This window comes from Crassostrea angulata, chromosome 9 (assembly GCF_025612915.1).
Source record: "Crassostrea angulata isolate pt1a10 chromosome 9, ASM2561291v2, whole genome shotgun sequence".
Lineage (NCBI taxonomy): Eukaryota > Metazoa > Mollusca > Bivalvia > Ostreida > Ostreidae > Magallana > Magallana angulata.
The window spans coordinates 35,400,726-35,542,292 of record NC_069119.1 but is presented as its reverse complement, the minus strand read 5'-3'; the positions used below and the strand labels follow the sequence as shown (position 1 = coordinate 35,542,292).

At 32.9% G+C, this 141,567-nt stretch overlaps 4 protein-coding genes and 4 long non-coding RNA genes across 12 annotated transcripts; 2 read left to right on the top strand and 6 right to left on the bottom strand.

Moving 5' to 3' along the window:
- Positions 1-9,821: 9,821 nt before the first annotated feature.
- Positions 9,822-16,459, bottom strand: LOC128163089 (zinc finger protein 664-like). Of its 2 annotated transcripts, XM_052826577.1 has the most exons (3): positions 16,359-16,452; positions 13,237-13,335; positions 9,822-12,157 (listed from the first exon to the last, which is right to left on the bottom strand). In XM_052826577.1, exon 3 carries the CDS (start codon positions 12,048-12,050, stop codon positions 10,665-10,667), a length of 1,386 nt encoding a protein of 461 aa, XP_052682537.1. In that variant the 5' UTR covers positions 12,051-12,157; positions 13,237-13,335; positions 16,359-16,452; the 3' UTR covers positions 9,822-10,664. The 2 variants fall into 2 exon arrangements, with proteins under 2 accessions (XP_052682537.1, XP_052682535.1); XM_052826575.1 differs by lacking the exon at positions 13,237-13,335 and having other exon boundaries at positions 16,359-16,459.
- Positions 16,460-18,577: 2,118 nt separating this feature from the next.
- Positions 18,578-31,991, bottom strand: LOC128162310 (atrial natriuretic peptide receptor 1-like). The gene is made up of 22 exons (XM_052825460.1): positions 31,769-31,991; positions 30,002-30,162; positions 29,127-29,261; positions 28,781-28,916; positions 28,339-28,430; positions 27,856-27,991; positions 26,709-26,790; positions 26,302-26,419; positions 25,472-25,540; positions 24,816-24,893; positions 24,349-24,453; positions 23,962-24,033; positions 23,543-23,690; positions 22,664-22,825; positions 22,122-22,290; positions 21,673-21,822; positions 21,272-21,395; positions 21,030-21,098; positions 20,400-20,574; positions 19,858-19,956; positions 18,904-18,995; positions 18,578-18,748 (listed from the first exon to the last, which is right to left on the bottom strand). The coding sequence occupies exons 1-22, from the start codon at positions 31,989-31,991 to the stop codon at positions 18,704-18,706; spliced, it is 2,640 nt and encodes an 879-aa protein (XP_052681420.1). The 3' UTR covers positions 18,578-18,703.
- Positions 31,992-50,947: 18,956 nt separating this feature from the next.
- Positions 50,948-76,237, bottom strand: LOC128164181 (atrial natriuretic peptide receptor 1-like). Its single transcript, XM_052827938.1, has 23 exons — positions 75,982-76,237; positions 75,176-75,556; positions 74,552-74,712; positions 73,667-73,801; positions 73,320-73,455; positions 72,864-72,955; positions 72,386-72,521; positions 70,040-70,121; positions 69,612-69,729; positions 68,823-68,891; positions 68,175-68,252; positions 63,699-63,803; positions 63,305-63,376; positions 62,380-62,527; positions 61,496-61,657; positions 60,904-61,072; positions 60,449-60,598; positions 60,048-60,171; positions 59,804-59,872; positions 54,342-54,516; positions 53,799-53,897; positions 51,442-51,533; positions 50,948-51,280 (listed from the first exon to the last, which is right to left on the bottom strand). The coding sequence occupies exons 1-23, from the start codon at positions 76,220-76,222 to the stop codon at positions 51,236-51,238; spliced, it is 3,039 nt and encodes a 1,012-aa protein (XP_052683898.1). The 5' UTR covers positions 76,223-76,237; the 3' UTR covers positions 50,948-51,235.
- Positions 55,597-59,688, top strand: LOC128164180 (uncharacterized). 4 transcript variants are annotated; one of them, XM_052827936.1, is made up of 6 exons: positions 55,597-56,099; positions 56,135-57,060; positions 57,387-57,539; positions 57,722-57,890; positions 58,192-58,494; positions 58,627-59,688. In XM_052827936.1, the coding sequence occupies exons 1-6, from the start codon at positions 56,077-56,079 to the stop codon at positions 58,937-58,939; spliced, it is 1,887 nt and encodes a 628-aa protein (XP_052683896.1). In that variant the 5' UTR covers positions 55,597-56,076; the 3' UTR covers positions 58,940-59,688. The 4 variants fall into 4 exon arrangements, with proteins under 4 accessions (XP_052683896.1, XP_052683897.1, XP_052683894.1 ...); XM_052827937.1 differs by having other exon boundaries at positions 55,598-56,099; positions 56,312-57,060; XM_052827934.1 differs by having other exon boundaries at positions 55,598-57,060.
- A 5,642-nt stretch (positions 76,238-81,879) lies between the features above and the next one.
- LOC128162626 (uncharacterized) lies at positions 81,880-82,594 on the bottom strand. Its single transcript, XR_008240689.1, has 3 exons — positions 82,414-82,594; positions 82,269-82,330; positions 81,880-82,105 (listed from the first exon to the last, which is right to left on the bottom strand). It is a non-coding gene; the product is annotated as an uncharacterized LOC128162626 (long non-coding RNA).
- Positions 82,595-101,378: 18,784 nt separating this feature from the next.
- On the bottom strand, positions 101,379-104,536 carry LOC128163652 (uncharacterized). Its single transcript, XR_008240846.1, has 2 exons — positions 103,940-104,536; positions 101,379-101,678 (listed from the first exon to the last, which is right to left on the bottom strand). It is a non-coding gene; the product is annotated as an uncharacterized LOC128163652 (long non-coding RNA).
- Positions 104,537-110,841: 6,305 nt separating this feature from the next.
- Positions 110,842-112,751, top strand: LOC128164138 (uncharacterized). The gene is made up of 3 exons (XR_008240906.1): positions 110,842-112,148; positions 112,335-112,392; positions 112,607-112,751. It is a non-coding gene; the product is annotated as an uncharacterized LOC128164138 (long non-coding RNA).
- Positions 112,752-122,711: 9,960 nt separating this feature from the next.
- Positions 122,712-125,027, bottom strand: LOC128163719 (uncharacterized). Its single transcript, XR_008240852.1, has 2 exons — positions 124,754-125,027; positions 122,712-123,008 (listed from the first exon to the last, which is right to left on the bottom strand). It is a non-coding gene; the product is annotated as an uncharacterized LOC128163719 (long non-coding RNA).
- Between the last annotated feature and the right edge of the window lie 16,540 nt (positions 125,028-141,567).

The window sequence follows — 141,567 nt, the reverse complement described above, 5'->3', positions numbered from 1 at the left end:
ATTTTTTTTTAATCATACCAACTGAATTATTTGTGACTTAACAATTTCCCGAAAAGAGAACTAAATGCGACGGGCCAATTACAGCGAGTATTGCTTTGCCCCCTGATCAGGCGGAAGTAGAATCTAGAATAATATTAAAACATCCGAAGCCCTCTTCACCAAAACAGACACCTTCTATCAAATTGGTGAGATATTTAAAAAAATATTAGAGACACTATTTGGTTACTTTAATACTATGTTGCCTTCAGTTACTTAAACTGTTTGACTTGGACGCAGCAAGTAATCAGCTTTTTTATAGGACAATGTTATCAAATATGCCAAAATGTTTAAAAATTTAATAACTACACTCAATATGCAATTCAATACAATTCAAGTAAGGAATGTATTCAATTGCTACCAGATTTCTACGAGTATAATTTTGTTTGAAACAGTTTACCAATCAAATACTGCGCAATAGCCATATAAAATTGCAATTGACAGCTTAATGGCCTGACCCGAGCTAAATTCAAGACATTTCTGCGAACAAATAAATGAAATAATAATGCATAGCATGATATTTGTTCGTCAACATTTCAAGATGTTTCTTTCCCCACAGAAAAGTAGCTGATGTCCAACTGGGCTGTTAATGTCAAAACAATTACAATGACCATTCCTGTAAAATCACACTGCGTTATAGTAGCAAGAAAGGAAATTAACAATGTTAATTTGCACTTCTAGAAAACTAGTTAAGCTTATAATTACATTTTTAAAAAATATTTGTTTTCTTTCAGATTGTATTTTTGGTTTGGTATTTCTATTATTTTTTAAAATAAATATCTATGGCTTGTGTCAAGAACATGTATTTTCCATAAATCGCATGTGTTACTTCTGAACATTATATTAATAATTTGCTTTTTATCTTTCGGATAAATTAGGTTTAATGCTAGGATTTCGTTACATGCATGTCCCAAAAGGGTAAAAAAAAGTACATTTATATGGCTTTCCTGTGACGATTTTTTGTTTTAACAAAGACTACGTACCGGTAATTTCATCTAAAAAGATTAATTGATAATTTTGAGAGGATTGTGTGTACAATTTTAACTCATCTGATCCGAAGATTCAAGTAAGCTTTCCTTATCACCTTATTTTTCGTGATCTTTTTGTCTGTCTGTCCGTGTGTCTGTCTGTAAACTTTTCACATTTTGACTTTTTTCCCAAAAACCTCGTGGCCACTTCTGAAAAACCACTGTACTAGAAATGCCAATCAACATTTATATCAAAGCTTTAATGTTTAGTGAAAATTCTAAATCATTCTAATCGTGACCCAGGTCAAGGCCAAAAAAATATGTTTAAAAGTTTGCTTACAATACAATACTTTCTGATTTTAATGATTTTTAATTTTTTTAGTTGACAGATTTTGCAGCTGTGTCAAATGAACTCAAAAAGTACGCAATCATTCGTTTATCAATGAATTTTGCGACTAATTTAAAACTGTTCATTTGAACACCACAACTTTCAGGATAAACAAACTATAAAATACATCGTCCAATTATGCAAATTTTTTTAAATATATATAAACCTTCTCTGTGAGACATGTTTTCTCAGGGTACAAGGTTCTAATATGTTTTAATTTTGGGCATTATTTTCATGATAAACTGTAATAATTAAATATTCATTATTCCTATTGAAACTGTGTTTCGTCAAAATGAATTTAGCTGTTTAACCCTGATGCACTGGAAGAATGAGCAAGAGATCATCTACCAAAGTTGTGAGAAATCATGATTTCTGAATTAGCGCACAGGGTTCAATATATCAGTTTTAGTAAGGCCGTATTGATCATTTTGTGTAGCTGCAACACTGGTTAATAGTTTAATTTGCTTTCAAATAATTTACTATTGTAGATTTGAGTCAAAATGATAAAGCAGACTTTCATGATGATGGGTTGTCAACCATACCCCATCCCCTCAAAATATAACAAAGTAATTGGCCAAGGGTTTAGATTTTGATTCGATATGTGTATAACTTTGAATTGTTTACCGCCTTTAAATAAAAAGAAATCATTGACAAACTATAGATAAGCCATATCTAAATTAGTACATTGTAAATAAATGGCATTGTAATTTAGAACAGAGGATTATGAGTGAGATTAAAAGGGTTTTTGTTCGGGAAACAACGGCACCAATGTGAAAGTATCTGACAATGCAAGACCAGTTAAAATGTCATACCCGTTGTTATGCGTCTGCGATTTCATGGTATTAGCTTTGTGAACTCATGGAGACCGTTTATCGAACGGCAAAAAAATCAACGAAGAAAGCGGATCAATAGTGTTTCCGAAAACAAATTGAATATAATTATTTAAAGTAATTCATACTATAGATATATTTGTAATATCAGATCAAGAAAAGTAATGTTTGAACAATGAAATACATTTTAGTGATAAAGTCACGCTGTATTCTGTCTTGCCAAATAATCATCTAAATACCCACACGAAATGTTTCAACAGTGCAGAAAAAAGGCAACATAACCTTAATTAACGAGACACTATTTTTTTCAGACTTTACATACAACCTAAATGACAAAATAAAAATTATTATTGCGTTTGATCTTACGTTAGTTATACATTTTTCAGTTTGCTAATAGAGTCTCTTATAACGGCAAAATACATTATTGTTGTCCTGTGCAAAATTTGCGCATGTATTCATTGAGTATTGTCACACAAAGTGTGAAAAGATCTTTTTAAAATCATTATACAATTTTGAGAAAAGTCGCAAAACGTTTTAATTTATTTTTACTAATTAAGAAGGTACATTCATATTTCATACCTTAAAAAAGCAAGCTGACCATCAACATAAAACAGATTTGAATAACATCAAGCTGGTAGTTTTAATGCAGATATACAGGTTAGATCAAATATTACGTAACGCAGCACTGGGGATATTAGTTTACCCCCCTCTACACGCTGATAACACCATTACAACACTCCAAAAAGAATCACTTTGATACTGCATGCACTGTCACACCGTCAGCTTGCATATGGAAACCAATGATAATTTATTATACAAAAATCTGGTTTCCTTCTTTTGGGGTTATAACGGGTTTTAAATTAATGGCTAAGATATCGGAGTGTTGGTAAATTATTTTGGCGAGAATCTAATCAACTATATTGCCCAATGTATATTCATCACGTATGGATTGGGAATTTCCGAAGTTCTGAATTAAAGATAATCGGTTAAAAATGTTCATTTTGCTTCCTGGCAACAACCACATTCTCTTCTGGATAATGATTATATCAAACTGTGACATTATGATTTTTTCAGCAGCTTTCAAGTGCATTATGCCAGAGAAAACATCTGTTCCTGACGCATCATGCCAAAGACAGATTATGTTGCAAATGCTGCTGACACATTATGCTAAAACAAAAAACGTTGTTCATGCATGATGCATCAGCAACAGGGATGTTGCTGATGCATCACTTCAATGACTGGTAATGTTGCTCGATCATTCATCATGTTGATGACAAATAAAGGTGCTTTTGCATCATGCTAAAATAGAAAATGTTGTTCATGCATGATGCCAGAAACAGATAACGTTACTGATGCATCATGTCAATGACAGAAAATGTCGCTAATACATCATGCTAAAACAGAGATGTTGCTTATGAAAGCTGCCTATGGTAATGATGTTTATTCATCATGTTTATGACAGGTAATGTTGCGAATTCATCATGCTAATTACAGATAATGTTGCGAATGCATCATGTCAATGACAATAATGTTGCTATTGCATCATGCTAAAACAGAAATGTTGTTCATATATGTAGCTGCAGATCTGTAGCTCTCTGGTTGAAAAAATTCGGATAGACAAACCAGAGAGCTACAGTTCCAAGCGTTGTAAAAACCTCCGATTTACGCCGCCGTTTTTGTGTCGCTCGCTTCGGGAATTATATCCGACTTTAAAAGCATTCAACCGCCTAAAAAATTGGATTTATTAATTAAACATATTGTTTACCCTAACTCTGCTAACTTTGTTTTCCTTTCAATGGTTCACAACGGCCATCCTTCGCCTTGGAATGTCATCGTTTTAAAATACTCGCCTTATGACAACCATGTTTACCTAGTAGCGAGATCTCGGGTGCGTCGATTTACCCAAATGGACCCAAATGAACCCAAATGGACCCAAATGGCGATTAAAGTGGAAAACAATTATAATAAAATCCTTATTACTAATATTATCACTTGTTTTAGTCATTTCGTGGGGTTGTTAGCCGTTATTAAGAAAAATAAAGACCAAAATGGCGATTCAAACAATAATTAAAATTATTTCAGTATATCTTTAAAAATTCTTTTTGAAAAATAAAGATGAGCATTTTATCTCGATTTGTAAAAGTATATAATGTATGTAATTATATTCAAATAATATAAATATATATATTATATAAAAATAAAGCAACTTTTTAAAATAATTCTAATTATTGTTATGGACCTTCGGCTTTTATTTTTCCAAATTTCCCTAAATTATGAGGATTTTATTATAATTATTTTCCGCTTGAATCGCCATTTTGGTCTTTATTTTTCTTAATAACGGCTAACAACCCCACGAAATGACTAAAACAAGTGATAATATTAGTAATAAGGATTTTATTATAATTGTTTTCCACTTTAATCGCCATTTGGGTCCATTTGGGTTCATTTGGGTCCATTTTGGTAAATCGACGCACCCGAGATCTCGCTACTAGGTAAACATGGTTGTCATAAGGCGAGTATTTTAAAACGATGACATTCCAAGGCGAAGGATGGCCGTTGTGAACCATTGAAAGGAAAACAAAGTTAGCAGAGTTAGGGTAAACAATATGTTTAATTAATAAATCCAATTTTTTAGGCGGTTGAATGCTTTTAAAGTCGGATATAATTCCCGAAGCGAGCGACACAAAAACGGCGGCGTAAATCGGAGGTTTTTACAACGCTTGGAACTGTAGCTCTCTGGTTTGTCTATCCGAATTTTTTCAACCAGAGAGCTACAGATCTGCAGCTATCATATATGATGCCAAAAAGAGAGTGTTGCTAACGCATCATGCAAATGACAAGTAATATGTGTTGCCAATTCATCATGTTAATGACAGATAATATTGCTAAATAAATGCATCATGTCAATAACATATATTGTAGTCTTTGCACCATGCTCAAATAGAAAGTGTTGTTCATGAATGCTGCCAAAAACAGAGAATGTTGCTAACGCATCATGCAAATGAAAGGTAATGTTGCTAATTAACCATGTAGATGGCAGATTATGTTGCCAATGCATCATGTCAATAACATATATTGTTTCTATTGCATGCTAAAATAGAGAATGTTGTTCAAGCATATAACAGTTCTACAGTACAAATATTGGTCAGAGGTATATAAAACTGTGTGATAACCGTGTACTAGAATACTTAGAAAAAACACAATTTCTCTTTCATATGTACTAATTAATGATAAAACGCTAATCAGTCGCCTCTACGACTTTCTCTGTAGCCGGTAAAAGAAGGATATTTGGCCCATCAGTTGTACACTGAATAAAAGTTCCAAGTGTTTCGCCAATAAAAGTATTGACCGTTTGAAATGAACACATTAGTTTGTCTCGCAGTCAGAATGGCTTGGTTTCCATCTACCTATCAAAATATTATGAAAGATGTAGCGATATTGACATCTGGTTGCGTCCAGATAGCTTGACCTTTGCTGGATATCATAAACACTTGTCGACGGTCTTTAAAAGGTGGTTCACTACACCGTGAAATATTTTCTCAAATCAGCAGAAAATTACTTGATTATGATAGATATCATAATGGATAAGAAGTATTTAAGTCTAATAGGCCAAAAAATATGCAATTTTGGATAAAAAATTATATTTTCAAATATTTAATTCAGTTTACATTAACAAAAGCTCCAGGCGGATTCGAACTAATGATCTGCGGTTCAGAAGCCCAATACTTTAACCATTGACCTATTACAATATACAACCCAATCGAACGATATAAACAGTTTAACAAAACATTTCAATCGCCATCTTGTGACGTAGTGACTTAAAAAGTATAAGTGTAGGTGTAGTGAGGTACCTTAAAAAGGTTCGTTCCTCTGTTTTTGCGTATCCATTTTGGGTCACCTCTGGTCTGAAAATTCTGCATTATCAATCCTTCTTTTACTAGCATATAGTTAAATTCTAAATCTGTTGCAAAATAAATTATATTGAAAAAATATGTCAGAGTTAAGAACGTATATGACTTTTTTTTAAATAGGTCTATGGACGTATATATTGGCATATTTAGCTTATAACGAGCATAGCGCCGGCAAGCGAAACAAACTCTAAAAACCAATGCGCGCAGCAAAAAGACCAGAAACAATTAGAATCGTTCCTTTAGTAACTATTTTAATAGGCAAATCATTGCGTTCAATACCTAGCATGTAATCAAATTTAACAATATTATACCGTGTATATGTACTAGTATTACATTCTAATTCATGACTTTAAGACATTTAAATATGCTAAATGTTCCTGATAATTGATAAATTAAAGGAGACTTACTTGTAAGGCGAACTTTGATTGAAATTCTCCGAGGCATTCAGGAACGTGGGGGCAGGTGAGATATGCTTGCTAGTTCCCAGATCAGTATTTAAAGAATCATGTGATCAATCGAAAACTGAATAATAATTTGAATAAATTGCAAATTAATAACAAAACTTATATAAGGGTGGGACAGGGTCGGGCACCTGCCCCCACGTTCCTGAATGCCTCGGAGAATTTCAATCAAAGTTCGCCTTACAAGTAAGTCTCCTTTAATTTATCAATTCTCCTTCGGCATCCAGTCACGTGGTGTCATGTGAGACTTTAAAGTCGATTGATACATGATTAAAGGATAAAGTAAAAACGTACTTCCAAGACAATTACAATATTTATTTGTACAATGCGACTATTTCTTCATTTTTGACAAAATTCCTGAAGAAAAACAAACATCACTTTCAATGTTTTTGTCATAATATTTCGCAAAAGTCTGAGCAGATGTCCAACCAACACTGTCCATGATCGTAGTAATCGGAACTCCTGATGATTTCGCCGCACTCGAAGATGCCGCCCGAGTGCTGTGCGCCTTATAGATATCAGTATCTATCTTGGCGTTCTGTAAACACAACTTAAGCCACCTAGCTAAAGTATCAGTAGATACCGCTTTATACGGCTTTTGAGTTGAAATTAACAATTGAGAAACATTATTTCTAAACACCTTTGTTCTATCTAAGTAATCTAAAATACAAGAAACAACACAAATACAAGGATTATCTACATAATGCTTAAATTGAAGAGGTTTCAAATGAAAACCTGGTCTGCTCTGTTTCATTAATTCCTTAACATCAAAAATTATTACAGAAGAATGCTCATTGACAGTCATAAACTCAATGTTTAACGCTTTCAATGTCTGCAGTCTTTGTCCTGAAACTAAGGCCAATAGCATGACCAATTTCATTGATAAACTTAATAATGACATGTGTCGGTTTTTGCCTAAACTAACTAAATAATCTAACACTTGTCTAACATCCCATGTACTGGAATAACGTGGGAAACTGGGATTTATGTTAAACACTCCTCTCATAAATCTTTTGACTAACGAATGTTCCCCTAAATTCGAGTCATCATCTAAACAGACAAAGGAAGATAAAGCACTCCTTGCTGTATTTAACGCACTATAACTAAGCCCTGATTTATGAAGTGAAGTTAAATATTCAATTACCAAGTTCACAGAAACTTTATCAGATCGATCAACTTTCCCATCTATGAACTGAAACCATTTGTTTATATAAATGCCATACTGTTTATGAGTAGACCTTCGCCAGGACTTCATAATGATTGAAACTGATTCCTCTGATAAACCGCGTCCCTCGTATAATTGCCGGACACATGACAAGCGAGGAGGTGGAGTTTGTTGTGAAGCGAGTGAATCGCAGACAGCCGATTCGGTAACTTCAATGTCTTTGAGCTGTTCGGAATCTTTATGGGCGGAGCTACACACATCCTCATTAGCACCGGAAACCATAACTGTGTTTCCCAACACGGAACAATTAAAATTCCTTCGGCCCTGTCTTGCTTTATTTTCTGTAACACTCTGTCTATAATGCTGAAAGGAGGAAATGCATAAATGGTAGAAAACTGTTGCCAATTGATTGTGAAAGCATCAAAAGCTAAAGATCCTGGGTCAGGATTCCACGAAACATAGTTTTTTAACTGAGTGTTTATACGAGATGCAAATAAATCAACACTTGGAAAAAATAATCTTTTACACAATGCATCAAATATATTTGAATTCAACATCCATTCTGTGTCGTCTCTAATTTTCCGACTCTCAAAATCTGCCTCAATGTTATCTTTACCCGGCAAATAAGCCGCTGAAATCCATATGTCGTTAGCTTTAGCTAATAGCCAAATTTTTCTTGTAATATCATTACATTTTGAAGATCTTGTTGACCCGAAATGATTGATACAAGCAACAGCAGTTGAATTGTCAATATGAATCTTTATATGTTTTCCACAAAGAATTGATAAAAAACTCTTCAGTCCTAAAAAGACTGCGTACAATTCTAAATAATTAATATTCGGGGCATAAGCAACCTCTGATTCTGTCCAATTACCCCCAGTTTTAGAATCACGTAATACTGCGCCCCATCCGGATAACGATGCATCCGTGAATAACTCAATTTGAGGATTAATACGTCTTATCGGAGCACAAGTGTTCAACACAGTGTCATAAAACCACATCATATCATAATAAGCCCTCTCTGATAATTTCATAGGAGAATCAAAATTTCCAAAACTCTTTGACAATGCTTCAATCTTCTCAATTTCAATCGTCTTAGAAAACAACATTCCGTAAGGAATTGCCACTGAATAAGCAGTTAATAATCCCAAGAGTTCTGAAATATTGCGAATTGTGTACGAATTTTGTTGAATAAACTTAATCTTTTGTCGCAAGGTAGCTATCTTCTTATCAGTCAGACTTATTGTCATTTCAACAGAATTAATTTCAAATCCTAAAAATGCAAATGACTGCGTAGGTTTAAAAATAGACTTCTCTTCATGTATGATAAATCCCAATTTTTTCAAAAGATCACATGTGTAGAACACATTGTCTGCACATTCTTTAAACGTTGCACCCTGTAAATACACATCGTCAATGTAAACTACAGAGATAAATCCTTTTGATCTTAACGAAGCAAATACTGGCTTTAACAATTTTGTAAAAACTCTTGGTGCCGAACTTAGTCCCATTGCCAGACATGTGTATTCCATAACATTGCCCTTCCAAATAAATCTCATAAATTTTCTAAACTCGTGGTGCACATTAACCGTGTAGTATGCGTCTTTCAAATCGATCTTAGCCATGTAACAATTCTGAGTCATAATATTTAAAACAGACTGAAAATGTTCCATTTTGAAATGTTTGTACACAACAAATTCATTGAGATCTTTAAGATTTAAAATAAGTCTAAAGGATCCGTCGGATTTTGGTACCGTGAAAACCGTAGATATAAATTGATCATCACAATGGTTAGCTTTGCGAATTATGCCCTTCTTCTCGAAGGAAAGAATGAGATCTTCAATTATTTCTGAATCACGCTTACAAGCAACTGTGGGTCTAGCCCTTGTCTGATATGGAATTTCACTAAATTCAATTTTATATCCTCTAACAATATCAAGAATATAAATATCTGATGTCAATTCTTGCCAGTATTTTATATACTTTGATATACGACCAGCAATGTGTGCACTGACCTGCGAGTCTAGAACTTCTTTGCTTTGTAAGGGGTCCGCACAAGAGCTATCAAGGTGTGGGACACCTGTCAATATCAATTTGGATAAAACCCCTTATACCGGTACTAGAAAGATTAAAATTATAAAAGCTCAAGTAGGATTCGAACTCATGACTTCAAGGTTTGTACAGATCTACTCTCAACCCATTGCACAACGCTGTTAGGGACAGTGTAACAATTTTGGGAAAGACAAAATTGTGAAATATAGTTGATTTTGAAATATGTCACAATATGGAGGTGTCCCATACCACCTTATGTGCACTTTTAACAAATTCTACATAGTAAAGTGTGATTTAAAAATCTATGAATTGCAAGATGCAAAATATTTACAATTTATAAATAGTGCCTGTTTGGGAGAGTAGCAGTTCAAATTGACACCTTGAGAAAACCATTGTCAACTGACTCAAAGCAGGGGTTGACAATGGGTTTTGAGGGGTGTCAATTTCAACTGTTGCCCTCCCAAACAGGCACTATTTATAAAAATATTTTAGTAATTTTACTATACTGAATGTCTTAATTTTAAAGGAAACTTTACTGACTTCTATAACGTGAATTCTACGGCACACCGTACATATGTAATTTATGAGCATGTAATAATTCGTTGTGTTACCCGTTGCAAAGTGTGTTGCTAATGCTGAGGGTAATAGAACATATTACAAACTGCATCTGAACCAATCTGTATTTAACATGAATGTATAAAAATGTACAATGTAATACCTGTACATACTATCACATGTATTATAGTACATGTAACATGCATGCACATGATGCACAAGTAGGGTTTTATGAATGGTAAATATATCAATGATCAATCTGTTCACAGCTATAAAGGTTATTGTCTTGTAGGTCAATTCATTGTGGTTCTGTTGTAGACTCAACACTACAGGGTTGTAATTCTTCTATCTGTGGGGGATCCCCTGAAGAAGTGTGACTGACCATGTGGGACGTCAGCTTCTCTGAGTCGGGAAATCCCTCGTCACACAGACCGCACACAAAATTCTTGTGTTTGCCAACATGTGTTTTTAAGTTCGATGCCTGGCTGAATGACTTCCCACAGACATTGCAGTTGTAGGGTTTTTCGCCTGTATGAGTCCTTGAATGAATTCTTAGTCCGGAGGCATGATAGAATGTTTTATCACACACGTCACACTTGTACGGTTTTTCGCCTGTGTGTGTTCGATGATGTCTTTGCAAATCAGCAGTCCAACGGAAGTTTTTCCCACACAACTGACAAGAGTAAGGTTTTTCGTTGGTGTGAATGAACATGTGACGTTGAACATGAGCAGTCTGACTGAATTCCTTTCCACACACATCACATTTGTATGGCTTTAATCCAGAATGCATGCGCATGTGAACTTGAAATCCTGAATGTTCTGCGATTTCTTTGCCACATATTTCACACTTGTACCGTTTAACTCCAAAATGTGTTCTCTTGTGTCGCTGAAGGTTACATTGAAGACTAAAAGATTTGCCGCACAAGTCACATTCATACGGCTTGTCTCCTGTGTGTGTTCGCATATGAGTCTGCATGTGTGACATGAAATAGAACCTCTTATTACACACTTCACAGTCATATCTCTTCTCTCCTTTGTGTGTCCGCATGTGTGTTTTTTTGTGTGACATGAAGTAAAATCCTTTATCACACACTTCGCACTTGAATCGCTTTTCCCCAGTATGAGTTTTCTTGTGCACTTTCAGTCTTGATAAATGAAGAAAATCTTTGCCGCATACATCGCAGGTGAAACCTTTTCCGTCCGGTTTCTTGGCAGACTTTTCCACTTTGCGGTTGTACGACTCTTTGATGTTGTGTATGATCAAGTGACTCTCTAGATCCTTAGCTTCTACAAATGTCTCTCCACAGAGGCTACAAACACTCAACTTTTTACCCGCTTGCGAGCCACTTCGAGGAGCGGTGCTACTCCGTGGGAATGGAACTGCTCCCGCTTCTTCAGCTCCTTTCTTTCCCATCATATCAACCAGTTCTTTACTCACAGACTTGCAGATCCGATCCAACTTACTGCAAATTTCACACAGCACTCCCTCATCTAACGGATGATCTGTAGCATGAACGTCCAGTTCTGCAGCTCTCGAGAAGATCTCTCCACATGTTGCACACTGAAATTCACTGTCTGATTCTGTATCCACATCCAAGTTACCTTCTCTGTTGAACAACTTTCGACATGATCCACACTTGCTCATGATGTTAACATTGTCACAAGAATTTTCTGGGGAAGTCATTGTATAGAGCCAAATATTGACCTATTTTTCCTTGTTTCTTGCAGGTTGAGTGAAAGCCTGAGGTCAATAAATGCCACTCATATTGTCTGGTGTACCATGGATCAAACCTAAAAAAACAATGAAAACTCTCTTATAAACAATGTAGATGATATACCTGTACATATATGTATATGAAAAGAATTATGCCGATGTTTTAAAATCAATAATTCAACAATACCAGTAATCAATCTTCGCCAAAAAAAAAAAATCTTAGCCTGAAGGAAGTTAAATGTTGTAAGGACTTATCCCCCATGATTGATAAATGCTTAGGCCTAAGAAAAAAGAGTGTTTGTTTCCGCTTTCCCGACCGACCCTAGCTTTTACCCCCCGACTCAAAACTTTTTTTAAGGATTTTTGATGGAAAATCGTTTTTTTTTCGTTTTTATCCGATTTGGAAAAAATATTACTCAAAATTTTGGTCACAAAAAGGCTTGATGCAGTTACTCTTCTCAAATCAGTGTAACTCACACTTTTGTTTCAAAATGGCTGTATGTTTCCATGTGTTGTAGATTTTAATAATGCTCTCATCGTTGGCAGAGGAAGTATCTGATATATAATATCATTTTTGACTTGTGTTTTCTTAAGACCAGCTTAATAGTCAGGAATGATATTAAAAGTATTTCTCATTTTATACCATTCAGCAGTGTCAGTATCTAACCGGCATGTATGGATACTGCAATATTAAAGGGAAAAAAAATATTTGAAAAAAAAATAAATTTCCGACCGACCGACCCTACTTTTTTTCAGCATGAAAGCGGAAACAAACCATTTTTTTTGTTAGGCCTTATTAATAATAATCCTTTTTTTTTGGCATCTGTTTTAAACATTGTCATAATTTCTACCTCTGTGATATGAAAATTTGTAACATATAATAAATAGTATATTCTGCATGAAGATAGTTAGTGCAAACTGGGATTTGAATTTTTGTATATTTTTGAAGAGTAAATAATTTTCATTTAAAGAAGATGAGTGGATAAGGCATGTAAAATGCCCATACACGGTCGGGCAAGCTACTGAAAAATTAAGATATAAACAAATCTGATTTTTTAAAACAAAAATCATTTAAAACAATAAATATTTAACATATCATTGATTTTTAACCTGTTCAATACTTGGAATATGATGACTCAAACAGGCGTATACGTACATCAAAACCTGCAAATACTGTCATTTTTTGGAACTTCAAGGCATTTTCTGATATAGAGTGGGTCTCTGCTCCATATTTTTCTCATAGTCAAAATAAGGTCTGTTGGAAAACAAACGGATTTCAATCAACAAAAACATGGAGAGATGACCCACTATACATTAAAAATATCATTTTGTATCCCAACAGTTGAACGTTTTGAAAAAAATAATTCAAGTCCGTAAATTCGTGGTCAAAGTCACCGATATTGTTTAAACAGCCTATTTGTTTGTGTCTGAAATGGCTCAGTGGTTAGGGTACCTGACATAAGCTAACCTTAAGTATCTAGGGTTTTTATGTTATATATGGGTTCGATTCCATCAACATTTCAGACAACAATTTTTTTTCATATATTTTGTTAAATATATCAAAAACTGAATATAGTTAGAAATTGTGCTTTTGCAAACTTGTATTATAATGTATTTTAATAGATTTAATGGGGAAAAATGAATTCAAAATTGTATTTCACTACTAAACCGAATGGGCATTTACGCCATCTTATTCCCTTATCTTCTTTAGTAAACATTTTACAATGCATTTTATAAGAATCAAAGGCCTGAAGGGTCATAATGACTTACGGGTTTGATATGACTATATTTACATGGATCGAGTATGATTCCCTCTATTTCTTACGGAAACTTTAGTTTATTTATAGCTCTATAGAAAGTATCTAGCTACATGTAATTCATAGATCTATAGAAACTAACAGGACCCATATCAACATGTCCCATTTGTTGATTGGTCGTACCTTAGTGACCGAAACAGACAGGATTGAAATCTAGACGCCTCTTTTATCAATTGGTTGAAACCACCATTGCTTTTAGGAAAATCATGGACTGCATAAAATAATAAGGATGATGTCAGACTCAAACTCCAATATGAGACAATTTGCTTCTTTCTTTTATCCAACGACTGTAAATTCATTCAACTATAGAAGACACAAAAACACTTAAAACCAACATGCTCTCAAATATCAGTATACCTTGTATTCCTATGCACAATGAACTTGCGCGAGAGTTGGTGCATGGTGCGACGTAACAGCGCCACAGCCAGCGCGAAATCATTGCGCTTAAAATAATATAACCAAATGATGAAATGTACTGTATATTATGTACTATAATTAATGAATGCTCATGAAATCTACACCAACAAGTATTATTCCATTTTATTTGTATTTCATAAATGTATATTTATTCATACTTTTCTGGGTTTTTTCTACTTTTTTAAGAGTCTGACCTTCACAAGCTTTTATAAGAAATATAGATTCACAAGGCAGTTCTAACACCTTCTATTTTATTTTTTCCCTTTGTACAGAGATAAACTCTTTGGAGGGGGGGGGGGGCAAGAAAAAGGCAGAACTATGCAATTACAGCAAACTTGTTTTGACACCAAATTTAATTAAAATTAATTACTGCACTATAACTTTGCAGTCAGTCTCTCTTCACATGACATGTGTACACAGTCATTTTGAGAGGCATACTAAACGATGTCTCTATGTTATAGTAATGTGACATCGCTTCCATATATGACTTGCAATCAAGCTTAACTGTATATTGTTTTCTTATTTGAGTACATTTGGTCTCAAGTTTCCAATATTTTTACGACAAATAAACAGTTCAATCATAGCACAACCAAGGTAACTCCATGGAGGGAACATTGTGCTATTTTTAGATCTTGGAAAATCCCCAACATTCGATAATGGCAGAGGTGTCGAAGAAGGCACATTATATTAAAACAAGCTTATCTTTTAAAAAGATTGGTGAGCTAGCGCTGTAGCCATCGTAAAACACAGAAGCAGATTTCTAAAACATTGGTTTATATTTCTGAATCGATTAATTAACAATAGGAAGGCACAGTGGTGTAGCCTACTGGAATTGTGCTGGAGTGGGGTCCCAATTTAGAATTGTGAATCTAGAGTGGACGTCACATCGGCAATGGCATAGCTTATTTCCTTAATTATTATGTAGTTACTGTAATTTCAATTTCGAGGTGAAAATTTTCAAGAACCATTGATCGAGAGCGCTAGCAACAAGTTGTAATTGCCCCTCTATTTATGCATTTATTACCGATTTATAATCCATGTTTCAATATATCTCAATCATAAGTTCAGTCCTTTAACCGTTAAACACTTTCCCCCTTGCTGAGATCGATGTCGATCGAAGTTAGCGACGCTCTCTGCAGGTGCAAACGTTTTTATGAAGATTGCACAAAATAACGACAACTTTACATTTACTTATCACTGTTATGATCTGAAATAATTGGGAAAAGAATTTTTTGCTTATAATACATGTAAGTATGCATAGCGGAAAGCATGGCAGCACTGTGTGATGCATGGCGGGGGTCTATACCTCTATGCAAAAATGGCCTAGGAAAAACACTGCAGTTAATATTCATTCGCGTTAGATTTCGAGTTTATTTAAATAAAGTCAATTCATATTGGTTACAATAACATAAGCGATAATAACATATGGAAAATATAATCTTGCTTACAGATATTTATTATGAACAACAAACAGTTAACGTTGCAACATTCGAATAGAACTATTTTTTGTCGCGCATGTTCAGATAACTGAACTCTTTGCCGTAAAGATTCTCCGGCAGCTAGATGGCCGTAAGCCATAAAAATCAATATTATCCAATTATCATAAGTTCTCTAATCGCAAATGGTATTCAGAACACACACTAAAATTTAAAATGCACAATATGCTAACCAACCAGACAAATGCTAATAAAAATACAGCATCCTTTGGTGTTTATATCAATATTGCATGTTTACTTATGAAAATATTAATCATATAAATGACAAAAAATCAATTAAAATGTGCTACATAATCACAATCAAGCTTTGGGTGAAATGCCTTTAACCTGATTGTCTCTTAGCCAAACAGTCCTGCCTTCCTGTGTGCACAACCCGTAATAACCACAGTCATCGCGTAATGATGAAATGATCATTGATCATATGTTGTTTTACATCATTCCCAGCACTCATATCAAACAAAACGATATTTACAGAAGGAAAATGGCTAAATAACGGTCAATCGCTTTGAAAAGTGTCTGAAGTTTGCAAAAAGTAATAATTTACGTACCAGCTGTCACCAATCCTTTAATTTGGGAGGATTTTATCCAATTTTATGTCGAAACCTTGAAAATTTCGGCTTTGTTCCGATGAGTCTCTGTAAAGACGGACCTCGAACCCGATTCCTAACCCGACGATTATTTTACGCCTGGATGCTTTAGATGAAAAGAAAGTTTACAGAGAAAAAAAAAGAACTGCTTTTAGTCTGTCAAATTTTATACATATCAAATACTTGTTTTCATCACTGTGGCTGATCGATGGCTGTACATGTGTGTGTGTGTGTGTGTGTGTGTGGGGGGGGGGGGGGGGGGGGGGGGGCGTCGGCCATTCCGAAAAAAAAAATCCAATTTGTGGTTTGAAACGGTACATATTTTTTATTACCAAAATAAATAATAATTTCATTATTTAATTTCTTCAGTTGCATTGAGATTTGTCTATCTTTGTTAGGTTGATATTTGTTCTTCATTTGAATAATACAACATATAGCATATCCTCAAAAATACATTTAATAAATAAATAAATAACTGCTATTGTCCAATATCTGAAAAAACAAGTAAACAAATACATGTATATAAACCCATTTTTTAAATATGTTTCGTTAAAATTCTCCATATATTTTCCCCACACCCCTCCTTTCTGACATTAAATAAATTCAGTGCTTGTGTTAAGGATATATTTTTCAATGTATAGAATTTATGGTGATCTTTAACAATAATTATTACAGAAATGAATGCAATATAATACACATTCACACAGCTTAGATTTACGCATTAAACTTGATATATTTTAAGATGTTTGAATACGATTAATTTATGTTCAAATTCTTATTAATTATTTAAACAGACAACTAAGCAACTGCGGTAAACGAACTTACCGAACGAAATGACATGCAGATGTTCTATATCACCATTGCAGTATATTGAAATTGATGATATATTTGGGAGAAGGAGATAGACTCTTCCTTTCTCTCGGCTGTCTGGGGGTGAAGTGTATCAGTTTCAGGATGAATATGAATGAAATGTATGTGGAAACGTAGAAAAATCTAGTGATCTGTAATTCACTAGGTTTATAGATGACGATGAAAATGATATTTGAATTAGTTCATTATATATCAATATATTTAAATGAATATTGGATCAATGAATATTTAATCACCCTGTGGCAATAAATTCGTTCAATTAAATATTAAGATTATAAAATAAGTATTGCTTGCAATGAACAAGCACACAAGCAAGGTTTAGGGTCCGTTCTATACATGCTACAACAGTAACATAAATGTGTGCAGCAATGAATGATCACATAAGGGTGATCAGTTAGCAGCAGAGACTTAGTACCCCCCCCCCCCCCCCCCCCCCCCCCGCCGTCTAGACTATCGCTGATTACCCTTTGTATTTTGTGCGTTCAAGCGGAAAATGTTTTCTTGTCAGAATTTGGTTAGATTATATTTGGTTTATTTCACATATTTGTTAAATAACCGGTTTGTGCAGCCCTATTTCAATTTTTGATACACCCTGTACGTCAAAGGAGACTTTAATGCACTCAAAATGTAAACAAAAACATCACCTTAGTTTTTTTTTTTTAAATAACTAAGAAATGGTATTTATATATCTAGCTTATATAACGATTTGGTTGACTATTAGAAATTAATGCCTTACTAAAGCATTGTAAACATTAAAAAAAATTAAAACGGGAAAATAACTTTTGACCAAAATCGTGACCATGCCCCTTTAAACAAGATATTAACTTATTAATGTAATCAAATGAGTTACAAGCATAACTTTATCACATGTGCATGTAAATGTACTCTGCAAATTTAAATTAGATTTTCGACGCATCTTTTATGCGAGCGTGACCTGTATTATTGTCAAAATGATTTATTTTTACATGTAAAGGTTTTTATCGACGCAAAAAAGAAACATTCTATCTTTTAATCGTATAAACAAAACACATGTTATTATTCTACTTTTTAAAATTTTTACTGAAACTATTCTTACAAATACAAGTTTACAACATTAATAATCAATATTAGATAAAAAAAGATAATATAAATACAATGCGTAACAGTGATTAATAATAATAGATAAAAAAAGAAGAAAAAAAGATGTCAAAACACGTAAAAATACAAGTAAGGTGATGCTGTACACAGTTGCGTCAGTCACATCAGTGCATGGGGTGGCATGGGGTGGGGGGGGGGGGGGGGGGGGGGGCGGGGGGGGGAGGGGAGGGGGGTATAAGTCGAATAATGACGCATCACGTTATTCATGAATATTCAAATTTTTGAAAATTGAAGTTCTGGTATAAATTGAGGAAGTGTTGACAACGTTAAGACCGTGACTAGTAGGCTCTGTGACAATTTTAAGCTTGTCGGGACAACCAGTAAGTTCTCATCATGCCCTTCCCCTGAAAATAGAATAAACTTTAATAAGATATACGAATGTTTAAGAAACATTCATCAATTCAAATGACAATAAATGCATCTAACTTAAAATCACAAACGGTATAATGATGTAGTCATATGACATGAATAGAACATTATCAAATCAGGACCGACTTGCCTTTATTTGTATTTCTCCTCGTTCTTCAAGCAAAAAGTCCTGGTGAGTTTTCAGAAGGTTGCGAGTATTTTCACTGGTATGTATTTTCATGGCTAAAATAACAAAAAACAATGCAACAATACAGAATACAGCTTAGATGTAGGTACAGTCTTAGTTATAGAGTTTAGGAAATAAACTGCAAGGATCTAGAATCACATATTTAAATTCGACTTCTAATTCGACGGATGCTTATGCTTTCTTGTCGCTATACGATAAACATGTACGTTTCTTTGTAAGATGTAAATACTATAAAAGTCTTAACCGAATGAAATTTCTTTGCGGTTTAATTCATTTTTGGACATGTTGACATAGACCGATAAAGTATGACGGACAATTGTAAACTCATGACATTATTGAAATATATACACTTTAATATATCATACAGATACATTCGACTGGAAATCCTGGAATTTTTAAGTTCTCCAACTGGCAGTAGATAAATTAGATTAAAAAAGGACAACAGTTCGTAGCGCGTAACATCGGTAAAATACAATTAAAAAGCAGAAAATTACATTATCCAGTGTCTTTGTCTGTGATAACACTACGTATCGATTTTGTACTATATAACCCATAATACAAATGACGCCAAATTGAGGCGCCAGCGGGGTTTGCTTATTTATATTTAAATATTTAATCATACGATCACTTAAAATTATATAAATATAAGTAATAGGGAATCATTTTTTGAATATTATGAGGTGATAATTTCGGTCGGGGCGTGATCAAATCTATCATAAAGCCCTTCGGGCTTTATTGGATTTGATAACGCCCCGACCAAAATTATCTCCTCATAAATAAATACTCAAAGAATGTTTCCTTATTCCTCATATAATTCATTCTGTTGAAAAAAAAATTCTAAGCTAGATCGATAAGCGAAATGCAACATGATAAAATTACCGAAAACACTTAACTTACGTTCCCCACTGGATTCCATCCGTGAAGCCGTGTTTACAGTGTCACCAAACAGGCAGTACCTCGGCATCTTCTGACCCACTACGCCTGCGCAGACCGGACCTATCAAACAGCAGATTTCAACAGGTTGTTTAACATTATGAGAATCTTCGGGTGCCATTTATAGATTCCTATTCTTAGATTTATATTAGATCCTACTTTGTAAGAAATTGCTAGAAAAATATGTATGAATTTAGTTGATTAAATCTGTAGAAAATAAAATTTTGATTTTTTGGGTAATACATTTGGGCTTGAAAAAATAAAACAAAAATAATCCTAAAACAATGCATGTATCTTATAGGATTCGAACCCATGATCGATGACAGACAGATTCTTGTGTGAATTAGTGATCTGCAATTAATTATATCTAACGGTTAAAAAAAATCTGTTAGTGAATCTGTCATGTGATTTTGTGCTTCCTAATGGAGAATTTGACACGGTATTCCGATCTATCTTGAAATAGACCAGGCTGATTACAAAATTACACCGCCAAACACTATACCAACCAGAGTGCATTCCAATCCTGGCACATAAGCGATGATCCGGCTTGTGTTTGATTTTAAAATTCTTAACGCTCTCTAGGATAGAACACGACATCCCGGCTATTTCCACTACGTGTTGGTCGCCATTTCTCGTTGGTAGACCGGATACTACCATGTACGCGTCGCCGATTGTCTCAACCTGAAAATACAAATAAGGTTTTTTGTTTTTGTTTTGTTTTTATTTTTATTTTGTTTTTTAAAAATACATTAATGATTTATGAAAATTGAAGAAATACATTTCGTAAATTGATTTTTTAGCAAGTTGCAAATTTTCGAAAATGAAGTGAATCCTTAAAGATCGTTTTTTTTGGGTTGCAATTTTAGATTTGTGAATGTGGTATAAATAACCAATGTAGGTTTTGCATGTATCAATATATTATTGATATAAATCGAAGAATGTTATACTTTTGTTTCAACTCTAACCTTAAATACGAAAACCCAATCATACCTCTACCTTTGACTAACCTCATTTCCAAAATATATTATCACTGTGGCTATTGTATTTATGACCACCTAGAGCTTTGTATCATATAATGACCGAACCATATATTTTGACAAAATGACATGTTGTAAGTAAGTGTGGAAATTGTTTACCTTGTAGACGTCAAAGTGTTCGATGATTTTGTCAAAGCAAATGTAGAGATCATTTAGAAGGTCAATCACCTAAAACACAAACAAGTAAGTTAATTTTTCTGAATGTATATACTTCTATACATTTGATAATGTAAAATTCTTATTATTATTGATTTTAAGTAAATCAAACTCTTATTATAATTGATTTTAAGATAGTCATTTTTACTGCAATTGAAAAACAAAAATAGAAAGAATCACGTGACCTGCATGGGGGTGCTCTGTGAGGACAGGCTGGTGAAGCCCACAATGTCACTGAAGTAGATCGTAACGCACGTGTACGCCTCTGGTTCCACCGTGCGTCCAGTCTTCAGTTTGTCCGCCACGCTCCTGTATAATTATTTTTTCTCAGATATTATTATCAAGATGACAGGATATCAAAATATAGGGGCAAAACCCGTCTGATAAAAGATGGTTTTTGCTTATATCACGTGCATTGTTCTGTGAATACAGACAACAATTTCAATACCCACTTTCGAATGGTTAATATAAATGACACTTTGAAATGATACGTTGAATATATCAAAACATGAAACGGATGTCTACATTTGGATTTAATGGCAGCCACAAACACAAGTGAGAGGCTGTTAATTAGGTTGCATTATACCTTGGTAAAACCTGGTAGAGGAGTTCATCTGACTTCTTTTTCTCAATGATCAAGCTCTGCGTTCGATCTTCCACTAGATCCTCAAGGTTATTGGCATACTCTTCCATACGAGACAGCAAATTATCTAACAGTTTCTCTCCAGATTTATCCCTTAAATGAAAAAAATAATCGTAAAGGAATCATATTACATTGTGGTCGACGAATTATCCACAGATTTTACCTTTAAATTCTAGATATCATATTTTTGTCCATAATTAATAGATACGTTTAGTTGAGAAAAAAGCTAAATATATCAGTTTTAAAATTCTAACATTTTTATCTATATATTCATGCCGAGCTTTTCTTTACAAGGAGATTAATATAGTCAAGAAATGGTCTTGATCATTTGGCTCTCTTAATTTCTACGGAATTTTAATACCTCTAGCTTTCATGAAAATTTGGCATTTTACCATTGTAACTTGCGAGATTCCTTTCGCAGGAACTGAAAAGTGGGCCTGCAGTTAGGGTCTTCTTCCCAGCAGTACTTCATCAGTCCGACGACATCCGTGTCAATGCCCACCATGTTTAATCGGGGCCGGAACTGGACATCGTCGACGATTTTCACTTTCATCACTATCTCTGCAATGTAGAACAGTTCGTGACAATATTAACATCTGAATTATTAAAACATTTTAAGAAATTGATATCATTGCATTGTTATTCAATTGTTTATGAAGTGTACGGATTTAAAACATATCTTACTTACGTTGGAGATAATAAACCATTATCTTTATGCAAAAGTAAGTCGGAATATTTTGCTATTAAAAACTTTTTTTCTCAATTTTTGACTAACTTAAGTAAAAATTCTGACGTATGAGTGAATTGAATGTAATCAATCATTCAAATAATGCCTACTCATGAAAACAACAAACCGTATTAATGAAAAAATTCTCTTTTGTCAAAAATATTTAAAAATAATATTATGGTTATATTAAAAATATTTAAAAATTACCTTCCAAAGTTAAGAATTCTTTGTCATCTTCAAATGGCTCCTTTCTAGACAATACTTCATACATGATAATACCAAAACTGTAAACGTCCGCACATTGCATTTCTAAATGATCAGAAGTAGTCGTCGATTTCCGGAGAAGCTCGGGGGCCATCCACAGACATTCTTGTACAAAAAAAAATTCATTCGTTATTATCTGCGCATTAATACACTACACGAAATTCATTTAGAAGAAGAACTTCGTAGAAAGATAAATAAAATTGTTCAAATGTTAAAGTTTTATTATTAAGAACTTCTCTTTACAAAAGTGTATGGCTGTTAAAACAATGTCTAAATTTCTAAGATACAGTACCGATCAGACCCAACCTAACAAAAAGTAAACCCCAACTAAACCATGGATTTACTTTCTGGGTTTACTCTGGGTTTACTTCGGGTTTACCAGAGTGGATCCAGAGAAAACCCAGAGAGTACATCCCAATCAGAAGTATACCCCTGAAAGGCGACTTTACATGTGTATTCGGAATATACAGGGGCAGGAATTATAGGCAGTAAGATGGTAAGATAAAATGCAGGTCTGCTTTACACTTCAGTACATACAAAAGCAAACCCAAACTTGAGTAAACCCAAAGTAAACCTCAAGCAAACCCAAAGTAAACCCCAAGTGGGCTAACATTTCCGCAAAGTAAACCCGGAGTAAACCCAAAATAAACCTAAAAAGTAAACCCGGAGTTTAGTTGGTTTTTACTTTCTATAAGGTTGGGTCTGATCGGTATTATAGCATTTTTTGACCATCCAGTCTCCCTGATGTATCGTATATTATCACACTAAATGTTGATGAGATGTTTTTATACATTCATAAAACCAAATACATCCAGCTCTTACTTTCACTATGTAAATCAATATGATGGTCTTTCAAAGACTGCAAACCAAAGTTGGTCACTTTGAGGACGAATCTGCTATCGATGACACAGTTACGACTATGAAGGTGGCCATGGAACTGTACGTTAGAAGAATGGAGATAATCCATGGCCTGATAAAGTGTGAAATATGCTCTTAACTGATGGTAAGGTAATAATATATTACTTTTAAAGGAAAATGACAAAAAATTTCTAAAATTTAAATAAATTATAAATAATAAAAGCAATAAAAATACTCACAAAAGGTAATTTTTTTTTCAGTTTTAAGTAAATTATCTGCATATTATCAAAATTTGTATTCTTCTCTTTGTAGGCTACAACATTTTATTCATTAAGAAAATAATCAATTCAAAATAAATTTCAATAAAAAAAAATCAATCTTACCTGTATTATATCGCGAATTAATGAAATGCTGAACTCCCTATTTAATACAAACGAATCATTGCTCAGAATATCCTAAAAATGAAAACTGTGGTTGAATATAATTGTAAATAGTACCCGAGCATATATTAATCCTTTTAAGTGTTACAAGTATCAAGAGCTTAACTGAGTTTTTTTTTCGAACAATTTATTAATACTAAACTCATGCTCTGGAAAACAATTTTTATTTTCATTTAAAGATAAAGAGAAAAAATCATATGAAGCATTCTAGGATGTAACAAATTTAACATTTGTCATAAAAAATGCTTACTCATTTTAAAGTTGCGCTGTTTGAGGTATTATCTATGATTTTGTTACAATATATGACATATAATTCTTAGTCACCCTTACCCTGAGGTCTCCACGTGGACAGAACTCAGTGACTGAGTACAGACTTGACTCGTGCTCAGTGAGCCCCAGAAACTTGGTCAGGTTCGGACAATTGATGCTTCGTAACTTAAAAATCAGTAATAAAAAACAACCTATATAATAATTGAATACAATTGATGCCTTCGTAACTTCAAAATCAGTAATAAATAACATCCTATATGATATATACAATTGGTGTCTCGTAACTTAAATATCACAAATGACATCCTATGTAATATATACAATTGGTGCCTGCGTAACTTAAAAATTAGTAATAAATAACATCGTATGTAATATATAAACAGTTGGTGCCTTCGAGCTTAAAAATCGGTAATAACACAGCTATGATCGGCCGATGCTAATCACAAAACACGTCACAATTACATGTATTTAATCTAATTCCATAAAAAAATGTCATGGGATATACTGTTAATTTCTACATGTTTTACCTGAGACAATTCCATATAAAACGAGCGACATGATGGTCGTTGTTTTTTGTTGAATTTTTGTAAATACACTTTTGAACCCTAAAAATGAAAAGCATTTTAAAAACTGTATACACAGAAATAATAAGCATTGCTTTCAGATATCAATAGACGATAAACACGTCTGTATCGTTTATTTTTAACTCCGAAGTAATCAATTAGTAAACAGAGAAACATAATATCTTATTGAGGATTATATTGACAAAAACATATTCATATTTTTCTAAACGGTTGCAAAAAAGGAATACTAGTAAATTTTTATGCATCTCCTTTCTAAGAATCTTCGGCTGAAGTGAATGGATTTGTTGCGAATGAGATATTCACTAAATAAAATAGTCAGTTGTATTGGTCCAAAAAAAGTTATGACAGTTTTAGAAGTTATTTTCTTATTTTCAGAGGGAAATGAATCTTATAGCGTTAAGAAGTAATGCAACTGTTAGTTGACTATTTTAAAATCAAAAACGTCATGAACGTTTTTTCAACATATTAAGATTTTGTTGAATAAGTCATAGGAAGGAAAAACTTGTTGATTTAAAAAAAAAAAAAAAAAAACCCACCACAAAACAGGAATATGAATATTGAAAACAACGTGTTTTTATATTTCAATATCGAGAGAATACCTGATATGATGCAACCTTCTGATCCACAGCCATTGTTTTTAAGCTCATCTCTTCAGATTTGGACTTAAGCTTTCAATTACAATAACATTAACATTAAAAACATATAAGTTTTAAAACAAATAGAAGTTATAATACTCTTATACAATATTAATTTCATCTACATTTGTTGCAAAAAAATCTTTTCTTTTTAATCAAAACGTTTGACAAAATCATTTCAAAGTGTTACTGCGTTGAAAGATTTTACTTGTAAAAAGGAGTGAGATTTTGTGTGTTGAAAATTATAATAAGCGTGTTTTTTTTTCTTGTAGAACTTATTTGATAATATCCTTAGACAGTTGGTGTATGTTTTAATATTAGGGAAAATGAACTTCAATAGTAGACACATAAATTTCCGAAGGTTTAGCGTTTGGATCTTGATCAAAGCGGAAATTGAAATTTCAGTTATGTAATTTTTAATTTTATTTTTTTTTAAAAATTGAATCTGTGCTGCTGTGATCCACATGAAATATCATTTAAATACACATGTGCATTTTATAAATCACAAATGTTACTATAATATTTGGATAAACATTAAAAAGCCAAAAGTAAGGAAATAATGTACAAAAAAACTTAATTATTAGAGATCACTTCCGTCCCAGTCAGGACATTTCAGTATGTCCCCGTCTGTATGTCTGTGTGTGTGTGTATGTCTCTCTCTCTCTCTCTGTGTGTGTGTTTCTCTCTGTCTGTCTGTCTCTCTCTCTCTCTCTCTCTCTCTCTCTCTCTCTCTCTCTCTCTCTCTCCATTTATATAACATATTTTTGGCAAATAAATAAAACGTAAACCTGTACCTTTCCCTCAGAAAAACACAAAAGGGAATATCTACTATGACACTGGGACAGCCATGCTATTTCTTCCCAGGGTATTTTCCACCAATTACTCAACATTTCAGCGTCTCTCTTCATTTTCCTTCAAATTCATATAGAAACATTCTATCTCACAATTGTTAATTTTTTTCAATATCATGTTAGTAAGCTGTTTACAATATTTTTAACCAGTTATGATACAAGATCATGGAAATCTTTATTTATCTTTCCACTGTTAGAATTATGACAACATGTGTTTCAGATTTGACAAATTAAAGAATTAAATATAGTCAACATTAGTTCCACCTTAAATAGTTTTTCAACTCTAAAATGCGATAAAAAAATATAGCTAGCCACTTAGTTAAGAAAGGGATATTCAACAGAATACAAACCTATATACAAGTAAAACCATATTGCAGATGGCTAGAATCAACACCGCCAGCACAATGGATAATACCATAAAGAATTTGTTATCTATAATAGATGACACAATTTAATGATTTAAAAATCATGATATATATGATAACATGATATATTATATACATAGTATATAAAAGGTTTTCGAGGGGTGTCAATTTCAACTGATACCCTCCCAAACATGCACTATTTATTTTATTATAGTGAATGTCTAAAATTTAGAGAAAATTTTACTGCTTATATAAAGATGTTGTGAACTTTACGGCGAACCGTACGCGCATAATTTACGCACATGTAACACTTCGTTGTTACCCATGGAGGTAACGCTGAGGTTAATAAAACTAATTAAATAGTTTGTTATATTATATTCTTCAGTACATTCTCATCATATCACTCTTTGTTTTCCCTCGGACCGAAATGTCACACTTTCATTGGACAGGTAATAAACTTAGCACGTGACTGCCTCATGTATCTCAATATGGCCGCCATTGGCCGACGCTTCTCCTACTCATTTCGAAATTTCATATTATTTAATACAGAAGCCGCATGTCATAAGTTCTTTAAATATTTAGAGTAGTTGCCATCTGATTTTTTTTTAAACTGGAGCGGTTGTCCGTTGAATATTGAAGTCACTCTGATGTGTCCAGAGCATAGCAAAAAAGCAGCGTCGAAATTTTCGAAATCTCTGCAGAGGAAAGGGAGAAAACGTTTAAAATTATATAGCAACAAAAATCGTAAGTAAACATTAATGAAGCAAAGTTTTTCAAAGAGTTTTTGAAAGGTGAGATTAATAATTTTGAAAAGTTTAAATAAGATAAATTGGACGTGATTTCAGGCAACTTGAATGCATGGTGGGGTTGCGTAAATGAAGTAGATCATCGCTTTTTGTAAAAAGGTATGTCACTTAATAGTCCTCATGAAAACAACACATGTATTAGGTTCGTTACCGACTGACTGCAGAGATGTATCGGGTTAATAGAACTCATAGATGGCGAGGCAAAGCACAAAGAAATAGTATACTTATTTGGTTAACAGTGTTAATATTAGATTTAAAAGAACTAAATTTTCTGAAAAAAGAAAGAAAAGGAAAAAAAGACATCAAAAAAGGAATAAATACCGGACCTTCGATGACGTAACAATCAGCCCCAGTAAATCCACATCGAGGTTTGTTTATCGGAGGTCCTTTGTCGTTAGGCCAATGAATTGTATTGGAATTACTGAGATGGAATGCAAGAGACGACCCGCCGTAACCTACAGGCTACAGTCAACAATTGGTATTGTGTCAATATACTTAGCATGTACAATAATTCGAGCTTTAGTTAAGATACGGAAGCCAAAAAAATAAAAATAATTTTGCAAAGTTTTATGTTAAATCAAAACGCAAAATAGTATGTTAAATCCATTTCTGACAAGTGAAAATACAAAGGAAATGCCATATCATTATTATTATACTTAATTAGTCTGTTTGTCACTTCATAATAAATTTTTTTCAGGGTACTGAACATTGCTTTTTTCTGAGTTTACAAACTTGCATCATTCGTGAATGTCATACTAATTGTATTTAAGACACATTTTCTCATATACAGTTAATTTTATAAAACGTACGACAAATTCGCCAATGAAAGGGTCCAAATCCATGATCATCCAATTGATAACTCGATCACCAATGGCATTGATGAATAGATCACCGTTGATGCCTACAATTTAGGGGTCAAAGTCACATTTGAATTCCTCTGGTATGATTACAGTAATCGTGTTGAATGTTATTTATTATTCACACGTTAGTTGTTTTTATTTAAGCAAATCTTTGAAACTCGTTTGTTTGATTCCCTAGCGCAATTTTACTACCAAAAAATGTTCAACTGATGAATAAATAACCCATGAACATCATAAACTTGAAATGAGAATAATAATGTGTGATCTAGAACAAATCAAATATGTAACTATTACTAAATGATAATTAAACCATTAAGAATATTGATATTAACTATGCTAATAATAATTAAATACTTAAGCATAAATGAAAATAACAGAAAAGTTCCTCTACCATCAAATGTCCTGTTCTTTAATCTTCTGACTATATTTAAACCGTCTCTAAAATCATTTCCATCTTGAACAGTTTCCATGACAACTTCTCCATACAGCACTAAAGCTTCGTAGAATACCATTGCATGTGGATTCGGCTGAAAAAAGCATTGTTTAAATTGTTTACATTGTATCATTTATTGGACAAAATTCCTGATGACAATGTAACACTATGCATTTTAAAATAACAACATGTAGATCGAATGCTAAGAATCGTGTTAATCATTTTATTGCATACAGAAAATGAAAAATGTGTTCACATTTATTGATTGTATTCAATGAATGTAAATAGACGCGTTTCAACTCACATCTTGGTCAAATATATCCATATTGTACTCCTCAAAGGACTTCCGTTTTATTTCCATCGCAAACTCTTTATACTCTTTTGTTTCTGATTGATACAAACCAATCAGAAAGACAGACTCAAACGCTTTTCTAACTGTCTGCAAAACATTTGACGTAAGAATTGTCAATTCAAATATGACATATCAGTTTTATTACAATAATTCATATAAAATATGGGAGTACATATCAAGGGGGTTTGGTGGTCAACAATTTAACAATAAGATCTTTCTTAAACTTTTAGCGATGATCTTTTAGGCTATAAACTTTTAGATGGTAAAGAAAAAAATCTTCTATTTAAACTTTAGAATTCGAGTATACTGTGGAATCATTTAATTTTGTAGGGGCCAATTCTCGGGGATGGTGGTTTTTGCGTATTCGTTGGGATGTAATTTCGTGGATGCGTTAGCTTTTAGTTTCAGAGTTGGTAAACTAAATCTTTTATGATAAGTATTCGTTGAGGATGTGAATTCGTGGGCGAGTGCTACCCACGATTACCACGACAATTGAGCCACCAAGAATTCTAATGTTTCCACAGTACCTCCTATATCCTTATAAAGAGCTTCTCTTCTTAAGGGGATCAATATAGTCGACTAGATATGGGTTTGACCGTCCAGCCTTCTAGAAGGTGATTTGCATATACCTTACACATACACTTTTTAAAAAGTGTACTTTGATTTTAATGAATGACTGTCTTAAACTCAAAGCCCTTAAAAATAAAATGCAAATCGACATTAAAATCAAGAAAAGAAGAGATTAATGTCTGTAATAGTTTGCATTGAATGCTTTTAACATAAAAAAGTATTCATAATTTTAAAAATAAAAGATAAGTTATCTAAACCTGGTCGTCCTGATCCCCCATATTCCACGTGAACCTTCCGTTGACGTAACCATTATAATAAAAGAAGACAAAGAATGCATAGTCCCCCTCGGTCATTCCCATAGAGCTGGCCTTCAACATCATCCCACGCAATGCCACGCTGTCAGACACAACCAGGAAGACTACACAAAATCCAGGAGGTATAAGTCACCGAACTACATGCAAATACATTATCTCTCTCTCTCTCTCTCTCTCTCTCTCTCTCTCTCTCTCTCTCTCTCTCTCTCTCTCTCTCTCTGAGAGACACTTATCTAAGACAAATACTGCAAGTATATCTTTTACTAAAATTAGAAACTGACATACGATCAATTTGTGTAGTTTTTAAGATCCTTTTTACTGTATCATATTTAAGGTAACTCTGTACCAATAAAATCATGGGTTCAAAGTTAAAAATTTTTTTTTTTTTTAACTTATTGGACTTGAATTTCATCAAAAATTAAATTAAATGTATATGTATCCATACTTTTTAACATGTAAGGTAATAAAATCCAAAGGCTGAAATTATCATCTGAAAATCCCACTTTCTTTGGTTTAAAAATTAAATATAAGTGGATGGATACTTGTTTGTCTAAATTTTATTGCTTACTTCGCTAGAAAACTAAAATTAATTTAAAAAAAAAGAAAAAAATTGCTTACATTAGAAAAATTATAGCATTTAGATATATCACTTAGAGAAAAGTAGAAAAGAGTTATTTCCCTCTGTCATTATTGAATTATGTCGAATATAATGATGAAAAACGCTTATTAAAGATATCCAAGTAAACAGTGATTTGAGTTTTCGATGTGCACCTATCATAACATAGAAATTACAAATCTACTTGCAAGAATTTGAATGAATTTATGGTTTATGTAAAATGTATGACGTCACAGGAGGGTGGATTTACTTTAAATCTATAAAGACTACTATACAGTATACAGGTAAATATTCGCCCCCAATCACCCTCGTTGTAAGCGGGCGAATTTAAGACTGGGCGAATTCAAGCGTTTCTTATTATCTCTCTTTAAACACAATTGCTTTTGGGCGAATTCAAGACAGGACGAACCTGTTTGCAATTGTATAAGGGCGAATATAAAACGGGGCGAAAACAACCCTGTATGCAGTATCAAACACGTGGGGAAAAATGAACAGCGTTGTAAATATTACTTCGCGATGTTTTGTTCGCCTCTTCTAGAACATCTTGATATCCATGCTCTGTTTGGGAAGAAAATTCCAGAAGGGTGGATTTTAATCCAGCTGCTAATATATTCCTATGAAATGTTCTAGCTAAGTCAGTGTTATGGAGGTTAACTGCCGGTGATAACCGTGTCGCGTTTTCTTCATACATAACTGTAAAATCCGTCCAATTAAAGTGCGAAAATACATTTAGATAAAACACAGAAAGTTCGTTATAGTCAAACGCCATTTTAGTCAGTGTCCTGAAAACGCGTTTGTCTTCGAAAGCCCCTGACGACCCACTACTTCCAAATATTGGCATGTTCCATTCTGCGGCCATTCGTCCAATAAATTCCGCTGATGAACTGCAAGCTATGAATATAACACGTGATTATGAGGATGGACTCTTACTATACTTGTTTTACATTGGAAATAATCAAAATTTAAGTTTAGCAAAAACCATTCCTTTTTTTCAGATACACAGATCGAAGGGTGTAAAAATTAGAAATCCTCTTACGACGTAATTTGAAATTTACTTACACAATCTAAAAGCAAGATGAAAAATAGTTACTTACTTGGTCCAATGACTGCGGTTACGTTCTTCAGGTGATACATCTCTGCTGCTGTCTTACCAAACAGACCACTCTTGGTAGGGTCACACTCCATTCCGTCAGGCGAGACATACTGAATGATTTCTATGTCCATGGCTTCTCCAACAAAGTCTTTCAGTTTTCGAAGGCCTAATTCGACTGCCGGTCCACTTTGGTGAATTCCAAAAGGTAATGAAGTATCAGTCATAAAAACTCCTATTGTTATTTTGTCTCTTTGTGCTAAGACTAGAGTAAGCAATATAAGAAAGTAAATCTGACTTATATCTACAAATGCTCTTCTTTTCATTATCTTCAATTTGAATCTTTAACCGTTTTAAAATGTCAAAACTAGTTCGGATTTCGAAGAAAACAATTTAAGCAATGGTAAACAACTGGAAGTCAGAGTGCTTTGAAACACACAGTATTTATACATATAACATGATTTCAAATTAAGAAATAAAGCAATCAGTCCTTTCAAATAAGGTCTTTAATCTGGCAGTAAATGCCATAAAATCTGGTCATTATTTTTACATTCTTCTCAAAACCATTAAAACAAAGACAATTTTTCAAACTTTAACGGCATACTTATTTTTATGGTAAAATTAATTTCTTTGCATTAGCCAAATTTTAAAATAACGGTCGAGTACAGTGTTACACAAACAAAATCGTGTATGTTAAAGTATACTTAACTACCAGTATGTATACACTGCGTCACAAGAAGAAACACAGCATAGATAGGTACGGTGGAGTCATCCATTTCCGGAAGAAAAAGTTAAAACCCATTGAAAACACCTTGTTCTTTTGGAATTGAAATAACGTGTAAATTTAAATCCGATGGTATCTTTGCTGCCCATTTTACAGGCGCTTAATTCCTCCATACCTTGATGATCATATTTTCATTGATTTTCATAAATCAATTTTAAAGTAAACGGGTTATGCAAGGGTTACAGTATTTGATCCTGTTTTGTTGTTGTAATAAACATGCACGCAAACTGTAGATTTTACACAACACATATACGATGTAATATATAATCCTATGCGCTATATACTTCTTCTCCTGCGTTTCAACTCTCTCTCTCTCTCTCTCTCTCTCTCTCTCTCTCTCTCTCTCTCTCTCTCTCTCTCTCTCTCGGCTCACATAAGAATGTTTTAAATATTGCATAGAAACATTTAATGTCATTTAAAAGTTTTTCAATATACAATTGTATCCTTTATCGCACAAACACTGCTTATGAACCTTATCAAAGTTTTGGATAGATGGAAATACATATCAACAGTGACTGCATTGAGCTTTTACTTCGACGGTCTGTCAAGACCAACAGTGTGTAGACATGGAATTCCAGCATGCTGCTGCACCATGGTTCTAACAGGAAAACACCAAGATGCATATGCCCTTTGTGTACTTCAGAGATAGAAGTTTGGATGGATTTCATATATTAAAATATCCTTTTTTATTCCTTAAAGAGAAAAATTCCTGATGATTTACTGCATGACATGTGGTGAAAACGAACAGTGGTCTAACTCAAAAGTCTAAAAAAAAAATACGAAACAGACTAGAGCAAACACGGACCTCTTAATCAACTAGGGGTAGGGTCAGTTGCCATGCAGGAGTTAGAATCCTCTGTTGACCAGTCACACCTGCAGTGTGTCTTTGTCGTAGTTGGGTAAATGGAAAAATCCGCATTATTGTTATATTTCATTGAAGATATTATATTACGCTGTAATAAAATTAATTTCTAATTGCGTCTATCTTGCTCCTATCATGTAAGCTTTTCATGAACATACCGATGTCATTTCATGTTTTGTAGATATTTATCCTATAATACTTTTCTTTTAAACAAATAAAACACTTGAATAATAAATGTCGAGAAAACTCTACCCTCGGCTGTTTTGATCAATGTTGTTATTTCTTTTGCAAAGTCATTAGTGGTTTTACTTGCAAAACATTAAGCCATTGCCGGAAGATTATAAATTGATAATTTTACGATCAATTGGGTTCTGTGAGATTTTATGACGACATTCTTTAAACCATCTTAGCTAAAAAGCATGTTGACCTATCATATAAACTCTGAGCTTTACTTAGCTTCAAAGTACTCATTAGCGGAGTACGATAATAAAGTCTTTTGTAAATATTTTCTTAATCACTGTGATTAAACGACTTTGTCATAGGACCCTCTTTCTAAAATTGATAAAGGTAAATGCTCAATTATTTTTCATATTGTGGATTTAGGGCAATGCAATGCCATGTCCTATAAAATCCATTAAAGGAAGATACATTTCCAAATCGAGGTCATTTACGATGATCAAAGCTCAATATAACAGTATAATGGAAAGTATTTATAAAAAAGAGCTGAAGTTTATTTCAAATCACGTGGCTTATAGATCACATTAAATAGAATATTGCCGAAAGGCAAGTGTCATATAAAGGCAGAGATAAACTCTCTAGATAAAATTTATATCACTTTTCTTCTTTACATGTTCTCATTTAACATATATTTCCATTAATGTAATCACGTAGAAATGAAATTTCAAGTTAATAATATGCACTGCATCAAATTTAATTACAGTTTTTGATGGTTAAATTCTATTTTTCGTTTTGTTTCATTTTTATTGCTGCTGATTTAGCATCTTAAACGCCAATGCATAACTAAGCATCTAAATCTCTGCTAATTGCAAGTAATTAGCCCCCTTTAAAAGTAATGTATTTTCAAACAACCATTTATGGTACCAGAAATCAACAAAATCAATAGTAATTGACAAGATTATTTAGTAATGTTGTTTGTCCTTATTTCAAAATATTCAATACCTGCCCACTTTTTTAACAAGTTCCTTTGTACAACCTCTCAAATGATTTGATATTATGAATAATGTTAAAGCTGAATAATGATATCTTGGAACTTTGATAGACATCAATCTAATCAAGAACATTGATACATAATGTACTTTTTTTATACACAATACTCTAACTCGATCTGTTTCTTTTCTTAAATGAACGACTTCCTCGATATCAAAGGGCATTGACAAAATCCTTCAATTTGTAAGCCCTTAAAATTGATATCGCTTTTCATCATTGTAGTATCCTAATTTCTTAAGGCAAAAAAAAATAAATGAAAATTACACTTTCTTTTTAGATAAACCTTAACTTTGCTGCAAAAATTGGTATCTTTTATGAATCAATTTTATGTAACGTTTTTGTTGAAATCTAAGGTCAATGGCAAAGTTCTTGAATTTATAATACCTTAAAACTCGTATCTGAACATCAATTACGTCCTTCAAAAATTATACAAAAAGAACAAGCATACCTACCAAAACATTTAAATTCTCTTGAACTCATGACCCCGATACTTTAACCTCCAAGGTATGATCTAATCTATTGGTAGAAACTGTTTAACAAAACATTGAAACTGCATCATCTTGTTTTTAGTGTCTTAAAAGGTGTAAGTCTAGGTGAAGGGAGGTACCTTAATTAATTTTGATACTTTCTTAATAAGATTTTGTTCATAAACATTTATAATGTTAATAATTGGAAATAACTGTTTTATAGGTAACATTTTTATCCACGTATAGAACGTTTTTCTTTGGATAACCATGACTTGCAATCTCACACCGGTATATTCGACTAAAAAGCACTCTCTTCCATATCTTTTACACTCTCTGAAGATATTTAACAAAACTGTTACTTCACCGTCTGGCTATGCAATACAAAAAGTACACATAAAGATTGTGGTTTTGTTTCAAAGATTTAAATTATTTTCTTTCTTGATTTTCAGCGTCATAAGTAAAATTAATGTTTCATTGTTAAATATTTCATAAATAAAGTTTATCCCTACAAAACAATTTAATCTAGCAACTTTATGTTACAAAAAGAAGATACATATTTATTTAGATAAAGTTTGGCAAGATAAATGGTCTTAGAAGCTAGGCTGGGCAAAGAAAATAAAATTCTTTTGTTTTTTTAGTGTGAGGAATAGATCGAAAAATGACCAATCAAGAATGTAAAAATAAAATTCTTATGTGGAACGCATATTGCTTTAAAAACCTTTCCGGTCAATTGTTCCCGTAATATAAACGTCGGGCATAGAAAAATTTTTAAATCCATTTTTCTTCATTTAATCAAACATTTTCAAATCATTAAATATGAAGCGTATTGATAAAAAAAGAAATAATGTAAACGAAGCGATGCGTACGATTACAAAACAATAACAGCAGCAATATTCAAAATGGACGAGACTTCGGCTGATGTAGAGCAACTGAGTTGAATTTAACACAAAAAGAGAGTTGAATTTTGAAGCTTGGAATACACCGAAGGAGTTGATGCATGATTCCTCATAGCTTTGCTTTACGATGCTTTTTCTAATGACCGAACATATACGTCTGTTAATTTAAAACTCATCGTTACTAAATTTGAACAGCAGTGTTACCGTAAAAGTAAATAGGCCTACATGTAATATAATTTTTCCTGGAAGCTGAACAGCTAGCCTTACCATAAAACTTGATTGTTGATCTCAAGCAGACGAAATCGTGGAAAGACGCTTAATTTTCTATTTAGTGAATGGAATAATGTGTATTGTTAATTTTTGAAGGTTAAAGTTTAATTTTTTTTTTATATTCATAACGTTGTATTGATATTGCTGACAATCAAACAAACACAACTTAGCATTTTATTGACATTGTATAGTTTAAAAATTCCCGTTCTATAAATTGTGTTAAATAAAATGAATAGACTACCTCATTTAAATTTGTATCTCTTGTTCTTCTGCATAGGGGAGTTGATTAAAATCAACTCCCAAAAAGTACTTGATATTTTACTCCCTTTGTCTTAATTCTAGTTTAACAATCAGTGAAAAAAATAAGATGGACTGAAGCTCTTTATCCCTTGTCATCGTATAGTTTTTGTTTAAGCAAATGCGTGGCCTTTAGCGTCTTCTTCTGAGATCTCCACCAGTTTGATGTATACTATTTGTTGTTCAAAATTCAATGTAAAGTCGTTATCAAGCTTTTTATCCCTTGTCATCGTATAATTTGCTTAAGCAACTGCAGGCCATAGAAGTCTTTTACTGAGATCTCCATCAGTTTGATGCATATTTGTTGCACCGTCTTGACGTCAAAATTCAATGTTAGTCGTTGTCAGATTTCTATTGCTTGGTAAATTTATTTGTACCCTATCCATATTTCAACTCGTACAATCGTCAAATTTGATCAAAAGTTATTCGCAAAAAAAATAGCGAAAAAAAGTTAACATAATTAATTTGATTATTTTTATGATTAACTCTAATTCTACAAATACCACCGACTTGCTTATATCCCGTCGTAAACAAAACATTCTTTAAATATTACTTTGTTTAATAATTTGTTGAGTATCTTTAATGTTTATGCCAACTTTGAACAAAATTCTTCAATTATAAAAAGAAAAAATCGAATTGTCTCAATAATTTCCGAACAACCCTCGCATGTATACACTTATACTCGTACAAACGCAAAAGTACAATATAATTAGATACAGTTCAAGATCAAAAGAATTATTGCAAGTGTAACGCTATTTATTAACCAACATTGGTTCACTGCCATTGTATTGATGATTTAAAAACAAAATGGGAAGGAAATAAACTAGAAATAATTTCCATGAGAATAATTACCAAAAATATGATAATTTAAACAAAATGCTGTTTTTCCTGAAACATTTAAATGAAATTGCTATTTTTATGGAGGCTTGATGGTTAACAAAGAAGAAGGTATAATCTTTTTCAATATATAAACATGCCAATATGATATACCCTAAAAATGAAAAGTGATTTAAATTTTATGGAAATATGCAAAAACCCATCCTGAAAACGTGTATGTAAACTTTGATATAATGGATTGAAATCGCATAATTAAATACTATAATGAAAAAAATCAAATGTCTGCAAATCCGCCGGTAAAGTTTCCTACTTAAAAAAAACCTACATGAAAAGTTGTGTCCTCTGATAAGTTTCATTAAGGTCAAGATCTAATAAATGAAAGGTGTCTACAGGTTTATGAAATTCAAGATATAAACTCTTTTAATGATGCTTCATAACAATATCTTTGTTTCATAGGGTGTACCGGGATTTAAATTTTTGATAAACGCAATAAAAATCATGTTTTAAAAAACCGCTTTCTATGAAGTATGAAGGATAAAAGTAACAAATCTCGGATTTTTGTCCATTTTTGACAACAGGTGCTTGAGGACAGGATCGACCCCCCTCCCCCAGTATATAGACCCCGGGACTTTATTTATTATTTTATTTATTAAATTATCCTTTAAGGACATATTTCTAATCTAAATTATTCATTCGTTGCCCAAAATTACCTAAAACAAAAATTTTTTGTATGTGATACAAGAAGGTTGCTATCTTCGTCCATCTAGAATCAACGGAAGTAAGGGTTTATCGCAAGAAAGATTACTCGTGACATTGATTTTTTTCTATTTTCTCTTTTATGTCTTCCATTGTAATACAATCAGTATGAGTGCCTTCTTTTAGATTTTCCAGTACCCAAGACGATAAAAAAGTTTTCATCTCTTCGCAAAATGATTACAATTCATACTTCTAATGAATTGTATTTTTGTCCAAAGTTTAAATGCAATTGCTCTGTTTACGAGCGGAGTTATCTTACTTGCGTTAAACCATCACTTCCGTTGGTTCTAGATGGATGGTTCAATACTTGCAACTTGTCGGTGAATTGTCCTAATTCACCCAATAAATGAATTTACATGGGCATGGCAGGCAGATATTCAATGAAGGGAATTATTGGGCTACGACATTAAGTCACCGTTTTTACTGGTAGATGTAGTTTGATAGTACATTTCTTCAAATATTCATCGGCAAATTACATATTATATCCCTCCTTCTTGAGGAAATTTATGTATTCAAAATATAGTCAAGCCCACCCAGTTCTTTGGAGTAATAATTTAACACATTTTTCGTGGATATGTACACAGAATTAACAAAATGGAAAGAAAACCGAAAAAGACAAGCATAGCGATTTTAAACATCGATCTCGGTATCCCTTTTTGAGCCTCGGTATAAACGTTTCCATCGAGACGGATTTCTTCTGTTTTCGAGAAGGTATCGGGTGTTCTCGATAGACCTAAGATGCAAAACAAATATACTTTATTCAAGTAATGCTTACCTATATAGATGGAAACTGGAAAAGCGTTTTCAAATTTTCCGTAAAACAAACGACATGTTCATATTATTATAATTATGCAATCGATTGTATTTTATTCTAGAAAAGAAAAAAATACCTACGTATGTATTTTTGGAATTCAGTATTCAATTTAAATCCATGTAAACACGTAAGCCCATCCATTCTACAACATGGAAAAAATACAAGACAAATTATCCAAATATATAAAAAAGAAATTATATCAATATATTGTATTATGTTATTTCTGACCTTAACTCCGGTAACAAATTTGAAGAATTGAATATTAAAGGACATATCGCATGTTTCTAAAGAATACGACATTTTACATTTTTTGGCTTCCTTGTGTATCTAATAATTACTCCTAATAGTTTGTTAACGGTATAAAAGCGGTAATTAGCCATAATATCAATTTAAATTATAGCCCCGATCGTTTAAAAACTCGTTAATTAGATAGCGTGTCACGTGGTACAGTGACGTCACATGCGACCTTCTTCGAACAGCTGATTGTAAACAAATTGTAGGATTAGCATTATCTTCTTTAAATTTTGACATTCATTCACCATGTAAGTTGATTTTTTTTACGTGCTGACTAAATTAAAGAATCTTATTATTCAGTCGTACATGTTTGAGCCACTAGTACGGATAAAAACGATGATATTGCCGAAAAAGCGACGATGAAGTCGGCAATGACGATCAAATTGATCGACGTGTAAACATTGTAAACACAACTTAGTAAGGATTGTAGCTCAAATAAATCTGTTAAAGGTGTTTATTTATTATAAAATCTACAACAGTCTTGGTTTTTGGCGTTCCTAACGACTCAGAATGTTCATTATTGTAAAACTGTGGTGCACAAGAAGCTTGTTTCTTCGGCAGTAACTGATCACAACTTTCTAAGGTTGTTTACTCTATATTACACTGGATTATAAAAGAAGGCAAGAACGTTTTCCTTAATTATTGTTTATTTCTGTAAGATCACATCTCCGTATTTTTTTTTATCCATTTACGTATAAATGTATATAAACAAACTTTGTTTATTTCTCGCGTAAACAATCAATATCGACAACTCGATCCATGACTTCTCCCACAAAAAATAAAACTTACAGAAATCTCACCTACCGTACTAAAATTATGATTTCTGCAGAGGTGAGCTACATGTATGAATGAAGAAATCATGTATACAAAACCGATGCATACATGAACGTATAGTTTAACAATAAGAAAAAGAAAACAGCTACATGTAATGAAGCGAGGCGGTATCCAAAATGGCGTCCCCTCTCGTTATTTTTATCCGATGAACTTGTGTTTTGTACACAGGCCCCTGTGCCTAAACTTCTAATTTTTTCTTTTTGAGAAATGAATACGATTTATTCATGAAACTATAATTACGAAAATGTACCATATAATTAATAATATATGAATTGAATGTTTATTTATAAATCCTCTCGTCGACAGATAGACCCCTATTTGTCACAAGATTTACGCATACTTTTCATCTTCGCTAGCCAAGGGTTTTCGGTCCACTTTGCTCCCCATAAATGTTTATGGGGAGCAAAGTGGACCGAAAACCCTTGGCTAGCGAAGATGCATACTTTTGTAAGTGAAACTTAAAAAAACAACAGTCCAAATCCCCATTTTCAGTGGCTAAATCACCCGCAGGAGGCACAAAACACAATCATGTCCCGTTATCGACAATTTAATAGGTGATAATTAGTTTAATTGTCATTTAAATCTAATCCAATTACAAAGATGGCTAACAGCACCTTCTTGCTCGAGGTCGCATATGACGTCACACATCATGGCGGGTAGATCGAGAGAGAAAATATGCATATCGCGACATTTGAATTTCATCGCTTTCAAACTCACGAATTAGGCAGAATATTTTATGAAAACGTTAATAAACTTCATTTTTAATGAGTATAGAATGATTTTATTTAAAAAATTCCGAAAATTGAAAAACATGCGATATGTCCTTTAAACTCTAGACGTTCAAAGCATTCGAAACGAAGAAAAAATAATTTTACACAGAATTCGTCTAAAATTACGTTTTCCTTTATCAGAAAACAATTGCAGTTTCAGCTTAAACCAGTGTGTATTTATCCATTACATTTCAACCGAGCACTTCCTTTGTCCTAGATTTTTGGATAATTTTTTTTTTAGTTTTGTCGCTGCTGAAAGCTTTCTACGTTTTGTATAATACTTTTTTCTCAATAACAATGATTTGATATTATGGAAATTCATCGTACTGGGTGTGATACGCAGAAACATATACTCATTTTGTATCTTAACAAAAATGAGACCAATTCAGCTCTCTGTGATCAGAATCTAGGACACAGTCAACTATGGATTGAAACGATGGTAGTGCTTATTTTTATCTGGTTACGATAAATTGATTGCAAAATACTAGTCATTAGATAACACCAAATAAACCAAAAAAAATTATAAAAAATTATAAAAAAAAAAAGAAAAAAAAAGAAAAAAAAAGAAAAAAAGATTAGCTTTCTTCTCTTCTTTACTTTAAACTGTTTGGTCATTGGCTAAAAGGGAATCCTATATCTCTGAAGAAGGTTAAGTGGTCAACAAATTAGCTATACGGTTTATTTTTTAAAAGAATTTTTGAGCCATAGACTATCATTTAGTAATGAAAAAGAAAAAGAAAAAATCCGAATGTTTTAGCTTTAGAAATTGAAAAGTTTCCTTTATCCGTATACTGGCACTGTACCAGTTATCGGTTAAAATTCAACGTTTTCTTCTCGTATTTCCTTATTTCTTGATATTTTTGGATAAAACGTGATACATGTTGAATAGTGAACTCCTTCTTCATCAATATGTTAGATTATATCATTATTTAAAAACCAAAACATCTTGTTTTGTGCTTTTTAGCACGCCCCGAATTTGCCTAGTTTTTATAATTTACTGTTACAGTACCAGTTATTGGCTTCGTGGTAATAACATAGTAAAATCCCTGTACATGTTGATTTTATAATCTGCTAAATGTATTTTGAATTATGCCCGTTGTGGGATAAGACTAAAGGTCGTAGGGGTTTTGATACATAAACAAAACACATAAAATTATTCGTTTATTATCATACGGTAATACACAAAATCCTAGACTATTCAATACATAATTGTGCCATCAGGCGTTCAACTGCGCTATAAACCTATGGGAAATTAGTGAATTCCTGTTGTTTATAGATGTTTTATGTATTGATATTATATGTCATATCAAAGAAGGGATATAATAACGTATCACAAAGAGGTAATATTCTATTGTTAACTTATTAAGTCACTTCCCCTATTGCTGAAAATGCAAAGATGTAAATCAGCGGTTAACAATGATCGTTTAAGTTCATGTATAAAACATATTCAAGGAAGTTCTCAACCAAGCGTGCTTTTCTTTATTCGAAACAGACGACTGAATTTAAAAATCTTGGATTGTCGCGTGCTGTAAACCCGAACTCACAGTTTAGCCGATAACTGGTCTTAGCCGAAAACTGGTTCAGTACCAGTGCACATATTTCCTTCTTAAGGAGATTAACATTGTCTACAAATGACCATCACCATCTAGCCATCTTAAGCTCTGTTTCGAGTGCCTATGTCGAGTGCCTATGTCAGAATTTGTTTTCAAACTGGACCACAGTGTCTGTATTATTGGCGTACATTATCACTTTCGGTAAATTTTCAATATCCATAACTAGAAATTAAACTGTTTGCCACTTTTAAGACTTAAGAGTTATAGCTTAGGAGGGCTTGATAATACAAAATGAAATATATTATTACAATGATAGAAATGAAACATAAAATGAATATGTGAGTCGCCACACAAAAACAGGCTTGTTGATTTTACGTCATAATCGAGAAAACGGCGCTGAAACACAACGTCAATCACGTCGCATTTTTTTTTTTTAGAATGACACATTTCCCATAATCGTTTTGTACATTTTTGAAATGATTTCCATACAGAACTACGTCGATTTTAATCACTAAACTAATTATGAATACAATAAAGTCAATTTTAAATCTGTGTTACAAAAAGAAATTGAATTTTACGACAAGAGTAATGTAACTATTGATATATTTAATGTGTATTCGATTGATACTGAAAGCCAAATTGTAACGTTACAAGTATTCCGGGTTTTTCCATTGTCCTTAACAAAATTAATGCTCAATAGTCAAATTCCATCATAATTAAAGTTTCTGGGGAAAAACGTCGTTTAAAACATTTAGGTCTATACAATATAAGAGAAACAATGGTATACACGAATGACATCCCGTATTTTCTTGTCGGAGTTATCGGACGTAGTAAAAACGAAAGTATAACCAATATAAACAATCGGCGGGAAGTCCCGCAGACGAACGTTGAGAGCTACGCTGAAGTAGAGGAGAATGATAAAATATTCATTATGAGCCAGTCAAGCAGAGCCAGTGAAGTGCCTGACGAAATAATTTGTCACCAAGATGAACCTTTCATCGATGAAATCACATCTTTGAATGATTTATACTTCGGAAATCATACCGAGTTTGTGCCATTGTCATCGTCCGAAGACGAGGAAGAGGAAAGCTAGACTACAGACATCAGTGTCGGTAATTATTCAGATTCTACATGTAATTCAGATTATCAACACGAATTAATTCGAATACATAACTGTCGACCAAGACGAAGTTAATTTTGTCGGTGTATTCAAAACAAAAACATGCGGTTGCAGTAAATTGTATGGTTCCCCATATAGTAAAAATATCGAATTCGACCACTTGATAGAATACAGACAACAGTGTCAGGAAATGTCAAGTGAGGAATTAGATCTAACAGTGAAAGTTCAACTTGCCGCACACATGAAATCTAGTACATACTGGCCCCAGTCTACAAGTAAAAAGCAAAAAACAAAAGAGAGAGAAAGAGTAGCACAAAAGTACTATTTTGCTGGTCAGCAAGTATGTCGAGATACTTTTCTTTTTTGCCATGGCATAGGGAAATTCAAGCTTAACAGCAAAGCTGCATCTCTGGATAAAGATGGCCTAAAACCTAGGATTGATGGAAACACTGGGAAAACCTCTAAACATGCACTCAGCCTCACAGATGTTCAGCGTATATCTCAGTTCTTGAATGAATATACATTAGAGAACGGATTTACGAGAAAATGGGAAAATAAAGTATTTATCATATATAATAAAGGCTTCTATCTAACTCTAAGTGCTCATTTAATCCTTTCTGTAAAACATAAAAATGAGCATTAAATTTTGGTGTCTCATGAATGCAGGTTAGCAACCCTCATAGCTCGAAAAAAACCACACCCTAAAAAACCCGTTTTATTGTTAATATTTACCTCTCTCTCTCCCCTTCTCTCTCTCTCTCTCTCTCTCTCTCTCTCTCTCTCTCTCTCTGGAACTTTTTTAAAACTAAAAATGTAAATATTAATAACATTAATAACATTAATAATAAAAGTCATATATTTTCGATCAGTACGTTTGAGAGAAGGAACAACCGATTCCTCTACATACACATTGCATATGGACAATTTTACTACGATTACGTAAAGTCAAATGTTAGTCTGAGCGGTCTGTGAAGCTCTGAATACAGCCTAAATTCTGGTCAATCACAAAATAATCCATTAAAACGCAACCTTAAAAGTACAAGTTAGATTTGTAATAGACATCAGAAACGATGCACACTAAATATTATCTATCAAAGATACATATATATATTTAAATTAGAGTTGACCAGTACAATGCAATTGAAAGCAGTGTGTTTTTATTAATTAATTGAATGTATTTTTTAAAAGTAAATTAAATTCGAACGCGAGCAGATTGCTTTTTAACTGATTCGTGTAATATTTTTTATTATTAATCACAATCAATTTTACCTAATATAGAGGAGAAAATTACATGTAATAGTGGAGATACAATATGTATATGACCTTTTCGCCGCATCAGTTCTACTTCCAAATGTTTCTTCCAGGCACAGAGATGAAATCCCTGCACATTAAAAAAATACAAGTTATTTTGATAAGTTTTTTTTTTCCCGGACATAAGGGTTTCTGTGTTGCTAATAAATCACCAACCAATGACTATTTCCTTAAAATAAAAGGAATTATTAAGTCCTTTGTTGCAAATCATACAGGGGCGGATCATTCATACAATAAAATGCTCTCTTTGGTGATTCATGAGGGATATGAAGGTGGCGAGATTGCAGAACAAATACATAACCCGCGTTAGCGTGTTATGTAAAAAAAAATTGAATGATCTAAAGGTCCAAATTCTCCTAATTTCTTGTTCGATGTCTGCTGCGTTATTCATTCTTATTTTCCTTCCGCATTATTTCAGCTGACTTTTGAACAATAACTAACATTTTTTAATAATATTAACAATCAGTGATGTGACAGGCGACAACATTTTCAGTCTGGTAATTTAGCACGGATCTTGATCGTTTTACTGGTGCAGTGTCATCTTCCACGATAAAGTCATTCTGTGGAAAATTTCGGGCAACAGTTTTATTGTTGTGATCGGTTTGGACCGACCACAGATGTGTAAATATGAAGCATGTGGCAAATTTTACTATTGTGCCTTGCACTACTTTATTACTTTGCAATATGCAATGACAGCTTCATACAAAATCATATGCAAACTAGAGCTCGTGGCAAACCAACGAGTAGGTCTTCCGTTGTTGCTGCGAGTTAAAAATAAATGTGATATGGTGTCAAACGATTATAATTACTAAACTTTCAGTTCTGCTTTTGTTATTAAAACCTGTTGTGATTGAAAGCCTGCATATAAAACGTGTTTTGAAAAAGAAAATAAGAAAATGTTTAAGGAAAACTATTTGTTGCACACAGTTTATGTCATCGTAACAAACATTATTTTAAAAATGAGGTATTTAATGGCGAGTTAAATTTTCAGAGGGTAGCAAGCATTGTTATAAACAGTATGTTCTCATGTGTCATGTCAGGAATTGTGGTTTTTTTTTTCTCAACCGAACCCGTTTACAAAACACGTAACCATTTCTCTAAGATAACTTCTTTATTTGAATATTTCTAAATTTTTGAAGACAATGTGCAATTTAGAATTGTTGCGTGCTGACAAAATTTACAGACCCTGAAAGGTACTGCTACACCAAAAAAGCGTGTGACGTACGTGTGAGAAACGTTTCGTGTTAACCGTTTAGCGTTTCGTGTGAATCGTGTTCAGCGTTTCGTGTAAACCGTTTAGCGTTTCGGACAAAGCGTGCAGAGTTTCGGACAAAGCGTGTAAATCGTTTTGAGCAAAGCGTTCGAGAACCATGTGAAACGTTCATCAGATTTCATTCTGAACTCTCTGACAATTTGTTTCAAAATGGCGCCCGTGTTTTACATTTCATGAACTTTAAACTGTTTGTGATTGGCAAAACTCTTTTGTAGGTATTTTCATGAAAAAAAAAAACTAGAAGAAATGATTTACTTATCTTTTTACAAAATTGAATTTATTTTTAACAAACAAAAGAAAGGTATATGTATTAAAAGGCGACTAGTTACAGAGTTCATGTATATATAATGTTTTTATACGACGTTTCAGTACTGGTACAGTCGTTTTACCGGTAACGAATATTTGCCAGTATCTAATAATTTTTAGAAAAATTATTGGTGAAAGACGAAGTTGAGGTTTTAAAAAATCCTAGCTAGGTAATTATAAAACAGAAATAAATATTCTATCAGTGCGTGAAGTTGTTGTTTGCCATTTGCACGATTATTTACCGAATTGTTTACAAATTAAAATTGTGACCCATATATGAGCTGCCGGAAGTTCAAAGCAGAAAAAACGAAAGTGTGAAAACAATTAAGCCTAACTATGAAAATACGTTTGTTATTGATCCCTGTTTAGTGGATAATTAGTAAATATAATTCATTTAAAAAGATATTGCATCATATCAAATAATAATAGAGCTTTGAATGAAATTACGACTTCAAAAGAACCACGTGTAGTTTTCCTAATTTCGGTTTATTGCAACAGAAGTATTATTTGGCTGCATATATTGATAGATATACGGGGAAAACAAAGGAAAATGGCAACTACTTATCATCAATTACTATTATAAAGTGTTTTCTGTTTATGAAAATTCAATATTATAAAGTAACGCAAATGAAAACTGTTCAAGTCCAGTTTCAATTTGACGGGGAAACGGTATGATAAAGATAACGATCATATTATTTGTTTAAATGACATATTCCCACAATTGTTTTTCCTTCATTTTTAAATCCATTAACATGTACCTCTAGTATATTTTTGAAGTTAATTCGCCTAAAAATATTCGGTCAGAAGTGATAAAGGGCGCTTGATTCGAGACTGGGAAACAAATTCGAAACTAGGAAAATGGAGGGGGTGTTGATATTACTGTCTGCGTAATTCATCTAGTAGGACAAAGAAACGCGATATAAACAAAAAATAAAAACATTTGGAATTCCGATAATAATAGTTTCATGCACAACGAAACCGCATACTGATTCGTTACCGGTAAAATGACTGTACAATATTAAAATTCGCTATGCATGAAACATATTAAATACAGTTAGCAAAACATGATTTCTGTTGGTACAAGCCTTAATCAACTTTATCTTACAAGAGCATGTTTTGATAAGCATGTATTTTTTTTATTTATTTACATCGATAACTCTTACTGAGACCATTCGGCTTTGTACAAGCGGCACACATCGGGTGAGACCTGCACCTGGCTGAACCTGTCAATCAAACTCTGTGTATTTGTTTTCATTGGATGGTCAAGCGTCTCTTTTTTTTTTGTCAATAGCCAATGGAAAAATTAATGACTTCAAGGTAATCAGAATCAGTATTTGATGAAGCAGACACTTTAAATGATAAAAAATTGATTAATTATTTAAACAAAATTAAATGTAAACATAGAAAGAAAATATACTGATCATTTCTATGAATTGCGGGAAGTAAGTTCTTTGGAATCCCGATTATAGATATTTTTACAAGTAATTATTTTAATTATTTGAACCACTGTTAACGGAAAACAAGAGGTCTTAGAAGTAATTAACGCACAGGGATTTGCCTACAATGTACACAATCATGCAATTAATTATTATGGGAATCTTTACGTATGGTACTTATTCAAATAGATCATGATAATGTATATATACACTGTACGCCGTTATACATGTAAGGAGCGCCGGTATTATATATGAAGATTGTTTCAAAAATTTAAATCGTTTTTATTTCTTGTTCTTTTCAATATAATGTTAAATTACTTTAAGAAAAAAAAATCCGAAATACTAATTACAATTTTCTTTTTTGTTTAATCATTTGAATTTTTCTGAGTTACATGAATATGTACGGAACATATTTATTAACGCGAATGATACGACAAAGGAAAACATTATCGGATGTGTGTATAACATTGTTTTCTAACGAATGTGACTTATTTAATTTTAAATATTTTTTAACATCATCAATGTAAATAATATCAGATTTATTTACTGTTTGTATTTTTACATCGTATTCTCTGAAGCCAATAAAAATACTAATGTTAGAAGAAAAATCAAAACCCGCCGAATACTGAAAAACCGATTTCAGTTTGTAATCATACGGATTTTATTTTTGGTATTGACTATTGAGTTACGGTAACATTTTTTCTGGATGATTTTTTAATTTATTATTTTATGTAATAAACGCACCATTCCAACTGTTACTCAATTACATAACAATTGATGACCCGGTGCTATATAATGTTTATGTTCTGAGTTGTGTGTGCTAAAGCGACACAAGATTCTCGGTCGCACGTGGCGATTGAATTAACACAGACTGACCGAATAAACAAAACGGGTGGGAAAGTGAAACAAAATGTTACACATAAGAAGAAGCCACCAAAAATGATTTTCGACAGATTTTCATATCGTTTCGCCAATTAAAAAAAAAAAATACAGCGCGAGCTCCTGTCAGCGGGGCGGGAGGAAGGGGGGGGGGCAGCAATGAGTTCGCTTCCACAATGAAACGAACATGTAGAAAAACTACAGAAGTGATTAATATGTGACCGATAGAATCTAATCTAAAGTTGTTGAAAACTCATGTGAATATTCTTTTAAATAATCATTGAATGTCTCAACTCAGGACATTCTTTTATCGTGCTAGCACCTATCGCAAACATGTAACATGGAACTTTGATTATAATTTGATTTGATTTTTCAACTACCTTGTACGATCGTATACATCAATTCTTAATCAACTGTACAAGTAAAATAAATTTATCTTTTCATGTTAAACCAATATAATAGTTGAAAACATAATAGAATATAGTTGTGTCCGTGCAAAATATGAACATGAACCCGTGATAAGGTACATGTAGAAGATCACGAACCGACCGCGGATCACTTGTCCACTCGCGCCGGATCTTTCATTTGCATTGAGATTTGTCTCTCTTTGTTAGGTTGATATTTTTTCTTTATTTGAATAAATATACAACATATAGCATATCCTCAAAAATACATTTATAAATAAATACATAATTGCTTTTGTCCAACATCTGAAAAAAAAAACAACAAGTAAACAAATACATGTATATATACCCATTTTTTAAATATGTTTCGTCAAAATTCTCCATATATTTTTCCAACACCCCTCCTTTCTGACATTAAATAAAGTGCTTGTGTTAAGGATATATTTATCAATATATAGAATTTATGGTGATCTGTAACAATAATTATTACAGAAATGAATATAATATAATACACATTCACACAGCTTAGATTTACGCATTAAACTTGATATATTTTAAGATGTTTGAATACGATTAATTCATGTTTAAATGCTTATTAATTATTTCAACAGATAACTATAAGCAACTGCGGTAAACGAACTTACCGAAATGACAGATGTTTTATATCACTACTGCAGTATACTTAAATCGATGATATATTTGGGAGAAGGAGATATACTCTTCCTTTCTCTCGGTTGTCTGCATGAGGGTGAAGTGTATCAGTTTCAGGATGAATTTGAATGAAATGTATGTGGAAACGTAGAAAATTCTAGTGATCTGTAATTCACTAGGTTTATAGATGACGATGAAAATGATATTTGAATTAGTACATTATATAACAATACATTAAAATGAATATTGGATCAATGCATTTTTAATCACCCTGTGGCAATAAATTCGTTCAATTAAATATTAAGATTATAAAATAAGTATTGCTTGCAATGAACAAGCACACAAGCAAGGTTTAGGGTCCGTTCTATACATGCTACAGCAGTACCATAAATGCGTGCCACAATGAATGGTCATAAGGGTGATCACTTAGCTGCAGAGACTTAGTACCCCCCCCCCCCCCGCCGTCTAGACTATCGCTGATTACCCTTTGTATTTTGTGCGTTCAAGCGGAAAATTTTCTTGTCAGAATTTGGTTAGGTTATATTTGGAATATATCACAAATTTGTTAAATAACCGGTTTGTGCAGCCCTATTTCAGTTTTTGATACACCCTGTACGTCAAAGGAGACTTTAATGCACTCGAAATGTAAACAAAAACATCACCTAAGCTTTTTTTTTAAATAACTAAGAAATGGGAGTTCTGTATTAAGCTTATATAACAATTTGGTTGACTATTAGAAATTAATGGCTTACTAAAGCATTGTAAACATTCAAAAAATTAAAACGGGAAAATAAATGTTGACCAAAATCGTGACATTGCCCCTTTAAACAAGATAATAACTTATTAATGTAATCAAATGAGTTACAAGCACAACTTTATCACCTGTGCATGTAAATGTACTCTGCAAATTTAAATTAGATTTTCGACGCATCTTTTATGCGAGCGTGATTATATTATTGTCAAAATGATTTATGTTTACATGTAAAGCTTTTTATCGACGCAAAAAAGAAACATTCTATTTTTAAATCGTGTAAACAAAACACATGTTATTATTCTACTTTTTTTAATTTTTTCCTTAAACTATTCTTACAACATTAATAATCAATATTAAATAAAAAGAATAATATAAATACAATGCGTAACAGTGAGTAATAATAATAGATAAAAAAAGAAGAAAAAAAGATGTCAAAACACGTAAAAATACAAGTAAGGTGATGCTGTACACAGTTGCGTCAGTCACACCAGTGCATTGGGGGTTTTTAAGTCGAAAAATGACGCATCTTGAGGGGGGGGGGAGAGGGGTGCATAAGTCGAAAAATGACGCAACAGGTTATTCGTGAACATTCAAATATTTGAAAATTGATGTTCTGGTATAAATTGAGGAAGTGTTGGCAACGTTAAGACCGTGACTAGTAGGCTCTGAGACAGTTTTAAGCTTGTCGGGACAACCAGTACGTACTCATCATGCCCTTCCCCTGAAAATAGAATAAACTTTAATAAAATATACGAATGTTTAAGCAACATTTATCAATTCAAATGACAATAGATGCATCTAACTTAAAATCACAAACGATATTAAATGATGTAGTTATATGACACGAATAGTACATATCTAATCAAATCAGGACCGACTTGCCTTTATTTGTATTTCTCCTCGTTCTTCAAGCAAAAAGTCCTGGCGAGTTTTCAGAAGGTTGCAAGTATTTTCACTGGTATGTATTTTCATGGCTAAAATAACACAAAGCAATGCAACAATATTTAAATAGTGCCTGTTTGGGAGGCAGTAGAAATTGACACCCCGAGGAAACCATTGTCAACTCACGCGAAGAGGAGGTTGACAATGGTTTTCGAGGGGTGTCAATTTCAACTGTTATCCTCTCAAACAGGCACTATTTATTTTATTATACTGAATGTCTTAATTTTAGAGAATTCTTATATTGCTTTTATATAGAAATGACGTGAGTTCTACGACGAACCGTACGCGCATAATTTACGCGCATGCATGTAACAATTCGTTGTGTAACCCGTTGGTTAGTGTGTTGCTAACGCCGAGGGTAATAGAACGGATTATTAACTGCGTCTAAACCAATCAGATTTCAGTGTTTATCATGAAAGTATAACAAAACAGAATACAACCTAGATGTAGGTACAGTCTTCTCATTCGACGGATGCTAATGCTTTCTTGTCACTATACAATAAACATGTACGTTTCTTTGTAAGATGTAAATACTATAAAATTCTTAACCGAATGAAATTTCTTTGCGGTTTAATTCATTTTTGGACATGTTGACATAGACCGAGAAAGTAAGACGGACAATTGTAAACTCATGACATTATTGAAATATATACACTTTAATATATCATACAGATACATTCGACTGAAAATCCTGAAAATTTTAGTTTTCCAGCTGGCAGTGGATAAATTAGATTAAAAAAAGGACAAAAACAGCTCGTAGCGCATAACATCATTAAAATACAATTAAAAAGCATATATTTACATTTTCCAGTGTCTTTGCCTGTGATAACACTACGTATCGATTTTGTACTATAAAACCCATAATACAAATGACACCAAATTGTGGCGCCAGTGGCTTTGCTTATTTTTGTTTAAATATTTAATCATACGATGGCTTAAAATTATATAAATATAAGTAATAGGGAATCATTCTTTGAATATTATGAGGTGATAATTTCGGTCGGGGCGTGATCAAATCTATCATTAAGCCCGTCTTGCTCTATTGGATTTGATAACGCCCTGACCGAAATTATCTCCTCATAATATTCAAAGAATGATTTAAGAAATGAAGATGATAATTTTTCTATTGATCGACGCATTGATGAAAAAGTTTTCCGGTCAATTTTTTCTTTGATACGTCGATCAATAGAAAAATAATTATCTTCATTTCTTATCATTTAATCAAACATTTCCAAATAAAAAAATTTGAAGTGTCATTGATCAAAAGTGTAAATAATGTAAATGAAGCGGCGCGTATGAATACAAAACAACAACAGCAACAATATTTAAAATGGATGCGCCTTCAGCTGATGCAGAGCTATTGAGCTGAATTAATGGATTAAACACAAATAGTGAGTTAAAATCTGAACCGGCTGAATTGAAAACGAGAGGAAAATACATCCGATAGCTTGTGATATCATTCACTGTGCAGAAAAACTCGTATTAAAGCTAGTTTTCATGTGAGATCGCTGGAATATGCAATTGGACATAACCATCAAGGAAAAGCGACCGTGGACGAAAATAGCTGATATGTCGACAAATAATAGTATGTATAAGCGACTTTTGTAAACTTTGTGATAACTAGATAGCCAGTGATGTACTTAAATGGTATCTATCTGCCGCTTGGAATTCACCGAAGGAGTTGATGCATTACTTATAGCTTTTCTTTACGACGCTTATTATTTTGAAGACCGATCATCTACGTGTGTAAATTTAAAAATTATCGTTACCAAATTTGAACAGCAGTGTTACTGTGAAAGTTTATATGCCTATATGTTTGTTATAATATTGAAATCCTTAAAAGGAACAGCCAGCCTCGCTGTAAATGTTGATTGATCTCAAGCAGACGAAATCGTGAGAAGAAGCTGAATTTTCTATTTCGTGAATCAAACAAAGTGTTTTGTTTATTTTGAAGGTTAAACTTTCAAAGTTTTATATTCACAAGTTTGCATTTTGTTTGCTGACAATAAAACAGACACAACTTTACATTTTGTTGACAGTGTTTATCTTGGAAATTCCCGTTCTATAAAAAGTGTTAGATCAGAGCAGTTGAGAAAAGTAGATCCAGCGAAAATTTTATTGATGCAGGTATCAAAGAAATTTTTCAACCAATCAGAAGCGCCGATATCTCATCAAACGAATAAATATTAAATGATTCCTTATTACTTATATTATTCATTCTTCTGAAAAAATATTATAAGCTGGATCGATAAGCGAAATGTGCAACATGATAAAATTACAGGAAACATGTGACTTACGTTCTCCACTGGATTCCATCCGTGAGGCCGTGTTCACAGTGTCACCAAACAGGCAGTACCTCGGCATCTTCTGACCCACTACGCCTGCGCAGACTGGACCTATCAAAGAGCAGATTTCAACAGGTTGTTTACTATTATGTGAAACTTCGGGTGCCGTTATAGATTCCTATTCCTAGATTTATATCAGATTCTACTTTGTAAGAAATTGCTTAAAAATAAGTATGAATTTAGTTGATAAAATCTGTTGAAAATAAAATTTTGATTTTAGGGTAATACAAAAAATAAAACAAAAATCATCCTAAAACAATGCATCTTACAGGATCTTACAGGAATCGAACCCATGATTGGTGGCATACAGATTCTTGTGTGAATTAAAGATCTGCAATTATTTATATCTAACGGTTAAAAAATCTGTAAGTGAATTTTTCATGCGATTTTGTGCTTCCTAATGGAGAATCAGACACGGTATACCGATCTATCTTAAAATAGATTAATTTAAAAATGATTACAAAATAACACCGCTACAATTAACACTATACTAACCAGAGTGCATTCCAATCCTGGCACATAAGGGATGATCCGGCTTGTGCTTGATTTTAAAATTCTTAACGCTCTCTAGGATAGAACACGACATCCCGGCTATTTCCACTACGTGTTGGTCGCCATTTCTCGTTGGTAGACCGGAAACTACCATGTACGCGTCGCCGATTGTCTCAACCTGAAAATTCAAATAAAGTGTTGCGATTTTTTTTAAATTTTTAATACATTAATGATTTATTTTAAATTTAAGAAATACATTTCGTAAAATAATTTTTAAGCAAGTTGCGAATTTTCGAAAATAAAGTGAATCTTTAAAAATCTTTTTGTTTTTCTTCTTTTTTTTGGGGGGGGGGGGAGGGGGGCAATTTTAGATTTCTGAATGTGGTAATTAATAGCCAGTGTAATTTTTGCATGTTTTAATATATCATTTATATAAAATAGATAATACTGCATTTTTGTTCAACTCTAACCTAAAATACGAAAACCCAATCATACCTGTACCTTTGACTAATATAAATCACATTTCAATTATATCTACTCCCTGTGACATTATATAAATAGTGCCTGTTTGGGAGGGTTACAGTTGAAATTGACACCCCGAGAAAACCATTGTCAACCGACGCGAAGCGGAGGATGACAATGGTTTTCAAGGGGTGTCAATTTCAACTTTTATCCTCCCAAACAGGCAATATTTATTTTGTTATACTGAATGTCTTAATTTTTAAATTCTACAGCGAACCGTACGCGCCTAATTTAGCTCATGTAACAATTTGTAATGTTACCCGTTGCTAAGTGCGTTGCTAACGTTGAGGGTAATAAAACGGATTATGAACTGCGTCTGAACCGATCAGATTTCAGTATTTAACATGAAAGTTTAACAATATATAAATAGTGCCTGTTTGGGAGGGTCACAGTTGAAATTGACATCCCGAGAACCATTGCCAACCGACGCGAAGCGGAGGTTGCCAATGGTTTTCGAGAGGGTGTCAATTTCAACTTTTATCCTCCCAAACAAGCTCTATTTATTTCATTTTACTGAATGTCTTATTTTTAGAGATTTTTTTACTGCTTTTATATAGAAATGACGTTAATTTCCCGGCGAACCGTACGCGCATGTAACAATTCGTTGTGCTACCCATTGCTAAGTGTGTTGCTAACGCTGAGGGTAATAAAACGGATTATTAACTGCGTCAAAACCAATCAGATTTCAGTATTTAACATGAAAGTATAATAAATGTGACGCGTCATGAGACTTTGGGTCCAAATGCGGCATTTGCAAAACAAAGAATTGACGTCATAAACATCGCACGTTTTTAACAAGCCGCCGATATTTTACCCCCCAATTTATTTTTTCGCCGGAAAAGAAACAAATTGTTAAAATAATAAATAGTATGCTGTTTCTTGATTTTAGCCATGTGAAATAAAACCATTGCATATCGAGATGTAATTAATGCCTTTTTAGACCGCATTATATTGTTTAAATACAATGAAATGAAAGCGAAAGTAGCTGTTAATGTTATCTCCCTTTTCATAAACGTAACTTCCGCTGTCAATGTAAACTATCTTCTGCTCGTTATTTTGCCCACCGTGAAATGTGTTCGTAATGTCATCATGAGTCAAAGCAGCGTGTTGTCGAGTGCCAGTACGATCCCCCCGTCAATTATAGACCAGGACGACAACGATTTTAACGACGAACTGTCGCATGTGAATGATTTGTTTTTCGGAAATGTGGAATTAAATGTCGGCGCCGAGTGCTCAGCGGTAACTAGTGGTTCTGATGAAAGTGACTGTGATAGTGAAGATGTGTGTAATGATCTGAATAACAACGATGATAATGACTTTGAAATTTCTGATTCTGACAAAAGAGAGGCGCAGTGTGTGCATGATTTTTATGAAAACACTTGTGGATGCAGCAGACTCTATGGTAAGCCATGTAGCTCCATTGTTGACAGAAATGTGCTCAATGATTACAGAAACGTGTGTTTAGAGACAGACAAATCTGAACTAGATATGCTGATAAAGGTGCAGCTCTTCCATCATAGAAATAATTCTTCAGAAACATCTGCCAAGAAACACAAGACAAAGGAAAGAGAAAGGGTGAGACAAGTTTATCATTTTAGTGGAATCCAGGTGTGTAGAGAGACATTTGCTTTCGCCCATGGGATAAGTAGGAAAACCATTGATTCCATTGCTAGATCCCTTGATCAAGATGGGTTTGGTGCTAGAGTTCATGGCAACAAAGGTAAATCCCCTAAACATGCCTTAACAATGGAGGATGTGAAGAGAGTCAAACAGTTTCTTCTTAGTTATGCCAACAAATATGGACTTCCCCTACCTGGCAGGCTACCAAATTTCAGAAATGAGAAAACTATTTTACTGCCCTCTGACAAAACCAAAGCAGAAGTTCACCAGGAATATTTGACACTTGCTGATGAGATGTCATTGAGAAAGATATGCTTATCTCAATTCAAAACAGTATGGCTTGAGCAGTGCCCTCATATTTTGATCATGAAGCCTGCCACAGACCTCTGTCACACCTGCCAGTCCTTTTCGTCAACTCTTTCATGCAGCGGCAATTTGAACGAAGAGGAAAAAGAGGATATTCTATCAAAATATCAAGAGCATGTTGGACATGTCAAAGAACAGAGGGACCATTACAGGGATCAGTGTGCTGCGGCCAAATCAACATTTGTCCAACTCACCCCAGAGCAAAAAATAAGAGGTATTGCATATTCATTCTAAAGTAGGATCATGCATAATTAAATGTATGTGTAAAATACCTAAATAATATTTGTAAAATATATATTTTTTTACATGATTTAAGAATAAGTTAGTATCATTTTGTGTGTATAATAATAAATTAAAAATTTATTTTAACCAAAATATAAGCTAATTACAGTGTTTGATGTGGACGTGTAATGAATTCTTTATTTGAACTTTGCAAGTAAATGAACTCAATTTTTTTTATATAAATTTGTTATTGAAACACTGCCAGTTTAGTTTTGCAAAAAAATAATTAAGTTTTAATGTTTTGTTTCTTTTTCTTAGGCCAGCCACCCTGCACATTGCAGTCTGAGTTTCATTATAGCTTTGACTATGCACAACAAGTGCATTATCCTCACTATGCACAACAAGTTGGGCCATTGTTTTTTAAAACACCTAGAAAATGTCAATGCTTTGGGATCTGCTGTGAGGGATCAGGTACATGACTATGATTCTTATCAATATCTTTAAATATACACCCTATGAGAATACATAATTATGTACCATAAAATCAAATTTATCTGAAGAGGTCTACTTTTGTGATTTTAATGATTGCAAATTACATAGTGAAATAATTACTTTTATTTTTTATGAATTGAATGTAATGATTATATTTTTAGGCACCCAGATATTTTATCTTGTGGATGAAGCTCAGCACTCAAATAAAGGCGCAAACACTGTGACCAGTATGCTGCATCACCATTTCATGTACCATGGTCTTGGTGAAACAGATGTCAAGCTTCACATGGATAATTGCAGCGGGCAAAACAAGAATAACACAGTCATCGGGTAAATATCTCATAGAAAAGTGTAAATTGAAAAAAAAACCTTGCACTTTTTAAGTTTTGTGTAAAATATAAGTTTGGTTTAAGTTGCCATTTAATCTATATGTACTGTATTTGATAATGTCAATGAAACTTATTATAAGGTGCCCCCCCCCTCCCCTATTCAAGGGTAAGGATCAAATGATTAGCAGATCAGAAATCTTTAACTAATTAGGAAGAAAATTGTCAGTTTGTAGTTTATTAATGCATTAAGTGTCCTCTATATCAAGAATGATTTTGCATGCTAATGATATTTTTTGCAATAGATATGGTATGTGGAGAGTAATGACTGGTCTCCATGAGTCAGTGGAATTTTCAATGATGGAAGCTGGCCACACCAAGTTTAACCCAGATTGGCATTTTGGGTTATGGAAAGTCAAATGGAGGCACTCGAATGTTGAAACCTTAGCGGAGATTGCTGCCAGCGTTTTGAAATCCTCCAGGAATGGCCACAATGTCCCGCAGTTGGTGGATGATCCTGTTGCTCCTCTCTTCTTTTATGACTGGGCAACCTTCTTCAAGAGGATCTTTAAACCAATACCCAGTTTAAAGTCATATCATCATTTTAGGTAATTTTATAATTAGATAGACTAAAGTTACACATAATACATATCAGTCTATGATTTCTATCCAATGGTTTTTTTTTTGTTTTCTATCACCTAGTTTGTGGGTAATTGTAAGAATTGCTTTGAATGTTTCAGAATGGACAAAGATCATCCTGGTATTGTGTTTGTAAGGGAGTACGCAACAAGTCAGGAAGTGGCAGTCAACATCCTCAAACCTGGTGCAGCAGTTGACCCTACTGTTCTTCCATTAGTGATTCCTCCATCAGGGCTTGATGCACACAGACAGTGGTACCTATTCAATGAAGTTGCTCCCTATTGTGTCAACAAGGAAAGCTGTCCAAAGCCAACCATGCCAAAACCTCTCGTCAAGATAGACTCACCGTCACTGGCCAGGAAATGCAGCAAATGTAAACTGACTGGACACAATAAAACAACATGTAGAATATAAACTAAGTTATATCTATCCATTTAAAATGTGATGATACTTCAATGTTCACTTAAATATTGTATTTGTTCAACTTCTTTTCATATTTCTTCAATATTGATTGATGATTGGATGAATGAATGGAAGGATGAATGAAGGAATGAATGAAGGAATGAATGAAGGAATGAATGAATGAATGAATGAATGAATGAATGAATGATTGATTGAATGCATAAATGATTGTTTTAATTGATTAATTGATTAAAACATGATATTCAATTGTTACAAAGTTTCATTTCTTGATTTAGTTTTAAAAGTGGTTTAATTTTTTTAAACACGAATTACTTTTTCCATTGATAATCATTTTACTATGATCAGTTATTTCATAGAATGCTAACAACAATAAATTTTTTTAAGGTACTGCATACTGTACTTAATTTATCTGGTTACAGCTGGTTTAGATGGGTGAATATATGATATAACTAAATTGAAGACTGCTAAACAACAAAGAATGCATTTTAAAGTGTTTTGACATGTAACTTAATATGTGTTACATGTAATCAAACAGATGCAGAATTTATGTAGTAATTGCGCAGTAATGCACATTAAGCAGAAATGCCTACATAGTACAGCAATCTTTGTGACGTCATATCTCAAAAACTAGCTTGTATATGAGAGTAAAATTTCATAATATTAATTTTGGACATATAAGGTGTAAGAATAAGCAAAAATCTCATTTTTGAAAATTTCCTCATTTGGACCCAAAATGTCATGACTGGTCACAAATTGTATTAATGACATTAACACTTAGAGCGTTGTATCATATAAGGACCGAAACATATATTTCGACAAAATGACATGTTGTAAGTAAGTCTGGAAATTGTTTACCTTGTAGACGTCAAAGTGTTCAATGATTTTGTCGAAGCAAATGTAGAGATCATTTAGAAGGTCAATCACCTAAAACACAAACAAGTAAGTTAATGTATCTGAATGTATATATTGCTACACTTTTGATAATGTGAAATTCTTATTATTATTGATTTTAAGTAAATCAAACTCTTATTATAATTGATTTTTAATCAATCCTTTTTACTGCAATTAAAAAAAACAAAAATTGAACAAAGCACGTGACCTGCATGGGGGTACTCTGTGAGGACAGGCTGGTGAAGCCCACAATGTCACTGAAGTAGATCGTTACGCAAGTGTACGCCTCTGGCTCCACCGTGCATCCAGTCTTCAGTTTGTCCGCCACGCTCCTGTACCATTATTTTTACTCAGATATCATTATCAAGATACCAGAATATCAAAATATATGAGCAAAGCCCGTCTGGTAAAACATAGTTTTTGCTTACATCGCGTGCAGTGTTCTGTGAATACAGACAACAATTTCAATACCCACTATCGAATGGTTAATATAAATGACACTTTGAAATGATACGTTGAATATATCAAAATATGAAACGGGTGGCTACATTTAGCTTTAAAGGCAGCCACAAACACAAGTGAGAGACTGTTAATTAGGTTGCATTATACCTTGGCAATACCTGGTAGAGGAGTTCATCTGACTTCTTTTTCTCAATGATCAAGCTCTGCGTTCGATCTTCCACTAGATCCTCAAGGTTATTGGCATACTCTTCCATACGAGACAGCAAATTATCTAACAGTTTCTCTCCAGATTTATCCCTTAAATGAAAAAAAAATTCACAAAGGAATCATATTATATCGTGGTCAACAAATTATCCAAAGGTTCTACCTTTAAATTCTAGATACTATATTTTTGTCCATAATTTATAGTTCAGTTGAGAAAAAGCTAAATATATCAGTTTTAAAATTCTAACATTTATTCTCATATATTTATACAAATCCTTTCTTTACAAAGAGAATAATATATTCAATAAATGGTCTTGGTCATTTAACTCTCTATATTTCAACCGAATTTTAATACATATATAGCTACATGTAGCTTTCACAAAAAAATTACATTTTACCATTGTAACTTGCGAGATTCTTTTCGCAGGAACTGAAAAGTGGGCCTGCAGTTTGGGTCTTCTTCCCAGCAGAACTTCATCAGTCCGACGACATCCGTGTCAATGCCCACCATGTTTAATCGGGGCCGGAACTGAACATCGTCGACGATTTCCACTTTCATCACGATCTCTGCAATGTAGAACAGTTCGTGACAATATTTAGATCTGAATTATTAAAACATTTTGGGAAATTAAAAACATCGCATTGATATTTCAATTGTTTATTAAGTGTACGGATTTAAAACATTTTTTTACTTACGTTGGAGATAATAAATTATCTTTATGCAAAATTAAGTCTGAATATTTAAGTCTGAATATTTTGCTATCAAAAACTCTTTTTAACCGTTAAACATGACTTGCTCAAACTAACAAAAAGACAACATATTTGCTCAACTTAATTAAAAATCCTGACGTATGAGTGAATTCAATGTAATCAATCATTCAAATAATGCCAACTCACGAAAACAACAAACCGTATTAATGAAAAAATTCTCTTTTGTCAAAAACATTTTAAAATAATATTATGGTTATATTAAAAATGTTTAAAAATTACCTTCCAAAGTTAAGAATTCTTTGTCATCTTCAAATGGCTCCTTTCTAGACAATACTTCATACATGATAATACCAAAACTGTAAACGTCCGCGCATTGCATTTCCAAATGATCGGAAGTAGTCGTCGATTTCCGGAGAAGCTCGGGGGCCATCCACAGACATTCTTGTACAAAAAGAAAGCACGATTGTTATTATCTGCACATTAAGAGGTATGTATGATCGGTGCTATTTTTACACGAAACTTATTTAGAAGATCTTTGTAGAAAGATAGATAAAATTGTTCAAAAGCTTTATTATTAAGAACTTATCTTTACAAAAGTGTATGGCTGTTAAACAATGTCTAAATTTCTAAAATACAGTTCCGATCAGACCCAACAAATCAGAAAGTAAGCCCCAACTAAACCCTGGGTTTACTTTCTGGGTTTACTTCGGGTTTACCAGAGTTGATCCAGAGTAAACACAAAGTAAATCCAGAGAGTAAACCCTGATCAGAAGTATACCGCTGACAGCAAACTCTACATGTGTATTCGGAATATACAAGGGGCAGGAATTATAGGCAGTAAGATGGTAAGATAAAAGACGGGTTTGCTTTACACCTCAGTACATACAAAAGCAGTTCTTGAGTAAACCCAAAGTAAACATCAAGCAAATCCAAAGTAAACCCCGAGTGGTCTAAAATTTTCACAAAGTAAACCCGGAGTAAACCCAAAGTAAACCCAGATGGTAAACCCGGAGTTTAGTTGGGTTTTACTTTCTTTTAGGTTTTGTCTGATCAGTACAGTATATCTTGACCATCCAGTCTCCTTGATGTATCGTATATTACCACACTAAATGTTGATGAAATGTTTTTATGCCTTCATAAAACCAATTACATCCAGCTCTTACTTTCACTATGTAAATCAATATGATGGTCTTTCAAAGACTGTAAACCAAAGTTGGTTACTTTGAGGACGAATCTGCTGTCGATGACACAGTTACGACTATGAAGGTGGCCATGGAACTGTACGTTAGAAGAATGGAGATAATCCATGGCCTGTTAAAGTGTGAAATATGTTAGAAGAATGGAGATAATCAATTGCCTGATAAAGTGTGAAATATGTTAGAAGAATGGAGATAATCCATTGCCTGATAAAGTGTGAAATATGTTAAAAGAATGGAGATAATCAATGGCCTGATAAAGGGTGAAATATGTTAGAAGAATGGAGATAATTCATGGCCTGATAAAGTGTGAAATATGTTAGAAGAATGGAGATAATCCATGGCCTGATAAAGTGTGAAATATGTTAGAAAAATGGAGATAATCCATGGCCTGATAAAGTGTGAAATATGTTAGAAGAATGGAAATAATCCATGGCCTGATAAAGAGTGAAATATGTTAGAAGAATGGAGATAATCAATAGCCTGATGAAGTGTGAAATATGTTAGAAGAATGGAGATAATCCATGGCCTGATAAAGTGTGAAATATGTTAGAAGAATGGAGATAATCCATTGCCTGATAAAGTGCGAAATATGTTAGAAGAATGGAGATAATCCATTGCCTGATAAAGTGTGAAATATGTTCTTAACTGATGGTAAGGAAATTCTATATTAGTTATAAAGGAAAATTACAAACAATTTCTAAAATTCAAATAAATTATAAATGATTAAAGGCAATAAAAATATTTACAAAAGGTAATTTTTCTTTCACTTTTAAGTAAATTATCCGCATATTATCAAAATTTGTATCCTTCTCTTTGTAGGCTACTACATTTTATTCGTAAAGAAAATAACCAATTAAAAAGAAATTTCAATGAAAAAAATCAATCTTACCTGTATTATATCGCGAATTAATGAAATGCTGAACTCCCTATTTAATACAAACGAATCATTGCTCAGAATATCCTAAAAATGAAAACCGCGGTTGAATAAAATTGTAAATAGTATCCCAGCATACATTAGTCCTTTTAACTGTTACATGAAACAAGACCTTAACTGTTTAATTTTTCTTTTTTCGAACCATTTTTAAGGTATTAAACCTCATACTCTGGAAAACAATTTTATTTTCATTGAAGATAAGGAGAAGAAATCATATAAAACATTCTATGAAGCAACAAATTTTACATTTGTCATAAAAAATGCTTATTCATTTTAAAGTTGCGCTGTTTGAGGTTTTATCTATGATTTTGTTACATGTATATGACATATAATTCTTAGTCACCCTTACCCTGAGGTCTCCGCGTGGACAGAACTCAGTGACTGAGTACAGACTTGACTCGTGCTCTGTTAGCCCCAGAAATTTGGTCAGGTTCGGACAAGTGATGCTTCGTAACTTAAAAATCAGTAATAAATAACATCCTATATAATATATACAATTGGTGTCTCGTAACTTAAAAATCAGTAATAAATAACAACCCTTATAATAACTGTATACAATTAATGCTTCTGTAACTTAAAAACCAGTAATAAACTAGAAAACTTACCAGTCAAGAAGGGCCCCGCTATGACAATTAATATAGAGAAGTGAAAAAACCTTTGAATTTCATCCTCTTTATATTAAAAAAGGTTGAAAAATAAATGCCCGGCAGAAGATGTAAAGAACTGGAATATATAGGATCTCGTAATTTGTAGTTGGATATGATTTTCATCCAACAATTAAAGTGTTTTTTTCTTGAGCCTTAGTGAGGGGATAAAACAAAAAAGTTGGATAAAAATCATATCATACTACAAATCATATGAGATTCTATTTATCCCATGTTTTATACACCACAATCAATGTTAACACTGTTTATAAAACTCCACATTATTTTACTTCATTATGCCTACGAAAATCCCATTGTAAAGTCACAACTGTGGGATATCAAAAAATATCCAATGAGTCATATCCACAAGATAAAGGGGGTAAACATGGGATGAAATAAATTTGTTAAAAAAAACAAAGAATTGATACCAATGCTTTGCCTCAACTTCAAACAAACATCACTTGCAGACACATGTGTATGGTAATACATATAACAGATAAAGACAGACCTTAGATTTTCTGAAACAGACAAGATAAATAATATCAGGGGATTAATTATCCTGCTCTAATCCATTTATTAAATTTAATTAGGACTTACAGAAAGAACATTTTCAGGTACTAATTCCTAAGTTTCCTTTAATATAAACATAGCAACCAAAAAAAACAACAACACCAAAACATCCATTAAAAAATATTAAAAAAAACTAGAGCAAAGCTCGTTGCAAAGCAACGAGTGGGTCTTCCGGTAATGTCGAAAGTAAAGCTAGAAGTTCCTGTAAGAAGCAGGGTTCTTAAACCAACAAACGTAAGAAACTAAAACAAAAAAAATCGAATTATTCTTGGTACGAGTTAACAAAATCCGAATGATGCCAAGTACGAATTAACAAACCTTATCGATTTCAAGAACGACTTAGCAAATACAAATCCGAATCTGTTAAAGTACGATTTAACAATTATCGAATAATTTTAGGTACGAGTTAATTTAACTCTGAACATAAAACTCTTTTCTTAACCAAGAATGTGAAATCAAAATTTCCGGAAAAATCAAATTTTAAACCCCTTTATCTCTGTATTGCATCGGCCGATTTTAGAACGGATTTCAGTTTTGAATTCTGAATAATAAGCTCTTATTTTTTGCTTTATGATTAATAACTAATTATCGCTTAAAAATAAGTTATTATGAAAAGACTTTGTAGCCCTTTTGGCCCCTTATTTGAGGGGCTGGCCCCTTTTTCTTGATATCAAATGAAAGGTCTTGTAAATATATCCATATTTTGTTACACATTGTATTCACGAATAGTTAACTGTTCTAGAGATATTCGAACAACTGTGTTTTAGGGGCCGACCCTTAAACTCCTTACCAGTGCCACCAAAAAAATATTTTTAGATCCCATATCGTTAAGAACATTATTTTGAGCAACTATTCTTCTACAAGGCTTTTCAAAATATTTCTCCTTTTCTAGATATTAATGACCAAATTTTAAGACATCTGGCCCCTTGAAACCCCTAATTACGTATCATATGTCTTAAGTATGGTACCGTATAGATAAACAGATGTACAATGAACAATTTTGGTTCTATAATTGATAACAAATTATTTTTCAGTAAAGAGTTATTATAAAAGGAATTTATAGCCCTCTTGGCCCCTTATTTGAGGGGCCAGCCCCTTTTTCTTGATATCAAATAAAAGGTCTTGTAAATATAAACGCATTTTGTTCAACAAGTGTTCAGAAATTGTTGACCGTTCTAAAGATATCTGAACAAATGTATTTTAGGGGCCGACCCTTAAAATCCTTACTGGGACCACCAACAAAATTTTTTTAGGGAGCATATTGTTAAGAACATTATCATAGGCATTTTTTGTTCTATAATGCTTATCAAAATATTTCTCCTTTTCTAGATACTAAAGATCAAAGTTTTCGACTTCTGGCCCCTTAAAACCCATAATTACATAACATATGACTTAGACATGGTACCGTATAGATAAACAGATGTACAATGAACATTTTTGGTTCTATAATTGATAACAAATTATTTTTCAGTAAAGAGTTATTGCAAAAATACTTTAGAGCCCTTTTGGCCCCTAATTTGAGGGGCCAGCCCCTTTTTCTGAAATCAAACAAAAGATCTAGTTAATCTGAACAACTTTTGCATTACATGTCTTAACAAAATATTTACACATTAAAAGCTAGGGCCGAAAATGTGCGAAAATTTCGTGAAAAAAATTGGTGCCAATTTTCGAGCTCGGGCGAGCTTCGCCGCCTTGCGCATTTTTCAAAGTATAAAATAAATAGGATCATCTACAAACATTCATCTACTATCCCTGAAAGTTTCATATTTCTATCGCAATTAGTTTTTGAGAAGTTACGTGGACAAAATGGTCCTTAAAAAATCACTAAATCCTCAAAATCTCAAACCGGAAGTGACGTCATCGGCCAGAAATTTTATAATATCAAGTTTGTTTGATGTTCAATACGTCCTGTAAATTTCATGCAAATCGGTCAAGTAGTTCACGAGAAATAGAGTTCGAAAAAAGTCAGAAAAAAAATAAAAAATAAAATAATAATAAGGAAAAGAAACAATAGAATAACAAGAGGGTCTTCCGTCGGAAACGGAAGACCCTAAAAAATTAAAAAACTGATGTCTAATAATTTCTTATTATTTTTTTTAATTTATTGTAATTCATATATTTTTTTTATTTTACAGAATATAAGTATTTGGACTAGAATGAAATATATTCTTTATCAAATACCATCCTTTAAACTGAGGGGTGAAAATATTAGGGTGCAGCTCATGGTATGATAGTTGTATTTGCTTCAAAACAAACATCAGTGCAGACAAAGGTGTTCATTAATCTCGATATGACAGATAGAGATAAGCCTCTAAATTTTTCTGCAGCAGGCAAGATAATTAATCCCAGGGGATTAATTGTTCTGCTCTCTCATTCTTTTCTTCTAAATTTACAATAAGATTTTTTTTTTCAGAAATGACAGAATGGGGTTATTATCTGATTACCTGTTAAAATTAACAGCATTAGGGCAGGAAAAAATAAAATAAATAATGAAAAAATAAAATAGTGAAAAAGGATATCTTAATTTATATCTTGATTTTAGAATTCAGTAAAATTATCATTGTGTACGGTATTTTAACCAAAATAAAATATGAATATTATATTTCAAATCAATATTTCAAAGAATATTTAAACAATACTACACATCATTCAAAATTGACCTTATATAACTTAAAAACAAAGTTCATTTGCAGACACAAGCAGTGCAGTAATTAATCTCAATGTGACAGATAAAGATAAAGCTTAGGATTTTCTTCCTGTGGAAGGTTAATTAATCCCAAAGGACAAATATTGCACAGCCTTCCATGTAAATTCTCAGCAGTTATCTCTCTTTGCCCATTCATTCTCAGCAGTTATCTCTCTTTGCCCATTCATTCTTATGCATAGTTAGGAATCTACCCCACCACCCCAGCTCCAAACCAGAAGACTGCCTACTGAACCACCATACCAAATTTGAACTTGATTGGGCAACCATAAAAAAAGTTATTAGAAAAAACAGGAAATTTGTGGACGGAAGAGTGACAGACAGACGAACAGAAGGATTAACGAACAGAGTGATTACTATAGGGCACCCGCAAATCCTTGCAGGGCCCTAATAACAACCTATATAATAATTGTTAAAGTGATGCTTCGTAACTTAAAAATCAGTAATAAATAACAACCTATATAATAATTGTATGCAATTGATACCTTCGTAACTTAAAAATCAGTAACAAATAACATCCTATATAATATATACAATTGGTGTCTCGTAACTTAAATATAACAAATGACATCCTATGTATTATATACAATTTGTGCCTTCGTAGCTTAAAAGTTAGTAATAAATAACATCGTATGTAATATAAAAACAGTTGGTGCCTTCGAGCTAAAAAATCAGTAAAAACACAGCTATGATCGGCCGATGCTAATCACAAAACACGTCACAATTATTAGACTGAAATCAGAAGTCATTACATAAAAATACCTAGAGATCTTCTAATTCTATATGTGTATATTACCTGAGCTAATTCCATAAAAAAATACCATGAGCGATCCTATGAATATCAACTATCTAAGCTAATTCCATAAAAAATGTCATGGGATATACTGTAAATTTCTACATGTATTACCTGAGACAATTCCATATAAAATGAGCGACATGATGGTCTTTGTCTTTTGTTGAATTTTTGTAAATACACTTTGGAACCCTGAAAATGAAAAGCATTTAAAAACTGTATACACAGAAATAATACGCATTGCTTTTAGATATCAATAGACGATAGACACGTTTGTATCGTTTATTTTCAACTCTGAAGTAATCGATTAGTAAACACAGAAACATAATATCTTATTGGGGATTACATTGAAAAAAATATATCTATATACTTCTAAACGGTTGAAAAAAAAGGAATACTCGTAAATTTTGATGCATCTCCTTTCTAAGAATCTTAGGCTGAAGTGAATGGATTTGTTGCTAAGCAGATATTCATTAAAAAAACTAGTCAGTTGTATTGGGCAAAGAAAAGCTATGACAGTTTTAGAAGTTATTTTCTTATTTTCAGGGGGAAATGAATAGTATAGCGTTATTAAGAAGTAATGCAACTGTTAGTTGAATATCTTAAAATCAAAAACAGACATAAAACTTTTTTTTCATTATCAATTGTTTTGAATAAATCATCGGAGAGAGAAACGTGTTGAGTGTAAAAAAAACCCCCAATAAAACAGGAATATGATTAATGAAAACTACGGGCTTTCATATTTCAATATCGAGAGAATACCTGATATGATGCAACCTTCTGATCCACAGCCATTGTTTTTAAGCTCATCTCTTCAGATTTGGACTTAAGCTTTCAATTACAATAACAATAACATTAAAACATACCAGCTTTAAAACAAATACCAGATAAAATATTCTTATACAATTTATTACATTTGTTGCACAAAAATCTTTTCTTTTTAATCAAAACGTTCGTCAAAATCATTTCAAGGTGTTACTGCGTTGAAAGATTTTACTTGTAAAAAGGATTGATATTTTGTGGGTTGAAAACTATAATAAGCGTGCTTGTAAAAAAAAATGCGTATAGTGATCTCGTAAAGCTTAATTGATGGCACCTTTAGTCAGTTGGTGTAGTTTTAATATTAAAGAAACATAAACTTCTATATAGTAGACACAAAATTTTTTTTGTTTTACGATTGGATCTTGATCAAAGCAAAAATTGAAGTTTTAGTTATGTAAATTTTTTTAATAGAATGTGTAGTGCTGTGATCCACATGATATATCATTTGAAGAAACAAGTGCATTTTATAAATCACAAACCTTACAATAATACTTGGATAAACATTTAAAGCCAAAAGTAAGGAAATGATGTACAAAACACATTCCCAATTCCATAGTGATTATTAGAGATCACTTCGGTCCCAGTCAGAATTTGTCAGTAGTATGTCCCCGTCTGTCTGTCTGTCTGTCTGCCTGTCTCTCCCTCTCTCTCTCTCTTTCTCTCTCTCTCTCTCTCTCACACAGTTTCCATAGCATTTTTTCTGCAAACAAATTTAACGTAAACTTGTACCTTTCCTTCAGAAAAACACAAAAGGGAATATCTACTATGACACTGAGACAGCCATGCTATTTCTTCCCAGGGTATTTTCCACCAATTACTCAACATTTCGGCGTCTCTCTTCATTTTCCTACAAATGTATTCAAAAATTTTCCATCTCACATTTGTTAATTGTTTTCAATATCATGTTAGCTTGCTGTTTACAACACTTTTAACTAGTTATGATACAAGATCATGCACATCTTTATTTATCTTTCCTCTGTTAGAATTATGATAAAAATACAGCATGTGTTACAGAGTTGACGAATTAGTTCTTTAAATATAGTCAACATTAGTGCCACCTTGAATGGTTTTTCAAATCTGAAATCAAACTTTCAAATACGATCAAAAAATTTAGCTAACCACTTAGTTAGGAAAGGGAAATTCAACAGAATACAAACCTATACACAAGTAAAACCATATTGCAGATGGCTAGAATCAACACCGCCAGCACAATGGATAATACCATAAAGAATTTGTTATCTATAATAGATAACACGAGTCAATGATACATAACAAATCATGAAAGATAGCATGATATATTATATGAATAGTGTATGTATGAGAGGGTAACAGTTGAAATTGACACCGCGAGAACACCATTGTTAACCGACACGAATCTTAGGTTGACAATGGTTTTTGTGGGGTGCCAACTTCAATTGTTATCCTCCCAAACATGCACTATTTGTTTTGTTATACTAAATATCTCAATATTAGAGAACATTTTACTGCTTATATATAGAAATAACGCAAATTTTACGGCGAACCGTATGTCCATCTTTTACACGCATGTAACAATTCGTTTTGTTATACTTTCATGTTAAATACTGGAATCTGATTGGTTAGGACGCAGTTCATAATCCGTTCTATTACCCTCAGCGTTAGCAACGCACTAAGCAACGGGTAACATTACAAATTGTTACATGTGCGAACATTATGCGCGTACGGTTCGCTGTAGAATTCACTTTATTCCTATATAAAAGCAGTAAAGTTTTCTTAAAAATTAAGACATTCGCGTCGGTTGACAACGGTTTTCTCGGGTTGTCAATTTCAACTGTTACCCTCCCAAACAGGCACTATTTATATAGTGTTACCCGTTGTCAAGTGTGTTGCTAACGCTGATAGTAATACTATTTGTTATACTGAATGTCTTAATTTTTAAGAAAATTTTACTGCTTTTATATAGGAATAACGTGAATTCTAAAGCAAACCGTACGCGCATAATTTTCGCGCATGTAACAATTTTTAATGTTACCCGTTGCTAAGTGCGTTGCTAACGCTTAGAGTAATAGAACGGATTATGAACTGCGTCTTAGCCAATCAGATTTCAGTGTTTAACATGAAAGTATAACAAAACGGATTATCATCTACGTCTAAGCCAATCAGATTTCAGTATTTAACATCAGAGTATAATAAAACAGTTTGATATATTACATTCAGCAGTACATTCTCATCATATTATTCTTTGTTTTCCCTCAGACAGAATTGTCACACTTTCATTTAACAGGTATTAAACTTACCACGTGACTGCCTCATGTATCTCAATATGGCCGTCATTCTTCTACTCATTTCGAAATTTCATTTTTAAGAAATAAAGTACGAGTTTTCGTGAATGTTACAGAATAACCTCTGAGGTCGAGATATTTGATATTCCAAATAACATTTTGAGACCGAGGAGGTTATCCTGCAACATTCACGATAACAAGAACATTATATCTATTCTACTAACAGCCCAGTTTTTGTACGATCTAGTCATTTTGAAGGCTGTTCCGTGTAACCCCAACGGTTTTGTTAGTAATGTTTACACGTGTATCGATCAAAGGAAACATCTACTGATGACAGAATTTTTCGTTGGGTTTTTAATACTTTTCACTTATTCATAACATATTTTTGAATCATATTTCTAATATTTTAAGGGCAATTTAATACGATTATCACTACTACACGTTATATATTTTATGTAAAAACACACAATACAAATGTGCTAGGGAGGTCCCAGGAACAGCCGCATTGATCTCTTAAGAATAAACATTAGAGGCAATACACATCGTTTTGACTGGAACTAAGACGTGAAATTGACATGGTTTTTAAACTTTTTACGGTTTGAAGTTGTACTTTCATCTCTTTGATCTTGGGAATAACTGTAGTAGAATATTAAATACATCAGCCGCATGTCATAAGTTCTCTAATTATTTGGAGTAGTTGCCACCTGAATTTTTTTTAAATTAGAGTGGCTGCCCTTGGAATATTGAAGTCACTTTGTTGTGTCCAGAGCATAGCAAAATAGCAGCGTCGGAATTTGCTCAAATCTCTGTACAGGAAAGGGGGGAAACGTTTCGAATTGAATAGCAACAAAACATCGTAAATAAACATGGCTGAGATTTTCAAAGAGTATTTGAAAGGTTAGATTAAGAGTTTTGAAAAGTTTAAATAACTTAAATAGGACGAGATGTCAGGAAACTTGTATGCATAGGTTTGCGTAGATGAAGTAGATCATCGCTTTTTGTGAAACGATATGTCACTTAATAGTCCTGGGGGAAACAACACACTTATTAGATTTGTTAACGACTGACTGCAGAAATGTATCGGGTTGATCAAACTCATAGATGGCGAGGCAAAGCACAAATATTATACCTATTTGGTTAACAGCGTTAACAGTGTTAATATTAGATTTAAAAGAACTAAACTATCTAAAAAAAAAAGAAAGAAAAGAAAAAAGAAACCAAAAAAAGGAATAAATACCGGACCTTCGATGACGTAGCAATCAGCCCCAGTAAATCCACATCGAGGTTTGTTTATCGGAGGTCCTTTGTCGTTAGGCCAATGAATTGTATTGGAATTACTGAGATGGAATGCAAGAGACGACCCGCCGTAACCTACAGGCTACAGTTAACAATTGGTATTGTGTCAATATAATTAGCATATACTATAATTCGAGCTTTAGTTAAGATACAGAAGCCAAAAATAAAAAAAATAAATAAATTTGCAAAGTTTTATGTTATATCAAAACGCAAAATAGTATGTTAAATCCCTTTCTAACAAGTGAAAGTACAAAGAAAATGCCATATCATTATTATTATACTTAATTTGTCTGTTTGTCACTTTTTTTTCAGGGTACTTAACATTGCTTTTATCTGAGTTCACAAACTTGCATCATTCGTGAATGTCATACTTATTGTATCTAAGACACATTTCCTCATATACAGTTAATTTTATAAAACGTACGACAAATTCTCCAATGAAAGGGTTCAAATCCATGATCATCCAATTGATAACTCGATCACCAATGGCATTGATGAATAGATCACCGTTGATGCCTACAATTTAGGGGTCAAACGCACATTTGAATTCCTGTGGTATGATTACAGTAATCGTGCTGAATGTTATTTATTATGCACACGTTAGGTGTCTTTATTTAAGTAAATCTTTGAAACTTGTTTGTTTGATTCCCTAGCGCAATTTTACTACCAAAAAATGTTCAACGGATGAAGAAATAACCCATGAACATCATAAACTTGAAATGAGAATAATAATGTTTCGACTGCATATTCGAGTGATCTAGAACAAATCAAATATGTATCTATTACTAAATGATAATGAAACCATTAAGACTATTAATATTAATTATGTTAATAATAATCAAATACTTAAGCATAAATGAACAGAAAAATGTTCCTCTACCATCAAATGTCCTGTTCTTTAATCTTCTGACTATATTTAAACCGTCTCTAAAATCAATTCCATCTTGAACAGTTTCCATGACAACTTCTCCATACAGCACTAAAGCTTCGTAGAATACCATTGCGTGTGGATTCGGCTGAAAAAAGGCATTGTTTAAATTGTTTACATTGTATCATTTAGTGGACAAAATTCCTGATGACAATGTAACACTATGCATTTTAAAATAACAACATGTAGATCGAATGCTTAAAATCGTGTTAATCATTTTATTGCATACAGAAAATGAAAAATGTGTTAACATTTATTGATTGTATTCAATGAATGTAAATAGACGCGTTTCAACTCACATCTTGGTCAAATATATCCATATTGTACTCCTCAAAGGACTTCCGTTTTATTTCCATCGCAAACTCTTTATACTCTTTTGTTTCTGATTGATACAAACCAATCAGAAAGACAGACTCAAACGCTTTTCTAACTGTCTGCAAAACATTTGACGTAAGAATTGTCAATTCAAATATGACATATCAATTTTATTAGAATACCATTCATATAAAATATGGGAGTACATATCAAGGGGGTTTGGTGGTCAACAATTTAACAATAAGATCTTTCTTAAACTTTTAGCGGTGATCTTTTAGGGTATAAACTTTTAGATGGTAAGGAAAAAATCTTTTATTTAAGCTTTAGAATTCGATTATACGGTGGAATCATTTAATTTCGTAGGGGCCAATTTTCGAGGATGGTTGATTTTTTTTTTGCATTTTCGTTCGGATGTAATTTCGTGGATACGTCAGCTTTTAGTTTCAGATGGTCAACTAAATCTTTTATGATAAGTATTCGTTGAGGATGTAAATTCGGGGGCGAGTGCTACCCACGAATACCACGAAAATTGAGCCACCACGAATTCTAATAGTACTTTCTATATCCTTATATAGAGCTTCTCTTCTAAAGGGGATCAATATAGTCGACTAAATATGGGTTTGACCATCCATCCCTATAAAAGGTGATTTGCATATACCTTCCACATACACTTTTAAAAAAGTGTACATTGACTTGAATGAATTAATATATTTTGACTGTCTTAAACTCAAAGCCCTTAAAAATAAAATGCAAATCGACATTAAAATCAAGAAAAGAAGAGATTAATGTCTGTAATAGTTTGCATTGAATGCTTTTAACATAAAAAAAAATATTCATAATTTTAAAAATAAAAAATATGTTATCTTAACCTGGTCGTCCTGATCCCCCATATTCCACGTGATCCTTCCGTTGACGTAACCATTATAGAAAAAGAAAACAAAGAATGCATAGTCCCCCTCGGTCATTCCCATAGAGCTGGCCTTCAACATCATCCCACGCAATGCCACGCTGTCAGACACAACCAGGAAGACTACACAAAATCCAGGAGGTATAAGTCACCGAACTACATGCAAATACATTATATCTCTCTCTCTCTCTCTCTCTCTCTCTCTCTCTCCACTCTCTCTCTCTCAGACACTTATCTAAGACAAATACTGCAAGTATATCTTTTACTAAAATAGCAAACTGACATACAATCAATTTGTGTAGTTTTTAAGATCCTTTTTACTGTGTTATATTTAAATCTATAAACACTACTATTTACAGGAAAATATTCGCCCACATTAAATTTTCGCCCCCATTCAGCCTCGTTGTAAGCGGGCAAATTTAAGATTGGGCGAATTCAAATGTTTCTTAGGGTTGCATTTGGGCGAATTTAACACGGGATGAAACTGTTTGCAATTGTATAAGGGCGAATATTATATGGGACGAAAATAACCCTGTATGCAATATCAAACAAGTGGAAAAAAAATAAACAGCTTTGTAAATATTACTTCGCGATGTTTTGTTCGCCTCTTCTAGAGCATCTTGATATCCATGCTCTGTTTGGGAAGAAAATTCCAGAAGGGTGGATTTTAATCCAGCTGCTAATATTTTCCTATGAAATGTTTCAGCTAAGCCAGTGTTATGGAGGTTAACTGTTGGTGATACTCGTGTCGCGTTCCCTTCATACATAACTGTGAAATCCGTCCAATTAAAGTGCGAAAATACATTTAAATAAAACACAGAAAGTTCGTTATAGTCAAACGCCATTTTAGTCAGTGTCCTGAAAACGCGTTTGTTTTCAAAAGCCCCAGACGACCCACTACTTCCAAATATTGGCATGTTCCATTCTGCGGCCATTCGTCCAATAAATTCCGCTGATAAACTGCACGCTATGAATATAACACGTGATATTGATGATGGTGTATTACAATACTTGTTTTACATTGGAAAGAATTAAAATTTAAGTTTAGCAAAAACCATTCCTTTTTTAAGATAAACAGATCCACTGTGGTTTCATCAATATTCGTTGAATACCAATTTTCGTGGATTTCGTTGTTAAGTTGATCCACAAAATTAAATGTTCATTGAAGTTCAATTTCAACTAACAGTTTGTATTTATATTGGATCATTGGCCACGAATTTACGTATCCTTGAAACTGTGGTTTTCAGAAAATCCACGAAAATTGACACCCACAAAAATTAATGAAACCACAGTAATTTAAGTGTGAAAGGTGTAAAAATTATAAATCCTCTTATGACGTAATTTGAAATCTACTTACACAATCTAAAAGCAAGATGAAAAAAAGTTACTTACTTGGTCCAATGATTGCGGTTACGTTCTTCAGGTGATACATCTCTGCTGCAGTCTTACCAAACAGACCAGTCTTGGTGGGATCACACTCCATTCCGTGAGGTGAGACATACTGAATGATTTCTACGTCCATGGCTTCTCCAACAAAGTCTTTCAGTTTTCGAAGGCCTAATTCGACCGCCGGTCCACTTTGGTGAATTCCAAAAGGTAATGAAGTATCAGTCATAAAAACTCCTATAGTCATTTTGTATCTTTGTGCTAACACTAGAGTAAGCGATATAAGAAAGTAAATCTGACTTATATCTACAAATACTCTTCTTTTCATTATCTTCACTTTGAATCTTTAACCGTTTTAAAATGTCGAAACTAGTTCGGATTTCGAAGAAAACAATTTTAGCAATTGTAAACAACTGGAAGTCCTTTGAAACACACGGTATTTATACATATAACATGATTTCAAATTACGATCTTATTGCAATCAGCTCATTCTAATAGGGTCTTTAATCTGGCAGTAAATGCCATAAAATCTTGGCATTATTTTTACATCCTTCTCAAAACCATTAAAACAAAGACAATTTTCAAACTTTTACGGCCTACTTATTTTTTGGTAAAATTGATTTCTTTGCATTATCCAAATTTTAAAATAACGGTCGAGTACAGTGTTACACAAACAAAATCGTTTATGTTAAAATAAACTTAACTACCAGTATGTATACATTGCGTCACAAGAAGAAACACAGCATAGATAGGTACGATGGAGTCATCCGTTTCCGGAAGAAAAAGTTAAATAGCCAGTAAAAACACTTTGTTCTTTCAGAATTGAAATAACGTAAGAATTTAAATCCGGTGGTATCTTTGCTGCCCATTTTACGGACGCTTAATTCCTCCATACCTTGATAATCAAATTTTTTCATTGATTTTCATTAATCAATTTTAAAGTAAACGGATCATGCAAGGGTTATTCGATCCTGTTTTCTTGTTTGAAATAACATGCACGCAAACTGTAGCTTTTGCACAACGCATATAAGATATAATATATAATCCTCTGCGCTATATACTTCTCCTGCGTTTCAACTCTCTCTCTCTCTCATTTAAGGCTCACATAAGAATGTTTTAAATATTTCATAGAAACATTCAAAAGTCATTCAATATACAATTGTATCCTTTATCGTACAAACACTGCTTATGAACCTTATTAAAGTTTTGAATAAATGGAAATACATATCAACAGTGACCGCACTGAGCTTTTACTTCGACGGTCTGCCAAGACCAACAGTGTGTAGAAATGGAATTCCAGCATGCTGCTGCACCATGGTTCTAACAGGAAAACACCAAGATGCATATGCCCTTTGTTTACTTCATAGACATAAGATGGGTATCATATATTAAATGTCCTTTTTTATTCATTAAAGAGAAAAATCCCTGATGTTTTACCGCATGACATGTGGTGATAACGAACAGTGGTCTAAATCAAAATTCCAAAGAAAAAATACAAAACAGGACCAGAGCAAACACGGACCTCTTAAACAACTAGGGGTAGGGTCAGTTGCTATGGAGGAGTTAGAACCCTCTGCCCAGTCACACCCGCAGTGTGTTTTTGTCGTAGTTGGGTAAATGGAAAAATCCGCAGATAATACATTATTGTTATATTTCATTGAAGATGTACACGCTGTGATAAATTAAATTTCTGATTGCGTCTGTCTTGCTCCTACCATGTAAGCTTCTCAAAAACATACCGATGTCATTTGATATTTTGTAGAAATTTATCCTATAATACCTGTTTTTTTTAAAACAAATAGAACACTTGAATAATAAATGTCGAAAAAACTATACTCTCGGCTGTTTTGATCAATGTTGTTTTTTCTTTTGCAAAGTCATTAGTGGTTTTATTTGCAAAACATAAAGCCATTGCCGGAAGATTATAAATTGATAAATTTACGATCAATTGGGTTCTGTGAGATTTTATGACGACATTCTTTAAACCATCTGAGCTAAAAAGCATGTTGACCTGTTATATAAATTCTGAGCTTAACTTATCTTCAAAGTACTCATTAGCGGAGTGTGATAATAAAGTCTTTTGTAAATATTTTCTTAATCACTATGATTAAACGACTTCGTCAAAGGACCCTCTTTCTAAAATTGATAAAAGTTAATGCTCAATTATTTTTCATATTGTGGATTTAGGGCAATGCATGTCTTATAAGATCCATTAAGGGAAGATACATTTCTAAATCGAGGTCATTTAGGTTGATCAAAGCTCGATATTGCAGTATAATGGAGAGTACTATTAAAAAAAAAAAGCTGAGGTTTATTTCAAAACACGTGGCTTATAGATCACATTACATGTAAATAGAATATTACCAAAAGGGAAGTGTCATATAAAGGCAGAGATAAACTCTCTAGAAAAAAAATGTATTTCACTTTTCTTCTTTACATGTTCTCATTTAACATAGATGTCCATACATGTAATCACGTAGAAGTGAAATTTCAAGTTAATAATATGCACTGCATCAAATTTAATTACAGTTTTTGATGGTTAAATCTATTTTTCGTTTTGTTTCTTTTTTATTGCTGCTGATTCAGCATCTTTAACGCCAATGCGTAACTAAGCATCTAAATCTCTGCTAATTGCAAGTAATTAGCCCCCTTTAAAAGTAATGTATTTTCAATCAACCATTTATGCTATCAGAAATCAACAAAATCAATACTAATTGACAGGATTATTTGTTGATGTTGTTCGTCCTTATTTCAAAATATTCAATACTTGCCCATATTTTTTTTTGTAACAGGTTCCTTTATACTACCTCTTACAATGATTTGATATTATGAATACTGTTTAAGCTTAATAACGATATCTTGGAATATTGATAAACATCAATCTAATCAAGAACATTGACACATAATGTGTTTTCTTTATAGACAATACCCTTACTCGATCTGTCTCTTTTCTTAAATGAACAACTTCCTCGATATCAAAGGGCATTGAAAAAGTTCTTGAATTTGTAAGGCCCTTAATCATTTGATCAAACAATTTCAAATTATTAAATATGAAGCGTATTGATCAAAAATGAAATAATGTAAACGAAGCCATGCGTACGATAACAAAACAATAACAGCAACAATATTCAAAATAGATGAGCATTCAGCTGATGCAGAGTAACTGAACTGAATTTTATAGATTTAACACAAAGATAGATTTGAAATTTGAACTTGCTGAAATGAAAACGAAAGGAACATGCATGCGATGGCTTGTGATATTATTCACTCAGGAGCAGGATTCGTTTTACCGATAACTTATTTTATTGTGACTTAGATCACTGGAATATGCATATATGCAACTGGGCATAACCAAGCAAGGAGACACGATTGTGGACGAAATTATCTGATAGGTCGACAAACAACTTTGCGACTTTGGATAATGTTGTAGTACCTAGATAATCAGTGATGTGCTTAAATGGTATATCTGCCTCTTGGAATACACCGAAGAAGGTGATGCACTACTCATGGGTTTTCTTTACGATGTTTTTTCTGATGACCGATGATATACGTCTGTTAATTTAAAACTCATCGTTACTAAATTTTAACAGAAGTGTTACCGTAAAAAGTAAATAGGCCTACATGTTCAATATAATTTTTCCTGGAATTGGAAGAGCCAGTCTTACCATAAAAGTAGATTGTCGATCTCAAGCAGACGAAATCGTGGAAAGACGCTTAATTTTTATATTTAGTGAATGAATTAATGTGTATTGTTAATTTTTGAAGGTTAAACTTTCATTTTTCTTTTAATATTTAAACCGTTGTATTGATATTGCTGACAATTAAACAGACACAACTTAACATTTTGTTGACATTGTATAGTTTGAAAATTCCCGTTCTATAAATGGTGTTAATTAAAATAAAATAGACTACCTCAGTTAGATTTGTATCTCTTGTTCTTCTACATGTAGGTTACAATTTTGTCAAAAGATAAATTGTCATTTTAATCTAACAATATAACCTCTGCTAAATTTAAAACCAAAATAAAATAAGAAAATGCATGGTCTACCTCATTCTTCATTTAATACATGAGGGTTTTTCGGAAATTAATGAAACTTTTCCTCTTATTGTTTTAGGTAAAAAAGATAAACCCTTAAGACTTCACCAAAACGTAAATCAGGATAAAGTATATCAATGTGAAAAGTTTCTTGTCCATGGCCTTATTGGATCTTTCCTGGTAATTAAGCGGAACGACGTGCCTTTGTCCAGTGACCCGTCGCAACCGCAAACTTTTCGCAACGTCATTTTAACGTTTCCTATTGCTCCTGTGATTTAAACACCTTATAAAGGAACAGAAATAAGAAGAATTGTTCGTTATTTCTCATTTTTTTGTTATTTATTATAAGGTGTCATCATTTACATTTTCTCTCATTCGTGATTTTTTGTGGAAAAAATTAAATTATTTTTACCCAAAAATCGAATTACTATGAAAGAAAGTCGCCTGCAGTCAAGTTGTACCAATTTTAGAACTGTTGACAAGAGCTAGTGTGTAAAGAGTACTTGATAATTGGTCCCTTTGTCTTAATTCTAGATTAACAGTGAAAAAAGATATGATGAACTGAAGCTCTTTATCCCTTCTTATCGTATAGTTTTTGTTTAAGCAATTGTATAGCCTTAAAAGTCTTCTACTGAGATCTCCACCAGTTTGATGTATACAGTTTTAAGAGGAAAAGTTTCATGTATTTGTTGCACCGTCTTGACGTCAAAATTCAATTAAAGTCGTTGTCAGATTTCTATTGCTTGGTAAATATATTTGTACCATATTCGTATTTCAACTCTAACAATCGTCAAACTTGATCAAAAGTTAGTCGCAAAAAATAGCAGAAAAAAAAAACATATTTGATTTGATTTCTGTTATCATTAACTGAAATTCTACGGACCACTAGAAAGTAGATGTTTAAGTTTGTTAATCTCCGATTTCATGTCTAAGCCGGATACCCCGACCACCGACTTGCTTATCCCCGACAGTGTCGGAAACGAAATATTATTTAAATATTACTTTGTTCAATTATTTGTTAGGTATCTTTAATGTTTATGGCAACTTTCACCAAATTTCTTCAATTATAAAAAGAAAAAGTTGAGTTGTCTTAATAATTTTCGAACAACCCTCGTACATGTACGTATACACTTATACTCGTACAAACGCAAAAGTACAATATAACTGAATACAGTTCAAGATCAAAAGAATTATTGCAAGTGCAATGCTATTTATTAACCAGCATTGGTTCCCTGCCATTGTATTGATGATTTAAAAACAAAATGGGAAGGAAATAAACTAAATAAAATTCCATGAGATTAATTACCATAAATATGATAGTTTAAACAAAATGTTGTCTTTCCTGAAACATTTAAATGAAATTGTTATTTTTATGGAGTCTTGATGGTCAACAAAGAAGAAGGTATAATCTTTTTTCAATATATAAACATGCCAATAAGATATACCCTAAAAATGAAAAGTGATTTAAATTTTATGAAAATATGCAAAAACCCATCATGGAAATGTGTATGTAAACTTTAATGTAATGGATTGAAATAGCATAATTAAATGTTGTAATATAAAAATCAAATGTTCTCAACAGTTGCGTAGAAAGTTTCCTACTTTTAAAAAACCTACATGAAAAGTTGTATTCTCTGATAAGTTTCATTTAGATATGGGTCATTGCACTTTTATGACGTCATAATTTATCGTTTGAAAGTCTAATGAGAAAGTTTAAAGATTTTTAATTTGGCATATTTTTGTGTAAATAAAAGTTTACTCTATGTAATATACATTTAAAAAAGGGGAATACATGACTGAAACTGTATTTTCTTTTAAATCTAAAAATATCAGAAATAACATATATCCATTCGTTTTGAGGAAATTTATGTATTCAAAAAATAGTCGAGCCCATCTAGTTCCTTGAAGTAATCATTCAACACTTTTCTCGTGGATATGTACACAGAACTAACAAAATGGAAAGAAAACCGAAAAATACAAGCATAGCGATTTTAAACATCGATCTTGGTATCCCTTCTTGAGCCTCAATATAAACGTTTCCATCAAAACGGCTTTCTTCCGTTTTCGAGGAAGTGTTGTGTGTTCTCGATAGACCTAAGATGTAAAAAATATACTTTATTCAAGTGACGCTTACCTGTATGGATGGAAAATGGAATAGCGTTGATCAACTTTTTCGTAAAACAAACGAAATGCCCATATTCTTATAATTAAGCAGTCGATTGTATTTTATTCTAGAAAAGAAAAAAAAAATACCTACGTGTGTATTTTTGGAATTCAGTATTCAGTTTGAATCCATGTAAATACGTAAGCCCATCCATTCTACAACATGGAAAAATACAATACAATTTACCCAAATATGAAAAAGAAATATTAAAATATTGTATAACCATATTATTTCTGACCTTAACTCCGGTAACAAATTTGAAGAATTGAATATGAAACTTTAGACGTTCAAAGCCTTCAAAACGAAGAAAAAATGAATTTTACACCGAATTCGTCTAAAAATACGTTTTCCTTTTATCAGAAACAATTGCAATTTCAGCTTAAAACAGTATATATTTATCCGATACATTTAAATCTAGCACTTCCTTTGTCCTGGATTTTTGGATTATTTTTCCAGTTTTCTCGCTGCTGACAAGCTTTCTACGTTTTGTATAATCCTTATTGCTCAAAAACAATGTTTTGATATTATGGAAATTAATTGTACTCATACGCAAAACATATAGATTACTCTTTTTGTATCTTAACAAAAATGAGACCAATTCAGCTCTCTGTGATCAGAATCTAGGACACAGTCAACTATGGATTGAAACGTTGGTAGTGCTTATTTTTATCTGGTTACGAGAAATTGATTGCAACATACTAGTCATTAGATAACACCAAATAAACCAAAAAAAAATTATAAAAAGCAAACAAACAAACAAAGAAAAAACAAGATTAGCTTTCTTCTCTTGTTTACTTTAAACTGTTTGGTCATTGGCTAAAAAGGAATCTTATATCTATGAAGAAGGTTAAGTACTAGTGGTTCACAAATTAGCTATACGGTTTATTTTTTAAAAGAATTTTTGAGCCATAGACTGTCATTTAGTAAAGAAAAAGAAAAAATCCGAATGTTTTAGCTTTAGAAATTGAAAAGTTTCCTTTATCCGTATTCACAGATTTCCTTCTTAAGGAGATTAACATTGTCTACAAATGACCATCACCATCTAGCCATCTTAAGCTCTGTTTCGAGTGCCTATGTCGAGTGCCTATGTCGGAATTTGTTTTCAAACTGGACCATAGTGTCTGTATTATTGGCGTACATTATCACTTCCGGTAAATTTTCAATATCCATAACTAGAAATTAAACTGTTTGCCACTATGAAGACTTAGGAGTTATAGCTTAGGAGGGCTTGATAATACAAAATGAAATATATTATTAAAATGATAGAAATGAAACATAAAATGAATATGATTGACGAGAAAATGTGAAAATAAAGTATTTATCATATATGATAAAGGCTTCTATCTAACTCTAGGTACTCATTTAATCCTTTCTGTAAAACATAAAAATGAGCATTAATTTTTGGTGTCTCATGAATGCAGGTTAGCAACCCTCATAGCTCGAAAAAAAACACATCCCCAAAAAACCGTTTTATTGTTAATATTTACCTCTCTCTCTCTCTCTCTCTCTCTCTCTCTCTCTCTCTCTCTCTCTCTCTCTCTCTCTGGAACTTTTTTAAAATTAGAAATGTAAATATTAATAACATTAATAATACAAGTCATATATTTTCGATCAGTACGTTTGAGAGAAGGAACAACCGATTCCTCTATATACACGTGTACATTGTATATGGACAATTTTACTACGATTACGTAAAGTCAAACGTAAGTCTGAGCGGTCAGTGAAGCTCTGAATACAGCCAAAATTCTGGTCAATCACAAAATAATCCATGAAAACGCAACCTTAAAAGTACAAGTTAGATTTGTAATAAACATCAGAAACGATGTAAACGCACTAAATATTATCTATCAAAGGTACGTATATATATTTAAATAGGAGTTGACCAGTATAATGCAATTGAAAGGCTAAAGCAGTGTGTTTTTTTAAACTAATGAAATGTATTTTTTAAAAGTAAATTAAATTCGAACGCGAGCAGATTGCTTTTTAACTGATTCGTGTAATATTTTTTTATTATAAATCACAATCAATTTTACCTAATATAGAGGAGAAAACTAGAGCAGAGCTCGTGGCAAAGCCCCGAGTAGGTCTTCCGTTGTTGCTGCGAGTTGAAAATATATGTTATATGGTGTCAAACGATTATAATGACTGTACTTTCAGTTCTGCTTTTGTTATAAAAACGTGTTGTGATTGAAAGCCTGTATATAAAACGTGTTTTGAACAAAGAAGGGAAGAAAATATTTTAGGAAAACTATTTGTCGAACAGAGTTTATGTAATCTTTTCAAACATTCTTTAAAAAATGAAATGTTTAATGGCGACTTAAATTTTCAAAGGGTAGCAAGCATTGTTATAAACAGTATGTACTCGTGATTCATGTCAGGAAGTGTATTTCTTTTTTAAACTAAACCCGCCTACAAAACACGTAAACTTTTCTCAAAGATAACTTCTATATTAAAATATTTCTAAATTTTTGTGTGCAAGTTTAAAATTGCGTGCTGACAAAATTTACAGACCCTAAAACGTACTACTACACCAAAAAAGCGTGCGGCCAACGTGCGAGAAACGTTTCGTGTAAACCTTTTAGAGTTTCGTGTAAACCGTTTAGCGTTTCGGGCAAAGCGTGCGAGAACCGTGTGAAATGTTCATCAGATTTCATTCGGAACTCTCTGACAAGTTAATTGTTTCAAAATGGCGCCCGTGTTTTACATTACTTTAACAAAATTGAACGAATTTTTAACAAACAAAAGAAAGGTATATGCATTAAAAGACGACTAGTTACAGAGTAAATGTATATTTAACGTTTTCATGCGATGTTTCAGTACTGAAACAATATTAAATTCGCTATACATAAAAAATATTAACGAGGCCGAGTACAGAACGAGTACGCACGCTTTCGCGCAGCGTTTCATTTGTATTGTGACGTCATTTTTTTGCTTTGTTGACGCCATGGCGTGATAGTTTCAAATGCAGATATTCAGCGAAATTTGTCGAAAATAGCTCGATTGATGCGTAAAATTGATATTATATTGTGGAATCAACATAAATGTCTCGAAGTATAAGCTATATTTGGGCTCGGTTCGAAAACGTGAAGAGGGTTCAGCAAGCCTAGCCCTCTGTCACGTTTTCTTAACCCGCCTAAATATAGCTTAATTTCTATATTTCAAGACAGTAACCATGTATTTTATATTAATGACCCTTAATATGCGATATTATATATTTATTTATTACTTAAATGTGTCTGAATGTTTTGATAATACTATTAAGATCACCATTTCCGTCTTTGTCAAATAAAAAAATAGCCATTATCTGGCAAACTGGGAAATTGGGCATACAAAAAACAACTTTGATAAGACCCCTGGATCAAACCAGGAGGTAAAAGGTTTTTTTAATTTGACCATTTGATGCCTTTAAGCAATAACTTTAATATGTAGAACAGAAAAAGAAATCCCTAGGGCAGAAGTTTTAAAAAAATGTAAAAAATGAGCAAAATTGATACACTTCAAGCAAAATCCCATAGGGTCCTATGTTAAAGATTAACAAACTTTGAGATGACCCCTTGAACAAACGGTGTGGTAGATGTCTGATTTTTTTTCCTTAAAATAATAATTATATCAGTAGAAATTCATGTAAAAAATTTCATTAAAAAATCTAGGGCAGAAAAAATTAGACCCGGCCTCGTTAAATACAGTTAGTGAAACATGATTTCTATTGGAACAAACCTAAATCAACTTTAACTTGCACGATCATGTTTTGATAGGCATGTATTTTTATTATTTATTTACATCGATAACTCCTACTGATAACTCTTACTGAGACCATTCGGCTGTGTACAAACAGCACACATAACCTCGGACATCGGGTGAGACCTGCACCTGGCTGAACCTGTCAATCAAACTCTGTGTATTTGTTTTCATTGGATGGTCAGGCGTCTCTCTTTTGTCAAAAGCCAATGGAAAATTAATGACTTCAAGGTAATCGGAATCAGTATTTGATGAAGAATTTGATGAAGCACACAATTTAAATGATAGAAAATTTATTAATTATTTGAACAAAATTAAATGTAAACATAGAGAGGAAATAAAAAAAATTATTATTATGGGAATCTATACGCATGGTACTCAATTCAAATGGATTATATTATGATTTTATTATTTTATGTAGTAAAATCACCCTTCCAACTGTTACTCAATTACATAACAATTGATGACCTGGGGCTATAAATGTTCTGAGCTGTGTGCGCTGAAGCGACACAAGATTCTCGGTCGCATGCGGCAATTGAATTAACACAGACTGGCCGAATAAACAAAGGGGTGGGAAAGTGAAACAAAATGTTACACATAAGAAGAATCCACCAAAAATGATTTTCGACAGATCTTGTTATCTTTTCTCCAATTAAAAAAAATCCAGCGCGAGCACCTGTCAGCGGGGCGGGAGGAAAGGGGGGGGGGCAGCAATGAGTTCGCTTCCACAATGAAACTACAGAAGTGATTAATATGTGACCGATAGAATCTAATCTAAAGTTGTTTAAACTCATGTGAATATTTTTTAAAATAATAATCGAATGCCTCAATTCAGGGCATTCCTTTATCGTGCTAACCCCTACCGCAAACATGGAACTTTGATTATAATTTGATTTCATGTTTAAACTACCTTGTACGCTGTCGTATAAATCAATGCTTAATCAACTGTACAAGTAAAATCAATTTATATTTTCGTCTTATACCAATATAATAGTTGAAAACATAATAAAATATAGTTGTGTCCCTGCAAAATATGAAACATAAACGCGTCATAAGGTACATGTAGAAGAATACGAACCGACGGCGGATCACTTATCCACTCGCGCCGGATCTCCTCAGCCATGTGCGAGGGATGTTCATCATTTAAAGGTTTAATATTTGAAGGGGGCGTGTTGATTTAAAACATTAATTGTACAGTTTTTAAAGTACTTTAATTACCTGAACAAACGAACCATTAGTTTATGTCTACGACTTTTCCGATTTGGAGTAATATCGTTCATTAATATTCATTTACACTCAAATATTTAATTAAATATATATACAAGTAGGACAAACTTTTATAACATAAAATTAAAACAGTTCTTGTATATACGGCTATATTAACTCAAACACGTTCATATGCATGTAAGAGTAAGTTGCGGTGTGCGAATCTTGTGTATTAAATAACCGCTTACCGCTAGGTAATGCAGCCGTGGCTGATCTCCTCGGCCGTGGACGAAGAATAGATTACGTAAAGGTACAACGCACAGAAACGCACAGCTCAGAACCAAGGAAGATTTGAAAAGTTTGCAGTATAATGACCTTACTCTATCAAATAGAAGTTATATATTTTAAACTTAAACCCCACAATTGATCTATGTCTTTTATTGCTTTAGAGAATGACATTGCTTTTATTCATTAAATGAACTATTTCTTACTTGACATCCACTCGTTTAATCCACAAAAGATTTTGTGTAATCAAAACTAAAACAATTCTTGAGTTCGCGGCTAAATAAACTCATATATGAGAGACGCAACTCTCGTGTATTAGATAACCGCTGACCGCTAGGTAGTCCAGCTGCGAGCATGGTAACCGATTTTCTCGGCCGCGGGCAAGGGAGAGCTTACGTAATGGTACACACACACATGCAGCTCTGATTCAAGGTAGATTTTAAATGCATGGAGTTAATAACTAAAATGTAATGCACAGAGTTTTTTAATTCCAAATTTTGTAGTATACTAGAAAAGAAAAATAATGTTTTGTTTTCCAATTGCCGTTTTTAATGATTGTGCACTATAAGAACTTAACAACAATGACTTTAACTCCTAAAGGAAAAGCTTATACTCCAACAACAACAAAAATTCTTATGAATTAATGCCTCCTGTATAAACCAGCATACTTTCTGTGGCAACTTTATGCCAGTTGTACGCACAAAGACTTTCGTTAAGTTGTCAAATGAAAACAGGTACATGTCAACATGTAAAGCTTTTTACACTCATACTACACAAATCACTTACAAAATAACATGGTTACGACCTTTATGAGATCCCAACAAGCAACTTTTCCAGCGACAGCCATATCAAAATCGAAACCGTTTTTGAGTTATTAAGCAAAATTTTTTAGAGGCTATTGGCCCTTAATTTAAGGGGCCAGCCCTTTTTTATTGGTGTTAAATGAAAGCCCTTGATATTTTGCACAACTTTTATTCTACATGTCTTTACAAAATATTTTTTGTTAAAAAGATATAAAGGAAAATATGTTTAAATTTTTGCACTTTTTGGAATCCTGTTTTTTGACCCCCTACCTTTTCCTAAATAAAAAACGTAATCTAAAAACAAAAAACTAATGTGCACCACTACAATGTCTCTGCTATTCAAATTCGTTGGATTCCCATTCCCTGCTATCATAGTCTCGGAGCCTTTGTCTGGAAACCAAAGGCCCTAAAAAGATTTAAAAGGAAAATAACTCGTTACCGGAAAGGGAATTCTAACTTTTATGAATTGATGAAGATAGTGTGTTGTAAAGTCCATTAGCCCTGAAAATTTGAGCAAAAACCGTTCAGAAATGAGCACGATATGAAGCCTCAAAGTTCGCGTCTAGGAAGAAAAAAAAGAAAAAAGAAAAATAAGAACTAGATTCGATCTCGTTGCGAGCAACGAGTGGGTCTTCCGTCTAATTTTTGAAAAGATAAGATTAAACTTATCAATTCAAAGATAAAATCGTAGATCTAAGCGAAAAAAAGAGAAACAATTTTTGCGGCACTCGAGGCTTGAACCCGGGTCTCCTGGGCCATGTCCACGACCATAACGACTGAGCTACTCGGACTCCGCTTCAGAACTTTGACGCTTAATTTCTCGAGAATGCCTTGATCGATTTTAAAACTAATTACATATTCTTAATCAGTAAAAGGGTCACTATAAGGTGTAAAAATTTCAAAGAAAAATATTAAAGAATAAAAAAGTCGAAAAATTCAATTTTTGAAATTTCCTTCCGGTGACGACCGAAAGTGACGGCGGACATTCTCTTGACCGAGGTACATTAGAAAAACGCTAGATCTATCATCTCTGAAAATTTCAGCCTTTTATCTTTACTCATTTTTGAGAAACCCGACAGACAAAATTGACTTTTAAAAATCGTAAACGGACGATAACTTCTGACCGGAAGTGTTTTTTCAAAAAATAAAAATTATATATCAGCTTCAGATAAAAACACGTTTATATTAAAAATTTGAGCGAAATCGATCAAAACATCTCCGAGAAATCGTCTGCACAAAATCGGTAAGAAAAATAAAAGAATAATAACTAGATTCGATCTCGTTGCGAGCAACGAGTGGGTCTTCCGTCCAATTTTTGAATAGATAAGATTAAACTTATCAATTCAAAGATAAAATCGTAGATCTAAGCGAAAAAAAAAAAATTGCGGCACTCGAGGCTTGAAGCCGGGTCGCCTGGGCCATGTCCACGACTATAACGACTGAGCTACTCGGACTCCGCTTCAGAACTTTGACGCTTAATTTCTCGAGAATGCCTTGATCGATTTTAAAACTAATTACATATTCTTAATCAGTAAAAGAGTCACTATAAGGTGTAAAAATTTCAAAGAAAAATAATAAAAAACTAGACACGATCTCGTTGCGAGCAACGAGGAGGTCTTCCGTCCGATTTTAAGAAAAGGAAATGAAATTGCCTTTGATCTTCATCAACGAAACATATCAGTAAATGCGGGGGGGTCTAATTTTGTTCAACAAGTGTTTCGAAATTATATACCGTTCTCGAGATATCTGGAAAAAATCATTTGAAGGGCCGGCCCCATAACTCCTTTAAGGGATCAGGTAACAAAACAATGATGGTTGCATATTGTTCAGCATTCGAAATTTTTCCCCTTAAACCCTAATTACGTAACAAAGGAGTAAACAATTGTCATATATAGGTGTATAGTGTTTCGATGAATATAATTGCTTCTATAATGTGTTACAAAATATTTCACAATTAAAATTTAACATCAAAAGACTTTTAACCCCTTTAATCCCCTAATTACGTAACATGTGAGATTTTTTAAAATTAGATATGGATGCATAACTGGAAGATTAAAATGTTTGCATTTTAAACATATTACAAAATATTTCTCAGTAAAATGCTATGGAAGAAAAACTTCAGAGCCCTTTTGGCCTCTAATTTTAGGGGCCAGCCCCTTTTTCTTGATGTCAAATGAAAGGTCCTTTAATATTCAACATATTTTGTTCAACAAGTGTCTAGAAATTCGTTACCGTTCTTGAGCTATCTGGGAAAGAACGTTTCAGGGGCCGACCCCTAATCTCCTCATTGGGGCCACAGAACGAAATTTTGATGGTTGAATATTGTTTAGAACATCATTCTAAGCATCTTTTATTCTATATTGCTTTTCAAAATATTTGTCCTTTTTGTGATACAAGTGATCGAAATTTTGAACTTCTGGCCCCTTAAAACCCCTAATTACGTAACTCATGAAATTATTTTTATAATGAATAGATAAATAACTGTAAGATAAACATTTTTGCTTCTTTAACATATTACAAAATATTTCTCAGAGAAGTGCTATGGAAGAAAGACTTTACAGCCCTTTTGGCCCCTTATTTGAGGGGACAGCCCCTTTTTCTTGATGTCGAATGAAAGCTCTTGTAAAAATAAATTTTAATTGCTCTACATGTATTAACAAAATATTTTCGAGATAAGAGATATTTAAAGAAAACTAAGGAAAATCACTACATTTTTTACATCTCAATTTTCGGGTCCAGGCGAGCTTCGGCGCCTTTTGCGCCAGACATAAATGGCTCACTTTAGACAAAACTACAATCATTTGTCTACAATTCCTGAAAATTTGAATTTGATATCTTTTATCGTTTAGGAGGAGTTCGACGGACAAGCTGACCCTCTAAAAATCGCTAAAACGTCAATATCTCTAAAACGGAAATGACGTCATCAAAATAAAAAATTTCCAATAAGGTTTAGATCATTATCTATTAGATCTGAAAGTTTCATGAAAATCGGCCTAGCCATTTCCGAGAACATGCGTGCACAAAATATGAAAGAAAAAAAAACAAAAATAATAATAATAGGGAAGAAGAAACCGAAGAAAAACAATAAGGTCTTCCGTTGGAAACGGAAGACCTTAATAAAAAAGTCGAAAAATTCAATTTTTGAAATTTCCTTCCGGTGACGACCGGAAGTGACGGCGGACATTCTCTTGACCGAGGTACATTAGAAAAACGATAGATCTATCATCTCTGAAAATTTCAGCTCTATATCTTTGCTCGTTTTTGAGAAACCCGACAGACAAAATTGACTTTTTAAAATCGTAAACGGACGATAACTTCCGACCGGAAGTGTATTTTCAAAAATGGATGAAAAACAATAAACTTCAGATAAAGTCGCGTTAATCTTGAAAATTTGAATGAAATCGATTGAGCCATCTCTGAGAAATCGTCTGCACAAAATCGGTAAGAAAAAAAAAGAATAATAATAATAAGAACTAGAGCAAAGCTCGTTGCAAAGCAACGAGTGGGTCTTCCGTTAATGTCAGAAGTAAAGCTGGAAGTTCCTGTAAGAAGCAGTGCTCTTAAACCAATAACAAGAGTAATAAAAAGAAAAAGATGAAAAAAAATCGAATTATTCCTGGTACGACTTAACAAAATCCAAATGATTTTAAGTACGAATTAACAAAAACCTTTTTGATTTTAAGGACGACTTTACCAAAAAAATCCGAATGTGTTTATGTACGACTTAACAATTATTTTTGGTACGAGTTAACTTTACGATTAACATTATGCTATTTTTTAAACCAAGGACGCGGAAAAGAAAAAGAATAATAACTAGAGCAAAGCTCGTTGCAAAGCAACGAGTGGGTCTTCCGTTAATGTCGGAAGTAAAACTGGAAGTTCGTGTACGAAGCATAGCTCTTAAAACAATGTAAGAGTAACTAAAATAAAAAGTTGAAAAAAAAATCGAATTATTCCTGGTACGACTTAATAAAATCCGAATGATTTTAAGTACGACTTAACAAACACCTTTCTGATTTGAAGAACGACTTAATAAAAAAAGATCCGAATGTGTTCAGGTACGAATTAACAATTATTTTTGGTACGAGTTAATTTTACTTTGAACATTACGCTATTTTTAAACCAAGGACGCGGAATCAAAGTTTCCGGAAAAATCAATTTTTAAACTCCGATATCTCTGTAATGCATCGTCCGATTTTCAAACGGATTTCAGTTTCGTATTCAGCATGACCAACTCTAAAAACTTCGTAAACATTTGAAATTGAAACGAAAAATTCGAAAAATCGAAAATTTTAAAACACTTCCGGTTTGGACCGGAAGTGACGGAAACTAAAATCCAGCCTTATGTCCAAAAAAAAAACGATCAGTGCTTCAACACAGAAAATTCCAAGTCTGTATCTTAAAGCGTTTTTGAAAAACGCCCTGGACAAAATCACTTTTTTAAAATTTACAAATTGACGTAACGTAAAAAGGAAAGATGTAAATTTAACATCTTGGGGGCACAATAATGCTTCATCATCCCTGAAAGTTTCATGTAAATACGTTGAAAACTTTTTGAGATATTAAGCTTTGAAAAAGTCAGAAAAATAAAGAAAAAGAAAAAAAACTCGAGCAAAGCTCGTTGCAAAGCAACGAGTGGGTCTTCCGTTAATGTCGGAAGTAAAGCTGGAAGTTCCTGTAAGAAGCTCTTAAACCAATAACAAGAGTACCTTAAATAAAAAGATGAAAAAATCGAATTATTCCTGGTACGACTAAACAAAAACCGAATAATTTTACGTACGACTTAACAAAAACCTTTCCGATTTCAAGAACGACTTAACAAAAAAAATCAGAATGTGTTACAGTACGACTTAACAATTAATTTTTAGGTACAAGTTAATTTAACCAACAACTTGATACTAATTTCTTAGCCAAAAACGCGGAATCAAATTTTCCGGAAAAATCATTTTTTGAACTCGTATATCTCTGTAATGCATCGTCCGATTTTAAAACGGCTTTCAGTGTTAGATTAAGCTTAATAAGCTCTATAAAACACATATTCATTTGATCAGAAAATTCATTTTTTCGAAAAATTTGATTCCCTTCCGGTTTCGACCGGAAGTGACAGATTTTCATTTCCAGCCTTATTACAGAGGTAAATCGATTAAATCATAACCATTGAAAATTTCAAGCCTCTATCTTAAAGCGTTTTTGAGTAACGCCGCGGACAAAATGACTTTTTGAAAATTTTAAAAATGACGTAACGTAAAAACAGATGTGACGTTTTCAAAAAAACTTCACAAACTTTGAGGTATTATAGTTGCACACAACCTCTGAAAATTTCATCAAAATCGGTTGTAAACTTTTTGAGTTATAAAGCCGAAAAGGAGTCAGAAAAAAAAAATAAAAAGAACTAGAGCAAAGCTCGTTGCAAAGCAACGAGTGGGTCTTCCGTTAATGTCGGAAGTAAAGCTGGAAGTTCCTGTAAGAAGCAAAGCTCTTAAACCAACAACAAGAGTAACGAAAATAAAAGATGAAAAAATCGAATTATTCCTGGTACGACTTAACAAAATACGAATGATTTTAAGTACGACTTAACAAAAACATTTCCGATTACAAGAACGACTTAACAAAAAAAATCCGAATGTGTTCAAGTACGACTTAACAATTATTATTGGTACGAGTTAATATTACTTTGAACATTACGCTATTTTTTAAACCAAGGAAGCGGAATCAAAATTTCCGGAAAAATCAATTTCTAAACCCCAATATCTCTGTTATGCATCGTCCGATTTTCAAACGGCTTTCAGTGTTAGATTTAGCTTAATGAGCTCTACAAAACACATATTCGTTTTTGATTAGATCAGAAAATTCGTTTTTTCGAAAAATTTGTTTCACTTCCGGTTTCGACCGGAAGTGACAGATTTTCATTTCCAGCCTTATTACAGAGGTAAATCGATTAAATTATAGTCATTGAAAATTTCAAGCCTCTATCTTAAAGCGTTTTTGAGAAACGCTGCGGACAAAATGACTTTTTGAAAATTTTAAAAATGACGTAACGTAAAAACGGAAGTGACGTTTTCAAAGAAACTTCACAAACTTTGAGATATAATAAATGCACATAATCTCTGAAAGTTTTGTAAAAATCGAATGTAAACTTTTTGAGTTATAAAGCCGAGAATGAGTCAGAAAAAAAATAAAAAGTATAATAATAACTAGAGCAAAGCTCGTTGCAAAGCAACGAGTGGGTCTTCCTTTAATGTCGGAAGTAAAGCTGGAAGTTCCTGTAAGATGCAGAGCTCTTAAACCAATTACAAGAGTAACTAAAATAAAAAAATAAAAAAAAATCGAATATTCCTGGTACGACTTAACAAAATACGAATGATTTTAAGTACGACTTAACAACAACCTTCCCGATTTTAAGAACGACTTAACAAAAAAATCCGAATGTGTTCAAGTACGACTTAGCAATTATTTTTGGTACGAGTTAATTTTACTTTGAACATAACGCTATTTTTTAAACCAAGGACGCGGAATCAAAATTTCCGGAAAAATCAATTTTTAAACCCCGATATCTCTGTTATGCATCGTCCGATTTTAAAACGGCTTTCAGTGTTAGATTCAGCTTAATAAGCTCTACAAAACAAATATTCATTTTTGATTTGATCAGAAAATTCATTTTTTCGAAAAATTTGTTTCACTTCCGGTTTCGACCGGAAGTGACAGATTTTCATTTCGGGCCTTATTACAAAGGTAAATCGAACAAATCATAACCATTAAAAATTTCAAGCCTCTATCTTAAAGCGTTTTTGAGAAACGCCGCGGACAAACTGACTTTTTGAAAATTTTAAAAATGACGTAACGTTAAAACAGAGGTGATGTTTTCAAAGAAACTTCATAAACTTTGAGGTATTACAATTACACATCATCTCTGAAAGTTTCATCAAAATTGGTTGTAAACTTTTTGAGTTATAAAGCCGAAAAGGAGTCAGAAAAAAAAATAAAAAGAATAATAATAACTAGAGCAAAGCTCGTTGCAAAGCAACGAGTGGGTCTTCCGTTAATGTCGGAAGTAAAGCTGGAAGTTCCTGTAAGAAGCAGAGCTCTTAAAGCAACAACAAGAGTAACTAAAATAAAAAGATTAAAAAAATCGAATTATTCCTGGTACGACTTGACAAAATCCGAATGATTTTAAGTACGAATTAACAAAAACCTTTTTGATTTTAAGAACGACTTAACAAAAAAAATCCGAATGTGTTTAAGTACGACCTAACAATAATTTTTGGTACGAGTTAACTTTACGATAAACATTATGCTATTTTTTAAACCAAGGACGCGGAATCAAAATTTCCGGAAAAATCAATCTTTTAACCCCGATATCTCTGTAATGCATCGTCCGATTTTAAAACGGTTTTCAGTGTCAGATTCAGCTTAATAAGCTCTACAAAACACATATTCATTTTTGATTTGATCAGAAAATTCATTTTTTCGAAAAATTTGTTTCTCTTCCGGTTTCGACCGGAAGTGACAGATTTTCATTTCGAGCCTTATTACAGAGGTAAATCGACCAAATCATAACCATTGAAAATTTCAAGCCTCTATCTTAAAGCATTTTTGAGAAAAGTCCGGGACAAAATGACTTTTTGAAATTTTTAAAAATGACGTCACGTCAAAACGATGGTGACGTTCTCTTTAAAACTTTTACATTTTTGAGGGACGCCAACTTGCAAAAATCTCTGAAAATTTCATCAAAATCGGTTAAAAACCTTTTGAGTTATGAAGCAAAAAAGGAGTCAGAAGAAAAGAAAAAGAATAATAATAATAACTAGAGCAAAGCTCGTTGCAAAGCAACGAGTGGGTCTTCCGTTAATGTCAGAAGTAAAGCTGGAAGTTCCTGTAAGAAGCAGAGCTCTTAAACCAATAACAAGAGTAAAAAAAAAGAAAAAGATGAAAAAAATCGAATTATTCCTGGTACGACTTAACAAAATCCGAATGATTTTAAGTACGAATTAACAAAAACCTTTTTGATTTTAAGAACGACTTAACAAAAAAAATCCGAATGTGTTTAAGTACGACTTAACAATTATTTTTGGTACGAGTTAACTTTACGATTAACATTATGCTATTTTTTAAACCAAGGACGCGGAATCAAAATTTCCGGAAAAATCAATTTTTAAACCCCGATATCTCTGTAATGCATCGTCCGATTTTAAAACGGCTTTCAGTGTTAGATTCAGCTTAATAAGGTCTACAAAATACATATTCATTTTTGATTTGATCAGAAAATTCATTTTTTCGAAAAATTTGTTTCACTTCCGGTTTCGACCAGAAGTGACAGATTTTCATTTTGAGCCTTATTACAGAGGTAAATCGACCAAATCATAACCATTGAAAATTTCAAGCCTCTATCTTAAAGCGTTTTTGAGAAAAGTCCGGGACAAAATGACTTTTTGAAATTTTTAAAAATGACGTCACGTCTAAACCGAGGTGACGTTCTCTTTAAAAATTTTACATTTTTGAGGGACGCCAACTTGCAAACATCTCTGAAAATTTCATCAAAATCGGTTAAAAACTTTTTGAGTTATGAAGCAAAAAAGGAGTCAGAAGAAAAGAAAAAGAATAATAATAATAATAAAAAGAAACAATAGAATAACAAGAGGGTCTTCCGTTGGAAACGGAAGACCCTAATAAAAAGAAACAATAGAATAACAAGAGGGTCTTCCGTTGGAAACGGAAGACCCTAATAATAGAAAGAAACCGAAGAATAACAAGAGGGTCTTCCGTTGAAAACGGAAGACCCTAATAATAATAACTAGAGCAAAGCTCGTTGCAAAGCAATGAGTGGGTCTTCCGTAAATGTCAGAAGTAAAGCTGGAAGTTTCTGTAAGAAGCAGAGCTCATAAACCAATAACAAGAGTAAGTAAAATAAAAAGAAAAAAAAATCGAATTATTCCTGGTACGACTTAACAAAATCCGAATGATTTAAAGTACGAATTAACAAAAACCTTTTTGATTTGAAGAACGACTTAACAAAAAAAAATCCGAATGTGTTTAAGTACGACTTAACAATTATTTTTGGTACGAGTTAACTTTACGATAAACATTATGCTATTTTTTAAACCAAGGACGCGGAATCAAAATTTCCTGGAAAATCAATTTTTAAACCCCGATATCTCTGTAATGCATCGTCCGATTTTAAAACAGTTTTCAGTGTTAGATTCAGCTTAATAAGCTCTACAAAACACATATTCATTTTTGATTTGATCAGAAACTTCACTTTTTCGACCGGAAGTGACAGATTTTCATTTCGAGCCTTATTACAGAGGTAAATCGACCAAATCATTACCATTGAAAATTTCAAGCCTCTATCTTAAAGCGTTTTTGAGAAACGCCGCGGACAAAATGACTTTTTGAAAATTTTAAAAATGACGTTACGTCAAAACGGAAGTGACGTTGTCAAGTAAACTTTAACATCTATGAGCTATAATAGTTTCACATTATCTCTGAAAGTTTCATGAAAATCGGTTGGAAACTTTTGGAGTTATAAAGCCGAGAAGGAGTCAGAAAAAAAAAGAAAAAGTATAATAACTAGAGCAAAGCTCGTTGCAAAGCAACGAGTGGGTTTTCCGCTAATGTCGAAAGCAACGCTAGAAGTACGTCTAAGAAGCAGAGTTCTTTATCTAGTAACAAAGAAACCTAAGTACAAAAAGATAAAAAAAAATCGAATGATTCTTGGTACAACTTAACATATTCCGAATGTTTTTAAGTACGACTTAACCAAAAACCCTTAACCATTTCAAGAACGACTTAACAAAAAAAACAATGTGTTTAAGTACGACTTAACAAATTTGACTTCATTTTAGGAACAAGTTTACTTAGTCTGGTACCCTTCCCACAATTCCGTTCGCGCACTCTCTACATTGTAGAGAGTGCGCGAACGGAAATTTGGGAAGGGTACCAGACTACAAGTTTACTTTACCTTCAACTAACATCTTTTTTCTTAACCCAGAATGCAAAATTAAAATTTACGTAAAAAATCAATTTTGTTTAAAACATAATTCTGAGCAACTTTTCCTCTTCACTGCTTTTCAAAGGGTTGACCTTTCGTACTGTGTGCTCGTTGCGTCATTAACTGTCAGAAACTTATCGATGTAAAGTTTACTTTACTGTACCTCTGTGAATATTTTTTATGTAAAATTACTATGAACCAGACAACATTAAAATGGTGAACATTTCAAAGGGCCCCGCTTATGTTATTTCAGAGAATTCTGCTTTGACCTTGACCTATAACTTGAAATTTTTCCAGCTGGCATAGAACTTTTAGTTCAATTTCATTCCCCCTGCATTTTTTTTCAATCTGACCAAGATTAAGCATATTTGGAAAATAATCTACTGTCTAAAACTAATTTTAAAAAGATCTGCTATGACCTTGGCTTCACATTGACAGACTTGGTTCAAGGTCACTGCACGCCATTAACCAATAAACTCTGTAAAGGTAAAATATTAGCCAAATAGGGGCTAAAAGGAGAGTATATCTATGCTCTTAAAATATGGATTTTTGTGTGATCTGATATGACCTTGACTCTTCATCTACAAATATCATTCGAGGTCATTGCATATATTTTGATCAAAGGCATCATGTGGGTGAAGTATGAGGCTGAATGGAGCAAAGGGAGAGAAGATATACTCCGGACAAAGATTTTTAAAAATATAATTCTGCTATGACCTTCACAGTTTCTTTTCACTGAAAATAGGTTCAAGGTCACTACACACCCTTTCACCCTTTACTCAAACGCTCTGCTTATGTGAAGTCTGAGCCAAATAGGGGTTAGTAGAAATTATATATGCTCTCAAAAAAGGATTTTTGCATGATCCGATATGATCTTCACCCGTTACCTAGAAATTTGATGCAAGGTCACTGCACATCGTTTAACCATTGAGACTGCACATCGTTTAACCATTGAGACACTCTGTGAGTATTAGCCAGATTGGACCAAAGGGAAAAAAGATATGCCCAAGACAAGGATTTTATAAATATAATTCTGCTATGACCTTAACCTTGTACCTAAAAACATGGTTCAAGGTCACTGCACATCCTTCAACCAAAGGAACCCTGTGGATGAGGTATGAGCCAGATTGGGCCAAGGGGAGAGAAGCTATGCTCCTGTCAAGCCATCTCGGATAAACAGACGGACAAATTGATCACTAGAAGGCGCCCGCATAAACATGCCATTTTATCTAATTTAAAATAGTATCCATGCTATCTGCCCATGGTGAATAGTCATCAAAACCATTCATCAGCAAAATTTGATTTCCCTCCTTTTTAAGGTAGTATGGGACATCTGTCGATATTAATGTGGATTAAAGTACTATATAATTGAAAATTTTCACTGGTTTAGAATTTTCAAATTTTACAATATTTAACCAAAAAATAGCTTTTAAAAATATTTGAAAAGGTAAAAATTGTAAAAACCCCAGCGGGATTCGAACTCATGACTTACAGGTTCCTAGTAACCCTCTAACCCACTGTGCTAAGGAGTTAGGTGACCATTTTTGAAAAGAAACTACATGTACTTATATAATTACACTTTATTTTATTGTTTATTTCGATAAACAATACGTCACAACATGGAAGTGTCCCATATCACCTTAAACTCGGAACACCTCTGACCTAATAAGATCGCCGCATTAAATACAAAGTTTGATTTAACTCTAATTTGTTTATCATCAAGAAATTCTGCATCGCTGACAAATAAAGTTTTCTTCTGTATAATGAAATACCAATTAACTGACTATTCGGACAATAGCAAGTTTATTGTCACACTCCACAGCAACTATTTCCCTTGGCTTTGCCTCATTAAATAGTTGCTGTCTTTGGGGACAATAAACTTGCTATTGTCCTCATACCCAGTAAATACTAAATAGGCATATAATATCCCATCCACCTACATTTCATGTTATATAACCTCCCGTTTGTAACCTTTAATTTCACTGTAAAGTCAACATATCTGTCATAGCCGCAAGTTTCACAATTTATTTCTGCTTCTCATGTACTTAAAATTAGGGGCCTTAATATTGCTTACCAATTCCAACAAGAGACATCCCTCTAACTATTGATAATCATTAAAATTCATTTCATGAATCTACGCAACAATGATAAACATTCAAGTACAGTCACTCTCAATTTTACAAAAATATTGACGGTACTTTATCCGAAACTGTTCCTTGTACCTTTAACTTAGTACACTAACATTTTTATGAAAAGACTAAGAAAGCTAATGCAATTCTGAGAAAAAGAATACCACATATTGCCAATTCCATTGAGGTTTAATAAAAATATGGCCATTTAAGTGAACCCACCATTTCCAATTTCCTTTAGTAAACACAGATTTACAGGGTTCTCCATAGTAAAACATCTTTACCTGACCTTTTAGAGGTCAACTTTTGTTCAACCACCTTTAAAAAGAAACCTTATTCAATACAACATACGCCTACATGATATAATCATGATAAAAGCTTCACATCACTTAGAAATACCCTTACATGTATACCCCCACCCTCCAATCTTTTGATTTTCATAAAAAGTCATGGTTTGAAATGTTTTACCTAATTTTATGAAACGTGTGGCAATTTCCTTGAGTAATTTCTCACACATATTTGAAAACAATCATCAATGATTCTAAAATTTGATCTTTATTTGTTTATTGTATGATTTGTACCATTTTAATTAACAAATAGACAGCTGTCCTGCTTGTGATTTCTTGTTTTCATGAAAAAAGTAAGCTAACAATCATATTTAGTGAATATCTAATCTATTCTGATTTCTAGTCTCCTTCTAACCATGCTAAAACAGTAAGTTACAACCTACAAGTTAGACATCTGCCTTAAATTAGAATTAAATTCAAACACACCCAGGTAGCTGGAGACAGAGTTGATTTCAATGAAAAATGTTCAAATTTGACATGTTTTTCTACTTTTTTTTATGCATATATACCTTAGAAAGGTAGAAATAGGTTGTTTCTTGTTCATTTCAAAAGTAATTATCATAGCAGATGTTATTTCAAAGTCAAATGTACATTTACATATCCTACATGTAATCTTAATGCAGACAATTAAATAGAGGGGGGGGGGGGGATTTTTCAATTATGTAAACACATCTAAATATCTTTATGAAATAAAAAATAAAGGAAACATAATTGCATACTTTTATTGAAAAACAAATTTTCACAGCAATTATGAATTTCTTTATAAACAGCCTTAATTTTGTTTTCATAATTTCTTATCAAACACAAACCACAACATGGCATGATGCTTTCTTCAAGTTCCATTATTGTTCATGCATTATCGGATTTAATTTGAATTACCGGTAAATAGTCTGTAGAACACAAGGAATATGCATGTGGATAGAGGTGACAGGTTAATCTCAGGAGCTGACCCACAAGAATCAACAGGTACCGGTAAAAGCCATGTGGTAACAAGAGTCTGTTTTGAGCTGAAATAAAAAAAAAAATAATTAGCTGTGTTTACATACATGTACTAGTAATAGCTGTGTTTACATTAACATATGCATAGTATTTCTGTAAAAAATACACTGACCATACAGTGTAATAGGTATGACATTTCCCAATACATGACATAACATTTAGGCAGTACAAGATCAAAAATTTGCATATCAAGTCATAATATAATATTAAAAAATTTTCATAGGTATAAACACTTATCAAATTGAGAGAGAGAGAGTTTGAGAGAGAGAGAGTTTATTACCATACTTGTAGTGCAACAGTCAATATTTCAATTCGTAAATTACAAACGAATATTACCCACCGAACAGCGTCAAAGTACATGTACTGGTATTAGCTTCTGGTATACCATTTTTTATCAATTCTACTGTGTTTTTTTTTTTGCAAATAAATTTAGCGAGGGTTTGTGCTTATTTTCTTATAAATCACATGTTTTAAAAACAATACTATGTGTAATAAGCATAAAACATGTATGAGTAAACTTAATGAAGAATTTTTAATAGATTATTTTTCACAGAATGTGGTACATTACATGTATGTCAATCTTTATAAAACTAGCGTATATTTCGTGCGCCATAAATTGCAAGTTTTTTGTAAATATCATTTACTTGCATGATAGGTATATATGGTCTAACCAAAATTTTCTTCATAAAGCTACAGCTGTATGTACCACATATATGTTTTGTCACAAGTATACATTTAAAAAAAAAAACCCCAAATTCCAACAGTTGAAATAAACTCAACTCATTCTCTGATAAGTTCATTGTGTTTTGTGCGTGCATATCTTATTTGTCTGCTGCAACAGCAGCCAATCAGCGGTAAGCTGAATCCACAAAAAGAAAGTTTGTGTTTTAGGAGCGGGTAAATTGTTTATGCGACACTGTCAAGAAAACCACACCAAATAATAACAAGAAACATAAATATTCACTTATATGTATTGTGTTGTAAAGTAAAGGTTTTTAACACTTATTGCATCTTGCAAAACATGTGATGACCCTTAATCATCTGTCATATATCTGATATACATGTATATGTAAAAGATGGGAGAAATAACAACGGAACAAACTGGGATTCGAACCTGGCCCTCTGAATCTCTAGTCAAGTGCTCTACCAACTGAGCTACATGTATCTGGCACCGGTATTCAAACCAGTCTGACCGTCACATTCCTTCCCCCTTAAATGATCTTCACCCTCGAAGATCACCCCTGGCAGGAGTTAACCTGTTAGTTCCAGGGGTTGGTCACAACACCAATATTGTAACAGGATGGGAGAAATAATGAAGGACCAAACCAGGATTTGAACCTGGGCCCCCTGAATCTCTAGTCAGGTGCTCTACCAACTAAGCTATCTGGCACTGGTATTCAAACCGGTCTGATCATCACATATATAAAGAATTATTTTAAACAATGTTGTTCAATAAAAAATAACACGAGCAACCTTCAGTTTTTGTCTGTAATTAATCAATATTGGCGTGCGATCAGTTCTCGCCGAGTACCATTTCTCACCAGTGCATTCACTGCATTGTTACGTCATTTTATCAACACATAAAATTATATACGAAAATATGATGTAACAGTGCACCAGCGAGAAATGGTCCTCGGCGAGAACTGCTCGCAGGGCAGTACTGCCAGTAGTCAGATTAAAAAAAGAGAATAAAAAATTACATTTAAAACATTAACAAGGACAATTTAAATACACATCATAACTGCTAAACAAGAAAAATTATGTGAACTGGTAGAATAGTACGCATAGTTCTAACTTGTAACCTACATGTACAAGTACATGTACCGGGTACCCGTTGATCTGCTAAACCTTTCTAATGATACAATGATTGGCATCATAAATATATTAAAGTCATGTTTTAACTCTGAAGTCTGAAGTATACAATTTTATTTACTTGAAGTTATGTCTACAGGATATTCATGACTACATTTGGAGTCTTCTGCACAAGAATATATGATATGTTTCTAATTAGACCCTGCTTTGAATTTTGAGTTGAAAATTCACAATCTGTTATTTTTTTAAATAGATAAATTCAGTTACCCTTTCCAGTCCCCCATGAACCTCGAGCGAGTCTAAACATCCATGAAACATGTAAAAATTACACGTTAGTAAACAAACACCCACACCATAACAAAAACAAACAGTGTGCACGTACTTACATGTACATCTATACTATATACTAAATTTTAACTTTAACTTTTTTAAACTTTAAAAGGAGTAAAAGCCTCACCTTCTTCAGTAACATCCACATAAATCACACACTTTAATGTCCATCTTTTCTCCTTTATTACTCGTAGCTTATCAACGGCTGATCGTCGACAGAAGTGTGGCTGTCAGAATTTCCTCGTAAACGATTCACACGAGAAAAATATCCTCCTTAAACAAATATGTAGTATTGTTCCCTGTGCATGTTCATATGTTTCACAGTAAATTGAAAATGCATTTGTACATCGAAAGAATACACAACTTCTCTTCTGCATTACGGCTCTCTCTTTTCTACAATGCCGTTCGTTACTGTTTACATTCGGCGCGCGCGCGGGGGTTACAAACAGGGGCGCCCCGACAAATAGTTGCACATAGAACGTTAAAATAATGTGTGTTCATTGAATTCATAAATGATATAGATGAAAAAAATAAAATTGAATCACAACTATTTATCTAAGACGCAACACAACGTAATGCAGTAAATGCCTGGGCCTTAAAGTGGCATTTGTTCGCTTGTGTGTCTATGTAGACAAATTAACTCGTTCATGTAACGTTACGATTCACACATATTTGTTTTATGAAATTTGAAAAAAATAGGGCACAGAACTTTTTAAATTTGATACCAAATGACTTTATTTAATATATTAACAATAACTGAATTAATTTTTTTTCATAAAATGATAACGATTTTTGCTATTAGAAAAATACGTGTAGGAGCTGCTGACCCCTAATTACAGGGGCCAGCCCTTTTTTCTTAATTTTAAATGAAAGCTCTTGTTATTCTAAACAACTTTTGTTCTATATGTATTAACAAATTATTTTTAGTTTAAAGGTTATTATACAAAAAGCAACAAAATTTCAGACCCCCCAAAACCTTAAACTTTACCGGCAAATAGCTTAAAAACTAAAAAACATTTTGCCAAAATTTTCATGCCAGCAAAACTATAAAATGTTACCAACAATCCTGCTAAATTTCATGCAACCATCTTTTGTAGTTCCCGAGATCAACTCTGGACAAAAGACCCCCCAATTTTCAATTAAAGGGCAATAACTCATAACAGGAAGTGAATTTTAAAAATTTGAAAAAAACGTCCCGAGATATTAACATTGTCTACATACCCTGAAAGTTTCATAACAATCAGACAACAAATGTACGAGAAATGGCCTACACAAAATTTGCGGATAAAAAAAAAAATAATAATAAGAAACAGTAGAATAACAGAAGGGTTTTCCGTTGAAAAACGGAAAACCCTAATAAAAAGAAACCAAAGAATAACAAGAGGGTCTTCCGTTGAAAACGGAAGACCCTAATAAAAGATGAAAAAATCGAATTATTCCTGGTACGACTTAACAAAATACGAATGGTTTTAAGTACGACTTAACAAAAACATTTCCGATTTCAAGAACGACTTAACAAAAAAGAATCCGAATGTGTTCAAGTACGACTTAACAATTATTTTTGGTACGAGTTAATTTTACCTTGAACATTACGCTATTTTTTAAACCAAGGACGCGGAATCAAAATTTCCGGAAAAATCATTTTTTAAACCCCGATATCTCTGTAATACATCGTCTGATTTTAAAACGGCTTTCAGTGTTGGATTCAGCTTGATAAGCTCTACAAAACACATATTCATTTTTGATTTGATCAGAAACTTCACTTTTTCGACCGGAAGTGACAGATCTTCATTTCGAGCCTTATTACAGAGGTAAATCGACCAAATCATTACCATTGAAAATTTCAAGCCTCTATCTTAAAGCGTTTTTGAGAAACGCCGCAGACAAAATGACTTTTTGAACATTTTAAAAATGACGTTACGTCAAAACGGAAGTGACGTTGTCAAGTAAACTTTAACATCTATGAGCTATAATAGTTTCACATTATCTCTGAAAGTTTCATGAAAATCGGTTGGAAACTTTTGGAGTTATAAAGCCGAGAAGGAGTCAGAAAAAAAAAGAAAAAGTATAATAATAAAAAGAAACCAAAGAATAACAAGAGGGTCTTCCGTTGAAAACGGAAGACCCTAATAAAAAGATGAAAAAATCGAATTATTCCTGGTACGACTTAACAAAATACGAATGGTTTTAAGTACGACTTAACAAAAACATTTCCGATTTCAAGAACGACTTAACAAAAAAGAATCCGAATGTGTTCAAGTACGATTTAACAATTATTTTTGGTACGAGTTAATTTTACCTTGAACATTACGCTATTTTTTAAACCAAGGACGCGGAATCAAAATTTCCGGAAAAATCATTTTTTAAACCCCGATATCTCTGTAATACATCGTCTGATTTTAAAACGGCTTTCAGTGTTGGATTCAGCTTGATAAGCTCTACAAAACACATATTCATTTTTGATTTGATCAGAAAATTCATTTTTTCGAAAAATTTGTTTCACTTCCGGTTTCAACCGGAAGTGACAGATTTTCATTTCGAGCCTTATTACAGATGTAAATCGACCAAATCATAAGCATTGGAAATTTCAAGCCTCTATCTTAAAGCGTTTTTGAAAAACGCCGCGGACAAAATGACTTTTTGAAAATTTTAAAAATGACGTAACGTTAAAACGGAACTGACGTTTCCAAAGAAACTTCGGACACTTTGAGATGATATAATTGCACATAATCTCTGAAAGTTTCATTAAAATCGGTTGTAAACTTTTTGAGTAATAAAGCCGAAAAGGAGTCAGAAAAAAAAAATAAAAAGAATAATAATAACTAGAGCAAAGCTCGTTGCAAAGCAACGAGTGGGTCTTCCGTTAATGTCGGAAGTAAAGCTGGAAGTACCTGTAAGAAGCAGAGCTATTAAACCAATAACAAGAGTAACTAAAATAAAAAGATGAAAAAATCGAATTATTCCTGGTACGACTTAACAAAATACGAATGATTTTGAGTACGACTTAACAAACACCTTTTCGATTTAAAGAACAACTTAACAAAAAAAATCCGAATGTGTTACAGTACGACTTAACAATTATTTTTGGTACGAGTTAATTTTACTTTAAATATTACGCTATTTTTTAAACTAAGGACACGGAAACAAAATTCCGGAAAAATCAATTTTTAAACCACGAAATCTCTTTAATGCATCGTCCGATTTTAAAACGGATTTCAGTGTTAGATTCAGCTTGATAAGCTCTATTAACCACATATTCATTTTTGATTTGATCAGAAAATTCATTTTTTCGAAAAATTTGTTTCACTTCCGGTTTCGACCGGAAGTGACAGATTTTCATTTCGAGCCTTATTACAGAGGTAAATAGATTAAATTATAAGCATTGAAAAATTCAAGCCTCTATCTTAAAGCGTTTTTGAGAAACGCTGCGGACAAAATGACTTTTTGAAAATTTTAAAAATGACGTAACGTAAAAACGGAAGTGACGTTTTCAAAGAAACTTCACAAACTTTGAGGTATAATAAATGCACATAATCTCTGAAAGTTTCGTCAAAATCGGTTGTAAACTTTTTGAGTTATAAAGCCGAGAAGGAGTCAGAAAAAAAAATAAAAAGTATAATAATAACTAGAGCAAAGCTCGTTGCAAAGCAACGAGTGGGTCTTCCGTTAATGTCAGAAGTAAAGCTGGAAGTTCCTGTAAGAAGCAGAGCTCTTAAACCAATAACAAGAGTACCTTAAATAAAAAGATGAAAAAATCGAATTATTCCTGGTACGACTTAACAAAAACCGAATAATTTTACGTACGACTTAACAAAAACCTTTCCGATTTCAAGAACGACTTAACAAAAAAAATCCGAATGTGTTACAGTACGACTTAACAATTAATTTTTAGGTACAAGTTAATTTAACCAAGAACTTGATACTAATTTCTGAACCAAAAACGCGGAATCAAATTTTCCGGAAAAATCATTTTTTGAACTCGTATATCTCTGTAATGCATCGTCCGATTTTAAAACGGTTTTCAGTGTTAGATTAAGCTTAATAAGCTCTTTAAAACACATATTCATTTTTGATTTGATCAGAAAATTCATTTTTTCGAAAAATTTGTTTTATTTCCGGTTTCGACCGGAAGTGACAGATTTTCATTTCCAGCCTTATTACAGAGGTAAATCGATTAAATCATAACCATTGAAAATTTCAAGCCTCTATCCTAAAGCGTTTTTGAGAAACGCCGCGGACAAAATGACTTTTTGAAAATTTTAAAAATGACGTAACGTAAAAACGGAAGTGACGTTTATAAAGAAACTTCATAAACTTTGAGGTATTATAGTTGCACACAACCTCTGAAAATTTTATCAAAATCGGTTGTAAACTTTTTGAGTTATAAAGCCGAAAAGGAGTCAGAAAAAAAAATAAAAAGAATAATAATAATAATAGAAAGAATCAATAGAATAACAAGAGGGTCTTCCGTTGAAAACGGAAGACCCTAAAAAGAAACCGAAGAATAACAAGAGGGTCTTCCGTTGAAAACGGAAGACCCTAACTAGACACGATCTCGTTGCGAGCAACGAGGAGGTCTTCCGTCCGATTTTTAAAAGGTAAATCACGTCATCGACTTTAATTTTCGAAAACAAAACATGATTTAAGAAATGAAGATAATAATTTTTCTATTGATCGACGTATCAAAGAAAAAATTGACCGGAAAACTTCATCAATGCGCGTAGCGCATTGATGAAAAAGTTTTCCGGTCAATTTTTTCTTTGATACGTCGATCAATAGAAAAATTATTATCTTCATTTCTTATCATTTAATAAAACATTTTCAAATTAAAAAGTGTGAAGTGTCATTGATCAAAAATGTAAATAATGTAAATGAAGCGGCGCGTATGAATACAAAACAACAACAGCAACAATATTCAAAATGGACTCGCCTTCAGCTGATGCAGAGCTATTGAGCTGAATTTAATGGATTAAACACAAATAGTGAGTTAAAATCTGAACCGGCTGAATTGAAAACGAAAGGAAAATACATGCGATAGCTTGTGATATTATTCACTGTGCAGAAAAACTCGTAATAAAACTAGTTTTGATGTGAGATCGCTGGAATATGCAACTGGACATAACCATCCAAGGAGAGGCGATCGTGGACGAAAATAGCTGATATGTCGACAAAGAATAGTATGTATAAGCGACTTTTGTAAACGTTGTGGTGACTAGATAGCCAGTGATGTACTTAAATGGTATATCTGCCGCTTGGAATGCGCCGAAGGAGTTGATGCATTGCTCATTAACTAAGCTTTTCTTTACGACGCTTATTCTGATGACCGATCATGTACGTGTGTAAATTTAAAACTTATCGTTACCAAATTTGAACAGCAGTGTTACCGTGAAAGTGTATAGGCCTATATGTTCGTTATAATATTCCTGGAAAAGGAACAGCCAGCCTCGCTGCAAATGTTGATTGATCTCAAGCAGACGAAATCGTGTGAAGACGCTTAATTTTCTATTTCGTGAATCAAATAATGTGTTTTGTTTAGTTTTGAAGGTTTAACTTTCAAGTTTTTATGTTTATAAAGTTGTATTTTGTTTGCTGACAATAAAACAGACACAACTTCACATATTGTTGACAGTGTTTATCTTGGAAATTCCCGTTCTATAAATAGTGTTAGATCAGAACAGTTGAGAAAAGTAGATCCGGCAAAAATTTTATTGATGCAGGTATCAAAGAAATTTTTCAACCAATCAGAAGCGCCGATATCTCATCAAACGAATAAATATTAAATGATATGGAAATAGGAGTGAAGTACTAATGCTTACCTGTAATGCTTTTTATAAGTTCTCTTACGTTGCTTTTTTAAATACTTAAGAAATGAAGATAATAATTTTTCTATTGATCGACGTATCAAAGAAAAAATTGACCGGAAAACTTCATCAATGCGCGTAGCGCATTGATGAAAAAGTTTTCCGGTCAATTTTTTCTTTGATACGTCGATCAATAGAAAAATTATTATCTTCATTTCTTATCATTTAATAAAACATTTTCAAATAAAAAAAATGTGAAGTGTCATTGATCAAAAATGTAAATACTGTAAATGAAGCGGCGCGTATGAATTCAAAACAAACAACAGCAACAATATTCAAAATGGATGCGCCTTCAGCTAATGCAGAGCTATTGAGCTGAATTTAACGGATTAAACACAAATAGTGAGTTAAAATCTGAACCGGCTGAATTGAAAACGAAAGGAAAATACATGCGATAGCTTGTGATATTATTCACTGTGCAGAAACACTCGTAATAAAACTAGTTTTGATGTGAGATCGCTGGAATATGCAACTGGACATAACCATCCAAGGAAAGGCGATCGTGGATGAAAATAGCTAATATGTCGACAAAGAATAGTATGTGTAAGCGACTTTCGTAAACGTTGTGGTAACTAGATAGCCAGTGATGTACTTATAAATGGTATATCTGCCGCTTGGAATGCGCCGAAGAGTTGATGCATTACTCATAGCTTTTTTTTACCTGTTTACGACGCTTATTCTGATGACCGATCATGTACGTGTGTAAATTTGAAAATGATCGTTACCAAATTTGAACAGCAGTGTTACCGTGAAAGTTTATAGGTCTATATGTTCGTTATGATATTCCTGGAAAAGGAACAGCCAGCCTCGCTGTAAATGTTGATTGATCTCAAGCAGACGAAATCGTGAGAAGACGCTTAATTTTCTATTTCGTGAATCAAATAATGTGTTTTGTTTATTTTTGAAGGTTAAACTTTCAAGTTTTTATATTCACAAGTTTGCATTTTGTTTGCTGACAATAAAACAGACACAACTTTACATTTTCTTGACAGTGTTTATCTTGGAAATTCCCGTTCTATAAATAGGCCTAGTTTTAGATCAGAGCAGTTGAGATAAGTAGATCCGGCAAAATTTTATTGATGCAGGTATCAAAGAAATTTTTCAACCAATCAGAAGCGCGGATATCTCATCAAACGAATAAATATTAAATGATTTGCATTTCTTTCAATTGAAATAGACAAGATTAAACTTTTTTACCTCTGGCCCCTAATATCCCTAGTTAGGTAACGCATGAGAAAATCATTATATTGTAAGGATATATAAACGTATTATACCTAAAGTCTGTCCCAAGATATTTTTGCCACACATTCTCTTAAATTATTTGATATTTGTAAATATCTCTTGATTCAGACGATGTTCATTCGATAGTATGAAAAAATCCCAAGATTTCCCTTTTGAAACGCCCCCTCTAGCTTGTCAGGTTTTAATACACGGCTAAAAAAAAGAACGTCTACGGGGATTATGCATTGCATCAGCCATTATAAAGCCCGGATGATAACTTTAAAAAATTGTGCTAGATATTCCGAAAGACTTCCGAATTGAGGAAAGATGTAAACATTCCCCATTATAAATATCCGTAGGAAATCTGTTTTCGATCCTGTGAATGTTTACGAAGGAAAAATGGTAATTTGTAAATGAAGTTTGACCCCTAAAAACGTTATTACCTAATTACGTAACACATGTTAAAATCAATAGATTTCTTGGATACATAACAGTTGAGATCGACACAAAATTTTAAATTTTGTTTAATTCATGTGATTTTGAATGACAACAGTTGTGAATGGAATTGGAGATCATTGTGGAGAATAAGCAGGTATTGAAAATAATTAATGCACATGATCATGCACATGACAAATAAAGTGTCTTACACATGTAAATCTTAATGTTAAAGCTGCTTGGTCCGATTTTCAATAAAATAATTGTACGCTTTTAAACGATGGTTATGCTAAGTATTTGTGCAATAATATACGTTGCAGTACATGTAGTTTTCCCTGTCAATTAAGCCATATTTCAATGAAAAAATTATGTACATGTTGAAACTCGTTGAATCCGGATGTTGTTTATTACGGCATGCTGCCCAATCCGGCGACATTATTCAGCCCGTTGACATTTTCCCATCATTTTTGTTTAAAAAAAATTTGTGCAATCCGGATCCTATCTATTCTCTTAACTGGCGCAATGAAAAAGCCTACTGCATATTATTAGTGAGAGTTATCTCCCGTAGTCCGTCCACTTATCGATCGATCGGCCTTCTGCGAGATATTGACCAATTTTTCTGACGTTGTTATTGATTTAAACAACTCTTAATATAGATCCAAAGAAGCAACTTTTTTCAGTTAATACCGTAAAGTCTTGTTATGAATTGCAATTGAATAATTAGATTATAGTTCACCCAATTTTTTTCAGGCCGTGATTCAGGATACTGCGGGAGTAAGACTGCCGATATCGTTTGTTATCCCCGTTGCATGGCTACACGTACAGAGTTGCATATTATTCTGTCAAAATGCTCAATTTTTTTTTTTTATATGAAATTCTCATTTATATTAATATTTATCTATTGTTTCCCTGCATCAAAACAGTTCTCGCCATCAGGTATTTCAGCCACCTGTTGACTTGTTAATGTTTTGTTTAACAATTTACGGTTAAGCATGCACTTTTCAGGTAAATCGGATGTTTGAAAGATTATCAATAACGACGATTTAATTCAAGGATTTCCATCGTATGTATTCCGTTATGGATTTATTGTTTGAAAAAAAATATCTAAAATGAAAATTTGTACCGTAAATAAGATCGATGAAATCTAATATAATTCAGAACAATTGAACATTTTGCAAGAGTACACGATCAGGACCTACTGCATTAAATACTAAAATTAATTTGCAACAATATCCTCTAAACCGGATGTTGCCTAATCCGGCCATTTTTTTTTTCAGAACCACCCTCCGCCGGATTAGACAAGTTTTGTTGTGTATTCGCAAAATAATCGACATAAAAGGGTTTTGCGTTATTTCGCCGCGTGTTTAAACTGGCCCCTTACGTCGAAGCTAGTATGATTGTATTACGACTTTGACATCTGTTTTTTTTATATAATCTATTATAATATATAAAATATACAGCATGACTATTTAAACAAAAATAAAGCAGTGTACATTTGTTCATTAATAGTTTTGATGTTTACGTTGTTTATAATCATTGCAAAACATGCAGGATGAATAAACTCAATCATTCGGAGGATGAAACCCAACGGTTTCCTTTTTTAAACATTCCAATGATGTATTTTGGGGGGGTTTTGTATGCCCCAAATTTATTTTTATTTACTTTGAATATTTCTAACGTTGAAAGGAGAGCACTTCCGTTTAAATACGTCTATAAATTTGTAAGATTATTCATTAGGTTTGCAAGGAAAATTATTTGATACTGTAATGGCCGACAAATCGGAACATGCAGCTTGAAGAAATTTCTCAACTTATTATACCTCGAAACGTTATTTCAAATCAGGCACCAAACAATGAAGGGAAATGGAAATATTCTTATGATAAAAATTGGTATTTATGGCAAACATATTAATCATTTTTTATCTCTTAAAGATATAATCGCACCTGTGTTTTGTATCCATCTCTTTTAAACTCTTTGTAGCCAAATCTGTCAAAATTCGTGGTCGTTTCACCCTCTTGTTGCAACCCCAAACCCCGCTGAAATGTTCACAATCGATGCGCTGATGAACGAAAGACTCGACTAGAAAAACTTGCTGCATGGGCCGTCTAACATTATTAATTTTAATGATGAATTCAGAAACTTTTACATTTCAAAAAGTGTCATTTTTTGTTAAGTTACAGGAACATTGTCATTCATGCACATAAAATTTGTACAAACTAAGTTATAAGTTATTCAACCAGTGTTTGAAATTTGAGACCGTTCTTGAAATATTTGGGAAAGAAATTTTAGGGGTCATCCTTTCATCTTCTTATCGGGCCCGTGTAACAAATTTGAGCCATTTCCGAATAAATGTGTGCACAAAATCGTTAATAAAAGAATGCAGGTAACGGGAGCTTTTAACACGGGAGCAGGGAGTGCTTTAAAACTCATATTTACATGTATTAATTTACCTTGTCAAATTATCAGTCATAGGCATTAGATAACTGATATTGCCTGATTGGCGAATTTGATTTGCCTATTGACTCCATGACATCTACAATTTCGCTTAGTTAAACGTACACATTTTAAAAAAAGTGTATATATAATAAGCATGTACTCCAATCAGGTGTTGTACTTTACAGAACGTTTTTTACGCGATCGCCGAGCGCTTCTTTTTGGGGAAGAACAGTCCTAATCAGACAGCAAATACATAATACAGCATACAGACGTTTTTATTAATATAATTATATATAATTTATGAATAAACTATTTAAGTGTGCTTGAATATGCAAATTTTAAAGCCAATTCGATTTGTATTAGACAATTAATCTACTAAGTCTAGTGTTCGCTACTCGATCTTCAACTGTCCGAATACAGTCAAAACTTTTACAATGAATGTACATGTACATTACATTTTTAAAACTCACATATTCTTTCAGAATCAAAAAAAATTAATTTATAAATGAATAAAATCAGCATTGAGTTTGCTTTTTAATGAATCTGACTACCACTGAGAAGAGGTTATACCAATATTGTGACCCTTATTATTTTACGGCCTGAATGTAAATAAAACCTCAACTTGTTTAAAAATGGTTTGTTTTATCGTGCCCGTACCTACCGCAAGCATGTAACATTGGACTTCTTATGCTGCCTTATCTCGAACGCTTTTTAAATATATTTCAACTTTTACTTACTACATCCTGCTTAACTCTCTCCCTCTCTCTCTCTCTCTCTCTCATAACTCATAAAAATTCTAATATTTTGTTAGCCAAATGAAGTATCAAATTATCATAGATATGTGAATATCGCCTATATTTTGTTGAAATTGGTATTGTAATGCATTTAATTCTCAACAGCAAAATGTCACAAACGGACACAAGTGAATTTATTTACATTTCAAATCGTACGACTGTAAAACGCACAATTGTATTATATTCATTGATGGCAGCTTTTTTTTCCCCTTTATTATACGAACTATGATTTAAATCAATGGTTTGATGCATCGTTAACCAATATAATTGGAAATGAAAATAACAACGAATCAATGGGCATTGGAATGTGTGATAACGTATAAACACGAGAAGCATGTGTCCTACAGTGAATCGGCTGTCCACTAGCGCGGCATCTCCTCGGCCCGTGTTATGAAAATGTACACTCAACGTGGTGGGTTTGAACTGTTAACGTTTGCAGTTTGATAACTGAATTTTATTTTCCAACAATAAAACTGTTTCATGACATAGACAAGAACACAAAAAACGCCTTTTTTCAATGACAGCCATACTATCTATTTTTTTTTTAATTACGAGAGCAAAACAGCAATACTTCGTAGGTAATAATATAGTCTTTTTTTTATTTACTCTTTAATATCGTTAAAATCTGAATTCATTGTGTTTGCAGCTACATAAATAAACCCGTGTGTGCATTACAACAATGCGTATATCTTGTGTATTGGATAACGGCAGACCGCTCGCTTGTCCAGCCGCGACCTATTTTCTCGGCCACGGGCAAGGATCGGATACGTATAATTGTTTACATACATGAAGTTCGGAATACAGCTAGCAAGATATTAAATGCGACTCAAATACATTGCATAGAAGCAATTCTTATACACATAATATATTTCCCTAGAAAAGAATTAAACTGTTTAAACACTTTCCGAATGCATGCTAGTACACTGTCTATGGTATTAGGTAAAGGTATAATCTTTTTAATTTACTATTAAAATCATTAAAATCGGAAGTTTTGTGTTTGCAGCTACATAAAAAAAACCCATGTGTGCATTACAGCAAGACGCAAATCTTGTGTATTAGATAACGGCAGACCGCTCGCTAGTCCATTCGTGACCTATTTCCTCGGCTGCGGCAAGGGATCGGATACGTAATTGTTAACATACACAGTTCGGTATACAGCTAGATTTTAAATGCGACTCAAATGCATTGCATAGAAACAGTTCTTTTATCCATAATGTGTTTCACTAGAAAATAACTAAAATGTTTAAACACTTTCCGTGTGTAAACCGGTACCCTTTATGTCAGTTATACGCACAAATACCCCGTTTATTTGCCAAATAAAACACAAATACATGGTAACAAGTCTGGCTTTTTACACTCATATTACGCAATACCCGAACAAAATATTATTGTAACGACATTAATAAGATCATAATGAACAACTTTTGCCGCGACAGCCATATCGAAATCTTAACCGCTTTTGAGTTATAAAGTGAAAACTTTGAAGGGTTCTAGGTCCTTAATTTGAGGGGCCAGCCCCTTTTTCTAGGAGTCAAACAAAAGATCTTGTAAATATAAATTTTTGTTCTTCTATATGTCTTAACAAAATATTTGTGAGAAAAAAGATAATCTAAGAAAACCAAGCAAAATCACAACGCTTTTTTCATCTCATTTTTTGAGCCCTACCGAGCTTTAGCGCCTTTTGTGCCTGAAATTTATTAATGCCTTATTACATATCTACAATCTTTTGTCTATCATTCCTGAAATTTTGAACTTAATATCTTTTATAGTTTTTGATAACTCTCTTGGACAAGCCGACACTCTGAAAATCAAGAAAACGTCGATATTTCAAAAACGGAAATGACGTCATCAACCAAAAAAATTTCCGATCAAGTTGAAACTAATGTCAATAAGATCTGCAAATTTTATTAAAATCGATCAAACAGTTTTCGAGTAATCGCTGACACAAAATCGGTAAGAAAAAAAAAGGAGAAGAATGAGAAAAAAAAACCGAAGAAAAACAATAAGGTCTTCCGTTGGAAACGGAAGACCTTAATAATAGAAAGAAACAATAGAATAACAAGAGGGTCTTCCGTTGGAAACGGAAGACCCTAATAAAAAGAAACAATAGAATAACAAGAGGGTCTTCCGTTGGAAACGGAAGACCCTAATAAGAATAAGTGAAAAAGAAACAATAGAATAATAGAAGGGTCTTCCGCTGAAGACGGAAGACCCTAACTAGATTCGATCTTGTTGCGAGCAACGAGTGGGTCTTCCGTCTGATTTTTGAATAGATTAGATTAAACTTATCAATTCAAAGATAAAATCGTAGATTTAAGCGAAAAAAAGAGAAAAAATTTTTGCGGCACTCGAGGCTTGAACCCGGGTCGCCTGGGCCATGTCCACGACTATATCGACTGAGCTACTCGGACTCTCGCTTCAGGACTTTGACGCTTAATTTCTCGAGAATTCCTTGATCGATTTTAAAACAAAATACATATTCTGAATCAGTGAAAAGGTCACTATAAGGTGTAAAAATTTCAAAGAAAAATATCAAAAAATAAAAAAGTCGAAAAATTCAATTTTTCAAAATTTCTTCCGGTGACGACCGGAAGTGATGGCAGACATTCTCTTGACCGAGGTGCGCCAGAAAAAGGATAGATCTATCATCTCTGAAAGTTTCAGCCCTATATCTTTACACGTTTTTGAGAAACCTGACAGACAAAATTGACTTTTTAAAATCGTTTTTTGACGATAACTTCCGACCGGAAGTGAATTTTGGAAAATTGTCACGGGGGTACAAACTTCAGATGGCGAGGCATCATCAGTGAAAATTTGAAGGAAATCGAATCAGCCATTTCCGAGAAATCGCCTGCACAAAATGTGTAAGGAAAAAAAGAATAATAACTAGAGCAAAGCTCGTTGCAAAGCAACGAGTGGGTCTTCCGTTAATGTCGGAAGTAAAGCTGAAAGTTCCTGTAAGAAGCAGAGCTCTTTAACCGATAACAAGAGTAACTAAAATAAAAAGATAAAATAAATCGAATTATTCCTGGTACGACTTAACAAAATACGAATGATTATAAGTACGACTTAACAAAAACCTTTCCGATTTCAAGAACAACTTAACACAAAAAATCCGAATGTGTTACAGTACGACTTAACAATTATTTTTGGTACGAGTTAATTTTACTTTGAACATTACGCTATTTCTGAAACCAAGGACGCGGAATCAAAATTTCCGGAAAAATCAATTTTTAAACCCCGATATCTCTGTAATGCATCATCTGATTTTAAAACGGCTTTCAGTGTTAGATTCAGCTTGATAAGGTCTACAAAACACATATTCATTTTTGATTTGATCAGAAAATTCATTTTTTCGAAAAATTTGATTTACTTCTGGTTTCGACCGGAAGTGACGTATTTTAATTTCCAGCCTTATTACAAAGGCCAATCGATCAATATATAAGCACGAAAAATTTCAACTTTTTATCTTGGAGCGTTTTTGAAAAAAGCCGTGGACAAAATGACTTTTTGAAAATTTTAAAAATGACGTAACGTAAAAATGGAAGTGACGTTACTATAGAAACTTTAACATCTTTGAGGCATAATAATTGCACATAATCTCTGAAAGTTTCATAAAAATCGGTTAAAAACTTTTTGAGTTATGAAGCCGAAAAGAAGTCAGAAAAAAAAAATAAAAAGTATAATAATAACTAGAGCAAAGCTCGTTGCAAAGCAACGAGTGGGTCTTCCGTTAATGTCGGAAGTAAAGCTGGAAGTTCCTGTAAGAAGCAGAGCTCTTAAACCAATAACAAGAGTAACTAAAATAAAAAAATGGAAAAAATCGAATTATTCCTGGTACGACTTAACAAAATCCGAATGATTTTAAGTACGACTTAACAAAAACCTTTCTGATTTCAAGAACGACTTAACAAAAAAAATCCGAATGTGTTCAAGTACGACTTAACAATTATTTTTGGTACGAGTTAATTTTACTTTGAACATTACGCTATTTTTTAAACCAAGGACGCGGAATCAAAATTTCTGGAAAAATCAATTTTTTAACCCCGATATCTCTGTAATGCATCATCTGATTTGAAAACGGCTTTCGGTGTTAGATTCAGCTTAATAAGCTCTACAAAACACATTTTCATTTTTGATTCGATCAAAAAATTCATTTTTTCGAAAAATTTGTTTCACTTCCGGTTTCGACCGGAGGTGACAAAATTCATTTTTTTGGTCAAATGCCATAAGTAAATACGCAGATTTACAATCACAGAAAATTTCAAGTCTTTATAAACAACCGTTTACGAGAAAAGTCATGGACAAAATCACTTTTTGAAAATTTTTAAAATGACGTAACTAGAAAACGGAAGTGATTTAATCACTGAAATTTTAGATGCTTCAAGGGACAAGAATTTTACATTATCCCTGTAAATTTCTTTCAAATCGGTTGAATAGTTTTTGAGATATAAAGCAAAAAAGAAGTCAGAAGGAAAAACAAGAAGAATAATAACTAGAGCAAAGCTCGTTGCAAAACAACGAGTGGGTCTTCCGTTAATGTCGGAAGTAAAGCTGGAAGTTCCTGTAAGAAGCAGAGCTCTTAAACCAATAACAATAGTAACTAAAATAAAAAGATGAAAAAAATCGAATTAATCCTGGTATGACTCAACAAAATCCGAATGATTTTACGTACGAATTAACAATAACCTATTCGATTTCAAGAACGACTTAACAAAAAATAAATCCGAATGTGTTCAAGTACGACTTAGCAAATAATTTTAGGTACAAGTTAATTTAACCAAGAACTTGATACTACTTTTTTAACCAAAAACGCGGAATCAAAATTTCCGGAAAAATCAATTTTTAAAGCCAATTATCTCTGTAATGCATCGTCCGATTTTCAAACGGTTTTCAGTGTTAGATTCAGCTTAAAAAGCTCTACAAAACACATATTCGTTTTTGATTTGATCAGAAAATTCATTTTTTCGAAAAATTGAAATCACTTCCGGTTTCTACCGGAAGTGACAAATTATTTTTCTTTGTAAAAATGCCATAAGTAAATCCGCAGATTTACAATCACAGAAAATTTCAAGTCTTTATAAACAACCGTTTACGAGAAAAGTCCTGGACAAAATCACTTTTTGAAAATTTTTAAAATGACGTAACTAGAAAACGGAAGTGACTTAATGACTGAAAATTTAAAAGCTTCAAGGGACATGTATTTAACATAATCCCTGAAAATTTCTTGCAAATCGATTGAATAGTTTTTGAGATATAAAGCAAAAAAGAAGTCAGAAGGAAAAACAAGAAGAATAATAATAATAAACTAGAGCAAAGCTCGTTGCAAAGCAACGAGTGGGTCTTCCGTTAATGTCGGAAGTAAAGCTGGAAGTTCATGTAAAAAGCAGAGCTCTTAAACCAATAACAAGAGTAACTAAAATAAAAAGATGAAAAAAATCGAAATATTCCTGGTACGACTTAACAAAATCCGAAGAATTTTAAGTACGACTTAACAAAAACCTTACTAATTTCAAGTACGATTTAACAATTATTTTTGGTACAAGTTAATTTTACTTTGAACATTACGCTATTTTTTAAACCAAGGACGCGGAATCAAAATTTCTGGAAAAATCAATTTTTAAACCCCGATATCTCTAATGCATCGTCCGATTTTAAAACGGCTTTCAGTGTTAGATTAAGCTTAATAAGCTCTACAAAACAGATATTCATTTTTGACTTGATCAAAAAATTCAATTTTTCTGACCGGAAGTGACAGATTTTCATTTCGAGACTTATTACAGAGGTAAAACGACAACATCATAACCATTGAAAATTTCAAGCCTCTATCTTAAAGCGTTTTTAGAAACGCTGCGGACAAAATGACTTTTTAAATTTTTTTTTTAAATAACGTAACGTAAAAACGGAAAGGTCGTTTTCAAAGAAACTTTAGGATCTTAGAGGCATAATAGTTGCACATAATCTCTCAAAGTTTCATTTCAATCGGTTATAAACTTTTTGAGTTATAAAGCCGAAAAGGAGTCAGATACAAAAGATGTCACCTTTGACCTTCCAAACTGTGTGCTTGTTGCACCATCAAATGTCAGAAACTTAGCAATGTAAAGTTTATTATATTTCTGTGAATATTTCCTATGTAAAATTACAATGAATAAACATGCTATTCCATCTAACTGTGAAATAGTTTCTATGCTATCTGTCCATGGTGAATAGTCAACGAAAGTATTCACCGGCAGCATTCGATTTCCCTTTTTTAAACTCGGAACACCTCTGGTATAATCCGATCACAGCATTAAATTCAAAGTCCGATAATTCTAATTTGTTTATCATCAAGAAATTCTGCATCGCCAACAAATTAAGTTTTCTTCAGGATAATAATTAATATATCTATATCTATTTACTGACAGAAAGACAGACTAAGACTGTTGTGTTGTGTGAGGATGACAGACAGTTTATTGTCCCCCTCAACAGCAACTATTTCACTTGGCTTCGCCCATGAAATAGTGGCTGTCTTGGAGGACAATAAACTTGCTTTCATCCTCATACCCAGTGAATAGGTATATAATGTCCCATCCACATAAATTTCGAGTTATATAACCTCCCATTTGTAACCTGCAATTTCACAGTGTAAAGTCAACACAACAGTCTTAGCCGCAAGTTTCACCATTCAATTCTCATGTACGTATTAAACATTAGGGGTTTTCATATTGCATACCAATTCAAACAAGGGAGATCCCTCTAATGATGATCATTAAAATTCATTTTATGAATCTTAGCAACACTCATAAGCCTTCAAGTACAGCATCTCTTAAGGTGGCTCAAAACACCTTGAAATATTTTCTCAAATCAGCAGAAAATTACTTGATTATGATAGATATCATAATTGATAAGAAGTGTTTAAGTCAAATAGGCAACAAATGTGCACATTTGGATGAACAATTACATTTTCAAAAATTTAATTCAATAAACAGTAACAAAAGCTCCAGGCGGACTAAAACTCAAACGGTTTAGAAACCCAATACTTTAAACATTAAGCTATGACGGTATACAACCCAATCGAACGATATTAAGAGTTCAACAAAACATTGAAATCGCCATCTTGTGAAGTAGTGTCTTAAAAAGTATAAGTCTAGGTGTAGTGATGTACCTTAATTTTACAAAAATATTAACGGGTACTTTATCCGAATCGTCCCTTGCTACCTTTAACTTAGTACATTTTATGAACAGATGTCTTTGTCTTAGAATAAGAAAGCTAATGCAATTCTGAGAAAAAAGTATACCACATATTGACAATTCCATTGAGGTATAATAAACATATGGCCATTTAAGTGAACCCACCATTTCCAATTTCTTTTACTCAACACAGGTTTACAGGGTTCTCCATAGTAAAACATCTTTACCTGACCTTTTAGAGGTCAATTGTTGTTCAACCACCTTTAATAAGAAACCTTATTCAATACAACATACATCTACATGATATTATCTTGATAAAAGCATCACATAACTTAGAAATGCCCTTACATGTACACCCACCCCCTATCTTTTGATTTTCATAAAAAGTCATGGTTTGAAATCTTTTGCCTAATTTTCTGAAACTTGTGGCAATTTCTATGAGTCACTTCTCACACATATTTGAAAACAATCATCAATGATACTAAAATTTGATCTTTTTATGTTTCTTGAATGATTTGTAGCATTTTAATAAATAAATAGACAAGTATTCCTGCATGTGATTTCTTTTTTCCATGAAAAAAAGTAAGCTAACAATCATATTTATTAAATATCTAATATATTCTGGTTTCTTGTCTCTTTTTAACCATGATAAAACAGTAAGATCAACAAGTTCAACATCTGCCTTAAATAAAATTAAATTCAAACACACCCGGGTAGCTGGAGGCGGAGGAGAATTCCATTAAAAATGTTCAAATTTGACATGTTTTTTTCTATTTTTATGCATATATACCTTAAAAGAGTGAAAATAGATTGTTTCTTGCTCATTTCAAAAGTAATAATCATTGCTGGTGTTATTCAAAAGTCAAATGTACATTTACATATCCTACATGTAATCTTAATGGAGGAAATTGGAAAGAGTTGGGTGATTTTTCAACTATGTAAACACATCTAAATATCTTTATAAAATAAAAAATGAAGGAAATATAATTGCATACTTTTATTGAAAAACAAATTTTCACAACAATTATATTTCTTTAAACAGCCTTAATTTTGTTTTTCATAATTTCTTATCAAACATGAACAAACCACAATAGGACATGATGCTTTCTTAAAGTTCCATTATTGTTCATGCATTATCCGATTTAATTTGAATTACCGGTAGATAGTCTGTAGAACACAAGGAATATGCATGTGGGTAGAGGTGACAGGTTAACCTCAAGAGCTGAAACCACAAGAATCAACAGGTAAAAGCCATGTGGTAACAAGAGTCTGCTTTCAGCTGAAATGAAAAAAAAAAATTAGCTGTGTTAACATACATGTACTTGTAATAGCTGTGTTTACATTAATATAAACATAATATTTTTGGAAAAAATACACTGACCATGCAGTGTTATAAGTATGACATATCCAAATACCGGTATATGACATTAACATTTAGCCAGTACAAAAACAAAAATGTGCATATCAAGTCATAATATCATAACATTAAAATAATTTCTATATCAGATTGGGAGAGAGCGAGAGCAGGAGTGAGAGAGAGAGTTTGTTTTACTTGAAGTGCGACAGCAATATTTCAATTGCTAATCTACAAAGGAATATTACCATTCCAAACATGCAGAGTCAAAGTATAAGCTTCTGGTACGTGTATACCATGTTTTGTCAATTCTACTGGGGTTTATTGCGAATAAATTTAGCGAGGGTTTTTTTTTTCTTACGAATTACATGTTTTAAAAACAATACTATGTATAATGCGCATAAAAATGAGGGATTAATAATACATGCTCATTTTAAAATTCAATGCACTTTGGATTTCTTTTACAAGATCGAGATATTTTTGTCACAAAATTAAGTTGCCCTCTGACAGTTTCAGTCTTTGCCAAGATTAAAAGAGAGAGAGAGAGAGAGAGAGAGAGAGAGAGAGAGAGAGAGAGAGAGAGAGAGAGAGAGAGATCTGAGGCACATGCAGTAAAAATTATTTACATGCTATGTAGATGTGATATGCATGTAAAGCTTACCTAAAATGAATCAATATGTATTAAAGATAATCTAATCTCTCAAATTACAATGATTCTGTGAAATACTTATATCTTGAGAAGACTGTTTAATAGATATCATGGAACATTGACCTAAATTCTGAGCTTGATATAATATGAAATTTGAGACTTTTCATCTCGCACTCTGTTTTACATGCCTGTTACACAAGCAATAACCATATATAACAGAGAGCGAGACAAAAGGTCTAATTTTAATTAGATTGAATATTTACTTTGTCAAATATATTTATTTAATTAAACACAAGCATGAGTTTTTTAATTTATAAATTAAGTGAAGGCGATATGGTAAAGATCTGCTATATTTAAATATTTAGGGTAAAGTTATCATCATGCAAACATGCACTCTAATTACAACATTCTATTCTTGTGTACCTTAGGACTCCCACCGCTTTTAATTTTAAATTCTTCATGCAATTTACTACTGATAACCTCTCTTCACTTGCCTCGGATAGTCTTTTAAACACCATCACCAGTCCCGTAAATTCATGTGGTCCATTTTGTTTACATGTAAAAATGGCGACTCTCGATCTCGATGTAAATTCAACATACTTGATTTTCAGAGGTCGGTAGCGTGTTTCGGAGAAAGTCTAAGGCAAATAAAGAGTCGATATCAGTAGTAAATTGCATGAAGAATTTAATGGTACTAATGTTTTCACAGAATTTGCGTATAAATAAGGTAAATCAGTCCAAAACTAGCGCACGTTTTTCTGCGCAAGAAATATACATGTACAATTTTTTCAATGGGTGGCCCTGTAGCTCTCCGGTCTGTCAATATTTTTTTCTCGGAGAGCTACAGTTCTGCAGCTACCGTGAAAATACACTGAGATTCCGCTGACTCTAACGCCCGCTTTTATATTGTGACGTACTTCAAAAGCGGAGGTAAGAGTCAGAGGAATCTCGGATTAGATTGAAAAGTGCAAATACTTTGAAAAGAAAAAGTCAATACGACATATCCTGTATTGAAACATACCTTTATAATCTGTCATACGTTAGTAGAGCTGAAATTTCCACTATCGACGTCTTGCAGGCCTCTTCTTTTGAAAATGTAGACACACCGCTATCAGCTGTTCGTTCGCAGTCAAAACATGGCGAGTTGAAATGGGGAATCGTACGATAATTATTTCGATTAAATCAAATAAGACTAATAAAAACTAACAACGTAATCATCGATCGAAATAACGAAATTGTATCGATAAACACTTTAATTAACTATTAAAAAACAGAGTCCGAGTTTATGACCTGCACGAATTGTTTTCAGCAGGAGTTACTTTCAGTGTGAATTTTACACTATTTTTTAAACCAAGAACACGGAATCAAAATTTCCGGAAAAATCAATATTTAAACCCCGATATCTCTGCAATGCATCATCTGATTTGAAAACGAATTTCAGTTTTGTATTAAGCTTTGCAAACTCTACAATATGCATATAATTTTGTGTTTTATATATAGTTGAATTATCAGTACGAATTGTTTTCAGTAGAAATTACTTTCAGTGTGAAATTTGCACTATTTTTAAAACCAAAAACACGGAATCAAAATTTCCGGAAAGATCAATTTTTAAACCCCGATATCTCTAAAATGCATCATCCGATTTGAAAACGAATTTCAGTTTTGCATTTAGCTTTGCAAACTCTACAACATGCATATAATTTTATTATTCGCTCAAAAAAATGAAAATTCCGAAAAATTAGAATCACTTCCGGTTTCGACCGGAAGTGACAAAATAATTTTTTTGGTAAATTTGCCATAAGTAAATCCGCAGATTTACAATCACAGAGAATTTCAAGTCTTTATAAACAACCGTTTACGAGAAAAGTCCTGGACAAAATCACTTTTTGAAATTTTTAAAAATGACGTAACTAGAAAACGGAAGTGACTTAATGACTGAAAGTTTAAAATCTTCAAGGGACAAGTATTTAACATAATCCCTGAAAATTTCTTGCAAATCGGTGGAATAGTTTTTGAGATATAAAGCAAAAAAGAAGTCAGAAGGAAAAACAAGAAGAACTAGAGCAAAGCTCGTTGCAAAGCAACGAGTGGGTCTTCCGTTAATGTCGGAAGTAAAGCTGGAAGTTCCTGTAAGAAGCAGAGCTCTTAAACCAATAACAAGTGTAACTAAAATAAAAAGATAAAAAAAATCGAATTATTCCTTGTACGACCTAACAAAATCCAAATGATTTTAAGTACGACTTACCAAAACCTTCCTCATTTCAAGAACGACTTAACAAAAAAATCCGAATGTGTTTTAGTACGACTTAACAATTATTTTTGGTACGAGTTAATTTTACTATAAATATTACGCTATTTTTTAAACCAAGGACACGGAAACAAAATTTCCGGAAAAATCAACTTTTAAACTCCGATATCTCTGTAATGCATCGTCTGATTTAAAAACGGATTTCAGTTTTTAATTAAGCTTAATAAAAGCTGCTTTGTTGCATTATAATAAATATCAAATTATTGGTCAGAAAAGAGTTATCATAAAAAGACTTAGTAGCCCTTGTACACCCTAATTTGTGGGGCCAGCCCCTTTTTCTTGATATCAAATAAAAGGTCTCGCTAATATAAACATATTTTGTTCTACAAGTGGTCATGAATTGTAAACCGTTCTCGAGATATCTGTACTACTGTGTACTACTTTTAGGGGCCGACCCTTTAACCCCTTACCAGGGCCACTAACAACAAAACTTTTGGTTTAATATTGTTCAGAACATTATTTTGAACAACTTTTGTTCTACATTGCTTTTTAAAATATTTCTCCTTTTTCAGATATTAATGATCATAGTTTTGAGTTCTGGCCCCTTGAAACCCCTACTTACGTAATATATGACTTCGGTATGGTATTGTATAGATGAACAGCTGTACAATGAACATTTTTGCTTCTAAAATTAATAACAAAATATTGTTCAGTAAAGAGTTATTGTTAAAAGAAATTAGAGCCCTTTTGGCCCCTAATTTAAGAGGCCAGCCCCTTTTTCTTGATATCAAATTTAAGGTTTTGCAAATTTAAACATATTTTGTTCAACAAGTGTTCATGAAATGTTAACCGTTCTTGAGATATCTGTACGAATGTGTTTTAGGGGCCGACCCTTTAACTCCTAAATGGGGTCATAAACAAAAGCATTTAAGGTAGCATATTGACAAGAACACCATTTTGAGCAACTTTTGTTCTACAATGCTTTTAAAAATATTTCTCCTTTTTCAGATATTAATGATCAAAGTTTTGAACTTCTGGCCCCTTAAAACCCCTAATTACCTAACATATGACTTATGTATGATACTGTATAGATAAACAGCTGTACAATAAACATTTTTGCTTATATGATTAATAACAAATTATTGTTCAGTAAAGAGTTCTTGTAAGAAGACTTTAGAGCCCCCTTGGCCCCTAATTTGAGGGGTCAGCCCCTTTTTCTTGATATCAAAGGCAAGCTCGTGAAAATTGAAACAACTTTTGCATTACATGTTTTAACAAATTATGTGCACATCGAAAGGTATTACAGAAAATGTGCAAAAATTTCGTGGAAAAATTTTGTGCTAATTTTCAGGTTCAGGCGAGCTTCGAGGCCTTGAGCAAATTTCATAATTGGAAGCATGGGGGTACATCTACAGACATTCATCTACAACCCCTGAAAATTTCAAGCTTCTATCTTGTTTAGTTTCGGAGGAGATGCGTGGACAAAATGACCCTTAAAAATTTACAAAATCATCTATATCTGAAACCGGAAGTGACGTCATCATGCAAAAATTTAATAATATGTAGCGACGATGATGTTCTATCACTCCTAAAAATTTCGTGCAAATCGGTTGGGTAGTTTTTGAGAAATAACGCTCCAAAAAAGTCAGAAAAAGAAAAAAAAGAATAATAAGAACTAGAGCAAAGCTCGTTGCAAAGCAACGAGTGGGTCTTCCGTTAATGTCGGAAGTAAAGCTGGAAATTCCTGGAAGAAGCAGAGCTCTTAAACCAATAGCAAGAGTAACTAAAATATAAAATATGAAAAAAATCGAATTATTCCTGGTACGACTTAACAAAATACGAATGATTTTAAGTACGACTTAACAAACACCTTTCCGATTACATGAACGACTTAACAAAAAAATCCGAATGTGTTCAAGTACGACTTAACAATTATTTTTGGTACGAGTTAATTTTACTATAAACATTACGCTATTTTTTAAACCAAGGACGTGGAATCAAAATTTCCGGAAAAATCAATTTTTAAACCCCGATATCTCTGTAATGCATCGTCCGATTTTAAAACGGGTTTCGGTTTTAAATTAAGCTTAATAAAAGCTTTTTTGCTGCTTTTTTTATTAATATCAAATTATTGGTCAGAAAAGAGTTATTATGAAAAGACTTAGTAGCCCTTCTGGCCCCTAATTTGAGGGGTCAGCCCCTTTTTCTGGCTATCAAATAAAAGGTCTCGCTAATATAAACATATTTTGTTCTACAAGTGTTCATGAATTGTAAACCGTTCTCGAGATATCTGTACAAATGCGTTTTAGGAGCCGACCCTTTAACCCCTTACCGGGGCCACTAACAACAAAATTTTTGGTATCATTTTGTTAATAACATTATTTTGAAGAACTTTTGTTCTACATTGCTTTTAAAAATATTTCTCCTTTTTCAGTTATTAATGATCAGAGTTTTGAGTTCTGGCCCCTTGAAACCCCTAATTACGTAATATATGACTGAGGTATGGTAATGTATAGATGAACAGCTGTACAATGAACATTTTTGCTTCTATAATTAATAACAAAATATTGTTCAGTAAAGAGTTATTGTAAGAAGACATTAGAGCCCTCTTGACCCCTAATTTGAGGGGCCAGCCCCTTTTTCTTGACATCAAATGAAAGGTCTTGTAAATATAAACATATTTTGTTTAACAAGTGTTCACAAAATGTTTACCGTTCTTGAGATATATGTACAAATGTGTTTTAGGGGCCGGCCCTTTAACTCCTAAATGGGGCCATAAACAAAAACATTTAAGGTAGCATATTGTACAAAACATTATTTTGAACAACTTTTGTTCTACATTGCTTTTCAAAATATTTCTCCTTTTTCATATATTAATGATCAAAGTTTTGAACTTCTGGCCCCTTGAAACCCCTAATTACGTAATATATGACTTAAGTATGGTACTGTATAGATAAACAGCTGTACAATGAACATTTTTGCTTCTATAATTGATAACAAATTATTGTTCACTAAAAAGTTATTGCAAAAAGACTTTAGAGCCCTCTTGGCCCCTAATTTGAGGGGCCAGCCCCTTTTTCTTGATATCAAATAAAAGCCCGTGCAAATTGAAACAGCTTTTGCATTACATGTTTTAGCAAAATATTTATACGTTAAAAGATATTACGGAAAATGTGCGAAAATTTTGTGAAAAAAATTGGTGCTAATTTTTAGGTTCAGGCGAGCTTCTAGGCCTTGTGCATTTTTCCCAATTGGAAGCATGGAGGGAAATCTACAGACATTCATCTACAATCCCTGCAAATTTCAAGCTTTTATCATGATTAGTTTCAGAGGAGATGCGTGGACAAAATTACTCTATAAAATTTACAAATTCGTCCATATCTGAAACCGGAAGTGACGTAATAATTTGAAATTTAAACAATCAGTAGCGACATTGATGCTTTATAACTCCTAAAAATTTGGTGTAAATCGGTTGAATAGTTTCTGAGAAATAACGCTCCAAAAAAGTCAGAAAAAGAAAAAAAAGTATAATAACTAGAGCAAAGCTCGTTGCAAAGCAACGAGTGGGTCTTCCGTTAATGTCGGGAGTAAAGCTGGAAGTTCCTGTAAGAAGCAGAGCTCTTGAACCAATAACAAGAGTAACCAAAATAAAAAGATGAAAAAATCGAATTATTCCTGGTACGACTTAACAAAATCCGAATGATTTTAAGTACGACTTAACAAAAACCTTCCTGATTTCAAGAACGACTTAACAAAAAAAATCCGAATGTGTTCAAGTACGACTTAACAATTATTTTTGGTACGAGTTAACTTTATTTTGAACATTACGCTATTTTTTAAACCAAGGACGCGGAAACAAAATTTCCGGAAAAATCAATTTTTAAACCCCGATATCTCTTTAATGCATTGTCCGATTTTAAAACGGATTTCAGTGTTAGATTCGGCTTGATAAGCTTTATAAAACACATATTCATTTTTGATTTGATCAGAAAATTCATTTTTTCGAAAAATTTGTTTCACTTCCGGTTTCGACCGGAAGTGACGGATTTTTATTTCCAGCCTTATTGCACATGTTTATTGCCAAATTCATAACCAAAGTAAATTTCAAGACTCTATCTTAAAGCGTTTTTGAGAAATGTCGCGGACAAAATGACTTTTTTTAAAGTTTAAAAATGACGTAACGTCAAAATGGAAGTGACCTTGTTATGGAAACTTTAACATCTTTGAGGCATTATAATTGTACATAATCCCTGAAAGTTTCCTTTAAATAAGTTGAAAACTTTTGGAGTTGTGAAGCCGAAAAGGAGTCAGAAAAAAAAGAAAAAGAAAAAAAATAATAATAACTAGAGCAAAGCTCGTTGCAAAGCAACGAGTGGGTCTTCCGTTAATGTCAGAAGTAAAGCTGGAAGTTCCTGTCAGAAGCAGAGCTCTTAAACCAACAACAAGAGTAACGAAAATAAAAAGATGAAAAAATCGAATTATTCCTGGTACGACTTAACAAAATACGAATGATTTTAAGTACGACTTAACAAAAACCTTTCCGATTTCAAGAACGACTTAACAAAAAAAAATCCGAATGTGTTCAAGTACGACTTAACAATGATTTTAGGTACGAGTTAATTTTACTTTGAATATTACGCTATTTTTTAAACCAAGGAAGCGGAATCAAAATTTCCGGAAAAATCAATTTTTAAACCCCGATATCTCTGTTATGCATCGTCCGATTTTGAAACGGCTTTCAGTGTTAGATTCAGCTTTATAAGCTCTACAAAACACATATTCGTTTTTGATTTGATCAGAAAATTCATTTTTTCGAAAAATTTGTTTCACTTCCGGTTTCGACCGGAAGTGACAAAATAATTTTTTCTGTACATTTGCCATAAGTTAATCCGCAGATTTACAATCACAGAAAATTTCAAGTCTTTATAAACAACCGTTTACGAGAAAAGTGCTGGACAAAATCACTTTTTGAAAATTTTTAAAATGACGTAACTAGAAACCGGAAGTGACTTAATGACTAAAAGTTTGAAGGCTTCAAGGGACAAAAAATTAAAATAATCCCTGAAAATTTCTTGCAAATTGGTTGATTAGTTTTTGAGATATAAAGCAAAAAAGAAGTCAGAAGGAAAAACAAGAAGAATAATAATAACTAGAGCAAAGCTCGTTGCAAAGCAACGAGTGGGTCTTCCGTTAATGTCAGAAGTAAAGCTGGAAGTTCCTGTAAGAAGCAGAGCTCTTAAACCAATGACAAGAGTAATAAAAAGAAAAAGATGAAAAAAATCGAATTATTCCTGGTACGACTTAACAAAATCCGAATGATTTTAAGTACGAATTAACAAAAACCTTTTTGATTTTAAGAACGACTCAACAAAAAAAATCCGAATGTGTTTAAGTATGACTTAACAATTATTTTTGGTACGAGTTAACTTTACGATTAACATTATGCTATTTTTTAAACCAAGGACGCGGAATCAAAATTTCCGGAAAAATCAATTTTTAAACCCCGATATCTCTGTAATGCATCGTCCGATTTTAAAACGGCTTTCAGTGTTAGATTCAGCTTAATAAGCTCTACAAAATACATATTCATTTTTGATTTGATCAGAAAATTCATTTTTTCGAAAAATTTGTTTCACTTGCGGTTTCGACCGGAAGTGACAGATTTTCATTTCGAGCCTTATTACAGAGGTAAATCGACCAAATCATAACCATTGAAAATTTCAAGCCTCTATCTTAAAGCGTTTTTGAGAAAAGTCCGGGACAAAATGACTTTTTGAAATTTTTAAAAATGACGTCACGTCAAAACCGAGGTGACGTTCTCTTTAAAACTTTTACATTTTTGAGGGACGCCAACTTGCAAACATCTCTGAAAATTTCATCAAAATCGGTTAAAAACTTTTTGAGTTATGAAGCAAAAAAGGAGTCAGAAGAAAAGAAAAAGAATAATAATAATAATAAAAAGAAACAATAGAATAACAAGAGGGTCTTCCGTTGGAAACGGAAGACCCTAATAAAAAAAAACAATAGAATAACAAGAGGGTCTTCCGTTGAAAACGGAAGACCCTAAAAAGAAACCGAAGAATAACAAGAGGGTCTTCCGTTGGAAACGGAAGACCCTAATAAAGAAAAAGAAACCGTAGAATAACAGAAGGGTTTTCCGTTGAAAACGGAAAACCCTAATAAAGAAAAAGAAACCGTAGAATAACAAGAGGGTCTTCCGTTGGAAACGGAAGACCCTAATAATAATAATAGAAAAAAACAATAGAATAACAAGAGGGTCTTCCGTTGAAAACGGAAGACCCTAAAAAAAACAATAGAATAACAAGAGGGTCTTCCGTTGAAAACGGAAGACCCTAATAATAAAACTAGATTCGATCTCGTTGCGAGCAACGAGTGGGTCTTCCGTCCAATAATTTATTTTCACATGATTTAAAAAAAGATAAAAAAAAATTCAAAATATTTAAAATTCATCCAATCATTTCGACAAAGATGTCATTAGACGCAGAATTGTAAGTGCAACTTAGATATCATGTTTGGAAATTATTCTGATGTCATTTAAACACGATTTAATTAAATTTAAATTTTTTAAAAAAATTTAAATTCATCCAATCAATTCGAGAAAGATGTCATTGGACGCAGAATTCAAAGCGCAACTTAGATATTATGTTTAAAAATTAGTCTGATGTCATTAAAACACGATTTGATAAAATTTAAAATTTTCAAAAAATTTAAAATCATCCAATCAATTCGACAAAGATATCATTAGACACAGAATTCAAAACGCAACTTAAATATCATGTTCAAAAATTTTTATGATCTCATTTAAACACGATTTAATTAAATTTAAATTATTTAAATTTTTTTAAATTCATCCCATCAATTCGAGAAAGATGTCATTGGACGCAGAATTCAAAGCGCAACTTAGATATTATGTTTAAGAACTAGTCTGATGTCATTTAAACACGATTTGATTAAATTTAAAATTTTCAAAAAATTTAAAAATCATCCAATCAATTCGACAAAGATGTCATTAGACGCAGAATTCTAAGCACAACTTAGATATCATGTTTTAAAATTAGTCTGAGGTCATTTTAACGCGATTTAAATGAGTTTAAAATTTTTAAAAAATTTAAAAATCATTCAATTTATTCGAGAAAGATGTCATCAGACGCAGATTTGTAAGCGCAACTTAGATATTAAGTTTTAAAATTAGTCTGAGGTCATTTTAATGCAATTTAAATGAAATTAAAATTTTTTAAAAATTTAAAACTCATCCAATCATTTCGACAAAAATGTCATTAGACGCGAAATTCTAAGCACATCTTAGATATCATGTTTTAAAATTAGGCTGAGGTCATTTTAACGCGATTTAAGTGAGTTTAAAATTTTTTAAAAATTTAAAATTCATTCAATTTATTCGAGAAAGATGTCATCAGACGCAGAATTGTAAGCGCAACTTAGATATTATGTTTTAAAATTAGTCTGAGGTCATTTTAATGCAATTTAAATGAGTTTAAAATTTTTAAAAAATTTAAAATTCATCCAATCAATTCGAGAAAGATGTCATCACACTTAAAATTGTAAGCGTAACCTAAATATTATGTTTTGAAATTAGTCTGAAGTCATTTAAACACGATTTAATTAAATTTAAAATTTTCAAAAATTTTAAAAATCATCCAATCAATTCGAGAAAGATGTCATTAGAGGCAGAATTGTCAGCACAACTTCAATATTACATTTAAAAATTAGTCTCAGGTCAATTTATTAAGATTTAATTAAATTTAAAAATTTTTAAAAATTTATAATTTATCCAATCAATTCGAAAAAGATGTCATCAGACGCAGAATTGTAAGTGCAACTTGGATATAATGTTTTAAAATTAGTCTGAGATCATTTTAACACGATTTAATTAAATTTTAAATTTTTAAAAAAGTTAAATTTCATACAATTAATTCGATAAAAATTTCATTGGACAAAAAATTGTAAGCGCAACTTAGATATTATGTTTTAAAATTAGTCTGAGGTCATTTTATAACGATTTAATTAAATTTAAAATTTTCAAAAAAATTTAAATTTCATCCCATCAATTGGAAAAAGATTTTATTAGACGTAGAATTAAAATGCAACTTAGATATTATGTTTTAAAATTAGTCTGAGGTCATTATAACACATTTAATATGAGTTTTAAAATTTAGCTTCCCTACTCGGAATTTCCAGGCAATGATTTTTCTCGTGATGCTAGTCTATCATGTCCTCTATCATTCCTGAAATTTTCAGCTTTCTATCTTTTATCGCTTTAAAATAGATGTGTGGACAATGAAAACTCATCGAAAGTGTGTTCTATATCTTGACCCCGGCTAGCTTCCGTACTCGGAATTTCCGGACAATGATTTTCCTCGGGAGGCTATACGATCATGTCCTCTATCATTCCTGAAAATGTCAGCTTTTTATCTTTGGACGTTTTTGAGGAGATGCGTGGACAAGACGTTTTCGTCAAAAACGTGTCCTATATTTTGACCCCAGCTAGCTTCCGTACTCGGAATTTCCGGACAATGATTTTCCTCGTGCAGCTAGACGTTCATGTCCTCTATCATTCCTAAAAATTTCAGCTTTCTATCTTTGGACGTTTTTGAGGAGATGCGTGGACAAGACGTTTTCGTCAAAAACGTGTCCTATATTTTGACCCCAGCTAGCTTCCGTACTCGGAATTTCCGGACAATGATTTTCCTCGTGAGGCTAGACGTTCATGTCCTCTATCATTCCTGAAAATTTCAGCTTTCTATCTTTGCTCGTTTTTGAGGAGATACGTGGACAAGAACTTTTCAAAAAATGACAAAATGGCGGATAAGTCCGAACCGGAAGTGATTTTTACAAAATAAAAAAAAGCGTATCAAGTTTATATAATAATAGATCGATGCTGAAAATTTGACAAAAATCGGACCACCCATCTCAGAGAAATCTTCTGCACAAAAATTGTAAAGAAAAGAAAAAGAAAAAAAACTAGATTAGATCTCGTTGCGAGCAACGAGTGGGTCTTCCGTCCAATTTTTGAATAGATTAGATTAAACTTATCAATTCAAAGATAAAATCGTAGATCTAAGCGAAAAAAAGAGAAAAACATTTTGCGGCACTCGAGGCTTGAACCCGGGTCGCCTGTGCCATGTCCACGACTATAACGACTGGGCTACTCGGACTCCGCTTCAGAACTTTGACGCTTAATTTCTCGAGAATGCCTTGATCGATTTTAAAACTAATTACATATTCTTAATCAGTAAAAAGATCACTATAAGGTTTAAAAATTTCAAAGAAAAATATTAAAAAATAAAAAAGTCGAAAAATTCAATTTTTGAAATTGTCTTCCGGTGACGACTGGAAGTGACGGCGGACATTCTCTATACCGAGGTACATTAGAAAAACGGTAGATCTATCATCTCTGAAAATTTCAGCCTTTTATCTTAACTCATTTTTGAGAAACCCGACAGACAAAATTGACTTTTTAAAATCGTAAACGGACGATAACTTCTGACCGGAAGTGTTTTTTCAAAAATGAAAAAAAATGTATCAGCTTTAGATAAAAACACGTTTATATTGAAAATTTGAGCGAAATCGACCCAGCCATCTCCGAGAAATCGTCTGCACAAAATCGGTAAGAAAAAAAAGAATAATAAGAAGAAAAGTGAAAAAGAAACAATAGAATAATAGAAGGGTCTTCCGCTGAAGACGGAAGACCCTAATAAGAAAAGTGAAAAAGAAACATTACAATAATAGAAGGGTCTTCCGCTGAAGACGGAAGACCCTAATAATAAAAGGCTGTTTTTGTCTAAATCTTAAAGGAAGAGTGTTTTTCAACTTGTACTACATTCAAACAATCCCTTTATGTTGAATATTTTAGTTAGAAAATCCAAAAAAAAAAAAAAAAAAAAAAAAAAAATGGAAAGAAAGAAATAGAGAGAAAGAAGAAATCTTAGCTCCGGCGAGGCCTTTGCAGGTGTCATAACAGTATTTCAGCAAAGGTTCACGTCAAAACATGGCTGACGCGAAATAATTCCCAAATTTTTCTTTGAATTTGGGGCGTTTCCGCCCGGGAGAGGAGCTGAATTTTTGTATGAGATGAGGAACGATGTGTGAGATGTCTGACTACACAGGTTTGGTAACAGTGCGATGTCATTTGAAATATTGATGCGTGTTTTTGTCTGGAGGGGGGTGAAAAGACCCGAGCTTGATTTTCGTCGTAAATAAATCGAAAGTAGAATTTTGAGGTGTGGATCTCGGATTCGGTTAACGATAATTAGGGGAAGTAAAGTCCTAAAGCAATGACTGATGCATTTTACACATGTATTTCAGTGTTGAGATTTTTTTTCGTGTCGTTTACTATTGTGTTTGACTGTTTTATTTCAACAGGATTGATAAAATCATTATAAATGTAGAAATAACGAAATCAGTAACACGTAAATTTATTCGGTAAAAATTGGATGACAGTAATTTCCACAGTTTTAACAATCATAAGTAGTTCACACGCTATCGTAGATACAGACTAAACGGAAAACAAGAAATATACATGCAACAGAAATATTACGCGGCTGCTTACATCCCTTGTACTGTGTACATTTTAAATCCTCGTACAGGCTATACTTGCCGTTTGATCTCAGGAATTTCTTCTTAATTGTTCAATCCGCTGCATATTTGGCAGATAATAAGAATGGGGTTCGAAGTACATTTACACAAAATTTCATTAGGATTGAGTGAAGGGCTCGGGAGTTAGAATTTTTTTCTACAGTACATGTCAAGCACGCCAATCGAAACTCAAATGTCCAAAAATTCATAACTCTCTTAAAAGTGAACGAATTGGTCTGGTAATTAGTACAGTAATTTAGAATGGTACTAGGTTGAAAATAAAGGTCCAAGATGAAAGATTCAGTCAAATCAGTCCAGAAAAACTTAATGATTTTGTGAATGGGGGGGGGGGGGTCTGTGCGTGTAGTGTGTAAATTTTATTTCCGCGTATAGGCTATAAGAGCCGTTTGATTATTCTTAATTGTTCAATCCGCTGCATATTTGACAGGCAATAAGAATGGGGTCCGAGGTTTATTTTTACGAATTTTCATTAGAATTGAGTGAAGGGCTCGGGAGTTAGAATTTTTTTGTACAGTACATGTCAAACACGACGATTGAAACTCAAATGCCAAAAAGTTCATAACTCTGTTAATAATGAACGAATTGGTCTGGTAATTAGTACAGTAATCTAAAATGGTACTAAGTTGATATTAAAGGTCCAAGATCAAAGATCAAGTAAAATCGGATCAGAAAAACTAAATGATTTTATGAATGGGGGGGGGGGGGGTCGGCCAGTGACTTCTATATTAAACGGAGAATATTAAATTCTAAATATCACATATTACACAATTTCTAAACAAAATACATATGTTAGAACAATGTATAAGCGTTGTTTTAAAGATGTAACTTTTGATGTTTTTCAACATGTTAACTTTATTTCAGTATGAATACATAGCTATGGATCTCAATACTCAAACACGGGGAAAAGCGATATAATTGTAACTTCTTTTACTAAATCAAAACAGAAAAGAACAGAATCCATCATTTTAAAGAGAAAAAAAAATCAGATCTAAGCACAAAAAGAGGGGGAAAGAAATTCGGCACTCAGGGCTCGAACCCGGGTCGCCTAGGCACATGTCCACGACTCTATCGACTGAGCTACTCGGACTCTCGCTTCAGAACTTTGACGCTTAATTTCTCGAGAATGCCTTAATCGATTTTAAAACAAATTACATATTCTGAATCAGTAAAAGGGTCACTATCATCTAATTGGAAAAAATATATAAAAACCAAAAGTTGAAATTTTTCATTTTTTAAATTTGCTTCCGGTGACGACCGGAAGTGACGGCCAACATTCTCTTGACCGAGGTTCACGAGGATATTGCTAGATCTATCATCTCTGAAAATTTCAGCCCTGTATCTTTACTCGTTTTTGAGAAACATCGCCGACAAAATTGACTTTTAAAAATCGTAAAACGACGATAACTTCCGACCGGAAGTGAATTTTTAAAAATTGTTCCGGCGGTATAAAATTCATATGACTAGGCATCAGCCCTGAAAATTTGAAGGAAATCGAAAGAGTCATCTCCGGGAAATCGCCTGCACAAAATTTGTAAGACAAAAAAAGAATAATAATAATAATAAGAAAAGTGAAAAAGAAACATTACAATAATAGAAGGGTCTTCCGCTGAAGACGGAAGACCCTAAAAAACCTGAAAAAGAAACATTACAATAATAGAAGGGTCTTCCGCTGAAGACGGAAGACCCTAAAAAAACAATAGAATAACAAGAGGGTCTTCCGTTGAAAACGGAAGACCCTAAAAAGAAACCGAAGAATAACAAGAGGGTCTTCCGTTGAAAACGGAAGACCCTAATAATAATAGAATTGAAAAAGAAACCGAAGAATAATAGAAGGGTCTTCCGCTGAAGACGGAAGACCCTAATAAAAAGAAACAATAGAATAACAAGAGGGTCTTCCGTTGGAAACGGAAGACCCTAATAAGAATAAGAAAAGTGAAAAAGAAACAATAGAATAATAGAAGGGTCTTCCGCTGAAGCAACAAGTGGGTCTTCCGTACGATTTTTGAATAGATTAGATTATACTTATCAATTCATAGATAAAACCGTAGATCTAAGCGAAAAAAAGTAAAAAAAAAAATTTGCGGCACTCGAGGCTTGAACCCGGGTCGCCTTGGCCATGTCCACGACTCTATCGACTGAGCTACTCGGACTCTCGCTTCAGAACTTTGATGCTTAATTTATCAAGAATGCCTTGATCGATTTTGAAATAAATTACATATTCTAAATCAGTGAGAGGGTCACTATCAGGTGTTAAAATTTTCAAAAAAAAATATTCAAAAATAAAAAAGTCGAAAAATTCAATTTTTCAAATTTCCTTCCGATGACGACCGGAAGTGACGGCTGACATTCTCTTGACCGAGGTGCACCAGATAAACGATAGATCTATCATCTCTGAAAGTTTCAGCCCTATATCTTTACTCGTTTTTGAGAAACCTGAGAGACAAAATTGACTTTAAAAAATCGTAAAACGGCGATAACTTCCGACCAGAAGTAAATTTTGAAAAAATGTCACGGGGGTACAAACTTCAGATGGCGAGGCATCATCAGTAAAAATTTGAAGGAAATCGAATCAGCCATTTCCGAGAAATCGCCTGCACAAAATGTGTAAGGAAAAAAAGAATAATAACTAGATTCGATCTCGTTGCGAGCAACGAGTGGGTCTTCCGTCCGATTATTGAATAGATTTGATTAAACTTATCAATTCAAAGATAAAATCGTAGATCTAAGCGAAAAAAAAGAGAAAAAAAAATTTGCGGCACTCGAGGCTTGAACCCGGGTCGCCTGGGCCATGTCCACGACTCTATCGACTGAGCTACTCGGACTCTCGCTTCAGGACTTTGACGCTTAATTTCTCGAGAACGCCTTGATCGATTTTAAAACAAATTGCATATTCTGAATCAGTAAAAGGGTCACTATCATCTAATTTGAAAAAATATATCAAAACAAAAAGTTGAAAATTTTCAATTTTTAAATTTGCTTCCAGTGACGACCGGAAGTGACGGCTAACATTCTCTTGACCGAGGTTCACGAGGATATTGCTAGATCTATCATCTCTGAAAATTTCAGTCCTCTATCTTTGATCGTTTTTCAGAATCATCGCCGACAAAATTGACGTTTAAAAATCGTAAAACGACGATAACTTCCGACCGGAAGTGAATTTTTGAAAATTGTTCCGGCGGTATAAAATTCATATGACTATGCATTAGCCCTGAAAATTTGAATAAAATCGAACGAGTCATCTCTGAGAAATCGCCTGCACAAAATTTGTAAGACAAAAAAAGAATAATAATAATAACTAGATTCGATCTCGTTGCGAGCAACGAGTGGGTCTTCCGTCCGATTTTTGAATAGATTAGACTAAACTTATAAATTTAAAGATAAAATCGTAGATCTAACCGACAAAAAGAGAAAAAAAAATTGCGGCACTCGGGGCTTGAACCCGGGTCGCCTGGGCAATGTCCACGACTCTATCGACTGAGCTACTCGGACTCTCGCTTCAGGACTTTGACGCTTAATTTCTCGAGAACGCCTTGATCGATTTTAAAACAAATTGCATATTCTGAATCAGTAAAAGGGTCACTATCATCTAATTTGAAAAAATATATCAAAACAAAAAGTTGAAAATTTTCATTTTTTAAATTTGCTTCCGGTGACGACCGGAAGTGACGGCCAACATTCTCTTGACCGAGGTTCACGAGGATATTGCTAGATCTATCATCTCCGAAAATTTCAGTTCTCTATCTTTGATCGTTTTTGAGAATCATCGCCGACAAAATTGACTTTTAAAAATCGTAAAACGACGATAACTTCCGACCGGAAGTGAATTTTTAAAAATCGTTCCGGCGGTATAAAATTCAAATGACTAAGCATCAGCCCTGAAAATTTGAAGGAAATCAAACGAGTCATCTCTGAGAAATCGCCTGCACAAAATTTGTAAGACAAAAAAAGAATAATAATAATAATTATAACTAGACACGATCTCGTTGCGAGCAACGAGGAGGTCTTCCGTGCGATTTTTTGAAGGTAATATGACCTTGACTTTGATATTTGACCCTTTATCTCCTTATCGGGGCAACAATAAAAAAAATTGATGGTTGAATTTTGTTAGGAACATCATTCTCAGCATTTTATTCTATATTGATTTTCACAATGATGCTTTTTAAAAAATTTGGTCTGTTTGAGGTATGTTATCAACGTTTTGTACTTCTGGCCCCTTAAAACCGATTAAAAACCCCTTAATACGGAGCACATGATAAAATAATTATAATATATTGTTAAATAAATGTGAGATGAATATATTGCTTCCTAAACATAAAACAAAATATTTTTCAGTAAAGTGCTATGAAAGAAAGACTTTAGAGCCCTTTTGGTCCCTAAATTGAAGGGCCAGCCCCTTTTTCTAGGCATCATACGAAAGTTCTTTTGATATTAAACATATTTTGTTCAACAAGTGTTTAGAAATTCTTTGCCGTTTTTGAGCTATCTGGGATAGGACGTTTTAGGGGCCGACCCCTAATCTCCTTATTGGGGCCAGATAACGAAACTTTTATGATTGAATATTGTTTAAAACATCATTCTAAGCATCTTTTATTCTATATTGCTTTTCAAAATATTTGTCCTTTTTGAGATATATTCGATCGAAGTTTTGGACTTCTGGCCCCTTAAAACCCCTAATTACGTAGCGCAGAATAAAAATTTTATAATGTATAGTTTATTTTAGTGAAAGATGAACATTTTTGCTTCTTAAACATATTACAAAATATTTCTCAGTAAAGGGCTATTAAAGAAAGACTTTAGAGCCCTTTTGGCCCCTAAATTGAAGGGCTAGCCCTTTTTTCTTGGCATCATACGAAAGTTCTTTTGATATTAAACATATTTTGTTCAACAAGTGTTTAGAAATTCTTTGCCGTTTTTGAGCTATCTGGGATAGGACGTTTTAGGGGCCGACCCCC

Bases quoted from the DNA above. Each gene is read 5' to 3' on its own strand.
- LOC128163089 (XM_052826575.1), bottom strand. From the start codon at position 12,050: ATGACTTCCCCAGAAAATTCTTGTGACAATGTTAACATCATGAGCAAG.
- LOC128164181 (XM_052827938.1), bottom strand. From the start codon at position 76,222: ATGACTATAGGAGTTTTTATGACTGATACTTCATTACCTTTTGGAATT. The intron at 68,253-68,822 runs GTATTCTCTCGA...TTTCATTTTCAG, and splicing joins AGAAGGTTGCATCATATCAG to GGTTCCAAAGTGTATTTACA. The intron at 51,281-51,441 runs GCAAGTCGGTCC...TTCTATTTTCAG, and splicing joins GAGGAGAAATACAAATAAAG to GGGAAGGGCATGATGAGTAC.
- LOC128162310 (XM_052825460.1), bottom strand. From the start codon at position 31,991: ATGACTGATACTTCATTACCTTTTGGAATTCACCAAAGTGGACCGGCA. The intron at 28,431-28,780 runs GTAGAGGAACTT...CCTAAATTGTAG, and splicing joins AAAGAACAGGACATTTGATG to GCATCAACGGTGATCTATTC. The intron at 26,420-26,708 runs GTTTGTATTCTG...ATGAATTTGAAG, and splicing joins ATGGTTTTACTTGTATATAG to GAAAATGAAGAGAGACGCTG.
- LOC128164180 (XM_052827934.1), top strand. From the start codon at position 55,830: ATGAAAGCGAAAGTAGCTGTTAATGTTATCTCCCTTTTCATAAACGTA. The intron at 57,061-57,386 runs GTATTGCATATT...TCTTTTTCTTAG, and splicing joins CCCAGAGCAAAAAATAAGAG to GCCAGCCACCCTGCACATTG. The intron at 57,540-57,721 runs GTACATGACTAT...TTATATTTTTAG, and splicing joins GATCTGCTGTGAGGGATCAG to GCACCCAGATATTTTATCTT.